A 143508-nucleotide genomic window follows, 5' to 3' on the forward strand; every position below is an offset into this window, starting at 1 on the left:
CAAAATTCATCTCTGCATTGCTCATAATAATAAACAAATTGAAAATAGTCTAAATGATCTCACATAGGAGATTTAATAAGTGTGACATGTAATACATCAAATAAACACTTTGTAGCCATTACAATTTACACTGTAGAAGAATCTTGAACACGTGAAAAGAAATTCAGGATACATTGAGTGCAAAGGCCAGGTCACAGAACAGTGTGTTAGACATCTAACCCCCCCACACACGCATACACACACATGTATACACACACACACATATAGACACTGTAAACAATGATCTGGGTGATGGGGTTTGAGAAAATTTTTATTTTCTTGTTTTTAAATCTCTATTTTCCAAATACATGTATTTCCTTTTATTTATCAGGAAAAAGTATTTTTTTGTGGTTTTCATTGTGCTTTGTCTGGTTTTAAAGAATGAAACCCTGAAGAGGCTGAATCGCCCTTCTCCTTTGCAGTCTTCCTGGTCAGGGACAGACTGAGGTGGCACCGGTCACCCACCCGCCCAGGCCCTGGGCTCGCGCTGGTCTGAGCGGCAGCCCCCGAGTGTCTGGAGCACTGAGAGTTTGTCAACCCGACTCGCCCTGCTGCCTCCAGCGGGAGCAGGGGCAGGGGGCACCAGGATGCTCTTCCGAGGAGAGCGGGGTCGGGCGGGGGGCGATCGGCAACGTCCACCCAGTGGGCTGGAGACTGGGGAGGTCCGGTCAGCAGACAAACAACAGATCAGGACTCGAAGCCCCGCACTGACCTCTTGGTGAAGGAGAACGCAGCCGAGCGGGGCGCCTGGCTTCCTGGCCCCGCGTTGGAGGCTCTCTCCCCATGCTAGGCTGTCAGAGGAGAGGAACCACACACAGACTGGCCACAGGCACCTAATCAGACTTACATATAAAGCTCTAAAGAGATTCCTTCTCCTCAGCCCCAGCACTGTGAGGACCTAAATGAGCAAGGAAAAATTAAGTGATTTCTACTCTACTGAAAATTAGCAAAAACAGACGAAGTAATTTTACCATCTGAGTTTGTGTTTAGTTTGAAATTCAAGTAATGCCCACGCGCCATGCCCTGAGGCCGTCAGAGTGCCACAGAAGCCCAAGTGGTGGTCCCGGAGGACATCCGGCTCCAGGTGTGGCCCTGGCAGGGATGGTGGAGGCCCCGGGGGTGGGGGCTTCCCCACATTCTTACCAGGCTTCCTGCAAGACCAAGAGCCACTGAGATTGGGGCGTTCTCTGTCGCACGGCTGAGCTCACAGTCTACCTGGGGAGATGTGCCCCTCCACCCAGGTGTCCACGACGGGTGGGAGAAAGGACCACCAGGTGCCCAGTCCTTCTGACCTTCCCACTCGGTGTCTCTGCTTCTCTGTCCTCAGCACAGGAGACACCGCGACTCTCCGTGACCTCACTCTTCAGATGCCCTCCCTCACTCTCACCGAAGGCCAGTGGCCAGAGAACACATTTTCCAAGTCCAGCTCTCTCGTCGGTGGAGTTTCATGTTAGCGCCTCCCTACTGCCCAAGCCCGGGGTCTCCTCTGTCTCTGCTGGTCTCCACTGCTGATCTCAAAGGGCGTGGTTACCCGGGAAGTGGTGGCCCTCTCAAGAGGATGGTCAGGACCCCAGTCCTTGTCCAATGGGAGAGGGGCACAAGCTTTCACACCAAAGACCTTGTGAGGTCTCTCTCTCCACGTCTCTCCCTTTCCACGGCAAATTCTGGTTTGACAGGGCTGCCCCACCCGTTCAGACCATGGAGGGTGCTCTGCCCACAGTTGCCTCTCCCTTTAGGCCTCTCCTTCTCAGCCCCCACGAGGGGCCTTACAATATGCAGCTGTTTAATGAAATGTGCCCACTCGAGCACAAAACTGAAGGGAGTGGGGCAAGTCCCTGTGCATTCAGAAGTGTGCATCACGGATCTCCTGGGTGCTGGGCGCTCACACAGCCCACTGGCATGCCAGCTCTGGGGGCAGGGGGCGGGGTTAAACAAGAGGGGTCATGACTCGGGGACAGTTGTAAATAATCCGCCGCTGCCAACACAGCCGGGTGAGATTCCAAAAGTCGGCACAGTGCAGGCCGCCAGGGAGGTCCTGGAACTGGAGGGGCTGCATCCATCACTGCAGGGCCCTCCTGGCCCTTCCCCGTGAGTCTGCAGGGCAGCGGGAAGAAAACTTCAGAGAGAAAGTTTCTCAAGTTTGGGCACGTTGCTAACTCAGATCTAAAATATGAAGCTCGGATTTATGCAGCGAGCCTCCTTCGACAAGGCTTTATTAGAGCCTAACGGGCTGGCCGAGATGTGTGTTCCTCTGGGATCAAGGACAAGGACAGCCAGGGCTCAAGGACACAGGTGCTCAGAGCAAGGATGCAGGACAGCTCAGGAATCCTCGATACCACAGACAGACAAAGGGGCTGCCAATCTGGGCCCCACGGCCCCTCACCTGCCCACCCCTCGGTGCCAGCTGCCCAAGGGGCTCAGCCCAGGCCTGCCAGAGCTGTGGGCTCGGGTCACGTGACTGCCTTCCCCAGGAGAACAGTGTGTGGGGGGGGTCTCTGGTCCCACTGCTTCCCATCCCCCGAGTAATGGGGTGACTGTGGTTACTGTGTCAGTGCATAAGAGAAAACTTTCGTGGTTTGGGAATAAATCACAGGAACTAGAGAAACTAAGGCTTTGCTGGATTTGAGACTCAGTCATCAAGTAGAAGAAAAAGCATTTCTTAAAAAAAAGTCTTATTTTGGGGACTGGCCCCATGGCTGAGTGGTTAAGTTCGCGCGCTCCACTGCAAGTGGCCCAGTGTTTCGTCGGTTCGAATCCTGGGCGCGGACATGGCACTGCTCATCAAACCACGCTGAGGCAGCGTCCCACATGCCACAACTAGAAGGACCCACAACGAAGAACATACAACTATGTACCCAGGGGCTTTGGGGAGAAAAAGGAAAAAATAAAATCTTTAAAAAAAAAAGTATGTATTTATATATATGTATATATATATTCCTTTCTGACAGCTCAACGTATCACGCCCATTAGTATGGAAAATTGGCAGCTTTTCTTCACCTTGGCTAAGGTGTTCCTTCTGACACCAAGGCTGCTCCCCATCGCTTCTCTTTCTGCAGGACCTCGCCACAACACTAATGGGCACACACAGGAATCACTGAGCTTTCTGTGGTTTGCTAAGAGACTGGCAGACACCTACAGGCACGGGGGACCCCAGCCCATGCATGGCTGGCCCACAGCCTTGGGGTTTTCATCTCAAAATTGGTTCAGGTTTTAGCATCCACAAAGTATACAATATGCAGCTAATTTGCAACATCTCCTCTTCACTATTTGGGGGTATTGCTTAAAAAAAAAACCACTCAAGTGACCTTTAATCTTAGGGCATTAATATTTAATCACGGCTTTGATTGCATATAAAGGCAGTTCAAGGGTATATTTCCACCTAAAGCTCTAATAATTTAATAACACTTATTGAACCTGCATTTGTATTAGATTTCACTCTGTTTTAATACCCATGTTGCTTTAAATAGGGTCCATTTTTAATGGGGACCAAATAGTCTATTTTTTGGTTCTCTGCTTTCTTCTACAAACCACAGGGCATGAAGGTGCTTCATCAGGGCTCTTTGATGAAGAACAACAAAGCCATAAAGATCATTTCTATCAGACAATGAAAATCACCTGATTGAAATCTTCTCTCTCTCTGTTGACAGTGGTGTCACCTCAAGGATTATCGTCGCCCATTATGGGCCAATATCAGAGAATATGCTGTAGAGAAATTCCCACTTGTTCAGAAAGCAGCTTTGAAGAAAACTCCTACTGTAAAATGTCAGGAGTGCATCCTAACTCTTCATATGTCAACCTGCTCTTCATAAAATTAGAAATTGGCATTCATATTTTAACTTACCATTTATGGGATCTTTCTGAGTCTCAGCCATGCTTAATTAGCTGGCATTGGGCATCCAACGTTCCATGGTATAACTTGCATTCCTTAGATATTGGTTTATTAACATTCCCAAAAGTAGAAGGAAGCTACTGGAATCTTTATCAGCTCTAAGAGAAGGCATGTCTGCCTCTGAGTTGCGTCATAGATCAACCAAGCCTGCAATACAGGAACTTTCTCTCACACTGTGTTTTGACGGAACACGACTCTCTACATTCTATTTAATTGCTTACTCCATTGTACTGGGGTTCTGCTGGTGCTGTTATATTTTGGGGGATACAATTTTGACACACAGTTCCTTGAAATCTATGTTCTATAATGAGCCATACTATAAGATTCTAATATATTTCCACTGTAACCTCATAGATTTTTGTTTTCTAGTAATTTCTTAACAGATTGAATATGTTTTATAAATATCTTGCTGTTGCGGGGTATTTTCTATGTGTGTTATAATTTAGGGTACTTTTTTCTTTCTTGAAAATCTTGAAAATCAAGATAGGTAGCATAGGAATGATATTTTTTCTTTAAGGAACTAAAGAAATTTCTAGACACTTTTTCTCTGAGAGCTCCACCCTGGAACACTCAAAGCTTTAGCTGAGTTCCCCATGTCCTGCCTTTATTTGTATCTGCATGTGTAGGTCTGTATGCATGCCTCTACGCGTCCGTGTTTCTATCTGCCCATCTGCCTCCTGTCCTGAGGCCCCAGAGAACCCGAGGGTGCGCGAGCCACATCTGATGTTGTGGACTCCGCTTCCACTCACTGTCCGGAGGATGCAAAGCCTGATTTTCCAGGTGATGGATGGCCTTACAGACAAATGAGCTGATATTAAGTTAAATTTAATCACCACCTCCTTCACGCAGGGCAGATCCTGAAGAACGAACAAAAAAAGTGAACCCTTCTCAGCAAATACATGTTTAGGGCGAAGGGGCAGCACGAGGGATGCCCAGCGAGAACAAGGTCATTTCCTGCCTCTTCTCCTAGGTAATTTAGGGGCAATAAGTTTTTACAACTTTCATATTTCAATTTCATGTATCACATTCAATTTTTTTATTTATTTAGTTCCTCACTCCAGAAGCAAATAATCTGAGGAATTTAAAAAACCTATAAAGGTGAATTAAATTATAGGCAGAAAATCATAATAAGAACACACTTGTATCTAACAGGTTTATCTTTATTGTGATGATTTACTATCATTGATAACTGCATTTTGGTACAAACCTATGCAATAAGCCATTGAGTTCACTTTAAGATTTAAAACTAGCTTGTTTAAGATTAGCTCATAGATTTATATCAAATTTTAAAACAGGCCACAAAATCACATCCAAGAATGGCTTTTTCTCATATTCCATTAAAATCTGAATTTTAAGATTGATACATAGTTTAAAAGTTTTTATTTAGATAAGGCTATTACATATATGAATAAATGTCAACCTAAGCAAGGAAATAGGTATAAAAAATATAACCAGCTATTGACTCTGTGTTGTTTAGGGCTTGTCTTAGTAAATAAAGTATTGATTGCTCCGTGTGGGGCTTCAGCTCGGTTCCCCTCTCCACTCCTCAGTGACATGGATTCACTGGTCTTGGCATATTCTTAGAAAACAGCAATCCACATAACAAAACATGAACTGTTCATTTCAGCCAATTTGGTCTTTTCTTTACGAGAACAGGTTCACAGAGGTCTTGCGTGGAGACCCAAAGAAACCATCTCATCAAAGTACAGTTTGAAACCATCCGCCTCAAACATGTTTTCTCGCCTCATTCTTTAATCAGCATTATAGCCTCTCCTTCTTCTCCAGGAATTTTTTTGACCTAGAATTCGGTTGCTTTTCATTGACTCTGAGAAACTTTTCTCTCATACCCTAGATGTTGCTTTGTTATTCTTGGCTTTTTGGTTTTGTTTTGTTTTTGGTCAATAAACGTCATTAAAAAGGCAGGAATGTGGTTGGGAGGGATGCTAAAACAAGCAGCAGCTCCATCTCATTATTGTTCATTAGCAAAGCGGCGCAACCTAACCATGACCCAGAGGGAAGCTTCGGAGGCCTTGCAGCCTCAAGTCTATCACCCCAAGGCAATTCTAATCAGTAACTTAGGGAGCTACAAACATTATATGAGTTTAACAAGTTTGATCAGGAAAAAATTTCTGCAATGAAAAAATATGTAAGTCATGAGATATCAAAAATCTCGTAAGAGACAAGACTATGTTTACTGGGAAGTGAGGAAAAACTAAAAAGTCATATTTAGCAAAACTTTAATAGAGATTCGCCATCAGAGGCAAGACGCATGGCTCCCTCCAGTCAGACCAAAAGCGTCAACAGCCATGAAAAACAGGCATCAGTGGAAGGAAGGCACATCTCACCAGGTCCATTCAGGCCGGAAACAGGAGCCCAGAGGAGCCCAGGTCCTCTCAGATTCTACGAGGGTCCTTAGGACTATGTTTGGGAGTGTGTGAGGATCAGCGCTGAGAGTGGGGAGAGGCCTGGTATACACTCCTACAGTGACGGATGCCACGGCTGTGGTGGGAACCGCGTGCCCGTGTCTCCACCATGTTCCCGCGAAGAAATAATGCCCCTGTTTGGTGCATTTACCAAGAAAGCCTAAGTTAGGAAGATGTTTATGACTTACTATTTGAAATGCTAAATTAATCTTAAATAGATAAGTTTACATAAAGATATAGGGACTCTGTTTTAAATAAGTTTACTGTGCTGCTGAACAACGGTGCTACTTATCTTAAACCCTATTCGCAGTCTGTACCAGCCGAGGTGCAGGCTCATTGGGCTATAATATGCAGGATTTACGCTACTTAACAAGCTACAGACATACCAAAAAATCACACACCTTCCCAAATAAATGACATTAACGTTTTCCCAAATAAATGACATTAACGTAAAAATCTGACTTTTAATAAGACTGGGGGTGGGAGAGGGAGGAAAATGGAAACCTTTTCCTCTTAATTTTGGTAAATTTTCCTAAATTTAAGAATCATTTCCTCCTGAAGAGTCAGTTGAGTGGTCTAAATACTGTGCTCTCTAGGCAATTATGAAACATACGGCAAATCGTTTTGGCTCTTTGGACGAAAAATTTATATCATCCTACCCAGTAAATTCTCACTGACAACAAGGAGAATTTATTTTTTAAAACAAGTGTAGAATATGACCTGACATTTTAAATAATTAAAGTCAGATTCCACTGAATGTAAATTTAACAGGCAACAAAGTGTGCGAGGGTCAGATTGTTTCTACGCTCCGGGACTGAGTGTGGTCAAAAGGCAACTTCCCACAAGGTCCCACCGCCCCTTCCATCTCCAGACCTACAAAAACGCCCACACAGAAGGACGGGTTAGTCAGTAGTGAACTCTACACACCAAACGTTAGCTGAGGGTCTTTAAAAAACAGAAACACAACAGGAGAGCTGGTAGCAAAATAAAACATGGTCATCGGTGCCATCTTTTAAGAATACATGATGTAATAATAAATCAACATTCTAAATGATTTGAATTCAGAGGATGTGTGTAAGAAAGGTCAATATAGTTATTGGTCACTATAAAAGCATTCAGTATTTTTTACGTATTCAATTATATTTCAGAGATTAAAATTTTTTTAACTTAAGGTTTCTAGAAATTTAAATTTCATTCCTGATATAAAGTGAGTTTGTTTCTTTCACTGATAGCCATATATAACTCAGAAGACATAATCTGAAATTTGTGGCAATATATTTTCTTAATTTCATGGCCAATCAAGAATTTAAGAAATCAAATCAAGTTCTCATTGAACAGAACACTATACTTGTATATGTGCACAAAATATACAGCACACATTATTAAATCCTTATTTCATTTATGAAATGTCTTCACTTTTTTCCTATTACTGAATTAAATGCTCTACTGCTAAGCCTGTTTGTATCAAAACCCACAAAGGGAATTTGTTTTACGCACTCCGCAGCTTCACCTAGAGACAGAATCCGGTTCGTCACGATGCCCAACAACAGATATTCATACAATATCATACACGAAACAACGTGGTATAAGTCAGAGATGCGAGATTTCTTCCCAGGAGGAGACACGAGGACATGGATGCAGACGACGACCTCGGGCTGGGACTCCGCTCCCCTCTAACCAGCAGACCTCACTCCTAGAGCTCAGCGTGGGGAGCAGTTTCACACAGACCTGGAAAAACAAGTCAGAGAGCATGATACTGCATTTAAGACCAGCCCACAGGACACCTACTTTCTGCAAAAAGCACATTCTTGGGACGCACATTTTAAAAACTTTTTTATCATGGAAATTTTCAAAGATGCACAAAAGTAGAAAGGTTATAACCTCCTCCCCGGAACCCAAACCCGGCCTCAACACGCTCTGCTATTCTTGTCCCATCCTCCAGGATATTTTCCTGGAGTATTTTAAAGCAGAGCCCAGGGACTGGCTCCTTTCCCATGGCCGTGAAAGCGTTTAAGGAATACTTTACCTACGGGCCCAGCACACTTGCCGTTTCACCCAAGGAGCAGAGAGGTGATGAGATGCTCTCACACGAGCTACTTTGCCAGCTGGAGGCAGTTAATGCCAACCCTCGTTAGAAAGGCTATAGATTGTTTTAGTCATATGATTTATTTAAAATAGGAAATATGCTAGCCTTTGGAAGTAATTGCTTTGTATGTCAGAATTTAACACCCCACACACTGTTGGAAAGTCTATACAAAAAGGTAGAAAATGCTTTTACTTTAAATGTGGGCTAAACATTTCCAGATACTTGATACCTTATTCCATAGGCTGCATTCAGAATGATCATGTTCAGACAAATTCATCAGTCTGATGTTTTTAAATGTTAGGATGTGATATCAAAGTAGACGTGATATGCGTCCAGGGTCTATTCACGTATTTATATTTATACCTTCACACACTCTGTCTAACGAATACCTCACAAACTAACAACATCCATTCATTCACGATCTAGAGTGACATGTCCTCCTTGAGTGGAACACAGTTATACTGTTGATCATGGCTTATATCTTATTAAGATTTTCAAACACCATTTTGACTTCAAGGCATTACAATGACAATCCGGAGAAACCTGGGTTATGCGCCACAAAACACTCCACCAGGAAAATCTAATGGACTCCCTTTTATTTTTTGCCTAGGAAAAGAAGAGCTTACATGGGAATACCCCCACCCCTGCTACTCTGTCCCACCCCAAGGACAGGGTGTGTCTGATAACTTTTATTCCATCCAGAGGACAAAGCTGAAGTGCGCCCTCAGCTCACCTGCAATCCTCCAGCCTTTCTCAGAGATGTTTTTTCACTCATTGAAAAGATGGGCACAATGTTTACAAGAATCTCACTGATGCGTTATTTTAAAATCCAAACACAGTCATTGTAGATTTAACAGAAGATACGTTCCCTCCATTATTCCTATTTTTTCGCTTGTGTGCAGGGGGTGAACCTGAGAATCTTAATCTTTTAAAAAGTCATACACGTGCTAACTAACCAGATGGGGGACGCTCTCACAACGTAGACACCTATCAAAACACCACAATATATACTCTAAATATCTCACAATTTTATATGTCAATTATACCTCAACAAAGCTGGAATTTAAAAAAGTCTGTGAAAGTGCCCTCATCTGCTGTCATGTAGTTATTAAAAATAAAGTGAATGATCTACATTAAATAGAAAAAAAGCAAAATTCATATGTATATATATGCACACATACACATACCTATAAAGTATAGAAAGGGACTAACTTTCCAATCAAACCTCTAGTTCTAAAAATATCTATTTTTAAAAAAATTATTTCTCTCTCTAAAAGCAATATGTGGACATTTTAACAGCCCTCAGTACAGCATCTTGCAGATCATATACACTGGGAAGGGTTATTGGTTAGTGCAGTTCCATAACCTCCAATACACAACACATACACACACACACACACACAGTCATACCTCTAAAACATCACTTAAATCGCAGAGATCAATCATAGCAAAGTTACTGTCCAACAGAACGAGATAAAGTGTCACCTTTACAAAGCAGAGGATGAACGTCACACTTGCTCAGGAGACTGACTACGTTTGTGTTTTAGACCATGTCTGAGGGCATCTGGAGGTTTAGACCATGTGCAAGTCCCACCATTTACAGGGCTATCTGAAACCATCTTAATATGTTAAAACATCACTTCTCTGTTGCTGCAGGCATTAATGAGAATTTTTCTCATTGATGTGTTGCTTTAGCCTTTTCTGGCAATAATTTTTAAGTTTGATAAAACTCTCCACCTTGTTATGTGGTGTTAACTTCCTTTGACAATAGGGGGGTTTGGGGGCAGAAGTCTAGCCTCTTTTTTGGATTAACATATTCTCAGGTTTTAACTTATGAATGGTTCAGAACACCCATAAATATGTTTCACAGAGAAACACGACCTGAAGACACTCAGTCTGCTGCCCCGTGCAGCGGCACGTGGTGGCTGACTGCGTGGTGACCCTGCCTTCTCCACATCTCTGAGGCACTCATATCTATGTTTATAGCGTAAGCACTTAACCAGTGTTTAAAAAATCAAACGCTACTAAGAATTATCTAATCATGTTTTATTTTATACTAGTAACATTGTACATATCTTAGGTTTGTGCTTTATGCTTGTATTTTCTGGAAGTTAAGGTTAATTTTTACTTCCAATTATAAATATGCAGAAGAAATGAAAAGAGAGAGCTGATATTATTGAAATTAAATCAAATTGCTGCACCTGGGAAGAGAGCCTTCCCCCAGAATCTTCTTACTGGGGGCAATACTGCCGTCAAGAGCTGGTGAAGCCTCCCCAGTCCTTCCGCACTATTTGAGAATGTGGTCATGGAGCAAATTACTTGCATTTGCCATAGATGAGTATGACCAGTCCAAACCCTTTATGAGGAAAAAGTAGGAAGACAAATACTTCCAATACCATTCATCACATTTTTGCTTATATCTTAATGCATACATCTCCAAATTGTTTGAAAAACTTCAAAAGCACTTTCTTTGGGAAATTGCAGCTATGCACCTATTTATGTGAATTTCACAGATTACAACTTTACATATCCAAAACCAAGGGAAAAGCTCTCGGACTCCTGACCAGCCCTGACCACACTTCACTGAGCTCCTCTTCGCCCTCCCACCAAACTGGAGTTGAAACAGAAAACAACCCGATTATCTGCTCAGACTAAGAAAACTTACTTCTTTCTTATAACTTTCCTCTTTAATAACTTGTTATGACATATTTATCTACAAATGTGCAGTAACTATTATCTTAAGGACTTTGGCACTAAATTTGATGCTGTGGATGCAGGTATATTAGACTTTTATTGTAAACAACTGCTAAATGCTAAATTTCTCAAGCTTCCACAACTGCATAATTGCAATTACTCCCCCAGCTTTAAATTATGGTCTACGTGTATATCATTCATTTTTTTTCAAAGATACCTGAAAAGAATGCACAATTTGTACTACATTACTGTAAATATATTAACAAGGCAACAAAATGATACAAGACTAGAGGTGTACGTTCAACCAAACAGATGGGAGGGTCAATGGTGGGAACATCCCCACTTTGTATACAATAAATCAAGTTCTGGCAGTTTTTTCTAGCTTCTGAGTTTGGGTGTATGTGTGTGTTTAAGAATATGAGTCAAGTATTATTTTCCACTCTCTGCCAGAAAAAAAATTTTGGGAAGTAAATATTCTGGGAAAGGAACTTGAAAAAAGAATATCCAGCACTCCTCCATAATAAACAAACAAAAAAGCTTTTAAAATTTCTTACTAAATAAAGATCCCACCTTCTGTTGGTGTAGTAACTAGGCAAGTCATAAAGACATTCTCCTCTCCTGGTCCAGGATGGAGAACCCAGTCTCTAAAAGTTCACAAAGAGTAAGTACTTTGTATCCATCCAATTCTGACAGAGCATGTGTGAATTTGTTTGAAACATGGCAGAAAGGAAGTGTAAGTAGTAAAGCCACGGAGCTCTGTGGTCCTGTTTGTTTGTGTTCTCTCACATGGGCTCCTTTCTGATAGAGCCGAGAACCGTTGGCTGCAGGGAGACAGCCAGGCTCGGTTTGAAAAAAAGCTGCTACAATGCTGAGGAGAGAGAGGGGCGGGCGCGGGCGCGGGCGCATGTTACATCAGACACAGTACCTGATTTTTCACTGCACAGCTTGTCAGCGAGGTAGTGTGCCTCCTGGGCGATAAGTGAGAATATTTCATCTTCATACTCCTCTATTATAGTTTCGCACTGTAGAAATAGAATAACGACATATGTGGATAGATGTGCACTCACAGGGCATCTTGTTAGGAAGGACTTATCAAAATTTTATTAGCTGAAAACATAAAATCATGTTACCAAGGTGGTTCGTTTTTATTAGCCCTTTTGGTTTAAGGACATCTTTGCATTGGATTAACCCTCTTCCCAGAATGTTAATTGCATCATTTTCCTGGGACTTGACTAACTGATTAGTCAAGTTGGAAGACGAGGGTGAGGAAGGAAAAGGGTTCTTCGTGTTTGTTTCTCTTCCTGAAATTGAAATGCAAGGAATAGGAAGAAATAGGTCTATTTACGGAGCTGAAACGTCTTAGTTTTTTGTTTCTGCTCTTTTGGAAGACTTTAAAGAACACAGCTCCTTGAAATGGTTAAACCAGTTTCTTTCAGACTTAACGTAATAATCCATTTTGTGGTTTTAAAACAGGGTCTGAAGAGTGAAAACAATTAAGCTTTCTCAGCAATCAAAACAAATGCATCGTCAATTTCACTGTGGATAACATGCTTGACAGTTACTCAGGCAAGTTTCTTTTCATACCATTTAGAGATCCATCCATAATTCACTTTGCTTCTCCCCCAAAATCTGACTTTTCAGAGAAGAAGGAGCTCAAATTACCCATGCATTTGAAAATCTTACATTCCAACTGGAGGCTGTGTCTGCGTTGGAGAACCACAACTTTAGGAAATGTGAAGCTAGTGAAAGGCATTCACCAGAGACTTGTAAATCATTTCCTAAGTTCATCAAGCAAGACTCTAAAAATTTTAAATGGCACTTAAAAATATTTAAATTCCACTCTAAGGTGTTTATTTAAAACCTGTGAAATACAAGCATACTTACTCATTGCAATTCCTACTCCACAGTACTTTTAACCCTGAATTATTGCCTCTACTTTTTAATTAAAATGAAATCTTCCAAAGTCAGCTAAAGCCCCTATTTCAGGGTCTCGGCATGCCTGACATTTTGGCCAATGCATGAACTTAATACATTTTTTAAACAGCTTCTCCCATCACTTTGTCTGATTCTCCAGCGTTAAGTAAAGTGAAATATATTGCAGTACATTCTGCCAGGCACATCTTTGCAAGCCAGAGGCCAGCATTCATGTAAAATCAACATTATACTGGCAGGAAATCTGGCATTAAGCCAACTACCATACTTAAGCCTTTGTTTAACTTAGTTTGTGCTAAAATACTTGAATTAACCCAGGAAAATATTTCTTCCGTGAAGCCTTAGGGGGGGAAAAAAAAGATGATGCGCATCACCCCCCGTCCATCATTTGGCTATAAATACTGTAAAACGACATTTATTTTAATTCGTATTTTAACCTGGGAACCATAGCCCTGATTTCCTCGTGTGGGAACCTCCTTGGCCAGAGGACCGGGGGAGACTCCTCCCCACGGCCCCACAGGAGCAGAGCAACGTGCAACCTGTGTCTTAAAGTCACTGGGATTTGTAACAGCACTTTCTAGAAAACATCACTTAACTGTCTCCACTGAGAGAAATACCACAGCCCCAAGGCGCCTCAAAAGGCAGCTTACTAAAACCAGGGTTAACACTGAAAAAGCAGCGGGACAACCAAGCAAATCGGCAATATTTTAATGTTCAAAGTCGTGAAACTCAGCAACAACGGGAACAAGCGGCGGGGAAAAAAAAAAAAGAGTACCAAAGCTATGTTCCGGGGGCATAGGGTTCGTCTGCGGAGGAGGGAGCTTACCGCGAATTTCAAAGGTCTGTAAGCATCAGAATAAAAATAGAATTTTTTAAATTCTTTGTATATTTTGTCTCCTTTCCTTGGAGCGAATCTCTTGAACGTCTTCTTCTTGGTCACAGGGTCTTCTTCAAGCTTGTAGTCATTCATTCGCTCACACACTTTATCCAAGAGGTCTGTTAGGAATGCCTCCGACTGCGCCAAGGGGATCTGTTAGGAACAACACGCAGGGGAAACTGGTCACAATGTTAGCATCATTTAAAAGACCGTCCAGTGAACGCATACACCACCCCGACTAACGCGAATGTGTACCCACTTCCTAACACAAAATCTATTCAATTCTATTATTTACGTAAGTTAAGAAAAAAGTGCGTATGTTTGAAAGTGGACAGAAAAACATTCAAACTGTAAACTATGCTTATACGGATAATAATATTAAAAAGTCATTGAACATGCAGAATAAGGCATTAAGCACAGAAAATGGCTATTATTTGTCTACTTGCCAGAGGGAGAGGGAGAGAGGAGAGAGAGGAGACGAGGAGAGAAGGAGGGAGAGGGCGAGCGAGAGAGGGGGAGACAGCGATGGAGCCAGAGGGAGCCCGCTCCTGTCTTGTCACAGCTCTCTCCCTCAGTTCAGGAGAAGTTAGGCAAAGCCAGAAGTCCTGCCCTCCTGGTGGCTTCTCTTCGCTGTCCGTCCTCTGCGCCGCAGCCGCCGAATGCCCATGGGTGCAGTGGAAGCGGGCAGAGAGAAAGACAGGCTGAGGGAGTTGCCCCCGTGCAGGCGCGGCTGCGCTGCCTTTGGAACAGCTGGTGCCCGTCTCCGTGCGCCCCTCTCCCTCCGGAATCCAGCGAGGATTCAGAGGACCCTTTGGCCACCACCTCCGCCCCGCGCAGGGGTCAAAGAGCACCCCTCGCCCTTGGTAACGGAGACAAAAACTTGGGGGCCGTCTAGACGGGTCAAGGTGCAGGATGCCGCGTCCCCGCAGCTCCTTCCGGAAGGGGGCGGGGACCCGCCAAGGGCGCCGCGGACGCGCTGGCCCGGGCCTTTGCGGGCTTTTTCCCTCTCCACCCTCTGCTGATCAAAGTAGGAAGTTTGCATGACAACCATGGTGAAAGGGGCTGAATCACAAATGAACTCGATTTCTGCGATGTTGATATATCCAGCCTCCATTGTCCCCTTTCAGACGCAGTGTGAACCCTTCCGGTGCCAACGACCGGGCTGCATTCACATGCGCGCTCCGGGCGCACAAAGGGTCTGGGCGCCTCGCCGCCATCTGGCCCCAAACCCAGCGGCCCGGCTGCAGGGTTCACAGGACAGCGCGGAGCTGCGCGGCGCGCTCGGTGTCTCCAAAGCCAGCTTCCAGCAAAAACCACTCCAGCATCACCACCATCATCCCCCAGTTCAGTAAGGAATCAACTTTGTGAAAAGATATGTTTAAAGAAACGTGGGAAGAGGAAAGAGCGAAAGAAGCACACCACTGACTAACTTCCCCCTGGCCCACCACGTACAGCGGCAATGTCCGCCCCCCCCCCCCCGCCCCCCCCCGACGGTTTTGAATTGCTTTCAAGGCCCTTGCATGCCACTCTGCAGCTAAATCGTTCATTAAACCGGAATATACCACAACGTTTATTTACTCACTAAAATATCGTTTTTAAAAAACTCGAATGTTTTAGTTTTTAAAAATGTCTACAATCAAAAGACCCTAAAGTAAGTGGCTTAAAGTCCACGTTGCAAGCACAGGCTGCATTATCTTTATGCCTTTCAAGCATCGGCAGGGGTAAAAAACAAAACACAAAAAAATCGCTCCACGAGCAAAACTGAAAATCTGTTTTATGAACTTACAGAGACTAAAGAGTAAATATGTCCTGGGACTGAGAAGTTGTAAAACAGAAAGACAAATTCTTAAATTACAATCAATCCAGGCAGATTATTAACAGAATGTTTTTTTCCTGTCGTGCCTGAGCTTTAAGTATATCTTCTTATCTGATACATATGAAATATATCCGTGGTACTTTCTGGATATCAGCAGAGCAGCATTTTACTTCAACGTGAAAAGTAGACTCTTGCATTTAAAAAACCTAACTGTAATTCAAGAAACATTTCTCTCTCCCCTTCGGGGGCCCCTCTCCATCCCCAATCGCAAAAGTAAACACTTGGGGGTGGGGGGCAAGGGTCTGAGGCCGGAAGAGGCTTTGTGAACACTGACCCTGTCCTGATACATCTCAGTATCTGACGTCCAGTTGAGGTCACTCTCGAAACTGCTCTTTACAATTGGCCCAACGTTCTGCGCTGAGTGCAAAAATGACTGAGCGTGTAAGTTTTCAGCAAAAGCACGGTGTTAATAGTGAAAGGCCTTCCCCAGCTAACCTTTGAGAACCATTTTATTTATTTCCTGGGTTGGCGCTTTTTAAAAACAACCCCACATTAAAAATTTCCACCAAACAGGATTGTTTTTATTTTGAAAGTGTAATTTTACGTGTTCGAATATATTAGTATTGTGCCTATTTGAACACAGATATGTCTTATCAAGGGATCAACACGTGAATTTTGTGAGTCTGTGAAGGATGATTGGCTTTTTGATGTAATTAGCTGGCTCTTAGGAGTAAACATCCTTTAGGAGTAGAAAATGTTTCTGACACATGGCTCAGGAAATGCTGCATTACAGTCTCCAGTAAAAACAGCAGAGGAAGAAGACGAGTGTGAAACTAGTAGAGTTCGTTTCACAGAAGATTAAAAAATAAAAATAAAAAAGGTCTTAAAAATCCCAATCAAAGCATCGGATTTTGTGAGAAAATATTTAAGAAAAAGATGCTATGTGTTGCAGCCCTTTATACATTTATCAAAACACACATGGTTAGAGTTTAAGATGACTCCACTCAGCTGAACTGCCTTCAGTAAATTTCAAGACTGTTCATAGAATAATCGAGGCTTTTTCTCCCCTCAAAGTGTTTTGATTATAAGAGTGCAATAAGCATTGGGACAAGTGGAATAAAACCAAGTCTTTCTTTCTATACTATGAAGATTTTGAATAGTACTTGTCAATAAAGCAACTCCTATTGTCATTGAGGGGAGCCTTGCCTCCGCCCTGGAAGGACTGTCTCAGAGACACTAACCTCATTAAAATATGAATGGAAAGGCCGCCATCATTGTATCGGAGAAACCCCAGTCCCCGGCAGTTTCTTATCAGCCGTTACTTTTACACATGGACTCATTTCGTATAAGTTATAAATATAAAAAGGATCTGTTATAATTTCCCTGCTATGTTGGAACACCCTGATCAGAGGAAATCCTAACTTTTCCCATTTTGAAACCTACCTACAACTCCACATCATATTTAGTGTATGTAGTGTCTATTATTTCTTTTCCCGTTAGGCGTCTTCTGACCATGTGCTTGTTATGTGAGCAATGAAACGGGGGTGGGAGGAAGGACTCATGCCCCAACTTTAAAGCAGAAAAAAGTAGTTGAAGGTTTTGGCTTTGGTTTCTCTAGGAAACTAGAGTTAGGGATTTATTCCAGACCACTCTGACAACACTTTAATAACAGTCAATTACAGGGCGCTTCCCATGTTCGTTCATTACTGTGTCTCTGTTAATCGTGTAGCAGATTTCTTGCTTGACAGCCATCAGAATCAGGCAGGAATACAATTATGTTCCAGTGTGCAGTTGGACCTGGAAACTGTTGCTGGGGTCTATCTTTTTCATAACAGTCTGGCAATCTCAGATAAATCTCACTTATCTTTATTGTTACTTTAGAGTGTCCTTCTGATATGAAACCAGTGCTTTACTTAGTGACTGATAATTTCACGTTGTTGCAGAGATTTTCCTTCTAGAGGTTTAGCTAATGGAGAAATTTTAATTGCATTGTAGCAAATATTGCATCTAGTTTAATCATTAACTTTTATCCATAAAAATACTGAAATCACTTCTGATATTAGTTAAAAGTCAATATTTAGAAGTGAAAATTCAGACCTCCTTTGCTCTAGGCTACAGCAGAGGAAGTATGAATTCAGCAACTCTTGTAAGTTGATGAGATACATAATTAGCTTTTATGTTAATTGACTGATATGAGTTTGTTGTATGACACTTCTTCATATAATATGCAAATAGCATTGACTGTTTAGTTTTATTAGACAATATAATTAGAAATCTACAGGAGCTCTTTTTGATGAGGAATAATAAAGGTTGATAAATTTCTGTATATCAGGAAAAATGAATTTCATCTAGATTGATCAACAAGATTTTAAGTAGCCTTGGTTTAGAGAGCCAAAGCCAGCCAACATATAACAGAATTAATATTAGTTTTTCCAGTTACTATAAATTTGACATTAAAACAGGTAAATTTGTGAAATCAACAAAACTTTGGGGACAAAAATACAAAGATTTCAGCACAATTTACCACAATGACACGGTAAATTTATGAAAATAACATCAAAATTTTACCTCCTTTAATTTGAATAATAGAAAAAAGTCATTTTTATCATTTAAAATATTTTGCAATTGTTTCCTGTTCTTATTCATGGACAATTATGTCGATAACAAAGTATATGCTCAGGTTGTGAGAAAAATAGAAATAATAAAATCAGAACAATGTGATTTGTGTGAGAAATTTTCCCAGAATTTAAAACTATTAAAGTTTCTATCACATTTTTCATTCTGGAGCCTATTTTCAACTTCACAGTGACAAAACAGCATTAGAGAAAAGTTGCATAATGGGTCGCCATTAATGAACTCCAAATGGGGGTCATCTAACTCAATTTGACTTTTTCTGAAAGTTAAAGAAACATACTTTACTTTCGTTTTTAAAAACTAAATTGGCCTAGTCGTTTTGCTTCCCATTTTAAAAAGTATCCTGCTGGCCTTCAAAAAAACTTTAATTTTCAAACATTTTAAGTACAATGAAAAGAAATGTAACTACCCATGTGAACAATGTTACAATTTTTCAACCTTTGTCAAAATTCACTCCAAGCCACGACTTCGTGCCCCCTTTCTCTGTGTGTTTCCGAGCCTTGCCCTCGGCTGGCATACCCTGAAAGGACTGTGCAGATTAAGAAAAAATGTACTAGGAAAAGTGAGAGTGCTTAAAAGGGCAGAGGCAACCCTGGGGGACCACTAACAGAGCACAAGGTGAGTGTGTCTGTTCATACAGCAAACATTTATCACACTCCATCAGCACGTCCGCCCAGCACACCTCCCTGAGTCACACTGTTCAGAAGGGACTCTTCTGTGATTTTGAATGAAAATTAAAGTAAAATATTTGAAAAAGACCTGCCTCGTAGAGGTCCAGTAAATATTAATTGAGGATAATATGAGTCCTTGTCTAGCAACTGAATAAAGATCACAGAAATATAATACGTGTCCTTACTTTACAATCTTCTGCCCCCCAAAGTCTGCGCGTCTTTCACCATTTGTTGTTGGAAACATAACGGTAGATGAGTGGTTCCCTCTGCAAAACATTTTTCCCAAATAGAAAAGGTGAAAAGTCACGTTTTTGGACTCTGTTGTTGCATTTCCCAGCTTTTGTCATCTGTATACTTGTGGGCAAATGGTGAGATTTTCTTAGAAAGGGTTAGCAGTCTCAGAGGAAAGAGACGATGAATTGGATGAGATGTTAAGAAACTCTGGGTATTCCATCTCCACAGATGTGGAAACACACACACAGGCATGTACTCACACGTGTATGGGCACACTCTCACATGCATGCATGCACACACACACACACGCACGCACGCACGCCCCCAGCTCACATACATGGGTGCGGATTATGCAGAAGGGGCCACCTGGTCTCGTAGCTGACAAGCAACCAAGAAAACTTCGCACGGCTCCAGGGTGAGACCTGAGGCAGCTGAAAGCATGAAAGATGAGGCAGCCCCTCATCGTTTGCTCACGAGGCCAGCCGCAGGGGCACCGGGTCACACCTCAGGAGAGGCGCACACTTCCTGCCCGGCCGCCATGCCCTCGTCCTGGGCTTGGCCCCAAGCTCCCAGGACCCTTGCACATCCTCAAAACAGGCTTGGGTGATTTGAAGGCAAGGCTGCCCTCCCTCTGGGCCACCAGGGCTGAGTCTGAAGACACACTGGGAGTAGGAGCAGGGTGTCAGCTGCACCTGCATGAGGTGTCCCCACTCATCCACAGGGCGCCTTTCTCCGGACTGCCAGGTGCTGGGCAGGATGGAGACTGAGCCCGAGGAGTCAGCTGGGCCCCTGATTTCCTCCAGGTGCAGCCTTTCCAGGCAGGTTTGCATCGGTTCCGAACAGCAGAAAAGAAAGGATGCTCCTGCGGGGCAAAGCGAGTGCCAGAGGCAGGTGGCTGAGGCTCTCCTCCAGGATACCCGTTCCCTCCTCCCCAGGCCAGTGCCAGCTTTCTGTAAGAACATTTCATGGGAGAAAATAATGTAGTTACTTGATTTTTTTTAAAAAATCCAACAGGAACCAAAGGGTAGAATAAAAGGTAAGGCTGCCACCCCAGACTGCTGCCCCAAAGGTAGTCCAAGTGCGTGTCTCTGCATGTGTGAATGCACGTGTGTGTCCGTGTGCCAGCGTGTACGCATGTGTGTCCATGAGTGTGCATGCACATGAGCATGTATGTCTGTATATGTGATGTGCCCACACGCATGTGTGTCAGGTTTGCGCTCATGCGCACGTTACGTCTGTCTGTGTATGTACATGTGTGTGTCTGTATGTGTTTGTGAGCATTCTCCTCTTTTTACACAGAGTAGAGCACAGCACGCACACAATCCAGGACTTTTTCTTTCTTACTCGGGGTTGAGACAGCTCAGTCCACGTCCAGCAGGCTGAGGACCGTCTGCTGGCCAGTTGCTGAAGGAAGGCACGCTTACTGTGGAGAACCTGTTCCCACAGGAGAAAGATTCAAAGCAGCCGTGCCCCCCCCCGCCCCCTGCCGCGAGGGCAGTGTCAAAGGAGGCGCTCCCAACCGTCGTGAGCTATGGCAGAATCTCTCTGGAATATTGGTTCCAAATCAGTGTTTCGAGAATCTTACCTTTTTCTATCCCAAAACAATCATTTTGAGTGGGATAGGGCCAGCATTTTCAACCCTGTTTCCCAGGCGAGGGGCCGGCTGTGAAGCACATGGCCGCGATGGGGCCGGTAACGTGCTGTCACGCCGAGGCCACCGTCCCGGCCCGAGTCTTCCCTCGGTGGCGGTTAGAAACAAGACCATTCTCTCCACGTCCTCCCCACTCCTGGACACGAGGCCTCAGCAGCACAGACAAGGGAGCCGAGCCCTGGAGACCCCACAGTCAACCCCTCGCTTGTCAGCTGGGGACACTGAGGCACGGAGCGGAGCTTGCCCAGGCATCAGGGGGCAGAGCCAGCGGTGGAACCCGGCTGTGAGATTATCCGCTAGTCCTCAGACATCCTCTTCCCTAGAAACTTCAGCCACAGCTGCTGCATGCCAGGCCGCCCACCAGTGACCAGGTAGGACCACTCTTGTAGGCTGAATGGTGTCCCCCAAAATTCATATGTTGAACCCTAACCCCCAGCCCCTCAGAATGTGACCTTATGTGGTGACAGGGCCTTTAAAGAGGTAATTAAAGGAACACGAAGCCAGATGGGTGGGCCCTGACCCAGTGTGACTAGTGTCCTCATAAGAAGAGAGGAGGACACACACACACACAGATGGACGACCGTGTGAGGACACAGGAGACCAGGGCCGTTCCAAGTTGAGGGGACAGGCCTCCAGACCCGCGAGACGCTCAGCTTCTGCTGATTCAGCCGCACAGTCTGCGGCACCTCGTTCTGACAGCCGAGCTCCCAGCAGTCACAGACCATGATGTCCCCAGCCTGAAGCCCTGCCGCCTACAACCCACGCCCACCAAAGGCAATGTTTACAAAGAGGTGACTGGGGGCCACCAGAGAGCCCAAACATCACGAGGAGACACCGGCAAAGCCGACCCACAAACCCTGAACACCACCAGGAGCACGCCGGCAGGCCCCGTGCGTGCGTGTGTGTGATGACCCCATCTCCTCCCAGGCTCGGGGCGCCTCCCTGAGCAGGGAGCACCGCCCAGGGCCGCCCAACACCCGCATTCTAGGCCAGCGTCACCCACGGCCTGTGTGGCCCGGGTCAGCCGCTGGCCTGCCTGTCCTTCCAGAGTCCTCGCCTGGAAAACAGGGACAAACAACGCCTCTTCTCGTGAATCTGATCATGTCAAGTAACCGATAGGAAAATTCTTCCAAGGTTTAACAAATAAACGTAAAGTGTGATTGTTACTTTCCCTCTGATGGACACTAAAAGTTTTAGATTGTGAGTGCCTTTAAAGTGACGCAGGTTTAAGCAGCATAGACTGCTTTCCATACCCTCCTTTCCGATGAGCTCGAGGGAGGGGCGACCTCGACAGCAGAGTGCGGGAGAGTCTGCTTGTGAAGCTTCAGTGCCGCCCCTCTCCCCTGCCCACCGTCCCAGACCTGAGAGCTGCCAGGAGGGCCACTTAGACCCACGGCCCCCGTGTGTGCGACCAAGGACCAGCAGCACTGGCATCCCAGAACCCTGCCCCGCCCAGACCTCCTGCGTCAGATCGGTGTTGACGAGGCCCCGGGCACGTGTGCACAGGGAAGTGTGAGCGGCGCTGCTCAGAATCTTGATGACGGAGATGTGATCGTGATGGCGAGGACAGGGGCCAGCTACTGGAGCTGACCTTTTTATTTTCTGCTTCTGGGCTCTGTCTGGAAAGAGCATGCCAGTAGAGACTGGAGGAAGGACCATTTAGCACGAAGAGATACCAACTCAAAGGCTGGTCCTTTGAAACTCAGTGTGGGATGGTCTGGAAAAGATGCCTCCACCCGCAGACCCAGACAGCACCTCCGGGAGAGCCAAATGCTCCCACTCTCTAGACGAGGGCTCAGTTTAGTGAGACACCATGTCGTTGCTTAGAAAACACATTTCCAGCCCATCGATTTTTTTATGGATACTCAGAGACAACTGAGAGCAGCAGAGAAGGACGTGGAAGGCGATCACGGCAGTTCCTTGGCACCTGTCTTATGATTCCGGTCTTTATTAATATAACATTTTTTCAAAAATGTTTAGCTCCTTCTCCGTGGCATTATTTCCCTCTCATGCATCTCTGGCCTTCGCTCTGTTCCCCGGAGCCCACACCAGGAAGCAGCGGGCCTGAAGGTTGCCTTTGCTGGGCTAGTCGAGGGCTGGGAGGGGTCCTCTGGGCTGGAAGCCACGGAACGCACATTCCTTCTGCTCCAGAGCCCGCAGGCATGAGGCACTCTAGAGCAAGAATGACGGGAAGAGAAAAGGGTAGCGCTTTATCTGATGTCCCAAATTCGGGTCCCCCAATGCAACTTTAGAAATGGCTTTAACACCTAACATTTAAGATGCTGTGTCTCCTCCTGGCCCAGAAGTTTCTTTGTCACAGAAACCCCCAGTTTTGACCCAGTCCCTCATGGGGGTATGACCAGACTCGTAAACACTTCAGGTGCAAAGGAGGCAGGCCCTTCGTAAACTCGAAGTGGTTGAGGAGATCAGCCCAGGGTCCAGAGAAGGGTCACCTGTGTCTGTGCATTCCTAATGACTGTCGGGCTCCAGTTCTGCATGGCCCATCCCAGCCCCAAAAGAACGAGCGCAGAACATCAGGAAGGGTTGAGACCAAACCCAACCTATGTCTGTAGCAGAGAAAAAGACGCTATTAGTAAATCAACTTGGCTCTTGCTAAAGAAAATGTTTTTGTTTTGTTGTTTAGTTTTCTTCTGTTAGGGCCATTAGTGACCACGAGTCCTCATAAATCAACATGCTCACAAGCTAAGCGTTCCACAAAGTGCTGTTTTCATTCAAGCACTGGGACTCAAACGCAAGGGGAAAATCTAGCATCCTGACAACCGTTCTCCGGGCCTCTCCAGCCTCCATCCACATGTCTCCAGTCGTGTGCCCTCCGTTCCACACAGCCCAGACCCCTGGCCTTTTCCGCATCACACCGTCACCACAGCCACACAGCCTTCAACGGCAGCAGGGTGTGCCGGGAGAATTTATAGCCCGTCTCGCAGCTCCCTGACTTTGGGACATCGAGGGTGTTGCCAACATTTTAAAAATTATAAATAACTGCACTCTGAACATTTTCCTCTCCTGTTGGGTTATTTTCTCAGGACATGTTCCTAAATGTGGGATAGCTAAGTCGTTCTTGACAGACATGCCTGTGTGTTTGTCTTACATGCTGATATTTCTGGTGGGGGCATGAAACCTTCTCAGGCTAACTAAGGGACATCTATGAGGACAAATCGCAAACCAAACGACTGTGCATTTCTTCAATGGTTTCCATAGAGAAGAACGACTGCCACCAGGCTGCCATGTACTGGGGTTCCCAGAAACCGTGGGTCGTGGTTTCTCCTCTTGGTTCCGAGTCGAGAGCTCTGGCAGTGGCCACTGGCTTCTCCTCAGTCCTTCGCATTGCTCCTTATCACTTTGGCCGCCACTAAGGGTTTTTAAAGCAGACAGATGTGAAATCATTTGCTCCATTTGGATTGAATTATTTTTCCACTATTTAAAAATTAATAATCCCAAGAGATCACAGTAAATCGCTTCCTCCCTGATGCTCTGCGCCTTTGGATAAACATCGTCTTTCTGCCGGTGAACACCCCGACCTTGAAAGAGGATTACATTTCTGGATTCAGCATAAGAAATACGCCCCCTAAAGACCCTGAAGAGAAGAAATCTAGGTCCACCCCTCTTCCAGGTGCCAGGACCCCTGGCGGTGGGTGGAATGAGCCTTCCAGGGATGTTGCTGGCTGCGTTCCACTGCTGCAGAGGCTCTTCCCTGAGTGCTGCGCTGGGGACGGATGGACACCAGAACAAGGGGTCCTTTCTAATGGGCAACAGGGTCCCCGCACACGCGGGAGACCCAAGAATGGTGGGTGGAGAAACGTGGACAGTAGAGACAGTCTAGCACGAGTCACAGAGCTAAATGGTGAAATGCAAGGACTTCTACTGTGTACGGAGCACCTACTGTGCTAGGTATTGTGCAGGACATGAGGGACAGCAGTGGACAGAACTAAGGTGGTCCCTGTCCTCCCAGAATGTGTGGTCCAGCCCCCATGAAATCTCCCAGGGAGCATGCTGGCCCTGGGAAGAGCCCTCCCTTGGTGCCGGCGTCCCCCTGGCCACCACCTGTTTATGTACAGCTTGTGAGCTAAGCCTGGTTTTTATGACTATAAATGGCTGAAAAAGTTAAAAGAAGAAGAATATTTTGTGATGCATGAAGATGATATGAAATTCAAATTTGAGTGTCCATGAGAAAGCTCCCTGGGACACAGCCACGTCTGTCCGTGCGTATACTGTCCACGGCTGCTTTGCAGCTATGGCGGCAGAGTGGCGTAGGGGCAACAGGGCCCACAGAGCCTATAATATTGACTGTCGGGCTCTTTCTAGAAGACACTTGACCAGTCCTGCTGTTGGGCCAAGCCCCTTTGCCCAGTGGTCTCGTGCCTGCTGTTCCATCCTCCAACTCCAGCCTGGCCCCTGCCTGCTGGTATGGCGTGGACCCACCACGACGCTCCTGTCCCCATCAGCATCGTTCTTCCCTTCTCTGGAGGCCACCAGTGCTGCTCTCCCAGAGGATATGACAACGGTTCTTCTAAATGTCTTTAACACACACTTGAAGGTGTACACACACGCACACACACACGCGTGTGTCACACATGTGCACACACACGCAGTGAGAGAGCCACACTGCCCCAAGTGGAGAAGAAGGCTGCTTTCGCCCAGGCCCTGCCCTTTGCACCTGTCGGCACACTGGGCGACCACAGCAGCTCTCACCAAGGACGCCCTCCGGGCCGGGCCCCACAAGTGGAACTTCACACACGTGGCTTGGTCCGCCTCCCCCCCACATCCTGGTGAGGTGGGCGTTGTTATCTTGTGTTGTAGGCCAGGAAACCAAGGCCTCGAGAAACTCCCACAGCAGCTTAGGGGAGCCCGGGGTGTGACAGATGCCCGAGGCCTGCACGTCCCCACGGCATCACATGGCCGGCTCCGTGGCGGACACCTGCTAAATGTCTACGCCCTCCATTTCCTCTTGGCCTTGCTCCTGGCCTTCTGCCTGGGGCCTCTCTCATTGAAACCCCCTCTGTCCCATCTGCGAGGCCCACGGTGGTGCATGATGACGATGCCAGCATGCAGCCCCTGCGAGGGCTCCGCATCCCTGCTCCAGTCCTGCTCCAGGCTGGTCTCTTGTCCAAGGTCACAAAACTGGTCTGCGTGTCTGCTGAAGCCAGGAGACAACCCAGGTCTAACTGATGCCATGGCCCTTCTCTGAGTGGCTGGGGCCCGCGGGGGTAACTCCTGCCCTGTCTTCGCAGAGTGTGCCTACGTGTCTGTGCAGCCCTCCCGGGAGCTCTCTGCACGCGTCTACACTGCCCTGCATGCTCCCCCACCTGCCCCAGACAGCCACCTGTCCCCTCTACCACTAAGGAGGTGCCTCCAGAGCCACTGTTTCTAGAACACTTATTGCCATGGACTCAGTCTCCCTTCGCGGTGCTCTTTCTCCAAGACAATCAATGCGTCGTTTTCCTTCCAAACGTTCCATGGAAAGAAACGTTCAAAACCCACCAGACTCAGAGCTGCAGCACATTAAACCTGACCCCGTCCAGGAGGGCTGCGCGGCGCCCACGGCAACTCCTGGCTCCCTTCGTCCCAGGAGAAGAGCAGTGGCAATGCTCTAAACACATCCCCGTTCTCCCTCCATTCTTCACCCGATTTGCGGATTCGAACCATCCTGACTCAGTGGAATGAGGAGCAGTGAACAGGACTGCAGATCTATTCAGGGTAAGTCAGGCCAGACGGCTCCGACAGCTTGTTGCGAGTGTGGCAGAGTCACGAAGTCCCAGGCCAGGTGCCCTACGTATTTAGACTTTCATGAGGCATCTAATGCCAGGCTTGTGAAATCGTTCTGCCAAATGGTCTGAACCAGCCCAGATGAGAACAGTCTCGTGTACTGGAAGCGAACTCAGGGACGAGAGACAAAGGGTGAAGGGCCTTTGTCCGCACACCCGGATGGCGTCGGGGCAGGGCGGTGTTTTGGGGGCTGTGGAGGTCAGGTTAGGTCTGCGCCCCTTCACATGTTTATGATTGATCGGGAAGGAGAGAGCGCGCTGCAGGCCACCCTGCCATGGGGTGGGAAGTGCGGCCTGCAGCCACGGAGAGGGGCTACAAAGGGCATGTTGACCCCCAGCAGCTCCCCCTCCCTGAGAACACACCGCAGGAAGGCGAGTGGGAAGAAAAAGCCTCCAAGCCTGGAGGAATCAGAAAGACGGAGTGAAAGGCCCCGTGATCGTCACTGTAAAGCCGGTGGTGGGTCTGCTCCCGTCCACAGCCCCAGGCCGTGTAGACGAGGGTCCCTGAAGGTGTGAGGAACTACGATGAGGTCATACTCAGTCAGGATTGGCGCTCCTCCAACAGGACCGGTGGCCTCAAGAACTGAAGAAGAGGCGCAGACACCGGGCGGGAGAAGCCCGTGTGACCGTGGAGGCAGAGGCTTGGGACACAGCTGTAAGCCAAGGACTGCCGTCTCCACCGGAAGCTAAGAGAGGCAGGGAACAGAGTCTCCCTGAGTCCCTGAGAAGGAACTGACCCAGCCAACACCTCGGCTTTGGATCTCCCACCTCCGGGACAGTGAGACGACACTTTTGTTCAAGGCCCCCATGTGTGGGAGGATGTCAAGGCAGCCCGAGGAGACACACAGCCCGGCTTTAGAAATGAAGATCTAAGGAACGGAGGCCACGCCTGGTCCCCCAGCGCTGGGGTAGACGCTGCTCTTCCGGGAGCAGATTCAGCGTCCCTCCAGGACACGGTGCAAAAGGAGAGGCTCCCGGGGCCGCGGGAAGATCTCGGTCTGCTGGGGAGGACGCCGTCAGCACGTTGGTTAATGGACCCTTATTCTGTGCCAAGCGACTGTAATCTTAAATTCTCTCGCATCACTTTATGTCCTCTGACGATGATTATTTTTATCTGTTGAAGAGTATTGAATCACCTGTTTCATTTCTCGTCCCTGAGCATTTAATCTTTCCATGTGCCCGAATGCCAATGTCAAGTTTTCTCTCTTAACCAGAATATTTGACCAGTCAGAGCGCTGTGCCTCTGCCCACGTTATACACGCTGTTACCGATTTTCACCTTCGTCCCGGTCAGCACCAGTCACAGCAGAGTGTGGGTGGGGCTGAGGGGAGAAGGTGGTGCTGGGGGTGCAGGGGTCCTTCACAGGACCACCTCCCGGACCGAGGGCTGGCTGTGCGTGGAGTCGCTCTCTGAGTACACAGGTCTGGACAGACCACAAGCCACACATCGCACGTCCCACTCAGGTCTCACAGACTCTTTTTATATTGTCTGGGCTTAATCAGCGAAAGCTTGATGCCACAGTCACTTACAACATCGTCAGATTAAATACCCAGTCCTCTTTCTTTCTTGACATTCTATCATTTTCCTAGGGTCTTCACAAAATAGTGGAAATAGTCCCCAAACACCTCACAGAACCAATAGAGAAGAAATGACACATCTATCAAGAAAACATTTGTTCTTTTATTCGTTCATTCCACAGACATCAAGAACATACCACAAGCAAAACATTGCGCCGTGTGGTGTAGGGAGGTGGGTACAGGATAAAAGACGTAATTCAGGACCGAGACGTACGAGAGGATACAAATATCTAGAATAACGTTTGAAATTTAACGAATGCCCTATGAACACTACAAAAATACTTTCAATGCTCAGAACATGTGAAGGAATGTCTGTATTTCAGTTTCTGACAAACGCATCTTTGTAAAAAGCTGACAAAGTGTCATTCTGACTCAACGGGGAGGAGGAGAATGGTGCTCAGCAAACAGTGCTGGTGCACATGAGCTGCTGTCAGCTGGAGGGAGGAACACAGGAGCCCACCTCACTCTGCGCCCAAACCCAATTCCACACGGATTCAGGGTTTGCACCTGAAAGCCAGACCACTGGGAGAAAATTCAGAAAACCATCAGTACGCCAAATGGTGAGGAGGCTCTTTAAACAAGACGAGACACCCAAAGGCGTTGTGAAAAGACTGTCCATGTGGCAAAACGGGCCGCGGACAGTCCTAACGAAGAGCACGGTGTGCCGCGTTGGTCAGACAGGGCTCCTGACCCCGCACACTGACTTGCAGAATAGTAACAGTATAAAAGGCAAACAACCCAGAGAAAGATGGCTAAAGGAGACAAAGAAGCAACTCAAGGGGCTGGCCTGGTGGCACAGTGGTTAACTTCACACACTTTGCTCCCGAGGGCCCAGGGTTTGCCGGTTTGGATCCCAGGTGCGGACATGCCACCGCTTGTCAAGCAATGCTATGGTATGCGTCCCACATATAAAGTAGAGGAAGATGGGCACTGATGTTAGCTCAGGGCCAGTCTTCCTCAGCAAAAAGAGGAGGATTGGCAGCAATTAGCTCAGGGCTAATCTTCCTCAAAAAACAAAACAAAACAAAACAAAGAAGCAACTCGAAACATAGGAAATCTAAACGAACAGTGCGATGGTGAAACTGCTTAACTTCACCAGGAGCCAAAGAAAGGGGAAGGAAGACAAGAATGAAACACCATTTTTCAATTATCAGATTACCAAAAATTAAAGAGTGACACCAGCAACGCTGGCAAAAACGCAAGAAAGCTCTCCCACGTGGCTGGCAGGAATGTCAGATGCAGCAACCTCTGGGGAAAGTAAGGTGGCGACTTGGAGTCCAGTGAAAGTGTGCCGCCCTTTGACCCCTGCCCTTCGGGGATCTGTCCTGCAGAAATCAGATTCCCCGGACGTGAGGACAGACAGTCCAGGAGGCTTGCTGCTGTGTGGGGGCGCGTCCACCTATAGGAGAACGGTCTAATTCACCAGGGTACAGCCACTTGAAAACACGAGTTGGATCCTGTGCATTGACCTGGAGGGGGTCTGTGACATATTTTCATGAGGTGAGGTGTCTCAGTCAGCCCAGGGGGCTATAACAAAACACCACAGGCCCAGTGCCTTAAACAATGAGAATTTACTTCTCGTTCTGGAGGCTGGAAGGCTGAGATCAAGGTGCCAGCCTGCTCCTGGTGAGGTCTCTTCCTGGTTTGCAGACGACCCCCTTCTGGCTGTGACCTCACACAGGCAGAGACAGCAAGCTCGGGGGCCTCTCTTCTTGTAAGGACACCAGTCTTATGGGATTGAGGCCCCACCCTTATGACATCATTTAACCTGAGTCAGTTTCTTAACGGCTCCATTTCCAGCACAGTCACATGGGAGTGCAAATAGAGTGGTTTTTCAGGAAGTGAGACCCCTAGTCCAGTTCAGGCCAGTTGAGACCACCAACCCATCAACTGGGCCTGCACAAATGCCCGATAAGTGACCTTGTTGACATCAAAGGGCTGAAAACTCCACCCTCAGATCATGGTGAGGCCGCCATTTTGTGAACAGCATCCTGTGAAGAGGCACGAAGCTTGACTGCAGTTGCGCAGATCAGTCACCTCACTTCTCCCCTCCAGGCATCCATCTCCTCGCTCCAGACGGCCCCGCCCTTCAGCCCAGGAATTGTCCCCCAGCCCTGGATCAGGGACACGGATCTGAGAGCGCATCTCTCCTGTGTCCTTGCAGGTCCATCTCGCCAATAAAGCTACTTCTCTTTTCCCAAAGGCTGACGGTGTAATAACCAGGCTTCATGTGCACCAGGTGACGAGCCCTTGCTCCACACAGGGAGTTGGGGCTCCAACATGTGAACTGGGGCGAGCGGGAGGGCACAATTCAGGCTATAGCTCGAGGAAAGCATTTAAACTTAACACTTAAATTTATTCAACATTTCCACGTTCTTCAGAGGAATATATATAACATGATTTTACTGTTATTTTAAAATGACAAAAAGACAAAAACTGAAACAATACTCAACGTGTATGTTTACACAAGTCTGAGTGAGGGCAGAGGAAGCCGGGAAGGAGGTGCCCTCACTATTGATTATCTGAGTCAGGGGACGGAGCAGGGTCAGGGGAAGGGTGGAGTACGAAGTCTTTCTCTGTGTGTCTCTAATTAAAATCACCGTGTGTTCCTTTTGTAATTTAAAATGTTTAATGAAGAAAAATTTGAAAAGCCAAAGTAGAGCCATCAGGCACATGGGTCCTGTAGTTCAATGTATGTGCCACTTGGAACCTGCTCAAAGCCTGTCCAGGCCCCGGCTCACTGTTAGCCACGTCGGGGCATCCCCAGGAGGCCACGGGGACCCAGCCTCTGGGCGGCGCTGTCTGACCTCCTCCGTCAGGCACTCAGCTCCGTCTCTGAAACCCGGGGACAGCTTGAGAGCTGTCTGGCTAAACAGATGATCTCATTAGCGGAAGCCTGTGGCCCTTTAAAATATTAGCGACGACCCTTAATTCTACATTTTCAAATCGAAGGGAGAGCAGAGCTCTCCAGATGGCCCAAACTCAGTCAGTTCAATGTGGCTAGAGAGGCCTCCTTCCCTCGGATGGTTCCAGAAAGTTCAGGAAAAGGGCATGAGAAGGGCCCAAAGAGCCTAATTATTTTTTCACTTGACTTAAACAATGGGTAGGGAATAGAATCCCTCTTAATATAAATTTTAAAGTCTCTCACTTGGAGCTTTGTCCCCACCAACACTTCTTTTCGTCACTTTCAATTCATCTTACTGGCATTTGGACCGCTGAGGGGCAGGCCCCCGAGCCCAGACCAGTCATGTCTTGGCAGTTGGGCGCACACAGCGCTGACAACGTCGGCTCTTGCAGTCACAGTCTCTTCCTTTCTCCAGGGCGCATTGAGCTCTGCCCGGGATGGGGGGGTGGCACGTGCTGCTGTCACCATCCAAGAGGCCATGCTGGAACCAGAGAGAAGGGATGTTCAAGTTCAGCACCTGAAAACCAGGAATTAGACGCCCACCCACCTGACAACACAAGGCGGCTGCGTGTCCAGAACCAAGCCCTGAGGAAGGCGAGGCTGCCCTTTCTTCCTTCCACAGAGCACCACACACCCCTCTTTTTCTGGAAGCAGCTGCCATCTTGGTCTTTTAAAACGTCTCTCTTTTTTAGAGACCTGGTTACAGACCAAGCTCCTCTACGGGTCAGGAAAACACTTTTGCTCCGCAGTGGACACCGGGTTCCGGAGCCTGGGAGCCACAGGACCGGGAGCTGGGGACGGGAAGATGCAGAGAACATGCCCCTGGAGGGAGGAGAGGCCGGAGGGGCCAGTCTCTGGATCTTCAAGAGAAACCAGAAATACCACTGTTTATAGGAAACCTTGGACATGTAAGCGTCGTCCTCTGGCTTGGTTCTGTTTGTGTTTCACATTGTGCGGGCGGGCCTTGCCCGAGATTCCAGTCCTTCACCCCCGCAGCCCGTCAGCAGTCATCCTCTCCCACCCATTTAGAAGCTTCCGGCCTCATCTGTTTCCTGTGGCCACCATAACGGGCGGCTTCAAACAACAGAGATGTCCTCTCTCACAGCTCAGGAGCCAGTCTGCCAGCACGGTGTCGTCAGGATGGCGCTCTCTCTGAAGGCTCTGGGGAACGGTCCTCTCTCGTCTGGTTCTGAGCCTGCGCTGTCTCCCGGAGTCCGTGGTACCCTCGGCTTGTGGCTGCATCGCCCCCACCTCTGCCTCCGTCTCCTCCCGTCTCTGTGTCTGCTGGCCTTCTTATAAGGACTACAGTCATCAGATTAGGACCCCCCTTAATCCAAGGCGACCTCATCTTAACTAAAACCATCTACAAAAATCCTATTTCCAAACAAGGTCACATTCTGAGGTTCTGGTGGACGTGAGTTTTGGGGGCACCATTCAGCCCAGTGCACTGCCTCGCAGACTCCAGGTGGTCTTTCACGAGCTTCACCCCTGTATGTCCTACTGATTCAGACTGGGTCTGACTGCAGTCGAGGCCCAAAGCCGGCAACAAAGGTTCTCAATCACAAGACAGCAACGCGACTCCAGCGGGGCCAACCTTCACGTGGTTACAGCCACAGCTTTCTCCAAATCCTGGCATTCCAGATCTGAGTAAAGAAAATTCCCGATTTCCGTAGAACAGAGCTTCTCAACCTCGGCACTACTGACACGTCAGACCAGAGACTCCTCTGTTGGGGGGCTGTCCTGTGCATCGCAGGGTGTTTAACAGCGTCCCTGGCCTCTGTCCACTAGATGACAGTGGCAGCCCCTCCCTGCAAGTTGTGGAAACCAAAATGCCTCCAGACATTGCCAAATGCCCCCCAGGGAGGAAATTCACCCCCAATTGAGAACCACTGTCGTGGAACCTGGTTCCAAAGGCAGAAACTTCTGCGGGATTATTCTGATGGGATGAAAGGCCCTCTACCCGCCAAGCTCACTGCCTCGCTGCCGTGGTCTCCCACGTCGTGGTCCAGGGTGGACCCTGCTGCAGTCTGTCTTGGTGTCCTTGGCTGGTAGGCCCAGCCCAGACCCCCCAGCCCGGCCTCGTGGGGTGCACGTGCCTGCCTCACAGGCCTCTGCTGGCAGAGGTGTGGCAAAACCCATTTTTTAACAGGCTTCTTGTTGGAGATGGACTCTTTAAAAAGAAAAAATTGGGTCTTACTATGCCTGAATTCTTGACAACTAATCTTCTCTGGCTTCTACCTTCACTGTTTATTTTTAAAACCAAAATTCAAGAAACAGTGTCCAGATGTGGCAGTGGCCTCTCTTGCTTAATACAAAGCTAAATTAAAGAATTTCACTCCCTCAAAATTGTGTGAACTTAACATGTAGGTAATTAGCCCAGTCATGACATTTAAATCGGGGAGGTTTAGAAGGTTAAAAAGAGTCTGGATGGTGTGAGGGGTCCTCGCATCTGAGACGGAGGGTTTGCTGAGCACGCAGACTCAGTGCCAGCTGTCGGTCTTTGCGGGCCGGCCCTGCTCTCCATCAGCTGCTCACATCCTGCCTTTCTCATCCTCTCCCTCCGCAGTCAGGATCCAGCACCTCCTGGTCGGATGGGGACTGCTGGGCGCACACGGGCCACAGGCAGAGAGGGGGTCATTCCTTACGTGTATTTCTGCTTCCTCAGAGCTGCTCAGCCGAGCCGGGGAGAGCCCTGCTGCTCTCAGCTTCACACAGACCAGCGAGCAGAAAGCAACAGGGGATGCTGGCAGGATGGCAGGCCTAAGGGGTGACCACTGAGGGACAGAGTTCCTGGGAAATGCCTCGGAGGCAGGAGAGGGGGATTTCGCCTCGTCAGGGCCCTTCAGGTCTAAGCTTTGAGCCCCTGAACTCTATTGGCCCGGGTGTCCAGAAGCGTTGGAAAGGACCACAGAGAGAACGAGTGGGCCCCTCGCTGTGAATTATCCTGACTCCCGTGGCGTATTTTGTGTTAAAGTATGAGAACCAAGTCCACTTGGATGCCAGATGACAGCTTGAGCAAATAAAATAGAATATGTGTAAATACCTGTTCCAAACAATAAATAGGAGTTTACTTAGATCAACATCTGGCGGGATATTCTGAGAGTAAAAATGATATTGAAACTCCAAGAGGAAAAAAAATTGTTTCTGCAAGTTCAGCCTGATTTTTTTTCATATAGCTGATTTATAATAAAGAAAGTTCCATCTGTTTCACTTGCAGAAGAGTTACGTCTCCGGACGGTCCCGAGGGCCGTTTCTCTCCCTGGGTCACTGTCTTTTCAACCACTCTTTGACAGCATTTCTTCACCGTGTGGAACCAGGACACTTACACACCTTCACTTTGTTTGGTGGTACACACCATCTCCTCCTAAAAATGTTGCTGGAAATTTTTCTGAAGTCAAACCCAACTGAAAAGAATTTGCATTAAAAAAAATCCCACAATATCTGTTTGAAATTATCCCCTATGGCAAAAATGGAAAGTGTGTCACACTAAGGGAGCATCCTGCAGTCGGAGCCCAGGCCTGTGCTGCGCCTTCTCCTGCCTCCGGGGGTCCTGAGCCCTTGGGAAACGGTGCAAGCGGAGTTCATCACACGAATCAGATATGAACACTCCCTGCCTCAAACATAGTCTGCAGTCAGAAAACAAAATCGCTGATTTCTCTTTATCACTCAGTGGCGACCACAACTTCTCAAATGGGTATCCATTCAAGCTTGCTGACTCAGATAAGAGACTCAGGACGTCTCGAGGGATCTTCTGTGGCTGTCAGAGGAACTAGGACTAAACCACGCAGAGATAACACGTGTGTGGTGACTCAGGAAACTGCATGCAGCATGCACAGACAGGGAAAGAAAAAGGGTTTCCAACATCTCTCATCTCTGCCCACTGCTGTTCCCCCCAAACCGGCCGAACCCCAGACCGAAGGTGCGTGTGCTTCTCTTTCCCAGCCGCCCATCCCGTCCACACCAGGGGAGGTGGAAGAGAGGAAAGAGCCCACGCTCAGCAGGTGAGAATCTCACTTGTGTCAAGTTGGCAGACAATGAACTGCTCTACGTTCAATCCTGGAGCACACCAATGACTCAGAGAGGGAGGGGAGACAAGACATTTTGTGCCAGCTCCAAAGATTCTCAAAGCAAAGTTAACCTTGTTCCCTTTATTTGTATATGCCCAAGTGAGGGGCGGGAGGCTGCTCATCCCCATTGCTCACTTTCCACAGTTCTCGTCCGGCTGGAAACCCTTCGAGAAGCCAAAGTTGATGTTAGGTCTGAGCTGCACTCGCCCACAATGTCAAGCATCACAAAACTCTGAGCACCTTTGACCAGAGAAGCAATCTCTATGGGATTAAGGCGATTTTCTTATTTAGAGGAGAAAAACAAGCAGTTTGTAATTACCTGCTCCTGGTGGCAAAGTCTGTCCTTCATGCCTCAATCTAAGGGGACAAACTTTCACGGCTTTGCTCTCTCTTCATTGTTTCAACACCCACCAAGAGGATTAGAAATAATCTCCTTCCCATTTAATTTTGCGTCACCCCTCTGCCCCGCATCCCCTGGGGACCGTTTAATCCCGCGGTGCGGGCGGGGGAGGGGTGGTTAACCCTTTGTTGAGGCGCCACCAGCGCCAGGACGGAAGCCCTGGGGGAAAGGTCCCCCTGCTGGCCCCTCGGGGAAGAGCACTGTGCTCCCCAGGGCCACAGGCCCCCGGAGCACCGGCAGGGCAGTTCTCAGGTGCTGGTGGGTCCCAGCCAGGCCTGCCCATGCTGGACTGCCTTCCCTGTCACCTCCAGTGACCAGGTCTCACTCTCCCTCCGTCTGCTCTATGACAGGTGGCTGCGAGCCAAGGCAGCTGTGTCGTGTGTACACACGACGTCCACACACACACACGGCACGTGCGCACACTTACACAAATACCCTGTACATACGTGTGCACACTTGCACACACACACAGCATGCAAATGCTTGCTCCCGTCCCCCAGGTTGGCATCCTCCCCCTGGCCTCTCGGGAGCCTCTCAGGCTGAGAAGGAAGATTTGGCTGCAGAGGCAGTTTCAGCCTGGGGTTTGGCCAACCGCACTGACCAGAGGCAGCTCTGGGCAATTCAGAGTTCGTCCCCTCCAGCAGGGGCAAGGGGCTGGCGCGAGGTTGGAACATGGGTGGGACTCCAGGCACAGGTGAGGAAGCCCTCGCCAGTCCTGCAAGCCACAGAAGCCCTGTCCAGGTAGACGTGGAGCAGAGGGCTTGCTGAGACTGAGTGAGCCAGCACTGGGCAGCTCCTTAAGCAACAAAAACAGGGCTAAGGAGTGGGAAGCTTCAGCCCTCGCCCCAGTGTCTGGCAGCAAGGGGAGCTGGAACGTGTCACCTTTTCCTGGGGGATGGAGTCGAGAGAGGCTGAGGCTGGAGGAGGTCAACAGTCGCTGGGTCTGGAACATTCTCTGGGAAGGGAGGCTGCGGTAGCTCGGGGACGGCCTGGCTAAAGAGGGCGAGATCCGGGTTGTGTGGTGGTGGGATGTGCGGCACCAACTGGAGGGCCAGGAGAAGGCTCCTCCCACCCGAAAATCACCAAACAGAACAAGAGGCTGAACTCCCCTGACCCAACTCCCTGATGCAAATTCAGCATCCGCATTGTGTGTGGACCGCATGCCAGCACCTCTGGGACAGACCCAGCATCAGTGCCGTGACACGTTCCTGAGACACTAGTGCTGCCTTCTCTCCCGGGTTTGCTGCTCCGCCGGCCCCCTGGGGTCCTGGCCCCTGCAGCCCTGCCTCCAGGGAGGGTGACGTTGAGACCAAGGGCAGAGCTGCAGGAAAGACTCCTCTGCACCTCTCTGCGGGTGTTTGAACCACTGGGAGTGGGAACCCGAGAGCTCTGATCACGGAGGAGCAGTTCTCCAATGCAGGGGAGGAGCCCATCTGTAGTCCACACACAGGCACAAGAAGGACAAAGGTGCACTGGGTGCAAGGAGAAATTTACGGAACCCAGAGGAACAAGAGGAACATGCTTAATGAGGGACAGAAAGACTTGGCTAGCAGAGCCCCAGGGACAGTGGCACCGACTGGTCGGCTCTCCAGGATGCGCCTCCCTTCCTTCCTCACACGGAAACCCAGTTTCATTCTGGAAGGCAGGGGAGTGTGGAGGTTGGTGCTCAGCATCCAGCCCACTGCCTCCACTGTGACTGCAGAGGCTGGACAGCAAACCCTCCAATTACAAGAGTCGTTGGCAGCTGGAGTTCTTTACGGGATTCAGGTCTTGCCAGCCACATGCATTCATGTGCGACGCAGAAGGCAGAGCAAAGGGGATGGGGGCTGTCTTGCTACTGCGTCTGCTGCTGTCTTCCCAGGGAGCACCATCCGCAGCCCTGGGTCTTTCTGGAGAAGCTCCCAATGGAGAAGCTCCCAATGCCCCCTCCTGGGTTCCGAGGGCGAAGAGGGGATCTGTGGGATGAAGAGGCAGGGCAGGGCTTCCGTGTTCTGCGTCTGTGGGCACAGACCCAGCAGGCCTGTCCCGGCTTTAATGTCGCACATGCTGAGCCCTGAGTCACAGCGAGCGCAGAGCGTTCCTGAATCCCACGGGGCCGCAGCCTCCTGGCTCCTTTCTCCTGCTGGAGGTCGGGTGTGCTATGTCGAGGCATCGAACCCCTGCATTAAATTCCTCTCTGTTCGAAATAGCTGGAGTGACTCTTCCATTTGCAGTGGCACTCCGACAGAGCCATCATTTGGTATGCGAGTCGACTGCAGGCAGCCAGCCCTCCAGGGGAAGAATCTGGGCTTGGCTCTCCTTTCCTGGTCGTGTTTGGAGCCACCAAGGACCTGGTCACATTTAAAATGGGACACTGCTAATCCGTGGCATGCAATGGCAAAGCAACTGCCTCAGTTGTCATTTGTGGTCACCTGGAACGAAATACTGATGGAATACGAGGTTTGGGGGGCCATCCACCTGCTGCCATGGACAAGCCCTGGTGGGGGCTGCTTATTCAGCCTGCAGTGCGAGGCCGACAAGCTTGGGCTACTCCGTACTTGAGCTCTACAGTAATAGATGGTGACACACTGGATGCATCTGGTGACCTGATGCTCACGCTCACCAGGAGGCACAGTGTGACCAGGTTCTCCCCCGTGCCCAGCATGGCAGAAGCCGCTCTCCAGCCACCACAGCCCGTTTCTTTTTCCCGCTGGGCAAATGCCTCCTGTCTCCAGCCTCTCCTGCACCTGGCTGGGGCCGTGTGGCAGAGGCCCAGCTGCGGCATGTGGGCAGCAGGAAGGCATCCCACACTCAGGTCTGCCCATAAAAGCTTCCCAGGGAATCCTGCCTGCCCCTTCCCCATCCTCGGCCAAGGGAGGACTCCAAAGACTAGGCGTGAGGAGGCGGCGTCCTGACGACAGGTGGCATGGATGCCCTGCCGATCCGCACGGGGCCTGCTGTGAGCAGGAAGCCCAGCTTCAGCGAGCAAAGCCCGTTCCGGAGAACGCCTTCAGGAGAGAGCTGTGCCGGCGTTCGAGGCAACGGCCCCCAGGGTAGTGTTTCTCTTTTTATAAAAAATGGAAAGAGGAGAAGTAAAATAGAGGTTGATACACAATAAAAGCTGCCAAACAAATTAAAATAAAGGTGTAGAGGATGCCAAGCTTGATGCTCTCGAGGACCGGAAGATCTATTTCTTCTCCGAGAGGAAGGACGACGGACGACGCAGAGCGTCCCTGTCACTCGAGGCTGTGCCTCACCGACCGCATGCTTCTGTTCCCGCCTTGGCACGGCCCAGAGAGGTGAGGGCAGCTTGTCTCCAGGGCAGGTCCCCCGAGAGAAGAGGGAGTCCTCCCGGAGACAAAGGCGAAATCCTCTGCCTCCAACCCCGTCCTCTGAGGACTCCCCACACGCACCGAGACAGGTCGTGCCGCCGGAACAGAGTGCCACCCGAGGGCCCACAGGCCTTGGCAGGGGCGGACCTGGGAACAGGCTCGAGAGGCCGCTGGCAGCCTCCCGCCAAGAAGAAGATTACGCATCTGTGTGCAGCTTTCCACCTTCCTAAGTAGGAACAGTGCCACGTCTCAGAAGTGGAACTCCTGAAATGGCAGGGGGATCTTTCCATTTCTCAAAAAAATCCCAAAACTTTGTGTCTTATGATTATACAGTAATACAGTGTTCATTATAAAAAAATTTAAAAGATAAGCAAAAGCTCACAGTAATCCCCAGAGATAACCACTATCAGCATTTCAACGTGTATTCTGTGAACTGTTCCCCCCAGAATACATGCATGTACACATGGCGGTTGTCTGTACACACTGTTAATAACCTCTTTTTTGCACTTAAAACCTGGAAAACCCCTTTTTGATTTTTTTTTTTTTTTTTTGCTGAGGAAGATTAGCTGTGAGCTAACACCTGTTGCCAGTGTTCCTCCACTTTATATGGGGGACGCCACCACAGCATGGCTGATGAATGGTTGAATGGTGTAGGTCCATGCCCAGGATCCAAACCCATGAGCCCAGGCTGCTGATGCACGCCAAACTTAACTACGACACCAGCCCCGACCCTTTCTGATTCTTTTAACATGCCGATTTACGGGTTCCTGCAAACATAATTTTATTCACAGTTTATTCACAAAGTAACACATCTGTTAAGGTGTTATCTACGGGCTGATCACGTCCACAAGCAATTTAGGGCACTCCTCGAAATTCCCACTTGCCAGGTCGTTTCCAGTCCTCGAATCCATCTGCACGAGCTCCTTCTCTTGCTTATGAGAAAACGCAGGACGGAGCTCAGGACTGGCCCCCAAGCCTGCTCTCGGACCCCTTCCCACCCTCAGGACTCCGGCCAGCTCATCTTGCCGCCTCTGTGCTCTCCGCACACACAGCACGTGACGCTGGACTGTGCAGACCCCGCGGCATCTGCGACAAGCCGTCCTCAGTGCTGTGCTGGCAGACCCTCCGGGGCTCAAGCGGGCGCCCCCAGCGGGGCAGGGTGGGGCCGATGGGGCCACTGCAGTGGGCTCACCCCATGCTGGTGGGCAGCTTGCCCTGAGCGTGCGAGGCTTTCCTGGCCAAGAGGCGGGGGGGGGGGGGTGTCAGGGGTGGGGACATCTGGACAAAAGTCCCTCCATCAGAAAAGGAACATAAGGCAAAGCTTTCCCTGCTGCTCTGGACGCTGCGGTGCGTGTGACACCTGGAGCCGCGCAGACTTGGGGACAGTGGTGAGAACTGGCCTCAGAGCCCACACTCACGCTCATGTGACGAGAACAGCAGAAAAGCGAGGGGGAGGTACGAGGCCACCCTGAGGCCCCCAGGCCTGTGCACACTCTGCCCCGGGACAGCCCTGCTGGGTGAGAGAGGAAGGCTCTGACTGACTGATGTCCGTCTGTCCCGGAGCTGCAGGCGGCCACTGGACGCCCAGGGAACAGGAGCTGTCAAGGGGAAGCGTCTCCCCACACCCAGCTTCAGTGTCTCCCCGGCTGCTGTGGACTGACTGTCTGTGTCCCCGGAGACACACATGGGGAAGCCCCAACGCCCCGGGCGACGGTGATGGGAGGTGGGCAGGTGCACGAGCTCAGAAGGTGGCCCAGGACAGGGTCAGTGGCCTTACAGGAGGAGGCCGAGACCAGAGCTCGCTCTGCCCTGTGAGCGCGTGGCGAGTGGGGGGCCGCCTGCAAGCCGGGAAGACGGCCCCCACCAGCGCCCGAGCTGCCGGCACCCTGGCCACAGACTCCAGCCTCCACGACTGTGAGAAACAGACGGCTGCCATTTCAGCCGCCCAGCCTGCGGGGTTGTCGTGGAGCCCGAGGTGACACACGCCCAGCCTCTCCTTGCTCCTGGCCCGTTTCAGGTGTGGGCCCCTCGAGACAGCTTCAGCATAGTGATTAGTGCCATGGCATTGGAGCACATGGACCGGCTGCACCCTGGCCGTGCTGCCCACTGCTTGACGGCCTTGGGCTCTGTCCCTAAGCTTGGGCTTTTACCTTGACAAAACGGGGGACAGTCATGCTGTTCACTTGCAGGGGTGTGGTGAGAGTCAGTGAGGGTGCTGGAAGTCCTTAGCACTGTTCTCAGCATCTAACGAGCCCGGGGCAAGTGGGGGTTCTAATGGTTTCTAAGAAATTCCACTGACCCCTCAACGGAGCCCCACCACCTCCCCTCCAAGTCCGTCGGCACTTGGTGTACAGCCCACACAAGTTGCCAATGACTTTCTCTCAGGTGGTCTGAACTGTTTTCACTCACAACACTTTTTTTTTCTTTTTCTTTTTTTTGCTGAGGAATATTGGCCCTGAGCTAACATCTGTGCCAATCTTCCTCTATTTTGCATGTGAGCCGCCACCACAGTGTGGCCACCCACCAGTGGTACAGAGCTGCACCCAGGAACCCAACCTGGGTCGCTGAAGCAGAATGTGCTGAACTTAACCACCAGGCCACAGGGCTGGCCCACATGACTTCCGACACCAAATGTGCAGGTTCCTTCCACACCAACAGCCAGCTCTCCAGTCCTCTGTGGACATCACCCAGGTGCCCATGATGCCACTCAGGGCTGACACTGTCTCCCCGAGTTAGTGCAGACCCCACAGGGCAGGGGCTCAGCCACACGGTAGCCCCTGTCTCGGGCGCCAACTGCAAGTGCAGGTTGTCACTAGTGCTGCTGACTGCGCGGCCGGAAATCGGGGTTCCCACAGCCCCTCCTCGGGTTCGATCAGTTGCTGGAACAACTCACGGAGCCCAGGGTAACAGCTCACTTACCATCGCCTGCTTAATATAACGGACAAGACTCAGCCACAGCAGGTGCAGGGGGCACACAGGCAGGTGGAGGGGCACGTGGAGTCTGTGCCCCCTCCAGGTGCCCCGCTTCAGCATCTCCACCACCCACAGCCCGGAGCCCTCCGAGCCCCTGCAGGCAGGGTGTGGAGGAGGCCTCAGCCCTGAGCGTGGCCATTAAACCAGTGGCCATTGGTGATGGAACTCAGTGTCCAGCCCCTTCCCTTCCCTGGAGGTCGGGGTCACGGTGGGGCCGAAAGGTCAACCCAGAGTCACGTTGTCAGCACAAACTCGGGTGTGGCTGAGACGCCCCTCTTGCCCCTGACACTCGACACTCGGGATCTTACAAGGGTTTTAGCTCTGCCAGGAACGGGGGTAAAGAGCAGCTCTATTTCTCACTGTTGTCACATGTGGGGTTCACAGTGGCTCCTTCGAGATCTCTGGGCAGAGCGCTAGCTCCTTCTCTAGTCCACAGCACACTCAGCAAGGCTGGCCTTGCACCCGGCATGTGGGCCCAGGGAGGCCCCGGGGCCAGAGCACAGCTCTGGGGCTGCAGCAGCACCAAGCCAGGAGGGGCGGCTGGGAGGGGAGACCTCGGTCCTGCCCGTGGCGCCCGGTTCCTTGGTCTATAAAATGTATAGACCACCAAACCCAAAGCTATTTCTGCCATAATGTCTGGTCTCAGAGGAGAAGTTCTGGTTGTTTCTGCATAGGGAGTCGGGAATGATCGTGGCACTGTTTGGGTATTAATAATCTTTCCAAATGACATATCTTTAGGCTACTGTCCCATGCTGGGAACAGCCATCTGCTACGATGGCTTTCTATTTTTTGGGCATGACCCACTTTTTACATTGCAGCTCATTACATAAAATGTCACAAGACAGTAGTTTCCTTTTCTATAAGACACACTCTGATATTTTATGTGTATTTTTACGTGCTGGTTTTATCCCCACTACATCGATTTTATGGCCCACGAGTGGGTAGATGCCTGCAGTCTGAAAATTACTGATGGCCTGAATTCCCCTCTGCCTCCCAGCTGGCCTATTGTAATAGCCCACCCCTCTCATCTTGTTAGCAAATAGGGCTCCGTGTACAGCTGTGCAAGTTGTGCACTGCACAACTCCAGGATGCCACAGTAACCTGATGTTATGCAGTATGTAACAGGATGGGGTAGCTCTATCAACAGCAAATGATGTGGAATTTGTCTAAACTGACTTATCAGCAAATTAAATTAATACCAATTTGTCAAAATTGAGTCACTAAAGCTGTCTGAACCTCATCTTCTGTATTTCTAAAATGAAGCTCGTAAAGTGGCCTCATTTACCTCCCAGAGTTGTTACAAGGATTTAACAAAAAAGGTGTTAGATTCTAGTGTAAACCAGACATTGGTCTCCGCATCACTATTATCATTTGCTGATACCTTATTCGAATTTTGGAAGTTGTATAGAGAACCGGGCACGTTCTCACACTTAGTCGAGGCAAAGGGATCCTTCATGCTGTGTGTTTTCACTTTCTGCTCATACATTTAACAAACATGTCCTGGTCCCTACTAGGTGACAAGTGGAGGGGGCTGTGGATGCCCATCCAGAGTGCGGACAAGTAACAGCAGCCGTGAGCCTGTAGGCCCCTGCTTCTGGACGCAGGGCCCCCTCAGGAGAACAGACGTCCCTCACCCTCTGGCTCCTGCAGGGCGGGCGTCTGTGACTTTCAGGCAGGGGCAGAATCACTTGCCTGAGAAGCGAGCACAAAACCCCCGCCCCCGGATCGCATTGAGCTGCGTTGCAACCTCGTTTTAGTAAAACTGCCATTAATCCAACTTGCTCAAGATAAAGGAAAAGCCGCCTGGGTGCGGAAAGGCTGGCTGCAGCTTGCCAATCAGACGTGGCTCGGTGGCGTCTCAGGGGACGTCAGGCGGGCGCGTCCCCGCCTGTCACCAGCGCCCGGTTCCCTGAACCCACGACTTGAGCGCGGGGGCAGACCATCTCTGTTCCCGCTCGTGGTGGAGGGACCCCGCGCCGGGGGAAACGTGCGCGCATCTCATCAAAGGACAGCAAGCGCATGTCGCTGTGTGCACACTCTTTCTTCTTGAGGAAAAGAACATTTCCGACGAAGCCCCGTAAATCTCGGGGGATCGTGGTCTGCGTACGTGGCACGTCATGAAATTGCCATGACTTCCGTGACCTGTTTTATAGGCTGTCCCTAAAATCAAGCACATGGAAGATGGCCAAGCTGCCCGGAGGACCACAATGCCCGTAAAGCAAATGAGACTTGTTTCCACATGGCACCCGGCGCCACACGGCCTCTCCTCTCACCAAACATTGGGGCAGCCCCGGGTCAGGCCAGGGAGCCCCAGCCTGGCTTTGAACCCCGAACCCTCGCTGTCCACTGAGTCTGTAGGGCGACCGTCCCTAGGCCTTGCTGGGTCACAACTCTGAGAAAACGGGGCCGTCTCTGCCACGGTCTCGCTGCCCACCCAGGCCAGGGTGGAGAGCTGATGGTGGATCCGGGGCCCTCCCAGGCAACGCCCAGTTTACCACTCGCCTTGACGAGCACATCTCAAAGGAGGGGTGCTCAGACCGTGCCGGACCCCCGGGGCCAGCTCCCCGCAGGGGGCCTCCGCGACTGTCTTGGTGGGGCCTTCATCTGGCAGGTTCCTAAACACAGAGGGGCAGGGTAGTGAGAGAGGAAGGGAGGGCGGCCAAGAGAGGTCTGTCCTTGAGCGGTGGCTGGAGCCTCATTCCACTGGGGCCCTTCCAGAGGCGGTGAAGAGCCTGAGAGTTGCTCCCACTGAGGAGGGAGTCCTTCAAACCCTTCCCTGGGGCCCCCGCCCTGAGTTCAGGCCCTTCCCGCTCCACGGGAGCCCCAGGGGACGGAGCGGCTCCATCGGCTACAGCTCCTCACCCCACCCCAAACCTGGCCCCCCTCCTGACCCCGACCCCGTTCCTACCCTAGTCCCGCCCTGTCCTCTCAAGGCCAGCTCTCCTGACACTCCCACCTCCCAGCATCCCGCAGGTGACCATGCCTGGGGATCTGTGGCTCCAGGGAGTGACCCCAGGGCAGGCACCTCTTGCTCACAGGTGTGTGGAGCCGAGGGAGGAAAGGCCAGGACAAGGGCTCAGAGCAGAGAGGAACAACGAGACGGTGTGGCTGAGCCAAAGCAAAGCGGGTCCAGCGGTGGGGAAGGGTGGCAGGCTGACTGCTGCAGGTGACAGCACTTCAGGGGGCTCTGAGTGCCCGGGGGGCGGGAGGGGCTGGGCAGGGGGATTGCCAAGGCTCCTTGACCACTGCTGGGGCTCCGCTGCCAGGACTCGAGGGTCAGCACAGGCTCTCTGGGCCCTAGAGCTGCTCACGCAGAGGCTGGAGAGTCGAGAAAGTGCCAGAGGCAGAGGAGCCGAGGAGGGCAGGACCGGGCGCCGGGCACCGGGACGGGCTGGGGTGGTGCCGCCTCGGCCGCTGGGACAGCAGAACTGCAGGCTGTCTGCAGGACACACAGGCTCCCTCCGGCACCTGCCCCCTGCCCTTCGCTGTCCCTGAGCCCACGGCCACGGAGATGGAGCTCGCTGGAGTAGTCTGTGGTCTGCAGCCACCACACAGGGCGCTTTCTCCCTGGCCAGCCTCTGGGGGCAGAATGTGCCACAGGAGCCCTTGATCTTCTTGCCGACGAGACCTGGCCCCAGGGAGCTGGTCCCCCCTCCTGTCCATGCCGCCCTCCCCAGACTGACCCCAACCGTGGCCAGAAGAGCCTTGCGCGAACATGGCCAATTTGTGCATTTTTCGTCCACACCGTGCTGAAAGGCCACCACCTGATCCCCCCACCTCCCTCACCCCTGTCACCTCACCCCCCGCCCCTCAGAACACAGATTCTGGGGCCTCCCACCCTCCCTCTGAGGGGGGCCGGCTCCCCAGGGATCCTACGTGAGATGCTTGCTCCCTCAGCTCTGAGGACACAGGAGCAGACTGGTGCCTCCTTCCATCCTTGGAGAAACACAGCATGAAAAAGGAAAAGAAAAAGCCAGGGAGATGTGTGGTGTCACCCTTCTGGCCAGTGGTGTCCCCGGGACCCAGGAAATGCCCACAGCCTCTGAGGCCTCTCCTGGCTGGGGGCCTCCTGCCCAAGCCCCCCCTGCCATCGGAGGTGGCTGCTAGCACTTCTTTTGTTCTCCCAGCACCAAGCCGAGCGCATGCATCCCTGAGCTCATGGCAGAAGGACAGAGAAATGCCTCTGGACCGAGAGGCCCACAGCCCAGCTGCCACATCCAAGGCGGGCAGGTAAGGCCGAATCCCTACACCAGGCCGCCCTGCATTTCAAGCCAGGCCAAGCAGCCGCCAGCTGAAGGAAACAAGGCCACAGGGTTTCCAACCGTGGCAGGGAGAGTCCTCTGAGTGGGAGGAAGCCAGGCATTCCGGTAGCTTCCTGGGGAAGACCACGGGTTCTTTCAAGTGTGGGAGCCATTGGCATCATTCTGCTGTGAGTTGGCCCAAGGCCGGAAAAATGACCTCCATCCTTGACCCCAAAGCCACACCATTCGAAGACATGGGGGCTTTCGAGTCCAGCCTCTCCCGGCACCACAGGCCCACCCCAGGCCTGTGGGAGAGGCTGCTCCTGTGAGGCTGCGCCCGGCCCGAGAGCCAGGCAGCAGTTCCAAGTGGAAAGATGAGCCGGGGCAGCCCTGCTCACGGTGGCCGCGACCGTGAGGCGACCCTGGTCAAATGATGAACACAGCAAGATGACGGCCTTCAAACCACTCTGCAGACCCAGTACTTGTGGCAAGGCTGAAAAAGTTATTTCAACTTGCTTGTTTCGAAGTGGCATATCCTAGACCACGGGAGGGAGGGGAGCTCAGGCCATTTTCTCCAGGTGAACCTGAGGCCCTGTGGGGAGGGCTCGGGGCACCTAAGCCTGGACCCCGGGAAAGATGACCCAGTGTGAGGGCGAGGACGATGGCTGGAGGGCCCGGGTTTGCACTGACGAGCCCCGGCGTGGCCCTCCACTCACCCCCAGACCCGGGAGCCACTTAACCAGCTCTGCACATTCTCACTGGGAAAATAGGGGCCCTATTTATTTTGCAGATCGCTATCAGGCCTAGACATCATTTCAAGGCTGTGATCCAGCAGGTTCACAATAAAGAACCACCAGCTTCCCCTGGTCCCCCCAGGGACCCGCGGCCCAGCCCCTGCCCCTCCCCCTCCTCAGCTCTCCAGTGTCCCCTGAGTCCCTCTCTTTTGCCCTTTACCCCTTAGAGAAGGACTTCCTCCTTCCTCCTGGTCCAGATGCACTAAGAGTGGATCAGATGACCCACATTTTAACCTATGGTGATAGCACTCCGTTTGTTTTTGACGCTGCATCGGTGCACACACATCTTCCCGGGCCCTACCTCACGGGTCAAATCCACTGTGGCTGGTGTCAGGGACCAGGGCTGCCCCTTCCTTGCAGTTTGCTGTGACCACACGGGGCCTCGGGATCCCTGGACACAGGGAACGAGGTCGGCAGTGGGGCCGCCGTGGACACGCACCGCTGTCGGCTGTCATCACGGCCCTTCTGGGGAGGTGCCCTGACCGGTATGACTACAACAGGCCGTCTTTGTGTAACTTTGGGAAGTGCTGAGCCCAGGAAAGACCCCAAGCCCCCCACCCTCCTCCGTGGGCGACGCGCTGACTTGGGAATGCATGTCCCGCCCTCCCACGGGAACACTCCTGACTCAGGCCAGTTAAAACCTCACGCTCTGTAAAGGGGTGCTGCTCTCCCCATACGTACCCCCGTCCTCTCCAGATGAGCACACAGTTCCAGAAAGGGGCGGAGAAGGTACAGCTGGCCCCCTCGAAGTTATGTTCTGAAATAGGGTGCAGTGCGCTGGGACAGAACAAAACAGCAAGACACCCAAAAACAGTTTCTGTTTCGCTCTGAGTTGGAAGATATCATGGAACAACTTTTCCAACCACACTTCCCTTAGGACGACACTGGAGTTGGCGTCTGTGTTCTGAGCACTCACAACCTGGGTGCTGGGGCGGGAGAAGACAGGAGCCGCATTCACAGTGGCCTGACCCCACCCTCCCAGCCCCCATCGGGTGCTCAGGGTGGGCCCCTCTCTGGATTGCCTCTTTCTCTCCCCTCAGACAAGTGCCTGAGCCTGCCCCGGGGGTGGGCCTTGCATCCTTACCCCTATGAGAAATCTCTGCAGATCCTTGAGTGGGGGGAGACTGGAGGGGGTGCTCAGCCTTTGAGCGTCTCCAGGCAGCCCCCAGAGCCGCTCTGGGCCCCCTGCTGGCCTCGCCTAAGAACCATGGAAGCGATATTTTTATCCTGATGAACAATAGTGCCGAAATGTCTTCCGACTTGACAAGACACAAAATTTAGGTGCTGGGAGAGAGACTTCAATTTCAAGCTTAAAGATTACTTTGGGTCCCCCAGGACTCAGAAGCAATTTAGAGCTGATACCCTGAACAAGAGAAAGGTTAGAAGATTAAGACCAACTGCTGTTTGGATAAATGCTTGGTAATTGCCCATATCCGCAATTATACACTGGCACATAATTTCTTTTCCGCTACCTTTCTCCTCTCCTGCGTCCCGTCAGGATTTACTTGGAAGGAGCCCACCTTGGTCTTCTTCTGCCGAGCCTTGGTGACGTCATACTCCAGCTCGTCCATCAGGGCCCTGCATGCTGAAGAAGGCACAAAGCATCAGTTACTCCAGCCTCGGCGGACCCGGGCTCCCTCTGAGCTGCTCTCTGGGAGTGTCAGCAAGCCCACGGCCGCCAGGATGGGAAGGTTGTTGTCCTCTGGCTGCTTCTTGAGCCAGAAGAAATGCAGAAACGTGCAAACTGTCAAACCAGCCAGACGGAAACTAGTTTTCTTTGTATATCCTTTTGTACTCTGTGTTTTTGTTTTTTTTAAAGATTGGCACCTGAGTTAACATCTGTTGCCAATGTTTGGGGTTGTTTTTCTTCTTCTCCCCAAGGCCCCCCAGTACACAATTGTATATTCTAGTTGTGGGTCCTTCTAGTTGTGGCATGTGGGACACTGCCTCAACATGGCCTGAGGAGCGGTGCCATGTCCACACCCAGGATCTGAACCAGCGAAACCCTGGGCCACCAAAGCAGAGCACGTGAACTTAACCACTCAGCCACGGGGCTGGCCCCTGTACTGTTTTTTAAAACTACATATATTTTGCTTTTTCATTTAAAATATGCTTTCTTAAAGAATAAAGAGACCGCACCCCAAGTCTATCAGAGGTCCCGACGCCCACTGGGCCACATTAATTACACCCAAGGAGCCTCTGTGTTATGGAGAAGGTTTCTCCAAACCTGGGCCTGCTCCTCAAGAGACGTTTTTCCTGGATTTAAACTCTCAGGCAGCCTCTGAAACTCACCTCTGAGGGGCGATACAGACCATCCTGCCCCTTTTTTCGCAGGCACAGGCCGCCCAGCTCAAGAATTCACACCAATAAAAGGCAAACGAAGTGACGGCTCGTTTGCTCAACGGGAAACTGATTTTGGACTCCTGGCTTTGCCCGGACTGGACAATGAGGGACGTTGGAGGAGCCGGGTTTCCTGAACGACCCCATGAAGCAATGCTTCCCATAGTTGGGACCACTCCTCTGGTGCTGAATGAGGCGTGAACACTTCCTGTCTCCCTGGAGCACTGAATCTCAAGTCTCGTTAGGACATGAAGCATAATCTTTAAATGCCCAGAACTCGAATTCTGGCACTGCTGACTGTTTTCAGTGCTATTTCCTGCCTATACAGTGAAACACGACGGCTGACGGCTTGGCCTGCACTCGTGACCACAGAGGCCACCTATTGTCATGATGATGACAGCTGATGCTATAGACCGTTGGCTGCCACCCAGATATGCACCGTGTGGTGCATCCATGCGTCCTACACTCCACGCTCCTCACAGCCCCGGGAGAGCCACCCTGGCACTGTCCCCACCTCGCAGCTGTGGCTAGAGAGGAAGTCACTTTCCCAGGTTCCACTCCTTGAGTTACCCCATGCCTGTCGCAAGTGTCCCGGGGTCAGCCATCAATTCAGTATCCAGACGGAGAGCTCAGGCCTTGACGTGGGCAAGATCCACCTGCCGTCCTGACTCTGTCCCTTACTGGCCACGTGACTCTCCAACAACGGGAGCAGTCGCTGATCATTATGATCCCCTGTTATGGAACGATATGTCCGGTGAGTGTCACACAGTCCTTCTGGGTCCCCAGGCCCCCTGTCTCTCCAAGGCCAATGCCAGCAGGAGGCAGGGGGTTTGTCGGCCTGTTGCCGGGCATTGAGGACTGCCTGGGCAGCCCAGTGCTCTGCAGTGTGCACACTGTCTGCAGTGTGCAGAGGCCAGGCCGCCTCCCACAGCTGCTCTCCCCTCCCCCTCGTAAAGGAACTCAGAGCCACACATCGGAGGACACACACTTCCTTTCCAGCTCCTCACAGCTCAGCGCGCCCATGTATCTTGGCTCTAGAACCACAAGTTCCAGAACCTTCCTGAAGAGTGCCAGCACTGGCCCTTGGTCCAGGTGCTGTCCCACACCATCCCACTCCTGGAGCCTGGACGGAGCTTGGCCATGAGGGGAGCTTTGGCCAGGGTAAAGAACTGCAGGCGCCTGGGTCCCGGGGACTGTGGGCAGCACCCTGCCGGCCTGGAGAGCAGTTCTCCATCCTCCATGGCTCAGCCACTGCTATTTCGAGTTTACTACACTCCCGGACGAATACAACCCTGTGCCTCCAGGGCAGGAATCAGGAAAGATCATCCCACGTCAGCTCTCTCAGTGGGGTCCCTGACCAGCCACGGGAAGCCCGCTGATGGGGCCAGAGGCTCACTGGGAGAGCATCTGCACAGGGTGCACCTCCAGGGGCCTCCCAGGGGGCGCATGGCCCAGCAGGCTGGGCGAGGAGGCCTCTTGGGCAGAAACCCAGGGTGAGCACTGCCTGTTGAGGGCCATTCAGGATCCTTGCGGACAGCCAAGAGCACAGGCCGTTAGACAGTCCAGGCTAGACAGGAGCAGGAGGAGGGACGCGATGTCTAGAGGTTCCTGATGTCCCTACTCCTTGACGGGAAGACGGAGGGAACCTGTCTCTTGGAAGCAGAGAAGGAACAGTCAGTGTGAGGGAGGCCGCTGCTGAGGAGGAGACGTGTTCCAGCCTCACAGGGAAGCGGCAGGCAGGTGCAAAGGGGCCCTGAGAGCAGGGTCGGGTCCAGCAGGGCCACCACCAGAGCCCTGGCAGCCCTGTGCTCAGGTGGTGCCTCCGCCCTTCCTGGTACAGCTGTGAGCAGGACACACCACACTCAAGGACAGCAGTGTGGCCAGGGAAAGGGATGTGGCCTGCCCTTAGCTGCAAGTGGCTTCACATCCTGCTCTATCGTGCGTTGTCCCTTCTATAAAGCATGACCGGCAGGCACACGCAGCTCCCCAGCCAGGGCCGGCCCCTCCCTGCCCCCTCTGGAAGAGTCCAGGTTCTTGGAAGCCCTGACTTGACCTGGTGACCCACCTGGGAACCCAGACCCCGAGCAGCTCTGGCCGGTGTCTGTAAACCCACGTTTCCAACTCCGGCCGGGTCTGCAGCATTCTTGGCTCTCTGGAGCCTGCAAGGCTGACCTGGCAGGCACTGGGAGAGCCTGGCCCCATAGCCATCCAGTCCTGTGTTAATGCCCTGTTCCCTTCAGCTCAGTTCCCGTGTTTCAGGAGCACCAGGACAGGCCGTGTAAAGGAGGACTCCTTGAAGAGGGCTCCCCCTGGGGTGACTGAGTCGATGGCAGTGTCATCGATCACCCACAAGCATCCTTGGTGGTCAGACTGGCCGGGAGGAGGGGCTTCCATCAGATAGCGCCTTCCTTTCTCTTCTCTGGCACCAGCTGCCTGGAGTCCCAGCCCCCAGGGGCAGGAGGGTCCACGCTCACCGGTCAAGGACAGTGTCTCAGGGTCAAAGGGGAGCCGCACCCTCATGGAAGCACTGGGCTTCCAGGACAGGCCAAGAGGGGGTGAGGTCCCCCAGGTCTGCCGTCTCTGACCTCCCCACAGAGGGGTGGGGTGGCTCGATGAGAAAAGATCATTTTAAATTTCCGCCCCGGGTCACAGAACAAGTTAACAGAGTTACATCAGCGACCCGGGCTCCAGATTTCTAGTCCGGCGCTAATTTAAATGTTAATCTGAAATCTTCACTTAACTCACTGGAGTTTCGAGTTTATTAGAGCAGGCGGCAGGAGTGGAGCCTCATGGGGGGGTTGGCGGGTCACGTTGCCTGCCAGAGGGCAAGCCCTCCTCCCAGCTGGGCCCGCCAACCTCTTCCTGTGTCTGCCTCCTCCCTCCTCTCTCTCCGAGTGAGATTTGGGAATGGGGAGAAGGCGGAGATGTCACGGCAGATTCGGATAGTCCCAGGGGGGCTCAGGCGCTGGAGTTATCTCGGACCAGCTCGTAAGGGCAGGTGGCCTGCGCGTCTCTTCCCCGCCCTGCAGTTACCGACATCACACAGGTGGCCATAGCGCAGGTATTTGCACAAGGGGAGCAGGTGAACACTGCAAATCAGGCCCCCCGCTCTGCACATGTCCCCACGGCCAAGGCATCAGCCGTGTTGGGGCCCCGCTGTCCTCCAGGGAAGGAGCAAGGTCCGAGGAAGCCGCGGCCCGGGCCCTCAAAGGAGGTGGCATCTGAGTGCAGTCAGCGAGCTCACGGACGTGAACGGGAACCGGGGCAGGCCAGGGTGGGTGCTTTTACCTGGACCTGAGCCTCGCAGAGCCACCGGCAATAGTCGGTCCTTGGGCCACAAGCACAGGTGACCACCAGACTCGCCTGGGGAGATGCTAAGACTCGGATCTGGGTCCCAGCGTGGAGGATCTCCTAGAGTGGTCTGGGTGAGGCCTGGGCTCTGCGTGTGCCCTTGACACGCAATGAGGTGGGTTTGTACCTGCAGTCGCCAGATGGCCACTCAAAGGCTACACTCTTCCCACCACCCCACACCTGCCTCCTGCTTCGTGGGGCCCCGGCTCCTTTGGGAGAAGACAAAGCCTTGATTCCCACGGTGGAGGAGTGTCCAGAGACAGTAACACCACCCCATGCCCCACTCCTTCAAGAAACATTCAGTCTCCTGCAAGCGGAAGTGGTTGATGCCCGAGTTTTTCTTAAAAGCTTGGCCACTAGACATCCAAAAGTGTGGAGAGGTATCGAACGGTGGCTAAGAGGGGGCAGATGAGAGAGAAATAAGCTGAAAGACCCAAAGACAAGCCGCACTCTCGCTGAGACTGAAGGCCCCAGAGCCAGGCCATGTGCAGCCCTCCTGGTCCTCTTCCGGACTCAGCGGCGCAGGAGCAGCCTAGAGCCTCTGTCGGAGAGTGTGTGTCAGCCCGGCGGGCGCAGGAAGCAGCCTGGGCTTCGGAAGCGAATCTCAGCTTCACAGCACCCCAGATCACGGAGCTTCCTGCCTCCCCTCCTGCCTCCCTCCCTCTCTGTTATGGGCCGCATCGTGTCCCCAAGAAGGATATGTCCACATCCTAACTCCCGTACCTGTGAAGGTGACCTTATCTAGAGATAGGGTCCTTGCAGATGATCAGGTTAAGGTGGAGGCCCGAATCCAATACGACTGGTGCCCTTAGAAGAAGAGGAGAGACCCAGAGACAGACCCTATGGAGGGAAGACCATGTGCAGACACACAGGGAGAGCGCCACGTGATGGCAGAGGCAGAGATTGGAGCGATGCCCCCACAAGCCAGGGACCGCCAGCCACCACCAGAAGCTGGGAAAGGCAGGGCCCTCCCCTGCAGGTCTCAGAGGAGCGTGGCCCTGCCGATGCCTGGATTTCAGCCTTCTGGCCTCAAGCACCATGAGGGAATAAATTCCTGAGGTTTTAGGCCACCCTGTTACCCACAGGAAACCCACACGCTCACCTCTCCTTATGCCAACACTGTGCCCGGTGACGGAGGCACAGCAACGAGTAAGACAGACAGTGCGCCCTCAAGGTTTCACAGTCCAGCTGGGACAACGACACGAACAAGCTAAGAGAGCCGAGGGTCACAGCGGGGCAGCAGGCAAAGTTACAGGAATGTAGGATGGTTTGGGCCTCAGACAGCCTTCCAGAGGAGTGACCTGTAAGCCACAGCTCTGCAGACAAACAGGAGTTGGTCGGGCTGGGACCAGACAGAACGGGTCCTGGGAGGAGGGGCGCCCAGCAATGGGAGGAGGTGAGCCGGAGAAAGGCACACACAGCCCTCCCTCGGCATCCACGCGGGGTTGGTGCCAGGACCCCCAAGAGTATGCAATCCACAGAAGCTCAAGTTCCTTTTATAAACTGGTGCAGTATTTGCATATAAGCCCCACACATCCTACCGTATACTTTAAACCACCTCCACCTGTAATACCCAACGCAATGGAAATGCTGTGTCAATAGTTGCTACACTGTATTGTTTAGGGAACAATGACAAGAAAAAAAGGCTGCACATGTTTAGTACAGAGGCAGCCATCATAGGCCTTTTGACCTGTGGTTGGTCAAGTCCGCAGATGCAGAACCCGTGGATGCAGAGGGCTGACTGTATTTGAGTGATGGAAAGACATTATTATAAAATCAAGCACTCTTTTCCTCATTTTTCATATTGAATTTTATATCATAAGTATTTTCTCGACTAGCTGCATAATCATGACCATTATAAAAGTTGTTACATTACATCCCATCAAGTAGATGTTCCATAATTTCCTTACTTTTCTATCTGTGTGAGTCAGATTGTTTCAGATGTTTAAAAGATGGAGAATTTGGCCTCACAAATGATCCTCAGTAGCCATGTAGCTGCCTTTGCGAGTTAACCTGGGGCATAACTGTTTCTCGTTCATTTGGTCACTCAACAAACATTCAAGCCCTGACACTCTTCTGGGAGCTGTACCAGGTGCAGGAGACATAATGGAGAGGAAGAAGAGCCATCTTCCTCGCCACAGCCACTCAGGAGTTTGCAGACGAAGGAGGAGGGCTGGTCAGTTCAAGAGAGGATGGGCCAGCCCCAGTGGCCTAGTGGTTAAGTTTGGCATGCTCTGCTTCAGCGGCCCAGATTTGGTCTCTGGGTACAGACCTACACCACTCAGTGGTGGCCATGCTGTGGTGGTGGCTCACATACAAAAGAGAGGAAGGGCGGCAACAGATGATAACTCAGGGCGAGTCTTCCTCAGAGAAAGAAGACGGGAGGAGAGCTTCACACACTATAGGCACCCACACGATGCAGTAGGGAGTAGAGACTCCATGTGCTCTGAGATCCCACGGGATGGGGTGGGGAGTAGAGACTCCACGTGCTCTGAGATCCCACATGTTGGGGTGGGAGGTTAGAATCCATGCCTGCCATCTTTTGCCTTTCTTTCATTTCTACACTGGAGTCTGGGCTAGCGTGCAGGCTGCTTGGACCAGTACAATGTGGAGGGAGTGACGCTGTGCAAGTTCCAGGGGCCAGGCCTTACGGAGCCTTCTAGCTTTCACCCTTGCCCTCTTGGAATGCTCTGGCCACCACGTACGGAGCCCTGACTGGACACTGAGTTCTGAGAAGGCACAGGGGAGTGGGGCCAAGATGAGACCCAGTACCCAGGCCTGAGACGTGGGAGGCAGCCGTCCTAGACCCTGCAGTCTGGGTGAGCCCTCCACCACTGCAGCTGCACCACTGAGCACAGGTGAGACCAGCACCTGCCAGCCCACTCCTGACCTGAACAATCAGGTCCCGTTTAGGCCTCTGAGTGGGAGGGTTCCACAGTACAGGTGAGCTATATACAGGTGGGCCGGACCTTGTCAGGAAGGAGGGGAGGTTTCCCCAGCAAGCGATGGGTAAGGCCTGAGGGATGTGTAGGCATCTGCCAGGTGAAGAGCAGAGGGAGCAGAGTCCTCGGGAGAGGGAACAGTATATGCTAAAGCTCTCCAGTGGACAGAGAACAATAGTTCACATGCCTGAGGAGGAGAACATGCGAGGAGTGTGGAACGTGATGAGGCTGCAGGGTGGGCAGGGGCCAGACCAGGCGGAGCCTTACAGGCGGAGGTAAGGAAGGGTGTCTTTATTCTAAGCCCCTGAAATGAGTGCAGGATTTTGAGCAAGGTGAGATTTGCATTTTTCAAGGGTCATTTAGGTTACAGTTAGGAGGAGAGACTAGAGGGGACCAGAGTTGTGCAGGTAAGCCAGCTGATAGGCTACTGCAAGGATCCTGGCCAGAGATGAGTGTGGCTTGGATCGCAGTAATAGAAGGGGAGACACAGAGAAGATGATGAATCCAAGGGCTCCTTGGGAGATCAATCAATAGGATTGATGATGATTGCATGTGCAGGTGGGGCAGGTCTTGCTGGTTGCATCCCAACCACCATTCCTGTTCCACTTTCTTCTTCTGTATTAACAAAGCAGCACTCATTTCCAGTTATTGGCAGCCATATGGGACAGAAAGCTGACTCCTTCCCAGCTCAGTCCCCCCACAGTGATTCCATGCACGTTGGTTTAGGATGGGCACGTGTTGCAGTTCTGGCCAATGAGACATGAGGAGAGGGCTCTCCTCCCTTTCACAAAACAGAGACATGCAGGGGGCTGGCCCTGTGACCGAGGGGTTAAGTTTTGCGTGCTCCACTTCAGCAGCCTGAGTTCAGTTCCCAGGCACGGACCTGTACCACTCAGCAAGCCATGCTGTGGCGGTGTCCCACATACAAAATGGAGGAAGCCTGGCACAGATGTTAGCTCAGCCAGTCTTCCTCAGAAAAAAAGAGACATGGAGGAACATTCCAACACCTATTCCTGCCTGGGCACAGTGTCACCTGCAGGAGGCAGCTGGAAATGTGGCAGCCGCCCTGGCACCATGAGGAAGCAGCCCAAGGCTCACGCCGACAAGCAGAGTGGCAGGAATCTAGAGGACCTGGGCGTCGGAGGGCATCGCTGAGACCAACACGGGCAGCTTTACTTCCTGCTTCTCAGCTGGAGTTTTATCCATTTCCTCCTGACTGCTGAGGCCATTTCCCACAGGGTGACGGGGCTTGCTTCCCAAGCCTGAATTAGTTTCCTAGGGCGGCCACGACAAAGTACCACGGACGGGGCAGCTTCAACAATGGCCTTTTTTCTCTCACGAGTCTGGAGACCAGAAGTCCGCAGCAGGTGTCGGCAGGGCGGCTTCCACTCTGAGGCGTCTCCTGGCTCGGACGTGCCTGTCTTCTCCCTGCATTCTCACACGGGCTTTGCTCCGCGTGTGCTCGTGTCTGTGTCTAAATTCCCTCTCCTTGTAGGGAGACCAGTCACATTTGATGGTGAGTTATTGATTAGAGTTCATTGGCTATTGAGCATAACCCGAATTCTCTTTCAGGTTAGGGTCCCTAAAGACCTCATTTTAACTTAATTACCTCTTTGAAGACCTTATCTCCAAATATGATCACATTCTGAGGTATGGGGAGGTGGCACTTCAACATGCGAATTGAGGGGAACACAATTCGGCAACAAGGGGCAAAGTTTAATTCCACACGTTGGGACGTCCACAGGTCGGCGTACTCACCCCCCGGGGACTTCCCAGCTCCCACGCTACCCCTTGGCAGTGCTCTTGGCTTTTTCTGCACAGTTTTGAGATGTCGTTTGTGGTTCAAAGCTTCAAATCCTCAGACTCCTCCGTCCAGAGTCGTAGATGAGGGGGTTTCCTCACCTGTCACCTTCCATTTGTAAGAAAATGTTCCCAGATGCCCTAGGCAGACTTCCTGCCACTCTCACTGGCCAGAACCATCTCATGGCATGGCTCAACCCCATCACTGGCCTGGAAATAAAATTATTATGTTTAGCTTAGACCAATCACCCTCGGGGCCCAGGAGGGGCACGACCTGTCCTCGGAGGCACCTGGCCACTCTGGAGCTGAACAAAATCAGGGTTCTGTCAGCAAGGACGTGCCCAGGCTGGAGGCTCCAGGAAGCGCCCTCCTCCACGATAATCTGGGTCCTGGGCAGTGACTCAGGAGGCAGCAGGTGGGGAGGATGCGCACCAGCTGGTGCTACAACAAAGCCCAACCCCAAGGCTCCTGAAAATCCACTGGTCACACTCCTCCCTCCCCAACACGTCACCACGGCAAGCCGGCCGCCAGCGACTCCCCATCGAGTTCTAACCCAAATTATATTTTCCAGGTCTAAAATCAGAGTCACTGTGAGAAGAACTCATTTTAACAACTTTCAAATACGCTGGATGTGAGGCAAAGATGAGAGATGGAAGGCAGAAGAGAAAAATCTTACAAATAATAATTTTTTTCTTTTTTTTTAAGAATTGTTTTCTTTTTAAAGATTGGCACCTGAGCTAACATCTGTTGCCAATCTTCTTTTTCTTCTTCTTCTCCCCAAAGCTCCCCAGGACATAGTTATATATTCTAGTTGTGGGTCCTTCTAGCTGTGGCACGGGGGACACCGCCGCAGCACGGCTTGACGAGCAGTGCCATGTCTGCACCCAGGATCCGGGCCCGTGAAACCCTGGGCCGCTGAAGCAGAGTGCATGAACTTAACCACTCGGCCATGGGGCCAGCCCCTAAATAATAATTTTTAATTGAATAGGCAAACCTTGGATACTCAGAACCCAAACAACAGGCCTTTTCCTTCTACATTCTTTTCAGGAAAAGCAGCGATATTAGGATTTGGTGGTGGTGGTGTCTGTTTTCCAGGGAACAGTTCCGTCTCACTATAACTCCGTCTACCTCCAGTCTTACTCAGCCATTCCTGATGTTCAGGACGCTGGCCTCTAGTCACCGAGGGAAGAGATAACTGTGATCGGCACACGCTGTTCACTCCGGCAGAAACGTGCACGAACACAGTGGAAAGCCGTCGGTTCTCACGAGGAAGGGTCTCTGGTCGGCCATCAGGTAACCAGAGACCAGCCAACCGGAACGCCACTGAAACCTCACTTGTCATCTCTTTCATTCAGGGAATGCTCATTGCATTACGCCTTGAAAGTTTTTATTCCATGTTTCCTGAGCACTAAGTTTCTCTTCTGTAAGACTTGATAATGTTCAGAAAAGTCTGGAAAAAGCATAAAACAGGCTACTTGTCACTTACCTATTTTCACAAGGCAGAGGGCAGAGCTATTTGAGTGGGACAGGAGCTGGGGGTCCCGGTCAGTTAAAACCATCCGTGAAGTGATTAAAAGACCATCAGGGATAGTCAAATCTAGAACTTTCTGCAGGGGAGCTGGAGAACCACAGGCAAGAACAGTAGCCCTCGCCTGTGGAGTGCTGATGGTGTATCAGACACTGCGCCGAGCACTCCATGAGTCGTCGCATGGAAGCCTAGGGAAGGCTCTCCGGAGAACATGCTGTTGTCATCCCGTTTGACAGATGGGAAAACTGAGACTTGGCGCAGGTAAGCATTTTGTTTCCAGTCATGCAGGGCTGCAGAGCCAAGATCCAAAAGCAGGTGCATCTCCAGGACCCACCATCATTTCACCCAAATGCCTTCTGTGTAAAGAGGCGGCAGAGAACCTCGTGATGGGGAGAGCTGGCAAGTAGGTGCCGTCCAAGGATGACAGCGAAAGCATTTTCATAACCCAGCCATCCTGCGAAGGCTCTGTAGAGACTCTCAAGGGCCCATCATTTCCATCGAAAAAATTGGGGGCATAGAAAGAATCTTAAATGCAAAACTCAGCGAGTTCGAATAAGCCAATTAAGAAATAACCCAGGCTGACTTCATCTCGTGCACAGTGAGCCCAGCCGCCTTGGCTGCTGCCCTCAACCATCATTAGGGACCTTCTAGGGCTGCCAAAAGCACTCTGCCTCTTGCAGTAGACTCAGACAGCCGCTATTCCTAGGAAGAAAGCGATTTCCCAGTAACGTGGGAAAAGATGCCCACGTTGGTTCCAATAAGACCATGGCCCTCCTGCCTGAAGGGGCCTCTGGCTCAGCTAGTCCCACTTGGTGGTGGGGAAGCAGTTACCTGGCTTGTTAGGAGCCAGCCTTTCCAGAGCAGTGATGTAAACGGCTCTTAGAAGGCACAGGCTTGACTTCCTCTGGCCACAGACCCACCTGTGGCCAGGAACAAGGATGGAGGGAGAAGACGCATGGAATCCCACTGCCAGGCCCCATTTGGTAGCAAGCCTTGCTCTCTAACTAGTGGTGTGCACACAACATGTCTAGGCGTGGACACACAGGCCAGGCCACAGAGCTATGGTGTCTGGTGCCTGTTCAGAGAGACCACTCAGCTGCCCAGCAGCTCTTGCACGGACGTTGCTGAAGACGCCCAGAATTCGTAGGCCATCGCACAGAGGCCGCCTGAAAGGTGTCTTTCTGGTCAAAAAGCTACAACAACAAGCCAACTCCCAAGACAGCCCCAAACCTCCCTCAACTGATATCAAAAAAATTGGTCCACTCAGGTAACCGAGGGCTGAGGGAAGGAGGCAGGAGGAAGGTGGGAGTGAGAGATGGCGGAGCAGACAGGCCACAGGACCAACCCTCTGGGCTTAACTGACCAAACCAGCCCCTCGTCGGACCTTCCACTTAGAGCAAGAATCTTATGGACTCCACCATCAGCACCAAAAATAACCATTTCAGAAAATAAAACAACACAAACCCAAACCAAAACCATGCAGGTTTTTGGTTTTTTTAAACCATGGTAAATAACCACTATTGTGTCTCCATTTTTAAAATGCCTTCTTTATGTTTTTAAGCCAACTCAAATCTGAGGAAAAACAGATTAAAAGCAGGTGTTTTGTGTATGGTTTACATTTGAAAATCCAATGTGGAAGACTCAGATAAAAACTCACAAATCCCAGCCCCGACCTTGACATTGCTCTCGGCGCATCCAGGCTGATGATTCTCAGAACACAAAACCAGCCCCCGCCTCGACGAAGGGATGTGAACACCACACGTTCACCGATACGCTGGTTTCCTAGAGAGGGGGTGAGCTCGCTGCATGGAAAGAGGCAGCTGCGAGGAAGAACATTGCCCTTGCTTGGCGGTGCCCTGGTCTAAGCGTCAGAGACAGACGGGCTGAAGGCTCAGCACGGGGAGATTCTCACCCCAGTCGGGCAGGGTATTTAAAGAAAAGGAGACGGGTAGTGGTGCAGCATGTGGGGTTACTGTCCCCGTCTTTCACCCCTCCATCAATGCTGTTTGCTACATAAATGTGCAGTTCTTTGCAGCCCACCCTTGACAGTGGGCTCAGCCATCTAACTTGCCAATGGACCACGGTGGGAATGACAACCTGCTGGTTCCGAGCCTAGGCCTCCCGGGGCATCATACATCCCTTCTGTAGCCCCTCTGGCACCCCCAGCCTGGCCGGAGAGGAACATGCCCCGGCCAGCCCACGGGTCAGAGGAGGGTGAGTGGTGTGGAGGACAGACCTGCACCCATCCTGACCCTAGAGCTGCCTGCCGAGTCCACTGTAGACAGCCGAGCCCCAGCCAGGCAGCAGACTTGTGAGGAGAATGCCACTGAGACTTGCGTTGGTTGATACACAGCAATAGATGACTGACTGGTGTTGGAAAAAAAAAGAGTGTGTGAATGGGGGAGGAGGACTGGGGAAGTCAGTCATAAAAGGGAACAGGTGTATGCAGTTTTATCCCACCTCTGCCCCACAATCTCAGTCATTTCAGTGGTCACATCTGGTAAAAACTCTTTTGAAATATATGTCCAAATTAACCAATAATTGAGCACTTAGAGGCTGGGGGTGGGTGCCGGAGGCTGGTTTGTTTGTTTATTCAGATCCAGGAGCCTTTATACCAACAAAGGGAAGACCCCCAGCGATTTTATGTCCTTCAAATAAGTGAGGGTGGGTCTACGCTGGGGTCCACAGCAAGGTCACTAGTGACAATGGCACCTGGGAAGTGCACTTAGACCCTGGCACATCTCTAGAGACGTGCTGGTCACCAATGCCCTTCAGCAAATCAGTCCAGCTCATCACTTCCAGGCACGTGGAGGGCAGCACCCTCTAAAGACCCACCCTGCCCAGGGAATTGTGGGTGGAGGTGCTGGGGTCAGTCCTGTGTCCAAGCACCCAGGTTCTGGCCAGGACCCTCCAGAGCTCTGTGCCCTCTGCTGTGACAACCGGCGACACTCGCAGTGCTGCCACGGAGGGAGGAGTGTGGAGCGGAGCTAGCTCACCGCGGCCAGCAAACAGCTCAAGTGAGAAGGAGACTGCTTGTCATAGCCATGCAGATGTGGGGCGTTTGCTCCTGCCACACAGTCCAGCCCGTCGTGACTGACACACGTGAATGTCACCTGCCATGTGAAGAAAACCACAAGAACCATGGTCCGAGAGAAAAACAAACGAAGGAACAAGGCGCGCGCCTCGGGGGTCACTGGGGTGCTGAGCTGTCAGGTGGGCCTGTGGGGTCTGGGTTCAGGCCTCCCCAGGTGAAGGGAGCCTCCAGGGAGGCAGACCCCACAGGCCTGGAACAGGGCCTCTGCCAGGGCCCGTTTGGGCAAATGGAAGATGCAAGGGGCCCAGAGTCGCAGGTTGTTAGGGCTTCTGGGTGGTCGACCTGCCAAAGTCCAGACACTCAGACCGTCTGCATCTATGCCCCCAGTTCCTGCGATGCAGATTGACGGGACAGGCAGGGCTGGGGTCCCATGGCAGGACTGACTTTACTGCCGGTCACCTGTGCACCGCTAGCGCTCTGTTGTCGCTGCCTTGAAATTCGTACTGATTTGTGAAGGGGGGCCCTGCATCTTGATTTCACACTGGGCCTAGCAAATTAGATAGTGATCCAGTCTGGGGTACTAAGTGACCAACAGCTGACACCACCAGCTCAGAACCGGGGTCAAAGCAGCAGGCCAGCCCCCCCCACACCAGGCCAGGCTGGGACCTGGGCTCGGGAGAATGAGGCCACCTAGGCTGGGGTGAGGCAGGAGCCGTGGCTCTGGGATGCCCGAAGGCAGTCAGACCAGAGGCTCAGAGAGCTGGTTGGGGGCCCACGCTCAGGGCACCTGACCCGGCACCCTGGAGGGCAGGCCCAGCCAGAGAGCGCTTTCACTGTGCCAGGTCACTGAACACTCATGACCTCCCAATGAACAAGTGCTGTTATCCATAGTCACATAAGGGCACCCAGAGTACAGGGTCGCCAGGTGAGGAAGCCATCGCAGCTCAAACTGAGGTCCACACAGGGTGGCAAAGCCAGGGCAGGAAGCGGCAGAGAAACCAGACAGAAAACAATGGACTCCCCAAGTGCAGACCAGAGAGTGAGATAGGAGGAAGCTGAGCCTTCTCAAGGGCAGGGGCAGTGACAGTGAGGCCATTTGCTGGGGGAGGGGGAGGGGGAGGAAGAGGCAGGCCCCGAGGACAGGGACAGTGGGAGCCAAGGGAGCCACACTGAGTATTTCTAGGTATGAGGGCCTGGCAGAGACAGGGAGGTCTCTGGTCTGTTTAGGGGGCGGCTATGCAGCACGTTGTGGGAGCTCTTATCCCAGAAGGTCCCCTACACGTCACCTCCTTCAGAGAAGGCCATCAGAATCCAGCAGATCTATCTTTACCATCGCCTAATTCTGAATGAACTTGTTAAAGCATTTTTAGTGTAATGAAAACATTAGATCAATTCCTCACGGTGATCGCTGTCATGAAATCAATAGCCTGCGTAGTCCATCATGCTGACGGCTGACACACACGCACGAAGCTCTGCTAACCATGGTGGAGACCACGGAGCGCCCTCTGCAAAGCCACTGGGGGCGGGCAGGGAAGGAGGGGCAGGGAGAGAGAGGAATCCGCTACGTCTGCCCTTCTGAGGCGCAGGAGAAGGGGAAAGAGCTGTCGTCCCACGTTCCCATGTCCCAAATTAGCAGGGCGACGACGGAGGTGGCTCATTAGGAGATGCGTTTGCACAGATGACTCATGCAGTCTGACAAGAGCTGCGTTTTCACTGTGGCTGCAGAGTTCGCACCTGGCAGGATTCTTGCCACTTACTCCACCTCTCTCTCTTCTCCAAATGAGTTGGACCAAAGAAAGCGCCAGTGAGAGTAGAGGCAGAAATAAGTCCAGTGCCAGGCTCCCAAGGTGAGCCCTGGGAATAACCACTGAGGCAGAGCCAGGGTTGGTGGGGCTCTGCTCTCCGTGGGCGGGGTCCCTCTGGCAACAGCTAACACCTCCACCGAGAAGTATGGGTTTAGGGGATGCTACAACTGGGTCCAGGAGCTGCACATTTCTCAGCTTTCCAAGAGGGGGTCTGTTACAAGGAGAAAGGGGAGCCAGTCTAGGAAGACATGAACAGTTACGCAGTTCGCCCACGTTTCCAGGAGAGTTATAGCCATGCACACCCATTATACGCATGCACACACACACACGCTCACACAGACATGCATGCACTCACGCTCACACTCAATGGATAGTGTTTGTGGTGGAAACAAGTTCACCACGGGACATAGTTGTCCCAGAGCATGGCAGGGTGCGTATCTGTGGGTGAGCCTGGGGAGCTCAGGGACTCTGGGCCCAGTTGAAACGGGCAGATGAGGCTGTGAAAGTCTGGGATCCACATCAGAGCGGGAAAGGGTCCAGTTGGAGAAGTGCAATGAACTGGAAAAGTGTAGTTGTTAGCAAGACATAAGAAAATTGAGAATTATTTGCAGATGGCACCTGGAAAATGCAAATCAGTTCACTGAAAAGTATCAGAACATTTAGAGAATTCAGCAAAGTGTCTGATTACAAAATTTATATATAAAAATAATAAATTTCCTATATATAAGTAATAACCAATTAGAAAACATGAAGGGAGAAAATACCTCATTAACACTAGCAATAATAAAAGAGACAAACTAGCTAGAAATAAACTCAAAAGCAACCGTGTTTTAGGGCAGTGAAACTACTCTGTGTGATCCTGCAGTGGTGGACGCACGACATCATACATTCGTCCAAACCCACAGAACGGACACCATCAAGAGTGGACCCCAACGTTAACTACGGGCTCTGGGTGACTAGGACGTGTCAGTGTGGGTTCATCAATTCCAGCGAATGTCCCACTCTGGTGGGGGATGATAGTGGGGGAGGTTGTGCGTGTGTGGGGCATGGGGTGTATGGGAACTCTCTGTACCTTCCTCTCAATTTTGTTGTGAACCTAAAACTGCTCTAAAAAAGTAAGTCTACCTAAAGGAAAAAAAATGTGCCTGACCTATACTAAGAAAACTTTTAACCCTATGGAAGACAGTAAAAAGACGTGAGTAAAGCAGCCTGTTATTGGATAGGAAGGAATATTGCATATTGTGAATATGCAAATTCTCTACAAGTTTATCTATATACATTCAAGGAGATGGCAACCAAAATAACAACAGGATTTTTCCTGACCTTTCTAAAATAATTAAAAAGTTAATAGAAAATATGAGCAATATGGGATATTAAAATATAAAGCTATGAAAAGTAAAATAAAATGCTACTAGTACAGAAATAGACTAATTGTTTAAAAAAAACAGCAAAGAATCTGGAAATAGACCCTAGTCCACAAGGAAATTGGTTAGAAGATAATATGTACAATAATTGCAATGATGGTCAGCAGCAAGCACTTACTGAGTGGGAGTAACATGCCAGAGGTCAACTCACCAGTCTTGATTTTCACACAACTCTTTACACCAAAATTAATTCCAGGCGGGTCCAATACGAATTTTGAAAATAATCTTCAAGTGGGCTAAGTCTTTATAAGCAAGAGATAAAACCTAAAGGCCACAAGGCAAAATGTTTATCAATTTGATTAAAATTTGTAGAGAAAAAATACCATGGACAAATTCAAAGATAAATAAAAACTAAAGGAAAACTAGCAGTACGTCTGGGAAGAGCTGTTCCACTTCTGCACAGAGGGTAACGCTCCAGGTCCGCTCCCTCTCGCGCCCGCACGAGCCTCCTTGGGTTACTGGCTTCATTCCTCCGTTCACCTGTCCTTACCTGGAGCCTACTGTGTGCCCGCGACAGGGCAGCAAGCACGACAAAGTTCATGCTCACACGGAGCTTCAGTTCAAGCAGGGAAATGACCTCTAACTAGCAAGGGAATAAAGACGGCGATTGCACACTGTAGCCGTTGCTCTGAAGGACTGGGTTTTCAGATAGAAGGGGACTAGAGAAATCTCTCTTAGAGAACATAAATACGGAAGGAATATTTATATTACATAAGGTACTGCTAAGCAGCAGTAACGAGAAGACCCCAATGGAATGACTTAGATAAGCTGAAGCATGCTCCAGAGGGCCAGAATTCAGAGGTCAGAGGTCAGGGCCGGCAGGTGGCTCTGCTGATCAACAAGTGGCTTCCAGCTCCGGGCCCAAGAAGGCTCCCCCAGCCGGAGAGGAGAGGAATGGGAAGGAAGGCAAGCAAGCCGGAGAATTACAGACAAACCACGTGGGCTGCTACCGGCACGGAGGCGGAAAGTGTAGTCTTCAGGACATGGCCACATGCCTTGGAAAACCTGGTTGAGCTGGGGGTTCAGTTACCAACAGGACAACAACAAGAGTGGCCAGCGATCAGTAGCCTCTGCCTCAAATGCCTCTCTGAGGAGGTGACATTTGAGCAAAGACCCAAAGGATGAGAATGGGGTGGCCCCAAGAAGAACGTTCTAGAGAGGACCAGAGCAAAGGCCCTGTGGCAGGGAAGGGCACTGAGCTGGACAGCAGTGAACAGGGGCTCAGAAGTGCTGGCCCAGAGCCTGGGCAGGCCCCCAGCAGATCTGGGAAATGAGGTCAATATGGCAGAGGAGCCAGATCACATCACGAAGAGTCTCCCAGGCCATCATAGGGAAGTGGATGTTATTGTAAGAGCAATAGTGAGCCACTGAAGACTGTAAGAATGGGACTAACAAAATAAAATGTCGCTCTGGCTTTGTGCAGAGAATGGGTCACAGGGTGCAGGGAAGGAAGCGGAAGCTCCTTAGGGACTAGCCAGATGCAAGATGACGGTGGCTTCCCTGGGTTGTGGCAGCAGAGATGAGAAGTGCATGGCTTCAGATGTTCTTGGAGCAGAACCATCAGGATTTGGTAGGGGCGAATCTTGGGAGGAAGGCACCCAAGACGGCGCCTGGTTCTTTGCTCCTGTGGGCGCATCAGCGAGACAGGAAGACTGAGCAGCAGCGAGGTGCAGGCCGGGGGGTCCAGCATGGACACTTGTGGTTGAGATGATCTTAGACTTCTAGTGGAATACTCAGCGGGCATTTGTATATTCGACTCTAAACTCAAGGCAAGGGCCAGGTTAGAGAGGGACGCTGGAGCTGTTGGCAAGCAAGTGATGAGTAATGCCCAGTGATGAACGGCTGGGATCGCCTAGACTGAGTAGGCAGACGATTCCTCTAAGGACAAATGGATTTCCCGGTTCTGGAAGAGCGGAGTGGGTTCTTTCTCCCCTAGGTGAGGGGTCTTTACCCCAGACACAGGCTTATGGAGAATGAGTGGAACTTCTCAACCTTTCTGCTGCCTCTTCCATGCTGCCTCCTCCTGCCTGGGCCCAGCAGGGGAGAAAGGGCTGACCCCTTGGGGAAGAAGGGAATTGAGGATTACAGTTTCTTACTACTCTAAGCAGGCTCCAGCCCTTGCTGGTGAGGAGAAAGGATGGGAGGTGTTGTACCGACAGCCTCAGGAAGGCAACTCCTTCTCATGTCAGGAGAAGCAGCACCTTCCTGGCAGGGTCAGCTCAGCATGGGCCCACCCTGGGTTCCGTTGCCTCAGGGTGCCCCAGAGAGAGGGCACTGGCACAGCTGTCCCCCGACCCCTCGTGGGGCCAGCTGGGGGCAGTCTTTTATCCTGAGCGGCCAGACAGCAGGGGCTGGGAGCCTAATCACATCCAGGGGGATGAGATGCGAGCTCATCAACAGGGGCCTGACACTCAGGGGTTGGGACACCGAAGCCAAAAATTAAGCACCAAATGTTTTTAAAAACACGCTCGTGTCTCACGCCGCTGTACCGCAGTACCGTTGCATCAGCCAGTTTCGTAGCTAAGGCCTGCGGGCTTCAGCAGCTCTAGACGGCCGTCTAGTAAACAAAGGTGTCAGGCCTCCAAAGTGGCCTCCGCTTCCAGAGGCAGAGGGACCACGAGGGGGATTACCTAGCCAGGAGCTTTGTGCCAGGAGAGTGGAGGCCAAGGGGCTCACACGGTGTAGGCCTGAGCCCCCGACACTGAGAGGTAGAAGAGGAGGAGATCCAGCAAGGGAGACTGGAAGAGGAGCAGTGGGGGCTCCCGAGAAGACCAGGAGAGCGTGGCAGCAAAGACATCAAGAGAGTGTTTGCAGGTCAGGAGGGTCAGCTCTGCCAGCCCCGCGGAGAGGTCAAGGATGGTCCACCGGATGTGGCAATAAGGAAGTCACGGCGGGAGGGGCACGGATTCTTCCCTCCCCTCAATGCAACCCTTTTCGTCTCCCCATCCCCCTGACACTTGTCAGTGTGCTAGTGCACCTTGTTTTTTCTACAGCTTCTCCCCCCTCGATTCACAATTTCTATCTCCATGGCACCTAGAGCTGCTCAAAGGTCCAAATGTTTGTTGGTTGATTGAACCATTGAGAGATGCAAGATGGCACCATGGTGAAGAAGCTAGACTGCAGAGCCAGAGTGCTGGGCTGGGCCTGGGCACTGCCCCTGCTAGTGCCCAAGGGCACTGCCTTGGTTCTGCTTCAATTTCCTCATCTGTCAGATGAAGGTAAGAATTCTGGTTACCTGTCTTAGACTGAGTCCCCCTCCACCCCCAGAAAGGAATAGGAAGGAGAGTGGAGAGGTGAGGAAAGAGGATGCATAAAGGTGGGCAGCAGGGGTTCAGCCCTTTGAGGACCCAGGAGACTGCACAGAGCGGGGCTGGGCAAACTACAGCCCACAGAGCACATCCGGCCTGCCACCGGATTTTATAAATAAAGCTTTATTGGAACACAGACATACCCAATTGTTTGCATGTTTTCTATGTCACAGGAGCCAGGTGAGGCCTAGGGGATCAGCAGGGTACCCACAGGTTGGTGGCCCACCACCTCAGAGGGCTGTGAGAGGCCTGAGTGAGGCTATCCATGCAAACCACTTCACCAGTGCGATAGATACACTGGACGCAAAAGTGAGATACGATTTCAGTTATCAATCCTATTAGCCTCTCCCACAGGGCCTGCCAAGAACAACCTAACTCCATAGAAGGAAGGGTCTCGGAGGCAAGGTCTCCAATCCCAAGGTTCCGGGAGAGGAACCAAGTCCAGAGCAGTCTGCTCCACAAACAGCCCCTTCTCAGCGAAAATGATGATTGTGGGAAAGTGGCAAAGAAGGCTGATTTCATGCATTTTATTCCAAACATTACTCCTCGAATGAGGGCAGGCAGGTTGCTCCCTTTCCCTCCTGGGTGGGTAAAGGTCTCTGAATTCTACTTCGTAGACTTAGGAGAATCGCTTCAGCACATGGAGCAGCTGCGTTGCATCTGCTGTCAGTGTTCAGGCCATTTGTTCGAGAGAGACAGGATTCAACCAAATCGAGGGGACATCCCCTCCCAGGTTCCCTACAGGAGTTTGCTTCAAACGGAAGGAGACACTCTGAAAGAGCCTTTAAAAGAGAGACACAGAATGAGAGAGAAAAAGAGAGGGACGCACTCCGTGAGAGGGCGAGTTTTCCCCAGCGGAGCCGGGGATGGCCTGCTGAAGCAGTGATGTCCACTGCACCCGCTTCCTGGTGCCTCAGTTTCTCTTTTCAGCTCACCCTCTCCACCTCCCACAACTACCCCCAGGGCCGTGAGACCAGTGTCCTGGCCCTCTATGCTGCTCCTCCAAGCTTTTGTTTCTGCACCACCTGGCTTGCCCCAGCCCTGCGCCCAGTGTGTTCAAAACTCATTAAGTCAAAAATCTGAGTACCTCGGATATATGTCTATTTAAAATTTTATACATATCTTCTAAAACACTTTTATATACTATGTAGAGTTTCAAGATGAAATATACTTAACCACAGCTCTCTGATTTCCCTCCCAGTCCTGGGGCTCCTCGCCTTCTTGCAGAGCATGCCGTGTGGGGCACACACCCCGTCTGGAGGGCCTGGAGCAGGCCAGGCGCCCGGATTTGTCTGATCTTCACATCCTGCTTGTGTGTACGATTTTATTTGAAGAGAGGGATCTATTGCCAAAAACAATTTTGAAAACCACAGCTCCAGACCTTCTTTCTTTTTGTCAGAACCTCCTCATCCCGCGCCCCCCCACTCAGAACCCTACTCTGCCCTAGATCATCTGACAAGCTATCTTCTTGTCTCCCCAAGAAGTACAGTGGGCCCCCTGGCTGGGTTACACGTTTGCATCTTAGCAGGACCTTTCTGGAATTGAAGCTTTCAATTAAGGAAATGACCTCAGGCACGGGGTCTGGACAAAGGACGACATACCTTGGGTCAGGGGATCTTTCACTTCATCTCGAATCACCGCACCCCAGGCGTGCCTGCTGGTTATACGAGTGGGTGGGGTGGGGCCCAACTCTGAGGCTACGTGGAAAAGGCTTGGCTGACACCACAGCGAGGTGATGGGCGCTCTGAGCAGAGGACCTGACCCACACGCCTCCTCCATACCACCCCCACCTCGACCCCACACCCAATGTCCCCTCTCCACCCTTGGTTCACCGGGTCTCTGTGGGCTCCCAGCCCCACCCTCTGTCCCCACCCTGTCCCCAGCCCTTGACCCCGCATGGTGCACCTGCAGCCCTCCCTCCCCCACCCAGTCCCAGAGCTAGGCCAGGGAAGCCAGCACCGGTCAGAGCAGTGGCCTCTGACTGCTCAGATGGAGCTTGAACAGGCACAGCTGGCCCGCGTCCACCTGGAGACCCAGGGACCATGCGATGGGGCCACTGAGCTGCAGAAGCAAACCGCAGAGCAGACTCAACTGTGAGTCCTGAGCCGACCTGACACCTCAAGGCTTGTCTTCCCTACAATGGGCCTTCTCTGTTCAGACCTGAGCTCCTCACTTGCATCGCCCTATTCTCACTAATCCTGCTCATTACCTCCGCGTCACTGAAAGAATGCCCCTTCTGCCTTTTGTCCTCTACATGACAAAAGAGACTAAAAACCACCTGTGGATTCTATCGTCCAAAGGGCAAATTACAGCCAGAATCGCTGGGAGCGCATTTATTTAAATCAGTGGTAACTAACTGGTACCAGGAACTAACAGCCCAACGAGAGAAGCCACCAAAGTGGTCCAGGGCAGGCGTGCCAGCCTGACCCCCACCGCTGAGCCAGCGCCCCCACGCCCACCCCACAAACGAGGCTCAGGGAGGTGAAGTGACTGCCCTAGGCCCCAGAGCCGAGGCGATATACGGCCCCAGGCCTGGGCCGGCGGGGCTGATCGGGAACCAGAGGGCCTCCCGCTTGGGGGCGGGGTGGCGGAGGGAAGGGGGCTGGCCCCCGCGGGGAGGGGGTGGCGGCGCCCCCGAAGCGCCGGGCCCGCGCTGGGGCCCCGCGCGCACTCACCTCCGCAAAGCACGTCGGGGTCCCGGGCGCCCCGGGCCGGCGCCGGCCACGCCAGCAGGGCCAGCAGGGCCAGCAGGGCCAGCAGGGCCGCGGGCAGCAGCGCGGGCCCCATGTCTCGCAGCCGGCTTCTCCGCGCCGGCCGGCCGCTGCGCACCCCGCGGGGAGGAGCGGGCCGAGGCTGCCGCCGCGTCGCCCTGGAGACGGCGCCCGCCCCGCAGGTGCTGCACCTGGGTCCGCGGCCAGGTGCGCACAGCTGCCTCCGCCAGGCTGGGCATGGCCTCCTCCCCCGCCCCAGCCCCAGCCCCCATCCCGGTCCCACCCCTCGGTCCCCACGCCCACCTGGGTCCCACACCCCCGGCCCTGCCGCGTCTGCTGGCTCAGCGTCGGTGCAGACAGCCCGCGTGAGCTAGAGCGGGCTCTGCACAAGCCCTGGGCGCGTACTCTCCCCTGCAGGTAACGGGCTGAGTTTGCGCAGGCCACTTGGACCCTGCGGGCCTTGTTCTCAAAGCTGCTCCAACAGGCAGAGGGAGTGTCCTCCTTGGGGTCCCTGAGAAGCCCCTGGTACTGGTCACGCCTCCCGGAAGGCCTCCTTTCCAGGCTCCAGTGGGGACACCTGCCCTTCCTCCTCCCCGGGCCTGCCCCATCCCCCCACGCACTCTCCATCGCCCTGAACCCTTCCACTAGCCGGGTCCTTCCCTCCTTATCCGCCACTCCTCATAAGCTGTGTGTAGTGAAAGGGGCTGATGAATTGTGTCATATTTACATTTTAACAGGACACTGCCCTAAAAAATCAGCAGGGCATCCTTTTCTTTCAAATGAGTCTCATGGAAATTCCAATATGAAAAGCAGCTAGGGTGCAGGCTCCTTGGGTTGCTGGTCTCCACCCACACCACTCCTTGCCCACCTGGGTCGCCCTCCTGGGTGGCCCTCCCCACCCAGCTGTAGGCTGAAGGGGCAGAGTTTGGGTGGAGAAAGAAGGATAAGTATTTTTGGTACAGTGAGGAAAATACTTTTTAAATTTCCTCCAAATAATCTGAATAATTGCCTCCAATTTCACCTGATCCCCATTTTCTGTGAGTGCACAGAAGGTACTTACTCTGTCTTGTTTGATTTTGAGTGCATGGTCCCTGAAACAATGCTAGCCCGTTGAGGATGAAAGCGGGGAGTATTTAGAGGAAAAGGGGGGCAGGGGGAGAGATGAAAGGGAGAAGAGGAGGAAGAGGAAGAGAAAGGAGGAGGAAAGGAGGGGTGGGAGGATGTCCCAGGATCGTCGTGTAATCCCTGCCCCATCCTGGATTAGCCCTCCCTTTAAGGAGCCCTGGTACCTTTTAGTGGAGAAGAGTATTTGGGAGCTGGGTTTGGGGTTGTAGACGAAAATAATCCATAACCAATCTGTAAATGAAAATTTGGGTGAGTTTATTCTGAGCTGAAATCTGAGGATTATAAGCCGGGAGTCTTTCTACAAAGGAACAGAGCACTCCAAAGAAGTGGGGGTACATAGGGCGGTTATATACCCTCAAAGAGGGTGTTTCACATATGATTGAAATGTCCCTCCCACAATAGTCACAAGATTGCCCTGTCAGCAGAGCACTTGATGGACACAGCAGGTAGTGGGTCTGCTATCTTGAAGGGCATAGCAGGAGGCAAGTCTGTTGTCTCGAGCTGGGCGGTCACAGGTGAGCGCAGCAATCAGTTTCTAGCCTAAGGAAAGATGCTTAATCCTTTTAAGGAGACGCCAACGTTGGGAGGGGGAGGGAAGTTGCACTTTTATCTCAAGGGCCTTTTGCTCTTGCCATAGGGAATCTCTAAAGCAGATATACAATGCATGCTCAATGGCCTCGGTCAGGCCCTTTTGGAAAGACAAGGTCAGGCCGAATTAGGTTTACACCAAAATGGCTTCCTCATATATTCCAATATATCCTATTACTTGCCATTTTTATTTGACAGGGTACTCACTATTTACTGCTACTGGGTGTCACTCTCCCAGGCTCTCTCAGTGGACAGACGAGGAAACATATGGATAGACCAGTATACACAGACACTCTCACCTGGACGCACACACACACATCTCGATGGCTGTTTCTAGATGGATTTGACGCCGATAACTCCAACACCAATCCAGCACCTCAGGTTCTCGCTAACCTTCTCCCTTTCTGATATTAATAAATCTCTTCTCCAAAACCTGGCTCCTGTTTTCCTGGAAGTGTTTCTTTGCTCAGTTCCTCCATGCCCTAAACCTCCAGTCACCTTCGTGGCCCTGCTGCCCAGCACTTGGTCCCCAGCTGTGTCATCAGAGCTCGAAGAATGGGGCTTGGTTTTAGTAAATAATAACCGACTGTTGCATTTACTGAGGGCCTGCTGTGTACCAGAATCTGTGCGTTGTGTACATATTCACCTTTCACTCACACAGGATCCCCACACTAAAGACAGGAGACTGAGCCTCAGGAGGATTTAGTCATTTGCTCACGTGCATGAGTTTGGGGCTTTATTTTTAATCAGGGCAGCAGTGAGCTCAGCTCGAAGACTCCTGTTCCCAGTTCCCTTGCTACCAGGTATGGCCACGAGACTAAGTTCTGGCCAGTGAGATGTAAGCAGAAGGAGTTGGGTGGGACTTCTGAAAAACTCACTAAAAGTGGGAAGAGAGCTGCCACGGGTCCTTCTTGACTTTCCTTTGTTCTTCAGGCTTTCTCCCTGGAATGCAGATCTGATGGCTGGAACTCCCACAGGCATCCTGGACCCCGAGGCAGCCTTGAGGCTGGAAAGCACAGAGCAGATGCCGAGCAAGAACCCAGGAGTCTCGATCCTGATCCCTTCATGGAGCTTCCACACCAGCCTGGAACTGTCGACTTTTGGCCTTCTTTTAATATAAGAGAAAAATCGATTTCCACCAGGTTTAACCCATTGCTATTGTTAGCGTGTCTTACTAGAACCTGAATGAAATTCCCACTTGAAAAAGCAGAGCGGTGATAATTTCCCCCTCCCATTAGAGTCTACTGAGGGCACAGTGCAGAAGTGGCGACCCCTTGGCCCAGCTGATTGGAAAGAGAGGGACACCCAGTTTCAGAGGAGCCAGTCGGTAAGCTGGGCTGGGCCACTGCTCTTGTTGGGAGTGGGACCCCAGGGCCTTGATGAGGAGCCAGTAGGAAGAGAGGAGAATGGAGCACGGAACCTCAGAGAGAGCAAAGGAGCCGGAGAGGGGTGGGTCGGAGCCTTCCAGACCCCATGCAACCTGGCTTTCCTTCTCAGCTATGGGGTCTCTGGATCCCTAACAAACATCCAGCTGTCTTGTGTCTGCAGGCCCACCACCACCTGTTACACAACCTAGAAACCGGGTCTTCTTAGCACCTGCCTCTCCCTAAGGCCCCCAATCTAATTTGTTACCAATCCTCTTGATTTTGGCTCCTAAATATCTCTGGAATGGTCTACTTCTCTCCATCTCCACCACCACCACCTGCCCCAAGCTTCATCCTCCTCATGACACAGCAAGTCAGTCAGTCCATCCTGACCGGTGTGCCTTTGCCCCTCGGACCACCCAGCTGCTCTGCGTTTGACCCCAGAGGGAGCTTTTCACAAACTGGCCTTAAGATCTGATGAAGTGCTGTATCTAATAAAGGGCTCTTCCATCCACAGTCTTGGGATACACCTTACACCAGAGGAAACTCCAGATGGATTAAGAAACAAAACTGTGAAAACATTTGAGTAAGTTATGGGAGAATGTTTTCATACAGTAAATAAATGGTCGTGTGATTAGAGCGTTGGGGCTTTGACCCAGGCATTATCAGCCCCACCTCTGAGCCCCGGGGAAGGCAGGGGTCGGAGGTGGGGTTCAGTCATGGCCAGTGAGTCAATCAACCTTGCTATGTACTGAAACACCAGTAAGAACTCTGTACACTGAAGCTCAGTGGCACCTCCCGGCTGATGAACCCTCTGGTGTGCCGGGACGGTGACTCGCCCAATTCCACTGGGAGGGGCATGCAGCCCTGCACTGGGGACCCGCCCAGACCTCGCCCTGTGTGTCTTTCCGTTTGGCTGGTCCTGGCTTGTGTCCTTTACTATAAAAATATAATCCTGAGGACAGCACTTTCCTGAGTTCTGTGAGTCGTTCTGGTCAATTATCAAACCCAAGGGGGTCGTGGGGACCCCCAGATTTGTAGCCAGTTTGTCACAAGTGTGGGTGGCCCTGGGGCCCCACTGGTGGCTGGCATCTGAAGTGGGGCGGTCTTTGGGGGACTGAGCCCCAAGCCTGTGGGGTCTGAACCTAACTTGGGGTGGCTGGTATTGGAGTTGAAGTGCAGGCACCCGCTGGTGTCGGAATAGGGACAAAAAAGGGAGGTGGATTTTTGCTGTAACCAGTTTGTACTTTTTTAAAAGTCTATTTCCTATTTACAACTAAATACGTAAAATTAAAAGGAAGGTATTACTAACTCTGGGAGAAACAAATAGTTGTGCATGAAAGTCAAGGTCTACACCTGAAGCAAACTAAAACGAGGCGGCATTTGGGGCACCTGAGGGAGCTTACAGAGAGAGACCTCCCTTCCATTGACGCGTGGCAGTCTCCTGGGAGAGGGGAGTCTAGTGCTTTTCACTTCTCTTCTGCGTCCCGGCAGCCCTTTTCTTTCCTTCTCTGTTGGATGTCACACTAGCCTTGCGCTCACAGACCCCTAACCCTGGAAGTCAGAAACGCTGCACCTGGGGAGACTCAGGTGGCGGGCGACCTGCTGGGTGGGACGAGGACTTCCAGGTCTCAGAGGCCGGGTCCCGGGTCTGGAAGACTCAAGCCCTGGGTGTGTGTGATGTCACCACAGAGGGAAAAGCCTCGTTCTTTTCAGAGGAGCACGCAGGAGCGCGGGGAAGCTGCCCGGGGAGGAGCGGGGCGTCATGACGCCTTCCCCACCTGGCCTGGGCAGGCCTGCTCCCCGGGCCCGTCCATCCCTGGGCTGTTCCTTCGCTTTACATCCTCATTTCTCCTCTCGGCTTCTCTGTTACACAAAACAGAAAAAGAGAAGGAAGGCTCTTAGCAGATCATTTTTCCTGTGGCCCCAGTGAATCACAGAGTGTCAGAGCTGGGCGGAGCTTACAGACATGGGTCCACCCACCTGGTGAGGAGAAAGCTGGCCGAGCAACGCGGTAAATCTGATGCAGACGGGCTGGTTTGCCTCAGTTCCTGACTCACCTGGTAAAACCCAACAGTTCTCGGGTCCATTACCCGTAATATGAGTGTCACAGGCGTCCTGCCCCGCAGCTGAGACTCGTGAGGCCGACTCTTGCCCTACCTGCTGATGTACCTCCGCCCCCTGCACTGTCCCCTGGTCAGTGGTTGTCCTCTGCAGAGAGAGGCTCGGCCCGCCCAACCTGTGTAGAGGCCACCGTGGTCATACCCTGCTTCAGTCCCCCAGGCAGGTTCCCAGCTGCGAAGCAGCAGGAAGGCCCTGGGGCCTCCACACGAAGATGGCAGGACTCGGCATCCCCAGGGCTGCCGCCTTGGGGTGGTAGCGCCACTCCCTCTGCTTCAGGCCACAAGACAGCTCCAGGAGCGGAGAAGAGGCCAGCATCCTGGGAGGGCGGGGCACTGGGACTGTGGGGTGCTGGACGTGTGGGCTGCCCTCTTCCCTCTTGGTCTCAGACCATTTACGTGGCGCATCAGAGTGGTGTCAGCCACCTCACGCCAGGAAGCGGTATTTATCTGAGGTTCTTCCGTCTTTCAACAAGAGAGATTAACCCCTTCTGCGTGCGGATCCTGGGGAAGCTGGATGAAAAGGCACGACTCACAGGCTGCCCATCCACTGCCCTTTCCTTGAGACCTGATCCCATGTCTTGGTCCAGTGCCACCTTCAGAGCAGAATGTACTCGTGCTGTCCTGTAGGTCAACATGTCACTGGAAGAGCACGTACTCATACCCCTGTACGTGAAACTTGTTGCTGGGAACAGGAAGTACTCTTGTTACCCTGTATGTGTCACCTGCTATGGGGAAGGGGGAGGTTTTCATGTCCCCTGTGAGGGTAACGTGTGCTAGAAGAGGATGGACTGGTGTTCCTCTGTATGTGGAACATGCTGCTGGGAAGAGGCAACACAGAGGAAGGGTTTGAATTTCCCAAGGCACAGAATGTGGGCCCCACCTCCAAGGGCGGGACTCACGGCCTCCCCGGCTATGGGCAGCAAGGGTGAAGGCTGATGCTGGAAAAGCCGGCAGACGCCAGGGACGGGGCCAGGATGCCCTGCATCCCTCCTCACCGCCCCTGAAAGCTGCCGTGAGCCCGGGATTCTGTCAAAGCCAGCGTCCGTGCCAGGGAGCCACTTCCATTTAAAATCTGTCTATTTCATTTTGCTGGATCTCACCAACTTGTATTAACACAACACTTCACATTTAAAGGGTTTTTGTGGCAAGGTAGTATTGTGAGTTGACCCTGAAGGCAAAAAAGAATGAATAAGAGAAAAAGCCAATAACCTCACCCCCTCTGAGGTTTGAGGGGCCGTCTCATTTCCTGGGATAGATATTCTTCCTTCATTGAATTGTTTTGTCTCTTTTACTTAGACCAGAAACCTCCTGGGCAGGAGGGCACGACCCTCTGCCCCCAGCAGAGCTGACAATAGCGGCTTCTTTAAACACACGTGCGCAAGCGTCGGCGCCTGTGGGTCTGAAAGGGAGGCGGCGAGGGCTGCGCATCCCTGGGCTCGGGGTTCCTTCCCCATGCGGACAGCAATGAGCCCCTCCCCGAGTGCCCTCGGGCAGAGTGGGCACCAGGGCCAAGCAGGGGCTCGGGGATGCCTCCTCCGCACCCCACGCACGCACAGGCTTTTGCTTCTCACAAGCACCGCTCTTAATTTAGGCAGAGACCCACAGAGCAGAGTTGTGGATCATTCACTCAGCTGAGGAGCAAAGGAGGGCGCTCTCTCCTCTGGGCTCCAGGAGAGACGGCATGAAAGGGCTTTTCCCTTACGTTGCCTCAAAGAAGCCCTCGAAAGAGGAGGGAACATGAAAGAGGAGGGAACATGAGCTGATAATCTCCACTGTCCTCTGCCCGTTTCCGCCCTTGCTCCTTTCCTCCTTTCCTCCTTTCCCCCTTTCTTTCTTTCTTTCTTTCTTTCTTTCTTTCTTTCTTTCTTTCTTTCTTCCTTCCTTCCTTCCTTCCTTCCTTCCTTCCTTCCTTCCTTCCTTCCTTTCTTTCTTCACGTGAGCTAACATCTGTTGCCAATCTTCTTTTCTTTTTCTTCTTCTTCTTCTCCCCAGAGTGCCCCCAGTACATAGATATATATCCAAGTTGTAGGTGCTTCTGGTTGTGCTATGTGGGATGCTGCCTCGGCATGGCCTGATGACCAGTGCCATGTCCCCACACAGGATCCAAACCAGTGAAACCCTGGGCGGCCAAAGTGGAGCGGGTGAACTTAACCACTTGGCCATGGGGCCAGCCCCTGCTCCTTTCTTTGTTAAATGTGTTCGCCCAAGAGGCTCAGAACCAGAGTCTATGTTTTCCAGGAGAAATCTTGCTGACCCGGAGCCTTTTCAGACCTGGGCCAGGGAGCAGCAGGATTCCTCCACAGTGGGCAGGCTGGCTAGATGGGAGACGAGGACAGAGGAACCCCAGGGATGACAACTGGAAAGGCAGGCCTCACTGGGGACAGTGCCCTGGGGTGGATGGACAAAGACGTGTAGGTGTTGGACATGGACACTGTGGTCTGTGGGAGTAGGGGGCGCAGAGCGCAAAGTCATCTGATGTTGAGATCCTCATCACCTCACACAGAGCTAGGGACGGGTTAGCCAGAGTCCCCGCAGAAAACAGTTGGTGCAACCTGGGTGATTTAAGGAAAGTTTAACACAGAGCTGGGCAGGCATTAAGCCAAGAGGGAAGGACAGTGCAGTCCCTGGGACTGCTACCAGTCCTGAGCCCAAAGGGGAAGCCAGAACTGGGAGAGGACTGTTGTAGGAAGGCTGTACTCCAGGAATGTGACCTCCAGCAGAGGGATGTGTGTGATGGTCCCAACCCTCGAAGAGTGGGCCGCGACAAGCACCACTCTTCCTCCTCTGGATTTCTGCAGCTGCATCTTCCAGGCTCCTCCACCGTGGGGTCTGTCCAATCTATCTCCAGCTCTCCAGCTGGATCTTTCCCAAAAAAAAACCCTAATTGTGATTCAAAGACCAGATACTCAGACTCCAAGCCCACATTTCCCTGAGGATAAAACCCGATCTGCTTAGCTCTGGTGTAAGAGTCCCATGTGACCAGACGCGCCTGCCCCTCTGTGTCCCTTCTCCAGGTGCCTTACTTAGAGTCCCCCAGTGCACCTCTTCACACAGACGGTCCCCTTGGTCTGAGACTCATCCTCCCTCCCAGACGCTTCCTTGTTCACCCAACTGCTCCTGGGCCTTTGAGATTGATTCAAGCGTCACCCCCTCCGGGAAACCTGCCCTCCAGTCTGAGTCTGAGCCCAGCTTTGGTGTCCCCAGGGCAGCATCCTCCCCTCCCTGTGCTGTGACTGCCCCTGATAGTGATCCGTCCACCATGGCCTCCCAGGGGAGCCCCCAGGCCTGGGCCAGTCACCGCTCCCCATGTCTCAGCACCGAACCCTGGTGCAGAGCCGATATGCGAGAAAGAGTGTTTCCCAATACACATAACTGACCGGCCTGAGCAGCTCGAGTCTGCAGGACTTGACCTTTCCAACTGTGAAGTGAAGGGACATTATTAAATGAGCTCCAGGAGCATATCCAGCTCTAACGTTTCAATTGTCCTTGACCTAAAAGCTACAGAAACAAAACTTGGCATAAGAGGTCTCTTTTCAACATGATGTTAGCGGCCCTTAACCGGCTCTCTGGGACCTTGGGAACAGGGTTCTGACTGAACCTGTGAGCACTGGGCCTCTCTAACGATCTCAGCTTCCCCCCGGCAGGGCGGTGGCCGGCTCAGCCCTTAATTCCGAGGTCAGCTGCAGTAGGAGGCGGGAGCCACGTGTGCCTTGTCGCCCGGGGCATCACGGGGCTGTGTGTAACGGGCTCACACAAGGGAAATAACGTGCCAGCAGATCATAAACAATATTGTATTTGCATTGTGCATGTTTTCCCCATTTCCTCTGGAAATAATCAAAGCTGTATGCGTTGGGATCCTCCTTCCCAGAACCCTGTCCTCCCCAGGGTCATGGGGAGCGCGTGGGGAAGAAACTGTCCTGTGTGAGGGGTGGTGTTAATCCAACTCCACTGAGAAGGTGCTGGGGCCCCAAAGAGAGGACTGCACCCCAGGCCAGGAGGGGGCATGGCATGCGTCCTGTCCCCTCCTTCAGAGGGGCTATCAAGGCCCACTGCAGGGCTGCCCTCCTAGCAGTGGGTTCTGACTTTCCAGGCTGAGCCCAGGGGCATGTGTGCTCTTATTGCATTATTGGGGGGTGGGGGGGGTACATTCTTTTAACATTGATCAAAGTAGCACTTGTAGAGAATTTAAAAAGCCAGATGCTCCTACAAGACATCCTGAAAAGCAGGCTTCCGCCCACCCCAGCTCTCACCCCCAGAGGCACCACCTCCAACTGGGAAAGTTGTTTCCTGGTGTCTGAGCTCCACGTGTCTAACTCATAGTTTGTGCTGCTGTGTCTTGACATGTCAACGGAGACGTCCTCCAGACTTGCTGTTTTGGGACATGAGGAACTGGCCCTGTACCACCCCCATGGCTGCACGCTCCCTCCGCTTCTTCCCACATGGGTTTATCGCATTTTTTGCTAAATCTATGTCGAGTATTCCTGCCGTGACTATGGAAACCCCGCTCGGGGCTAAGCCCCAAGGCTCCGTCGCTTTCCTCTCCTGTACAACTTCCGTGCGTGGTTAATAGGTGATGCTGCCTTTCACTTCATTTCCCACGCCCGTTTGAACTCAGCCCCAGATTCTCTGACTGAACCCCACACTCCCCTCAATACGGTCAACACCACCACCAGGTGATCTGTCCCACAGCTGGGGCTTCACAGCTGGATCTTGGGGTCCAGGATCCCTTTCCTCAGTTTACTCCCCTTTAAGTGTAACACGCTCTCAGTAGCCTCCAAAAGAAGGTACTTTGGAGACAGTTTTTGAGACCTTGTAAGACTGAAATTATGTTTATTTTACTCTCACACTCAGTTGATGATTTGACTCGTAATCCAGGTGGGAAGTCACGTTCTCTCTGAATTCGTAAGGCTCCCATTGAGTTTCACTTTCTCCTTTGTGGTTGAAAAGTTGGGGGGCCATGAAAATTGCACCCTTGAACCTCAATCCTCCCCCACACCTCCATCCGCCTCCCACACCTCCATCCGCCCCCCACACTTCCATCCGCCCCACACACCTCCATCCGCCCCCACACACCTCCATCCACCTCACACTTCCATGTGACCCCAACACCTCTGACTACAGCTAACACAGTTGGCCCAGGGTGCCAGCTGCTCTGCTCCAAAATCTATGGCCACATTTGTGCAGCCTGGCTTCCCAGAGGCTGCTCCCAGGCAGGGCTGAGCGGGAGAGGGATCCTAAGTGGACCGTTCTTGGGAGACACGGGTCTCCTCTGATGGCCAACTGGTGTGAGGGCCTTGGGGAACCGCCCTGAGGCTGTGCTCCATCTCCTGGCCTCCCTCCAGTCTCTTCCACCTGGGGCCAGATGCCATGCGGCCCCGCTGGCTCCTCCCACTCTGGCTCACTCAGGCGGGGCCCCTGTGATGTCTTTGCATTTTTGCTCTGTCTTCTCACCTGCTTCTCAGAGGAACCAGACAGACACAAAGTTCTAACACCATTTTACCTTTGTGTCGCTTGTTCAACCTGTGTTTTCTCTGGATGCTTAGAAGCTCCTCTGTCACTGGTGTCCGAAGCTTTGTGGCAGTCTGCCTCCAAGGGAGCGTTCTCATTCACGGATCTGGGTGTTCAAAGGGCCTGCATCCGTTTCCTGGGGCTGCTGGAACAAGTTGCACAAACTTGGCAGCTTAAACAACAGAAATTTATCGTCTCACGGTTCTGGAGGCCGGAAGTCCAAAACCACGGTGTCAGCAGGACAGCTCCTTCCGAGGGCTGTGGAGGAGAGTCTGTTCAGGCCTCTCTCTTACGTTTGGGTGGCTGCCATCATCTTTGGCGTTCCTTGGCTTGTGGCAGCATAATTCCAGTTTTCACGTGGGACTATCCATCTGTAACCGTCTGTGATCAAATTTGCCATTTTTATAAGGACCACAGTCCTATTGCATTAAGGCCCACCCAGCTCCAATGTGCCTTCATCTTAGCTGTTTCCGGATGAGGCCACCTTCTGAGGTCCTGGGGTTAGGTCTTCAACACACAAATCTGGGGGGACGCAATTCAACCCATAGCAGGGTCCTTTCGGATTGTAAACTCAGCTCCTTCCACCACCCTGTGTTCTTGATTCTCCCTTCGGATATCAGACTGCTACAATGACCTTCTTATTTTCTTATCTTTTTCACGTATTTTCTAATGTTTTGTCTTCTATGTTTTTCTGGAAAATATCTTTATCTTCTAATCTACTGACATTTAAAACTTCTGCCCCCGTGTCCTTTACTTATACGGCACCCTGCTCTGACTGTGCACGGTCCACGCGGTGAGGGCAGGCACGTCTCCGCCGTCCTCTGCTTCTTGTGCTGTCTGCTTTTCCACTCCCGCTGGCTGTTGCTCAGCTCTGGTTGGTTTTGTCTTATTTGGGCCCCTGCCTGGGGTGGAGGGTGTCGCTCAGATGTTAGGGGAGCGTTGGCTATGCGTCCCTATTCAGACTCCAGAAGGCTGATTGGAAGTGTGGGTGTCTGGGTGGGCCGTGTTGATGTGTGGGCCTCACTGGAGGGACCCCAACATCATAGACTTTCTCTCAGGTGCATCAGTCCCCCGCCTGTAATTCCCTTGGCTATCGACTGGGGTGCAGAAGACCTACTGGGTGGCCAGTGTTCTAGAACACGTCAGAAGGGAGCGTTCCAGGAGCAGGAGAATCTCATGGTTCAGGGTGCAGTCACTCAACGGCGGATTCTCAAGCACCTTCGGGGGACCCGGGGGCCCTAAGCCTTGGTCTCTTCTGATTCAGCATCTGCAGGGAGCAGACCGCCTGCCGGCCGTGGGGTGAGGCGGGGTGTCCTGGCTGAATGGGGTCGGGGAGCAGAGGTGGGGCACAGGCACCCGTGACCCTGCAGCTCTAAACGTAGGGTCGTCTTCTGGACCTCCTGGTGCTTCTTCCCCCTCAGGCCTGCCTCTCTCTCTCCCGCACCACTGCCACCAGTCTGTAGCCACCATCATCCCTTCTCCTCCTCTCCTCTGTGTGTGTGTGTGTTCACATCTTTTTAAATTCCTGTGCTGTCCTTCTAGTGGGATTTTCAGTAGAAGCGGAGATAAATCCCGTGTTCAAGCCCCCTATTGATCCCTGGATACAATTGGCCTAGTGAGGGGCCATGAGGACCTTCCCCAAAGTGAGGACAGAAAGGGGTGCAGGAGGGCGGAGCTGAGGGAGGTGGTCTGAGCATGTCAGGATGTGACAGCGGCATCTCACCTCATCAGCATCCAAAGACTCTGTCAGGCTACCATTTCTCGCCGGGTTGCCTCTTGTTACAGGTAAGTTAACAACATTTTTAAAATAAAGAACATTTGCCGACATCGTCCAGACTGGGCTGAGTGGAGTCTCATCCCCTCGCTTTGGTCCCAGTCCCGAGTGTGTGCGGCAGAACTCACTGGCCGGCGGGTGCTGGAGCTCCCCAGCCAGGGCTGGACCAGCCGCAGCCCCTGCTGGGCGGGAAGCAAACGCACTTCAGGAGGAAAGCAGGACCCGACTGGCAACCCTCCGGAGGGCCGATGGCCGGCCACGGGGTCAGAGGGCCCCAAAGCAACGGGGCTCTTCCATTTTCCAACAATGGAAACACTTTCGCAGGGCGAGGAAGACGAGGGGCTGAGAAAGTGGGGTGCTGTAGGAGAGGGTGGGTGCTGGGGAGGCGGGACCGTGTCTGGGAGCCCAGCCATCTCCTGGCACCCGGGCTGAAGGACGACAGGGAAAGAGGGGGTCAAAGCAGGATGGGGAATGGGGCCTAACTCCCCAAGGCTGAGCTGTCCTCACCCCGCAGAGAAACAGGCGATGTGCTGTGGGCTCGGACGTGTGGGGTTTCCACTCCTCACGCCTGAGGTGTCCTCACTCAGGGAGCCAACCGTCGTCGTCGCCAGGAGCGTGAGCAGCCCCGCAGCTCTTCCTGTGGAAGAGCAATTAGCTCGAGGACCTCTCGTTCTTCTCGTTCCTCTCGAACTCTGCCCACAGCCTGCAGCAGCCAGGCCGGCAGCCAAGCCCCTGTCTGCAGCGGCCAGCCCAGGATGCCAGCCCAGCTTGCAGGAAGTCAGACCTCCAACTCCAGCAACCAGCTCAGGAACCTCTGTAACAACTGGGCCAAAACAGCCAGGACCTGATCAATATCTGCCAGCTCCCCTCCTTATTGGCCCCACTTCCAACTTGGGACCAACTGGGGAAAGTGAAACGTGCTCCCCTAACCAGTCACGCAGGAGCCCAGCTTCCCCAGCCCACAGCCTCCAGCAGGCACAGCCGAGCCCGCCTCATGCCACCATGGAGCCGTCCTGTTCTCTGCCTGCCGCTGAGTCCCCGCCGAGCACAGGTGATGGTGGCCCACCCCCGCGCTCCAGCCAGCTCTGAATCAGCTCTGCTCTCAGGGGGCCTCTGTGCATTCCACTGCAGTGGAGCAGCACCTAGCTCCAGGCCTCTGGGTCCCTCCCGAGCTCTCCCGACAGAGCCACGCTGTCCAGAAGCAAAACATGGGCAATTTCCCCAAGTGAGTTGTGGCCCCGGCTGCCAGCTGCAGTGGGGCCCACCAGGCTTCGCAGGGAGCCCGGCCAGCATTCGCAATCGGTTTCCTTTGGTAACACACATTCTAAGCTCCAGTCAACCCGCAAGTAAACTTTTAGAGAATTATTTTCGAACTCGGCACTTCCGGCTGCATGGGACCCGTATTCATCCACGTTTGTACCTGGGGTCTCGTCTCTGACTTGTTGTTTGCACACGTTGTATCTTGCAGCTCTTCCTTAGAGCTGATGGGCCCATCCCCTCCACACCCCCTCGCCCTTGATCACTGGGGGTTGCCCAGTTCCCCGTGGAGGCCGTCCGTCCAGCGTGGTTTCTGTGTCACAGTCAGGTACCCTCAGGTGTGCGGGAGCCTTAATTCATCGAGGGGGCAGCACCTCGTTTGAATCCTTTTTCAGTCACTGCGCACAGTGACAATTTAAAACACAATTCATACTACTAAGTCAGATTGATTTTGAAACCTGACACATCATTTTTATACTGAAATTTCACTACGTTTACAGTGTATCTCAACGGAAACAGTTTTAAAGAAACAATATTATTTACAATCCTAAACTCAACCTCCTCCTGAAAGCAAATATTTCCGTGAACAACCTCAGAGGGGAAAAAAAGTACAAAAATCCCAATATCTGAGGAGAAAAAGTGTTAATTTGGCAAGAAACAAATTAACACTGGTTTGTGAGAGAGAGTTCCCACGATCCAAGGGATCTGCAGCTTTATTCTTAATGCTCCACAAACCTGAAATACGGGAAGCAAAGGACAAGACTATTCATTGTGACTTGGGCCAATTATGTGGCCCCTCAAAAATGATGTTTTCTAGCTCACTTGCTCACATATCCCCCTTAGATGGGGAAGCTGGGCACGTGGAGGGGTTTTCTCCTGCTGCACAGGACTCTCCACCTGTGACTCTGAGCATGTGATCCCCAACGAGTCTTAGTTTCCTGAACTGGTAACCGTGGCATGCCCCTTTGTTGCCACATTACCAGAAGAGCTAATGAGTACAGATGTCTGCAAACAGCTTTGTAAATTCAAGGAACAGCGTCACTTGTTGGGGGGCCGTGCTGGGAATGGGGGGCTTCGCTTCAACGTTGGGGCCTTTGCAGAATGCAGAAGCTTGGTCCTCCCCACCCTCCCGACGGGGGTGGGGCAGGTCAGGGTTGGAGTAGAGAGTTCTTCACAAATATTCTGACTTACTTCCCTTCAGGAAGTCCGGACAGGCTCTCTGCCTGTTTCTACCTTCCCACCACTGAGACGAGTCACATGGAATTTCCCCAAATAAGAAGTCCCCCTAAAACAAGCTAAATTGGTGACATTAGGTTAAACTGACTGTCGGGCATGGCCTCCAAAGGGAAGGAAGTCACTCAGAGGCGGGCGGGTGAGGGAGGTGGGGCCGCTGCATTTTGCTGGTGGCCGTTTGCAGTGGCTCCGCAGCCAGGCCCCACCCTCTGTGCTCTGCCACCTCCCACCCCGTCTCCCCACTCACTTGACCCTTGTCCCCTCAGCCCTGGTCACTTCACAATCTGAGTCCATTTCCTTGATTGAGGGAGGCCGGGGACCTTGGAACAACCCATTCCTGGACCCAAAAGAGCAGAGAACCATGAGGAGAGAAGAGAGACAGTTACTAGAAATAAATCATATACCTTAAAGCAAGGACGACGAAAAGGCAGTGAGGGAAAACATGCTCAAGAATTCGGGCTTACCCACAGTTTCTGACTCTCAAACATGTGTTCCTGGAACTGAGAAACACTGGGAAATCCCTGGAGGGTTTTCCCCTGGGATTCCCACATCCAGGGCTACTGTTAAACCAAGAGCGATTTCATTTGTTTCCAAGTGTTTTAATCAGATTTTAAAGATGCTCTAGTGCCTGAAGATGAAAGGAACGCTTGTTGGAATAATTTCCACAGTTCTGCTCTGTCGTCCAGCCAGAGTGCCCAGAAAACAGTGCACCTTGTATCTGCCGGGGCTTCCAAATGCAGAGGAGATGCAAAGCGGCTCTCACATTATTCAGATGTGTGTTTTGAGTGGAAATGTGTACACGCTCATTTACCATCAAGTCCCCGACATGATGACTTCTGCCTCGATCACAGCCTTGCTCTTTGTTTACGATGTCCGTCAACGCCTCCTCACCAGAAGATGGGAGATGCTTTTTTTGCTGCATAAAGCAGGTGAGATTGCTGAGACTGACTCATCTGTCATGAATATTCTTTAATTGCAAAACTGTCCCTCAAAGGCCACCTGCATCGCCTTAGTCTCTCGGTCCCCACCCAGTTAGAAGCATCACATGAGTCATGGAGACAGGCCGTCTAGCTTTGGGGCTTCTTCAGAACCGCAGTGGCGAGCCCAGGAACGCCCTCAGCTCTGAGCGGTTGGGGTGTGTCTTTGCTGAGCACCCTGGGTCTCAGGGTCCCCCAGGCCCTTGAGAAGGGCTCCTTGTGCACTGAAAAACCTAAGCATTCCAATACCCAGGCTGTGGTTGATTGTTTGGTTTCCAAGCTCATTTCTGTTTCGTTTTGTTTTTAACACCCGTTTGATGGGCTGCGAACTCCTAGTGAGAACAGCAGCCTTGGATGAAATAAACTATGAAGTTGGGAACTTGGGGATGCAATAAGCATATCTTCCTAAATTGCAAATCATTAGCTGGTTCACAGACTTTTGCTGTGACAAACATATTGCATTGTTTAAGTGGCCTAAATGGGTTTTCGTTCTGCTCCCGTAGATCGGCCCTAATGCTCTCCCAGCAGGAAATTTATTGCAAAAAAATCGTTCTGACTGGAGAGGAAAAGAAAAATATGCATCTTTCACCAAATACTAAAAGATAAATATCTGACGAGTCACAATTCAAGTAGAAAGTGACTTTCAACGTGTGTCCCCGGATGCTCTCCCGTCTCACCCCAGAACCTGTGCAGGATTCATCTGTGAGAATAGAAGAGAACACTGGATTGATGTGATTTTGCACTTCAAACTAATTTTAAGATACTGGTGTTGCTGCACTGGGAAAAAAAATGATATTATGTAAACTGTGTCAACTCAGATACTTTAAATAAACAAAAGAGCTGATATTTAAAAGAAACATAAAGTTTTTTTTTTCCAAACTGAAAAATCCCTTTGTAATGCAATCACTCAGGTTCTAATTTTAAATTATCCACTTTATGAACTTGGAGTTTTGGAAATCTTGTTTTCATAAAGGAGAGTGTCCTACACAGCCTAGTTTGAACTCATCTACTCCCCATCAGTTTCCCTTTGACTAAAGAGAAAGTGTAGGCCACTTGACGTGATGACTTCTTTAGGAGTTTAATTTCTCAGCATTCTCTAGAGGACTGTAATATTGCTGCTGTTCAAGGACCCTCCAGAGAACATCAACGAGCTCTCTAGCTGTGCTTCTTCCTCCTCTTTCTCTTCCTCCTCCTTCTCCTCCTTTTATTCATCAAAGTGGTTGCAGTATTTAGCAATGAAATTAGAAAATCAAATCGTGGATCTGGTTGGTTTTGGAGCATTTATTCAATTATTACTCCAATTATCAGCCCACCTTTAACAACTTACGGTTACAAAATTCATTACATATTATCCAGAATATGAAACAGGCTTAAATCCTCAAACGTAATTTCAGCCTATGTTCCAAAAGGGGTCCTTTCTCGGGGAGCTGTCTACAAGCAGTGCTGACGACTGCCAGCGGGTGTCGTCATCAAGACTCACACAGCACAGGAAGGGAAATCCGGGTGGTGTTATGTGCCTACTGTGATATTGTCAGGACATCTAAGAAAGGCAAATTATGTTCTCTCTTCATCGCTTTCTTTCTAAACATATTTGACAACCCATCTTTTATTAATATTTGCTTTCTCTGAGACGATTCTTTTGTACGCCATCATGCTGCTTCAGTACGAGGTATCAATCATGGATTAAGAAAGAGATAATCCTATATAAAGAATATTTATGTCTTAATTATCTTGAAAGGTTGGCACAGTAATTGAAAATTCAAAGGTCAAAAATTCTGCTTTGTTTTTCTTATTTTTCAAGAAATCAAGAGGCCAACAACACAAAGATTGATAGAAATACATTTTCCTTGTCTCTTCTGCACATTATACTAACCGGGAAAAAATGTCAAATTGACAGGACTTTGTGATGTTTTCTCTTTAAAGATGAATATGCCTCAGCATGCCCACTAATAAAGATGCCACCTTATAGGTAAAGGACCAACAGACCAATCATGAAAGAGGTCGTTATGAAGGAGAGTGAACACTGGAAACACGTATAATCTCAGTAACATTCAAACACAAATAAAAGCCAAAACTGAGATGTCATGATTCACCGATCAAATAATCACACACAAAATGTATTAATCACAAGTACTGTGTGAGAGAGTGCTTTTGATTTACATGGGGGTGGTTGCAGACAAAGATTCAGGAGCATTAAAAATGTTCATAGCAATTGACTTGTTAGTGACCCTCTTGGGAATCTAATCAAAGAAAAAAATCTCAAATCCAAAGATATATGGACAAGATTGTTCATTCCAGCAATAAGTATAATAGAAAAACACAGGACACATTCTAAATCAGAATCGTTAAATAAACTATAAAAGTCGTATGCTTCTATATATTTAGTCAACAAAATAATGTCTATGCAGGGGCCAGCCCAGTGGCATAGCAGTTAAGTTCGCACACTGCAGTTTGGTGGCCTGGGGTTCACTGATTTGGATCCCGAGTGCAGACCTATGCACCACTCATCAAGCCATGCTGTGGCAGGGGTCCCACATACAAAACAGAGGAAGATGGGCATGGATGTTAGCTCAGGGTCAGTCTTCCTCAGCAAAAAGAGGAGATTAGCAGCAGATGTTAGCTCAGGGCTAATCATCCTCAAAAAAATAAAATATAAAATAATGTACATACTTTCAGAGATAAGCACCTGAAAGGATATCGGCAAATTGTCTCTAAATAGTATGACTGTGGATATTTTTCCTGCTAGTCTTTGCTCATCTGCATATTTTTGTTTTATGCAGTAAGCATGCTTGTTTCAGTAGCAAGGAAAACTCTTAAGAGAAAGAAATATATTTACTAAGAGTATATGGGCAAGTGCTTATGATGAAATAGTAAGTGGATAAAAGGAAGATATAAATTTTATATACAGTAAGAGCTAAACTATGTAAAATAATATGCATAAAGGAAGGAAATACACTGATGAGTTAAGAGTGGCGGCTGAGTTGGGGACAATTTTATTCTTTTCTCTGTTTCAAGGTTTCTCCAATGAGCACGGATTACTTTTAGTATCAGAAAAAAATAATTTTTCAATAAAAATATTGAACCTGGAACCATAACCTGCACCATAATAAAAATTAACTCAAAATGGATCATCGAGTAAATGTAAAATCTAAAATCACAAGACATCTGGAAGAAAACGTAGAAGGAAATCTTATGACTTTGGGTTAGGCAAAGATTACTTAGGACACCGAAAGCACAGCCCATAAAAGAAAAAATGGATAAATCTTACTTCATCAGAATTAAAAACTTCTGGTCTTTGAAAGATACTGACGATGGCTATGAACAGTCAAGCCACTGACTAGGAGAAAATATTTACAAAACACACATGAGATAAACACTTGCATCCATCATATAAAAAGAATTCTCAAAACTTGATAATAAGAAACAAACAACCCAATTTAAAAATAGGCAAAAGGTTTGAAGGAAGGTATTTGAGTGGCGAATAAGCACATGAAAAGATATTCAACATCCTTAGTCACATTAGGGAAATACAAATAAAACCATAATGAAATACCACTACGTATCTATCAGAATGGCTAAAAATTTTTTAAAAAACAAACAAGCAATACCAAGCGCTGGCAAAGATTCAGAGCAGCTATATCTCTCATACCTTGCTGAGCAAATGCAAAATGGGACAGCCACTCTGGAAGCCAGCTCGGTGGTTTCTTTTACAGTTAAACCATATTCTCCATGTTACCCAACAATTTCTCTCCTATTTACCCAAAAGAAATGGAAACTATGTGCACTCAAAACCCCGTCTGCAAGTGTTTATTCCTGATCACCAACAACTGAAAACAACCCCAACCAGCTGGGGAATGCATAAAGGACCTGGCGTCCCTCTTTACGATGGGACCCTACTCAACACGGACCAACAGCGGAGATGAATCTCAAATGCCCATGCCACCTAAAAGAAGCCAAACGTAAGAGGCCGCATATCGTGTGATTCCATTTATGTGACATTCTAGAAAAGGCAAAATAAAGGCAAAAAACAGCTCCGTGGTGCCAAGGGCTGGAGGTGGGCAAGAGGCTGACCACAAAGGAACTGGAAGGAATTTGGGGAGAGTTGGAACTATTCTTTGTCTTGATTGAGGTGTTGGTTCTATAACTGTGCGTTTGTCAGAGCCTATAGAATGGTACAATAAAAGCAGTGGTTTTGCTCTTTAATTTCATGAACAAACTTTCATGATTGTTGGAAAGATGAAAAGGTTCTGGAGATGGATGGTGGTGGTGGTGGTTGCGCAACAACGCGAATGTGCTAATGCCACTGAACCGCACACTTAAAAATGGGTAAAATGGAGAATGTATGTTTGGTATCTTTTACCACTATAAAAATAGTTTCATAATTGTTATTCATTAATTTTTTTTAAATATCCTATTTTACCTTTGGGTAATAATTGTGTTTTAAAGCACGTTCATCTCTGTTACATCATTGACACCGTCCCAGCGGCACCGTCCCAGTGAAGCCCACGGGCCTTCAAACCACCCTCCTCTGACGTGTCAGAAAACCGGTCCCCATCGTCCGTGACCTAAGCAGCACAGCCTGCAGGTGGCGCCCTTCCGATCCCTGTTCTCAGCACCAATCCACGTCTCCCCTCCAGAAACTTCCTTTGCTGAGTGACAGCAGAGGTGTTGTCTGAATCTGTGTGGGTTTTTTGGAAACAAGGCCAGTTCGGTCACTACGTAATTTCCTTCAGTATCCCAAGCAGAGGTTTGAGTCAATAAGATTCAAAACTCACTTTTAACAAATGCCTCTGTTCCATTAATTTTCTGACATACAGGACTCAAAAGTTTTCATGAAATCACACTTTAGCTAAGTGCAATGCACTCTGGTAGTTTCTATTCTGTTCTGTACTGTTTCATTTTTTTAAATGATGGTCGTGACCCACTAAAGGGCACTTTATCACGCCTGTTGGGTAGCGACCCATGACTTGGAAAACAGCTCTAGTGAGCCTGGCCGCACAATGCTTTAGCGTCCCATCCACAGCTTTTGTAGGGGAAAGACTCAGAGTTATGCGAAGACCCTATTCAGCTATTTGGGGAAGTGACTCGTATTAACAAAACTTGAAACCCACGTGATGAAAGTGCCCTTGCCTCTGAGGCCTGATTTCCACTCCTGTGACCCGCACCAGGGCTGCTCCAACCACACCGATGGCCTCGCTGTTCCTCACACCTCCAGGCACTGCCCTGCCTCAGGGCCTTTGAACTGGCTCTTCCTGCTGCCTGAAGTCTTCCCCAGATCTCCCGTGACTAGACCTGACCTCCCCCAGGTCTCTGCTCCAGTGTCACATTCTCAATAAGGCCTGCCCTGCAGCCACCCTCTCAGTCACAATCACCCTTCTCTTTATCTCCTATTCATTGCCCTTTCACCTCCTAACGTACTATTAGTTACTTTACTTACTGTTTCTTTTTGGTTTCTCCCAGTTAGTCTCTAACTCCATAAGGATAAGCATCTTCACCTTTTCATCACTAACACATTCCAACTGGAGGAGAGCAGCTGGCAGGTATTTACTGATAGGCACTGAGGGAATGTTGGGTGGATGGATGGATTCATTTCTTAGATATTTTCTACACATTAGAGCAGATGAATGACAAGCTTTACACTGTACACTCTGTAGTCCCCCCCTTATCTGCGGGGGATTCGTTCCCAGACCCCCAGGGGATGCCTGAAACCACGGATAGTACTGAGCCCTATATAACCTGTGTTTTTTCTATACATACATACCTATGATAAAGTTTAACTTATAAATTAGGCACAGTAAGAGATTAATAATAACTACTAATAAAATAGAACAGTTATAACAATATGCTGTAATAAAATTTACCATAGATCTTAGTGACCTCAGCCTACGACGCTTTTTCTTTCCTTATTAAGTCAAGAACTTTCACCTTTTTCCTTAAAGGAAGCTCTTTACAGCTTCTCTTTGGCCTCTCAGAATTGCCAGCATCACTCCTCTTGCGCTTTGGGGCCATTATTGAGTAAAATAAGGGTTCCTTGAACACGAGCACTGTGATCCCATGACAGTAGATCTGATAACGGAGACAGCTACTAAGTGACCAATGGGCAGTGGCAAATACAGCGTGGATCCGCTGCACGGAGGGGTGAGTCACCTCCCAGGAGGGACAGCACAAGATTTCATCACGCTACTCAGAACGTCATGCAATTTAAGACATTAATTATTTAATTCTGGAGTTTTGCATTTAATATTTTCAGGCTGAGGTTGACCATGGGTAACTGAAACCACAGAAGGTGAAACCATGGATAAGGGGGGACTACTGTACCGGGTCCAGGGGAGGGGAGCTGGGCACATGGTTCTGGGGTCTTACCCTGCCCTCCACCCCAGGGCCTGGGCTGGTACAATGATTCTCAAAGTGTGGGACTAAGGAACACCTGCAGCAGAATCACTCATCATGCTTACTAAAAATGCAGATTCCCAGACCCCACCCCAGACCTACTGAATTAGACTACCTGATGCTGGGACCAGTAGTTTGGTTTTTTTTTTTACAATTTTTTTTTTTGAAGAAGATTAGCCTTGAGCTAACATCTGCCACCAATTCTCCTCTTTTTTGCTGAGGAAGACTGGCCCTGAGCTTACATCTGTGCCCATCTTTCTCTACTTTATATGTGGGATGCCTACCACAGCCTGGCTTGCCAAGTGGTGCCATGTCCGCACCTGGGATCCGAACTGGTGAACCCCGGGCCGCCGAAGCGGAACGTGCAAACTTAACCGCTGTGCCACCAGGCCGGCCCCAGTAGTTTGTATTTTAAATAAGCCCCAAACCCCACCCCCAGCCCAAATGAATCACTGGCCCTGTGGAAAGAGCACTTGAGTCAGGAACTGCATTCTGATCCATTTCCAGTACTAACCAGTTGTTTAGACTTCACTGTTACCTGCATGCTGTTAGACTAATTCAGAGTGTGCACACACTGCTAGTGATAGCTGGGTCGTCATGGAGGTGGTGGTGATAGGGTGGTGGTGATGGTAGTGGTGGTGGTGATAGTAGAGGTGGCAGTGATGGTAGAAATGGTGGTGGAGGTGGTGGTGGTGATAGACTGGTGGTGATGGTGGTGGAGGTGGTGGTGGTGATAGGGTGGTGATGATGGAGGTGGTAATGGTGGTGGTGATGGTGGTGGTGATGGTGGGGGCAGGAGGGCTGGGAGTAATCAAGCTGCTGGCACTGATCAATGTCTAGCCAACGCCAAGGACCATTCTAAGTGCATTAACTCGGTTCGTCCTGTCCACAGCCCCAGCAGTCAGCCCTTCTGTCACCTACCCTAACATGAGGACAGGGAGGCAGAGATGAGGGATGTGACTGACTTAAGGCTGGAGGCTAGTTAAAGGAAAGTCCATTTCAGGTGGTCTGGTTCCCGACCGTGCCATTTCACTGCCTTCAGTGAGATCCATACTACCATTTTTTACAATAAAAATAAAGAAATCTTATTTTTCTCATCTATTAGACAAAAAAAAAAAAAAAAAAACCTACAATAAAATCCAGTAGGAAATATTCAAAGAGGTAGTTTTTATAAATTTCCACCTAACCCATGAGAGGAGGCCTGGGGTCTCCTGTCCCTTCCTGCCCACGCGTGTGAAGCCCCAGCTGTGGCAGGAAGCCTGCCCCTCACCCCCGCTGGCTCTCCAGCATGCTGGGTCTTCAGGGCCCGGGGAGGGACGCTGCAGCCGGGCTTGCTGGGCCTTTCTAGGGAGACTATAGGTTGCCTCATCTCCTGCCACTAGGAGAGTTGGCACATGCGCGTCAGCCTGGAAGCAGACCCTACCCGAAGGCCCCTGCTCATCTTCGAACCCTAGGGCGACCTGGGGGCCTAGGTCTAGCAGCAGCCCAGCCCCTCAGGCCCAGCTGATTTAAACTCCCCAAGAGCAGGGTCTCCATGTGGGGTGCAGAGGAGCACCTTCCTGCTGCAAGGCGCCCTCCCTCTTTTCTCCAGACACCACCCCTGGGGCCTTGCACTTCGCTCCGGATCCCTTAAAGCTGCTTATTACAATTCCAGGAGCCACCTCCCTCCAAGCCGCCTTTGAAGCCTTTATCTCAGCACTCATGGTTTCATACTTAAGGAGGGCATGCGGCCTGCCAGCTGAGTGCTGCTATGAGCCGCATGGAACTGTGAACACGTGTGTCCAGATCAGGCCGAGACTGAGCGCATCCCTGGCCCTTCCTCGTAAGCATCTGTTCCCATCCTTCTGTAGGAGAGCTGCGGAGGCAATGGGATTATTCCGGAGTGTTTACTCCACTGTTTGGAGCATCAGTATGTAAAAAGGCCCAGCCAGGGAATTGCCCGCGACAGCTTTCCAGTCTCAGAATGTTTGTGCTCCCAACGTGAGCTGACAGCATCAAAGGTAGAGTGAGCTTCCAATGGAAAGAGCTGGAGGAGCAGACCCACTGGCCCTCAGCAACCTGAGCAGGAGGAACAGGGCCACTGACGGGTCCTAGACACAAAATGGCACAGCGCACCAGCGAAACAACCATGTGCATATCTACGTGCTGGAGTTCCTTTCATGTAAGAAACACAGAGAAAAAGAAAACATAGGCATTGTCTGTTCTTCTGTGCCAAAAAGAAACCCAGGGAGGAGAAATCAGAAACAGAGGAGATTGGTTACCTATGGGGGTAAGCTATAGCTAGGTTAGGAGGTGGGATGGGTGGAAACTACAGAGGGCTGGGGACGGGCCTCAGGGCTGGGGAGCGGCAGCTCTCGGAGTCTACCTTTGATATATGGTTCTGACTTGAGAACCAGGCTGGCGTTTCACAGTGGCCACTCAACCAGTAAGGATGGAGGAAGAAGGCCAGTGAAATACAAACAGGAACAAACGAGCCCAAATGTACTACAAATAAGTAACATAACAACGTGGAAGGGGGGTGAGCAAGAAAAGAACTAGCCTAACTAGCATACTCAACTATAACTTGACTATCCACTCTGTCGGGGTGCTAGAGCAAAATACCATAGACCTGGGCAGCTGGAGCCACAAACACCTCTGCCAGTTCTGGAGGCGGGAAGTCCGAGAGGGAGGCGCCGGCAGATGGTTTTTGTAAGGACCCTCTTCTGGCTTGCAGATGGCCACCTTCCTGTTGTGTGTTCACATGGCAGAGAGAGAGCTTGGCATCCCTCCTTATAAGGGCACTAATCCCATCATGGGGCTCCACCCTCATGACCTCACCTGACCTAAGGACCTGTGAGAGGCCCACCTCCTAAGGCCATCACATTGGGGGGGAGGGCTTCCACATGTGACTTTAAGGGGGACACGAACATTTGCTCCATTACCAACTTTACAGCAAAAGCCAACTTGAAGAGTTTTCCAGTGGCCACATGTGTGACAATGGGAACATAATAAATAACAATAATAACAGATTATAGTCCATAAAATAAGAATTCATGAGTCCATACTGACATAAATAATTGAATAAATAAATAAATGGGAAACAGTGAAAGCGCTTCCTTACAATAGCATTACGAGGAGTGAATAGAGAATAATGGAGTTATAAAAGCATCATTGGGCACCCGACATCATAGTGATTCATTCAGGTAAGAATCATCAGTGTATGCTGAACTAGCGGGTGAGAGTTTGACTGAAACAGGATATTTATAGAATCTCAAAGTATCTCCCACAAGATCCTTACTAATTACGATGGGAAAAATAACTATACAGTGGAGAAAGCTGGAAGACACCACCTCGAGGGCTGGACCAGCTGGGCAGTTTCCAGAGGTGTCAAAACTCACAAAAAAGCCCACTAGAAATGGAGAGGGATGGCAACAATTATGGTGACTAGAATTCCACTCAGGGAGTACTAGTTGCGGGTAGAAATAGGCATGCCCACTTGCGGGGATGGCGGATAGCTCAAGACCCCGAGGAGAGGTTGAGTGTCCGCCTTCACATCTCCACCACGCAGACCTCAGTTCCTCCTTTCAATACTTTTTTTTTTTTTAATAGATTGGCATCTGAACTAACAACTGTTGCCAATCTGCTTCTTCTTTTTCTTTTTCTGCTTTTTCTCCCCAAATCCCTCCAGTACATAGTTGTATATTCTACTTGTGGATCCTTCTGGTTCTGCTATGTGGGACACCCCCTCAGCGTGGCCTGATGAGCGGCTCCATGTCCGCACCCAGGATCCGAACCGGTGAAACCCTGGGCCACCGAAGTGGAGCACGCAAACTTCGGCCACAGGGCCGGCCCTGTCAATATGGTATTTTTAAGTATTAAAAATATACTGGGTGACAGAGGTGAGAATAGATGACTTTGCCCACCGTACCTGTTGTGCTGCACTGGAATGCCCTTCCCTCCACCCAGTTTCTCCCAAATTTCTGCAAAGCTCGCTTCCTGTGCTGCCTCTTTGGGAGACTTCCCTCCCGGCCCCACGGAGTTGGTGCCTCCTGCGTGCTCCCATGGAGCTCTGCATAAGCCCTCATACCTCTGACCTAACTTTTCTTCATCTGCCTGCTATTTGCATGTGAACTTGTGGCTTCTAGACGGCAGGACATGTTCTTGTTCGACTTTCCGTTTTCACGCCCGTTGAGGTGCTGGCCCAGAGGCACTTAGCAGACGAGCAGGTGCACAGTCTGTTTTTTTAACGGACAAAATTTGGACCTGAACTTTTTAATCAATTTTCACCAGAGAAAAGCCTTAATGCCCTATTTTGGGGTTCCTTTACACGTGGAAGGAGATTTCACAGATCTTTACTTTAAAAAATCAAGTGGAACAATACAACCTTCGCACAAAACTCAAACCAACCGAAAGAATGTTCTTAGGCAGTTTTAATCCAATAATCTCTCTTTTTTGATCAGTTACATCTCAAATTAGCCTGAAAAATCAGCATCTAGCTGATAAATCAACAGTTCGAAGAGTTGTCTCCATCCTATTCCTATATTTAACTCAAAAAACAACTTCTGATGGAATATTGCTCTTTGATTTTCTAGTGTTAAAAATTTAAGACTAATGGATCTGAGGTTTTTTAATATTTATAATGACAAATATTTACAAAGACAACTGCTCAGTGGAAAATAAGATATTGTGATAGGAAGAAATTCACAGAATTCAGAGAATTCTACTACCACATGGGCGTAGAACAAAAGCCTGATTTATTGTGACGTGGTCTTTCAGACATACAGTAACTTTTAGAGACAAACCTAGCATAAGACATCTGGATTCCTTGGTGGAGCCCCCCGCAGTGCACCCCGCCATGTAGCCCACCCAGAATATTTGTCATGCCTGGGCAGGTCTCCATACCTTGCCTTTATGTGAATGTTTACCCTGTCTGCATATTTTAGTTTTTATTTAGTCTTGTGTTCACCATTCTGCTCCAAGTTCCTCCCATTTTGGAATGCATAGTTCTAGTTCACCATTTTCACTCTGGGCGTATATCTATTAATCCATTCTTTTTTTAAAGTGTGCATTTAAATACTATGTTTGTTTTATGTTTTTACTTGTTTGGGGTTTTTGCTATTATTAACCATACTGCAAGAGCATTCTGGTTCACATCTTATGGCACATGTGCAGGAGTTTCTTTAGGGTATGTATCTAGCAGTAAGATTGCTGGGTAAAAGAGAATGTTCCTGTTCAACTTAATTAGATGTTGCCAAATTACTCTCCAAAATGGTTGTTTTAGTTTATATTTTTACCAGCATCCACATCCTTACCAGCACTTGGTATAGTCCAGCTTTTAAATTTCTATCAATCCTATAGGTGTGAATTTGTTTCCATTTGTGTGCCCCCCATGCAGAGTGAGGTTTAGCAGCTTCTCATATTGTCAGTAGTCATTTGAGTTTCCTCATCTGTAATTTCTGTGTTTATATCCTCTGCCCCTTTTACTACTGAGCCATCTGGGGTTTTATTATCATTATCGTCATCATCATCATCATTATTACTGATTAGTAAGAGATATGTGTATATTCTGGGTGCTAATCCTTTGTTAGTCATATGTGTTGCAAAAATCTTTTCCTAGTTTTTGGCTTGTCTTTTCACATTTAAATGATATCTTTAGATACAGAGTAGTTTCAAATTTTAATGGGCTCTAATTTACCAACGTCTGCCTTTATGCTTTGTTTTTTAAATCTTGTTTTTTAAAAAAATCTTTCCTTACCCACTGAATTGATGCAATTCTATTAGGTAAATACTTATCAAAACTTTGATATCTTTTCTCCTAAGTTCCAGTGTAGGTCAATGACGGAGATTTATTGGTGGCTTTCCCAGGGTATGAACTTTGCTTATCTTAGTAATCGGTGCTGCATTTGTCTAAAATGTTAACACTAACTCTTTTAAGCAGCAAAAGCTTTTTATAAATGGTTTTCAGTTCAAACAAAATGTTTTATATATAAATGATCTTTTTTAGAAAGCAGATCTTTTAACTGCTCAGGCATCTAGTTGCATATTGAGGACTTGAAAATTAGCAATGGCTTAATTGTAGCTCTTTGATCTGGATTATATCATAAACCTGGACCCCGCTCCACTCGAACCATCCATGCTGTTATTCCCCAAATGCCTCCTCCTCCAGCTACTTGAATTACTTGCTGTTGCTTCATATTCATTTCTTCCCCAACTCTTCAGCCACATTAGAAACTCCTCTGGCCAGAGAGAGCTTAAATCGCTGTTGTCACTCCCAGCACTTCGTGTTGTACGTTGTAAATGGCAGGTTGTAAATGAAAAATTGGACAAACGTTTGGTGAATGCCTTTTGGACAGGACTGTTTAGACTTTTTACAGCTGGTAAATATTTATCTACTGCTCAGAAGCCAGTGATCCACCTTCCTTTCGTTTTCTACTGGTGAAAATTCCATCCTTTGGGTTGCACAATATATGAGCCTGACTTTGAAGTTGCAGGAACTTACTTTTGGACTCTCTGTCTCTCATTCCTGCCTCTTCAATCCTGTCTTCTGTGCCCGGGGTTCCCCTGAGGAAAGGACGCGGCCAGCGGCACCTCTCAGGCCACACTCCCACCCTCACCGGCTGAACGGAAACCGCCCCCACGCACCCAGCTGGGGTGTGCCGTGTCCTGAGGAGGGCCCCTGGCCCATCCAACGGGCAGTCTGTGAAGATAATGGTGTGGGGGCAGGGAGTGGTGGTGACTAGCTTCTACCCTGGGCTCAGCCCACTCCCCAGCCAATCACTGTGGCTGAGGAGGTGGCATTGCATCAGCCCCCACCGGCCACAGATTGGGGGTGGGGGTTGGGGACAGAGCAAGTTCCCAAAGGGGAGAGTGGGTCTCCCCCAAGTCGTTAGACAGAGCAATAAATGCTCACCACCCGAGGTGTCAGTCCTGGCTCAGATCCTTCTCGGGTGTGTGACCTTGGCTAGGCCCTTGATTCTCACATGCCTTCCACTTCCTTACAGCCTATCAGGTGCCTTCTGTTCCACAATCCTATCATTCTAGAAGGAATGGGGCGAAGGGTTTCTCCCTTTTCTGAAACCCTTGGAGGACATGGACTGTTCCTCAAGTTTTAGAAGCTACAGGAGCTCTGTATGTTCCTGCTCTGTCCCTGGTGCGTAGCTAAGTGCCTCAGGAACACATGAGAGTCTGCCCTTTGTGTGTAAATGAGGAAACCAAGGTCCAGCCGTGTAAGTGACTGCCGTGAGCTTAGACACCGTCAAAGGCTCCCGAGAAATCCTCAGGGCTCCCACGGAGACACGGCTTCGTAAGATTCATCGTTAGTCAGTACGATAAATGACCGTTTAATTTTTTAGTTGCAATAATCAATGGCCAGATTTCTTCATCTAATCAAGAATCGACACTTGAGGAACTAAACTTATGGTTATCAGAACGACAGTGCCAGCTTTGCGATGTGGCATATTTATTCTGGGGGATCTCTAATGTCTTTCAATAAGAATGAGTTCTAATGATTTGGTCTTGCAGACTCACTCTGGGCCTGGGCTGTTCTCACACTGACCACACGGAGCTGTCGGCTGATGCTACACTGGGAGTCTCCAGGCAGAGCAGCATCTTGGCCATTTTCATGCCTCCGCTGTCTAGCCCCAGGCCTGGCACATGGTGGTTGGGTGCATATCTAACGTTAATGGGAAGTGAATACACCGGGACTTGGTCCTTCTCTCTCTGGAAGGAACCCAAAGGGTACACATGTCTCTACTTGTCAGTTGGCATAATGGGAGAGTGAACATAAGAATAACAAGTATGTGGACAACACAAATAAAACAATAGGAGCAAGAAAAAGAGGGGAGCTTGAACTCACATTGGGAGCAGACACGAAACATTGACAGGAGGGGAGATGAGTCATAGTTGTAAGCAGCTGGAAGGTTTCATTTAGAAAGTTATTCAGCATTCCCGCTTTCAGCAGCACTATTTTGTTTGCTTTTGCACGATTCCCAACATTACTATTCATCTTAGGCAGGGATTTCCTACAAGTCTGCACTACGGGAAGTGCTCAGACTGCACTTCTCTCCAGGGTGGGCTGCATGGCGAGGAGGAGGTGTGAGCAGTGTCGCACTCTCTGTCCTTGGTGCACTGTCTGGCCTGTCCTCTCTCTGCTTCCCAACAAAGGAAGCAGTAACAAGCTTGAGGGACCAGCCAGTGCCATCTGTGATGCCCACACTCACTGTCTCCAGACTAACGCTTTAGACAGGCTTCTGGAACATGACTGAAAACATCTTACTGGAAGAACACCAATGACGTTGTGTATCACAGAATGTCATCATTAGCAAAGCAAAGGAATTCTCGTTTTGGAAAGCATCCTGGTGTGATTGTAGTTTCATTAGCGTATTTATACTTAAGTGGGACTCTCTCTGATGAGGAGCTGTGATCTTATGCTAGAAATGAGAACCAGACTTATCATTGCTCCGCGGTCAATTTATCGGCTACCAGCTCACGCTTATACTTAAACGCAACTGAAATTCAAGTCAACAGTGGAACTCAAGACCTTGGATTTGTGTGCTGTTCCACAGCAGATTGTTCAGGTGTGTATCTGTACCTCTGTGCACATTCCAGTTGCCATTACCAAATGGATTATGTAATTGACATCTTTGGGTCGAAAATCCCCGATTCCTATATTTTACTCATCAGTATGAATTAGGATGACATCCTTTTAATATCTTTATAAAGAAAATGTTCTTAATGAGAGAAAAGAGGCTAAGAGAAAAAGCACCATAAAAAGACAGTTATGACTGAAAGTAATAACTGAGAAGTAAAAAATAGGATGAAAGGGTGAATATGAAGTTTTTTTCTTCATAAATAACAGTAATGCATCCCCCAAGAGGATCACACTGCAAATGCCTGCACATGTGTTGGAACACGATTGAGAAAACTGTTTCTGAGGGTTCAGGTCAAAGTGGTGGGGGTGGGGGGCTGGGTGGACATACAGGTACACACGAGAGGAAAGAAAGGTTTGTCCTCTTGTCCCGAGGTCTGAGGGGAGGCACAGACCCTACTGAGCTGATTCCACACAGCATTTTGGAGTGTAGATTTCCCCTGAGGGCTCAGGACATTAAATCCTTTTGTGATTTGGGTCCGTTATTACCCTCTGTGCCTGAGCTTTCTCACCTGTAAGGTGAGGCTCTTTCACTCCCCACCCCATACAGGATTCTGAGCTCCCTGGGAAAAGAGGCTATTTAAACACAAGTCGGACTCAGCATTTCTGTCTTCAGCTCGGAGCACTCTGTGTGTGAAGTCTCCCTGAGGATTCGCTCTGCGCTTTCCCTCCTGGCACCCTCAGAGGCCACGTGTGTAGGTGACTACACAGACAGTCTTGGAGGTCAAGTTGAGTGTTCCTCTCTACCTTTCTGACATTTATGCCTCTCAGCCTCTTTAAAGATTTTATTTTTCCTTTTTCTCCCCAAAGCCCCCTGGTACATAGCTGTATATTTTAGTTGTGGGTCCTTCTAGTTGTGGCATGTGGGACACCGCCTCAGCATGGCCTGATGAGTGGTGCCATGTCCGTGCCCAGCATTCAAACTGGTGAACCCCTGGGCCGCCAAAGTGGAGAGCATGAACTCAACCACTCGGCCACAGGGCCAGCCCCTAAATTTTCCTTTTTTTTTTTTGAGGAAGATTAGCCCTGAGCTAACTTCTGCCACCAATCCTCCTCTTTTTGCTGAGGAAGACCGAGGAGGAGCTAACATTCGTTCTCATCTTCCTCTACTTTATATGTGGGACGCTTGCCACAGCATGGCTTGCCAAGCAGTGTGTAGGCCCACACCTGGGATCTGAACCAGTGAACCCTGGGTCCTGGAAGCAGAACGTGTGAACCTAACCGCTGCACCACGGGGCCGGCTCGCCTCTAAGCCTCTTTACCATAAGGAAGAAAAGACATCAAAAAAGGGAAAAATCTGACCTTACTCTTTCCTTTCCTTCAACTCCACTTTTGCCCTTAGCAACAATACAACACCCTGGGGTGATGTATTTAGTTACTTGAGTTTATCCTTTAGATCCCCACACTCAGTTAAAGGAGAGCCTAAAGGTATGGCTTCCTGACAGGTCTTTAAAGATATTCAGTTCTCTAAAGCCAGAAGTGGTGTACAAGTCAGAGGGCATTTTTGACACAAGCAATACCGTTTTGTAATAGTTGACATTTCACTTTCATTAGGCTTCCAGGACAAGGTGGAAAGTCAACCCAAAGTGAAATTTGTCAGTAGAGAAGAGAACGGGGTTTGTTAAATCTTTGCTTACAGTAATTTAGCAAGATCTTCAAATATTTAGTGTCTGTGCTCAAGAGGTTTTCCAGTGGCTGTTGGATCAAAAAAGTTGAGAGACTCTTGTCCTGGAGAAATTCAGTTTTAGGTGGTTCATAACAGAGAGAGGTATTTTTTCAAGTATAACATGGCTACAAAGTATCTATGAGATAGTTTCATCCTTATGAATTTGTTTTTTTGAAGCATCCTTCTCAGGATCACCACTGAAACTATCCTGAAAAACATCTTCTGAGTTAGGAATTCCATCCTCTACAGCTCAAAAAATAATGAAAGGCGATCAGAGGTTCAAGCCATTTTAAGCCTGGATGTGTTAGTGCACTTTCTGACAGAGACTTAGTTAACTTACTTGCCAAGCTTGCCAAGCTTACTATTATTATTTTTTGCAGGGATTACATGCAGCTAAATCAAAAGAAAGTGCTTTTAGTTATTTTTTTAGATGAGTACAGTATTACATCAATTATTAATCCAGAAATGTTTTTCAAATATTTTATAACGAAAAATTGCAAACATATACAGAAATTGAAAGAATTTTACAGTAGACATTCTTTCAGCCACCAGGATTCTACCATTAACGTTGTAGTACTCGTCCATCTTTCCATCCATGCACGAATGCGTCTCCTGCAGGGATGCTCGAGATTGTTTACTAACTGGCGTCAGTACCTCCAGTTTTTACCTCTCCACGCTGCCTATCTTTTCTATTGTTGTCAGAGCCATCTTTCCGAAACAAAATTCTTACCATGTAGCTTCTGACAACCCTTCAATACTTCCTAAAGCTTCAGAAAAATGCCCAAAGTCCTTATTGCATCCTGGCCCTTGCATCCTGCTTTTCGAGCACCTTCCTCATCCAATACGCTGGCGGCCACATGTACTGCTTGCAGTTCTCGAATCATACGAGTCACTGGACTTCTCTGAGCCTTTGCTCAGCCTTCTCTTTCTACCTAACGTGACGCTTTCCTTTCCCTATAACCCCTACATTCACTGTTAATGAATCGTTTGCAGCTTGTCTGTACTTAAAGACCTGGTGATACTCACACCCCCTCCCCCCGCAACTGCCAAATCAGAGAAGCCTCCTTTGATGCCTTATCCCAAGAAGCCCTCAGCCTTCCCCAAACACTGTCGTATTTCCCAGGACCCCTTCCTTCACGTCACTTATTAGTATCTCGCTTTCTGACCTTTCTTGCTGCTCACAAATGCAAACTCAGGTTCACGTCTCACCCCCCGGGTCTTCGCAGAGTCGCAGGGAGGTACCGAGACGCGGTCTCAGCGCCTGGGTCCAGCGCCCTTGCAGCGCGCCCGCGACGGACGCGCCTCGGGACCGCCCGCTCCCTTCCCCCGCCGGGACACCGCGGCGTCCGCGGCTGCAGCTCCCCTGCCCCCAGACCCCGCCTTCCCGTGCAAACAGAAGCGAGCCTCGGGCCCCATCCCGGTACGCTGGGCCCGCTCCCTCCCACTTCCAACGGGACATCCGCCGGCCGTAAAGCTCGGTGCCGACTGCTGCAAAGCGCCTGACGACAGAGCCCGGGGCCGAACTACGGCCCGCAACCGCCCCCACCCCCGCTGTAAACGTTTGGGTTTCAGGAGCCGAGCGGAGTCGCTGCCTTCTTGTTTGCCTTCCGCACGCGGCCTCAGTCAGTCGGAGGCGGCTCGGGGCCGCGGCAGGGTCGGAGGAAGGGCCCGCGCTTCGCCCCGCGCCCGGCGCCTCCCGGCCGCCATCATCCCGGCGTGCACCGCGGCGGCGGGCGAGCCGGCGGCCATGTTGCGATAGTTTGTTGTTTTCCTCCTGCGGAGAAGCGGGCCCGAGTGGCCCGCCGCCGCCGCCTCGCCCGCCTCCGCCCTTGCTGGCCCGCCGTCCGCCGCCCCCGTCCTCCGCCGCGCGTCCCCGGGCCCCGGCTGGCCCGGCGGCCCCCCCGGCTGGCTGGTGGGGCAAGTCCGACGGCCGGGCCCAGCGAGCACCATGGCGGCCGCCCTGGGAGCGGGCGGAGGAGCCGGCGCCGGAGGTACGTGAGGCCCGCGGGGACGGAGGGCTGCGGGCCGGGCGCCACCTGCCCCCGCGCCGCTCCCGCCGTCGTGCGCCCTCCGCCCTCAGTCGAGTCCGCGGGGCGCCGGGCCTCGGCGGGGACGGCCTCGGGGGTCGGGGCCAGGCGCGCTGCCGGGGGCGACCGGTTTCGGGCCCGCGCTCACGGGCGCCCTTTGTGAGCAGCGGGCGGCGTCCGGGGAGCGGGGCTCCCGAGGGGGCCCTCGGCGTGGCGGCCACGGCGTCCCGGGGCGGGCGCGAGAGGCTTAGGCGCGGCGTCGGTCCCTCTGCGTGGCTTCTCGTGCTTTGCAGGCTTAGGTGGCTTTGGTAGGGCACCTAAGTGACAGATTTCAGGGAAAGCCACTTTCCGTTGGAAGCACGTTTCGTGGATTTTTTTCCCCCTTAAATATGTAAAAATAGTTGAAGTGAGTTTTGGGATGGTTGGAAAACTTTGATAAAGGAGACGCGGGGGGATAAAGTAGGAAGGACGGGAGCATTTGGGAGCCGCTCTTCTTGAACGTTGGGAGGCGTTCTGGTGTGTCCTCCAGGGCACCCTTTGGTAACGCTGACTTAGGAGGACCTTGTAGGACCCCTGCTCAGGGGTTTTGGCCCGAATGCCGAGACGTTTGTATGGCCAAGTGGGAAAACCGCACTGAACGCGGAGGGCGCGTCTGGCAGCGTGATTTGGTGTTTGTCTCTTTTCTGTCAGATGGTTCTTTGCACGTTAGATCTAAGGCTTCCTGGTTATGTTTTGAAATATATGGTTCATTCTCCTCCCGTGGTTACTCTCTAGGGCCACAGTCACGTGTTTTGTGTCACTCTCGGGGTGGCCTGGGAACTCGCGGGTCGGCACTGTTTTCGTTCGTGATGCCGACGTGCTGTGCGTCTTTCGCTCTCTGGTCCGGTTTCCCAGAGGCTCTGACGACGACACCGCTCTGCTTGCATGGTCTTTGGAGTGTCTCACTTTGACTCTTTAAAACCTGGACGTCAGTGAATGTGCAGTCATGCGCCGCAGAACGACCTTCCGGGCAGCGACGGGCCGCGGGAAGCGCGCGCTGAGGTTCGCGCGACGCGTCTCGCAGGACTCTCGCCGTCGCTAAGCGCCGACGCAGCACTGTGGTGTCCTCAAAAAATTTGAGTCCCGAAAGTTTGAGAATTGCTGTTGTGGAGGATTAAGTGGGCTTTGTCCTCTGTTTTTTTTTCTTGCGTATGGTCACAGGCGGCTGGTTTCCCGTGGCTCTTAGACTAAACCACACTCCCTGTTACCAAAATTTGGGGGTGCTGCCAGACTTGACACCGCCACCCTGCCACCATGCTGTGTGAGCGTTGGCCTCCTCTCCAGGAGGACTGCCCTGCCCCGGCTCTGGCCTGTTTGGGCATGACTACTACTACTACTACTACTACTATTTTTTTTTTTGGTGAGGAAGATTAGCCCTGAGCTAACATCTCTGCTAGTCTCCCTGTGTTTTGTCTGTGGGATTCCACCACAGCATGGCCTGATGAGTGGTGTGTGTCTGCACCTGGGATCCAAACCCATGAACCCGGGGCAACTGAAGCGGAGCGTGGGAACTTAACCACTGCCACTGGGCTGGCCCCTGGAGCTTTACTTCCATCTAAAGTATTTCCATTTCCTGCTCACGTGCCTGCCTCCACTTTCTTTTGTGGCACCCTTGCTTTCCTCAGTACGTCTGTCCCAGTTTGTGATTGTGTTTAGTTATTTACTTCTTGTGTAAATCTCTCTTCCCCAGTAGTCTGTAAGCCCCATGAGAACAGGAATGCACCTGTTTTACCTGCCGTGGATTCCAAGTTCCTGACACGTAGTGTGTGCAACAAATATTTGGCAAATGAATGAATTGAAGAATGAAATGTTTTCTGTACAAATCCCTGTACCCCCTTTTCTCTGCAGCTGGAAGTTGCACATGAGCAGCTGGCACCCTGTATGGCATGAATAGGATTGCCTGTTTCTGTCATTTGTTTTTTTTTATTGAGTGGTTTATCTCTTTTTCATTATTTTAAATAATTCTTTGTATATTATGTTAGGATTATTGACCCTTTTTATGGTGCTTGCCCTATAACCTTGTTTTAAACTTTTTGCTGTATGGGAGTTTTAAAATTTTATCTTGTGAAATATATCACTGGTTTTTGTAAACTTCTTTCTTGATGGTGTCTTCATTGCCACGAGTCCCTCTCTGCTTCTAATATTTTATGCTTCTGAGCTTTTTTACATTTAGCTTTTATTCCACGTGGAATTTATTTTGAACACAGTGTGGATTTGGGACTTCTAACAGTTGTAATATGATTTATTGAATTCTCCATCTTTTCCATCTTTATCGTATATTAAATTTTCAGTCATAGTTTTTAAAGTAATTGCTTTCTAGTGTGTGTGTATGTGTTCTTTTTCAGAAATTTTTGGATTAGCCATGTGCATTTTTTAAAAAAATGAACTTCAGAATTATCAATCAGGTTCTGTAAAGAATTCAACTGGAATTTTTATTGGGATTGCCTTGAGTTTAACGTAATTTGGGAATGATTGGTATTTTTACAATGTGGGTTCTTTCATCCAGCAACGAAGATGTCTGTCTGTCAAATTGTTCTTTTTGTTTGTCAGTCATCTACCAAATGTTTATTGAGTACCTGCTGTGTGCTGGGCACTGCTCTAAGGTTGGGATGCGTAGTGAACACACCAGACACGCATCCCTGCCCTTAGGGAGCTTATGTTAGTAACATTTTCTTTATATAATTCTTTCACATTTCTTGTTAGTTTCATTCCCAGATATTTCTGTTTGTTGTCATTGTGGATAGTGTAGTTCTCTATCCTATTACATTCTCAAATTTGTTACTGATCTACTATAGAAATTTTTTTTTGTAATTTAATTATTTGCAACTGGCTTATTGGAATCTGGTTTTAATAGTTTGGTGCTTTGGATTTTCTAGTTAGACAGGCATATCTACGGTCTCTTTTATTCCAATATTTATATCTCATTTCTTTTTCTTGTCTTTCTTGTCCTGGAAGCATTCATTGTCAAGCCCTCCACTATAATGTTAAATAGTATGAGTGATGACAGGCATTTTTATCTTGTCTTCTTGTTCTGAGTTTGAGTTTTTTTAATGTTTGACCATTGAGTAGGGTGTTTGCTGTAGGTTTCTGATAGTTATTGTTTGTTTAGCTAAGAAAGTTTGTTTTTTGAATTGGGTTTTAAATTCTCTCAAATGCTTTTTCTACATCTACTGAGGTGATCTGTGAGGCTCCTTCTTTAATCTCTTCATGTAATCTATTGATAGATTTCCAGTGCTGAGCTAACCATGCATTCTTGGTTGCAAACCCTTGTTCTTGGGGGCCGACCCCGTGGCCGAGTGGTTAAGTTCGCGCGCTCCGCTTTGGTGGCCCAGGATTTCTCTGGTTCAGATCCTGGACACGGACAGGGCACTGCCTGTCAGGCCATGTTGAGGTGGGACTAGAACTAGAAGACCCACAACTAAGATATGCAGCTATGTACTGGGGGGATTTGGGGAGAAAAAGCAGGAAAAAAACCCAAAAAACTTTATTGTTCTGCATGTTTCATTCTTTTTAACATATTGTTGCATTTCAGCTTAGGATTTCTCTATGGTCATAAGAGAGAGCGGCTTATAGTTTTCTTTGTTTATATTTGTGTGTGCACATGTGCTATTCTGTTTTTTAGAAGATAGGCTGGCTTCCCAGAGTGAGTTGTGAGGTTTTCTGGGACAGTGTAAAAATCCCTTTGTTAAATGTTAGAAGAATCCTGTCTGTAAAGCCATTTGGGTCTGGTGCCTCTTTAAGTTATTTTTCAATTTCTTCTGTCGTTATTGGTGTATTTAGCTTTTTAAAAACCATGAGTAGTCACTTTTGAAAAAATTTTCTGGAAAAATTATTCTTTGTTTATATTTTTGAATTAATTAATGTAGAGTTAAATGCTATAGCTTCCTAAGAATGGGTGTGTTGAAGTAAATTTTTTGAAACCCATGCATGTCTGAACAAATTCTTTCTTTATTTTCATACTTGATTGATGATTTGGTTGTGTCTAGAATTCTAGATTTGAATTCATTTTCTGCAGATTTTTGGGGGTACTGTTGTGATGTTTTCTGACTTCCAGTTCTGCTCTTGAGAAGTCTGATGACATTCTTATTTCTTATCATTTGTATGTGACCTTTTTTCTCTCTCTGGAGAGTCTTAACATCTCCTCTCCAGTGTTCTAAAATTTTGTTAGCATAGGTCTTTTTGTATTTATTGTACTCTGCATTTGGCGTACACTTTAGGTTGGAAATATGTGTTCCTCAATTCTGGGAAATCTTATATTGTTTTTCTCCCTTTCATTTCTTCTGTTCTCACCTTCTGAAACTCTTAGTATTGGATTTTGATGCTTCATTTACATACAGAATAAGAATGAGACAGTTCGTTAATATTCTTTTGGAAGGATAGGTGCTTTTGTAGTTCATAAAGTGAAATAAAAGACTAGAACAGCTAAGACTGGAGAAGCGCGGAAATCAGGGCTGCTCTGGGGCCTTGGGCACACGCAGCTGCTGGCGAGGCGTCCCTCCAGCGAGGCTGCCACTCCCTCTTCAGTTATTTTTCTGATTGACGCCGGAATTTTGTTCCTGTTTGACTAAATGCTGTTCATCTTTAGCTGATTTAGCTATAGCTAAATGTGGGTCCACTGTTGATCTTTTGGTATTTCCCTCTCTTTTTTGAGAGAATATGGAACTCTGATACTTATGTATAGTTCCATTTTTAAAATGTTGGCAACTAAGTCGATTAAAAACAGATAACGTAATTCAAAGAGAGCATGTGTCTTTAGGCCACCAGATTGCAGCCTACACTTTAGAGTGATTCTGCCAGCGTAATTTAGTAGGTCCCATGAATGAGTAGTCTTCTTACTAAACATTGAGGAAGTTGTGGCTGTCCTTCAGTATTTTATGTAGGAAGTCACAGGGTGTTTACTACAGCTCCTTCCTCAGTGAATTCAAGGCACTGTACTGGATGTTTGCTAGACCTGAGTTTAAATCTAGTTTTGCCGTTTACTGACGTTGGTTAATCTTAATTTTCACATTTGTAAAAGGAGGATTTGGGGATGGATTACCTGAGGAAATGAATGTAAAAATGCTGGCTTGTTGAAGTGAAATGGGGCCTCAGTTCAGCTCTTCAGTAGTGTTAGGATTTGGGTTTTAGCAGTCCCGTTTCAGTCAGGAGAACAGAAGCCATGCTATGCTTTCCAAGTATGAAGGGTTTTAATACAGGAACCAGAGGCTTATACAACCCTTGAAAAGGCTGGAGGTCCAACGGTCAGGAAGACATTCTCTGTGAATCTCAGCTTGGTTGTCAGGGGCTTGCCGGGAAGCCCTTGCGACTCTGAAGGCTGTTGGGGAAGCTCCCGTGGGCTGTCCCAGTCTGCAGCGCTGAAGTGTTTCCTTTTGATGGTATTGAGTCTCAAGAAACCACCGCTGTCACAGCTCTTATAAGCCAGATGCAACACGTGGTTTTCAAGAGCTCCCTGTGACCTGAGAACTTCACATCTGCTTTCTGTGTGTGTGTGTGTGTGTGTGTGTGTGTGTGTGTGTGTGTGTGCGCGCGTGCGCGCATGCGTGCATGCATGTGTGTGCACATCCATGTGTCTGTGTTTGTGTCTGTGTCCGTGTGTCCTGCCTCTGCCTCCTGAGAATAATTGTGATGGTAATTGTGACTCAAACCTGTGAGAACCCTGTCTTGCAGACTCTAACTTAGAGTCGCACAGGGAAGGAGGCTCTGGGAAGTGCGTGTCCCGTATTCTCCTCTGCACCATTGCTCAGAGTGGTGGTGACCACAGTCAGCACGACTGTTACTTATGTCTGTGGAAGGAAAAAGATTGGTGGAAGGACTTTCTCCCTTTTTTTGACATTTTTCCCGTTAAACTTCACAAATTTAGCAGCTGATCTGCAGCAATTTAAAAGGTTTCACTTTTTAAAAAGAGGCTCTAGATTCTTGGGAAAAGAAATGGGGTGTCATGTTCTCTAGAGTCTAAGTCGTGATGGCAACATCCAGTTGGTGGAGCCCAGACCGCTTTTCTTCTTCTGGCTGCCCTGGATGGTAGAGAACTCAAGGGTCTAGCTTTTATAGCTTCCATCTCGGGAGGCAGAGCCTTGTCTTCATCAGGACTCATACCATGATTTCCAAACACAGGAAGAGGAAATTCATTTGCACGATAGCCCAACAAATGGCCAATGTGCACTACACTTCATAAGCAAAATACAGAGTTCATTTAGGAAGAACATGTCCAGGGACCCCTGTAATATAAGAGATTTTTAAAACAGTGACTACAAATTATTTCTCAAGCAACATGATCTAAGGCTGTTTCTGAAAGTTTTGCTTGGTTACTCAGAATTTGGTAGTTATATTGTAGGGCTAATAGGCTCACTTTTAAAGTTCTTCAACGTTGTCCTGATTGCTTTTGTTTAGTTACTGTTTAAATAAGGGGTCTGGATTGCCTCATCTGTAAAATATGGAATTTTTTGACTCTTAGTGATTCAGAATGCGAGCATATTATACATGAGAACGGTGTTGAGATGAAAGAAGGTTGAAAACTTTTGGATTAGAGCAAAGATTGGTATACTTTTTCTGTAAAAGGTCAGATGTAAATATTTTAGGCTTTGCAGATCCCATGGATTGTGTTGAAACTACTCAGCTCTGCCCTTGTAGTTTGAAAGCAGCTATAGACAATATGTAATTGAATTGTCATACAGTGTTCCAATAAAAGCTTATTATGTAGACAGTAGTCAAATTTGGATAAAACAGGTTGCAGACCTACTTGGCCTGTGGACTATAGTTTGCTGACCCTTAGACTAGACTTGAGCCCTGTTCCAAGGTAGTATTCTATAAAGTTTCTAGTCAAAGTTCCAGATTCCTGGAAACAGTGAGGAAATAGTGAGAATGCTAAGTAAAAGTTGTGTTAGTTATAGGTATCTTATTGCTGTGTAATTGAAAATTGTAAAAATTCCAGTAGATATCTTTAGTCTTGCTGTTAAGGGAAATTGACTCCCTTATTAGAGTAGAATGTTTAGTTCAAGGGTTAGTCTTAGGAGGAGAGTTTCCAGACAAAGGCATTGACCACTCTTGCCCTGCTGAGTTAATCTTTCCCTTGGTCTTCAGGGATGTGCTGTTCTTCCTTAAAAACTGGACTCAGGACACATTTTGTTTTCTTGGTTCTGCTCAGTATGACAGATATAAACTGGAACTTTAAAAAAAGGATTTGTCTATGTTCTAAAGGAGAACAGAAAGGAAATGACTGCAGAAAATGTAAGAAGAATAAAAGCAGGTGTACAGGGTTCTTTGTAGTTTGTTTCTTAGGATTTTGAGTCAGGGTTCTCTCCACATCCATTTTTACATAGCATATTCCAGGGAGAAAGAATGTATGTTCTTACTGTCTGCCTCACTAGGTGTGGTCTTTCCCTTGCTTAATGTGCCTTCGTTTAAACACAGGGTTACCCATGTTTACAACCATTCTTATTTCCTTTTGGGAATTCTGGTTGTTTTTCACTTCCATCTGCTGCTGTACCTATATCTCACTGACTTGTGTCATTTCTTTTCTCTGTCATAAATGGTCCCCTTCACGCATCTCTTCCATCTCCATGCAATCATGGCCAAAGCTTCTTGAGAGAGTAGTCACCACCTGTATAAAGCAACAATATCTTGCTCCTGCTCACTTTGTATTTTCCTTTTTGCAGGGAGAAATAATTTAATAATATAAACTCTCCAGAATAATGTGACAAACCTGTGAACCTTACAGCTGCAATTAGCCTTTAATGCTTTGTCACGTTTGCGTCAGGTTGTTTTCTTGTAACGAAGGAAAATATTACAGATGAGGTCCCTGTTATACTTTGCCTAAGTCTACTAACTCTTTCTTCTCCAGAGTTGCATACTGTCAGGAATTTGACATTAGTATTTCCATGAAGCTTTCTGTTACACATCAATGTAGCACGATATTAAATTAATCAATATATCTACATGTATGTATTCATAACCAGTATATACTACTTATTTTATGCCACAAAGGTTACCTTGTGCATATGTCATTTTGTATTTTTAACAGTAAGTCTTTGGTTTAGATTTGTCAAAGTGAGGCCACTCATTTTGAGCAAGCGAGGAATAAAAGATAAATGCGTGTTTATTTTTGCTAGATATTGCCAAATACATTTTTGTGTAGGGTTTGTACCACCACTAGTATATGAGAGCACTTATTCCCCCACACTCTCAACAGAGTATGTTGTCAAATGTTTGAGTCTTTGTCAGAAGTGAAAAATAGTTCATGTTTTTAAAAAGATTTATTGGAAAAATGTCAACTTAAAAATAATTGCGTAGTTCCTATATGTCCATCATCCAGCTACAGCAATATTAAATCATGGCTAATCAATTGTATTTCATTTGTACTCAACTTTCTTATTCCTTCCCCTTATTTTTTTGAAGAAAGTAAGAATATCATAGACACATCATTTTCTCTGTAAATATTTCTTTGTGATCTCTAAAAGATAGACTTAAAAAACCATTATACTCTTAGCATACCTGAAAAAAGAACCATTTCGTAATGTCACATGCAGTCAGTGCTCAAGATTTCGTTAGATTTATGTCATAAAAGTTTAAAAATACACTATATTTGAATTAGAATCCAAATAAAGGCTGCACATTGTGATTAATTGATGTTTTTTAAGTTTCTTTAATTTCCTTCTGTTTCTCTTTTTCTTTGTGGTTTATTTGTTGAATTGTTACGGAATTTCCTACAGTCTAGATTTTACTGATTGTATTTCATTGGAGTTTTTTTAAAAATTATTTTTTGTTATGGTTAAATACATATAACAAAACTTACCATCATAACCATTTTTTAAAAATTATTTTATTGAAGTCATATTGGTTTATAGTAGTAATTTCAGGTGTACATTACTATATATCAGTTTCTGTGTAGACTGCATCTTGCTAACCCCCAATAGTCTAGTTTTGTTTGTTGTTTTTTCATGTTTCAAAGGTGTATTTTTTAAAAATTATTTTATTGAGGTCATTTTGGTTTATAACGTGTAATTTCAGGTGTATGTTGTTATGTATCAGTTTGTGTATAGACTGCATCTTGCTCACCCCCGATAGTCTAGTTTTTGTCTATAACCATACATATGTGCCCCTTTACCCGTTTTGCCCTTCCCCCCACCCCCTTCTCCTCTGGTGACCACTAATCTGTTCTCCTTTGTCTTCCACATATGAGTGCAATCATATGGTGTTTGTCTTTCTCTCTCTGGCTTATTTCGCTTAACCTAATATCCTCAAGGTCCATCCATGTGTTGCGAATGGGACAATTTTGTCTTTTTTTTTTGACTGAGTAGTATTTCATTGTATGTATATACCACATGTTCTTTATCCATTCATCAGTTGATGGGCACTTGGGTTGCTTCCACGTCTGGGCTATTGTCAATAATGCTGCAATGAGCATAGTGGTGCATAAATGTTTTTGTATTGTTGATTTCAGGTTCTTTGGATAAATACCCAGTAGTGGGATAGCTGGATCATATGGTATTTCTATTTTTAATTTTTTGAGAAATCTCCATACTGTTTCTCATAGTGGCTGCACCAGTTTGCATTCCCCCCAGCAGTGTATGAAGGTTCCCTTTTCTCCACGTTCTCTCCAACATTTGTTATTTTTTGTCTTGTTAATTATAGCCATTTTGACAGGTATAAGATGATATCTCATTGTAGTTTTGATTTGCATTTCCCTAATAATTGGTGATGTTGAACATCCTTTCATGTGCCTGTTGGCGATCTGTGTATCTTGTTTGGAAAAATGTCTGTTCATGCTCTGCGTATTTTTTGATCAGATTGTTCATTTTTTTGTTGTTGAGTTGTATGAGTTCTGTATATATTTTGGAAAGTAACCCCTTGTCAGGTATGTGATTTGCAGATATTTTCTCCCAGTTGGTAGATTGGCTTTTCGTTTTGTTCATAGTTTCTTTTGCCTTGCAGAAGCTTTTTAGTCTGTAGTCCCATTTGTTTATTTTTTCGTTTCCCTTGCTTGAATAGACGTGGTATTTGAAAAGATACTGCTAAGACCAGTGTCACAGGGTGTACTGCCTATATTTTCTTTTGGATTTTTATGGTTTCAGGTCTTATATTCAAGTGTTTAATCCATTTTGAGTTAATTTTTGTGTATGGTGTGAGATAATGGTCTACTTTCATTCTTTTGCACATGGCTGTCCAGTTTTCCCAATACCATTTATTGAAGAGACTTTCCTTTCTCCATTGTACATTCTTGACTCCTTTGTCAAAGATTAGCTTTCCATAGATGTCTGGCTTTATTTCTGGGTTTTCACTTCTGTTCCATTGATCTGTGTGCCTGTTCTTGTACCAGTACCATGCTGCTTTGAGTAGTATAGCTGTGTAGTATATTTTGAAGTCAGGGATTGTGATGCCTCCAGCTTTGTTCTTTTCTCCAGGATTTCTTTGGCTATTCAGGGTCTTTTGTTGTTCCGTATAAATTTTAGGACTCTTTGTTCTACTTTCAAGAAGAATGTCACTTGGATTTATTGGGATTGTATTGAATCTGTAGATTGCTTTAGGTAATATGGTCATTTTAGCTGTGTTTGTTCTTCCCGTCTATGAGTGTGGACTCCATTTCTTTATATCTTCTTCGATTTCTTTCAGTAATGTCTTATAGTTTTCAGTATATAGGTCTTTCACCTCTTTGGTTAAGTTTATTCTTAGATATTTTATTCTTTCTGTTGCGATTGTAAATGGGATTATATTCTTGACTTTTCTTTCTGCTAGTTTGTTATTAGTGTATAGAAATGCCACTGATTTTTAAATTTGATTGTGTACCATACAACTTGGTTGTAGTTGTTGATTATTTCTAATAGTTTTCTGGTGGATTCTTTAGGGTTTTCTATGTATAGAATCATGTCGTCTGCAGAGAGTGAGAATTTTACTTCTTCCTTTCCAATTTGGATTCCTTTTATTTCTTTTTCTTGCCTAATTGCTCAGGCAAAACCTCCAGTAGTATGTTGAATAAGAGTGGTGAGGGTCAGTATGCTTGTCTTGTTCCTGTTCTCAGAGGAGTGGCTTTCAGTTTTTCTCTGTTAGGTATGATGTAAGCTGTGGGTTTGTCATATATGGCCTTTATTGTGTTGAGATGCTTGCTTTCTATGCCCATTTTATTGAGAGTTTTTATCATAAGTGGATGTTGGATTTTGTCAAATGCCTTCTCTGCATCTATTGAGATGATTGTGTGATTTGCACTCCTCATTTTGTTGATGTGGTGTGTCACATTGATTAATTTGCGGATGTTGAACCATCCCTGCATCCCTGGTTTAAATCCCACTTGATCATGGTGTATGATCCTTTTAACGTATTGATGTATTTGATATGCTTATATTTTGTTGAGGATTTTTGCACCTGTGTTCATCAGCGATATTGGCTTTTAATTTTCCTTTATTGTGTTTTTGTCTGGTTTTGGTATGAGGGTAGTTTTGGCCTTGTAGTATGAGTTAGGAAGCATTCTGTTTTCTTCAGTTTTTTATAATAGTTTGAGATGGATGGGTGTTAAATATTCTTTGAATGTTTGGTGGGATTCTCCAGAGAAGCCGTCTGGTCATGGACTTTTGTTTTTTAGGGAAGTTTTTGATTACTGTTTCAATCCCTTATGATTGGTCTATTCAGATTCTCTATTTCTTATTCGTTTAGTTTTGGGAGGTTATATGATTCTAAGAATTTATTCATTTCTTCTGGATTATACAATTTGTTGGCATGTAACTTTTCGTTGTATTCTCTTAGAGTCCTTTGTATTTCTGTGGCATCTGTTGTAATTTCTCCTCGTTCACTTTTAATTTTATTTATTTGAGACTTCTCTCTCTTTTTTTCTAGTGGGTCTGGCTAAGGTTTGTCAGTTTTGTTTTATCTTCTTAAAGAACCAGCTCTTAGTTTCATTCATTGGTCCTTTCTATTGTTTATTTAGTCTCTGTTTCATTTATTACTGCTGTAGTTTTTATTATTTTCCTCCTTCTGCTGACTTTGGGCTTTTTCTTCTTTTTCTGCTTCTCTTAAGTGTGGTTTAAGATTACTTATTGGAGATGTTTCTTGTTTGGTGAGATGGGCCTGTCTAGCTATAAATTTCCCCCTTAGTACTGCTTTTGCTTCATCCCATGAGAGTTGGTATGTTGTGTTTTCGTTTTCGTTTGTCTACAGGTATTTTTTGACTTCTCCTTTGATTTGTTCATTGATCCAATGGTTGTTCAATATCATGTTGTTTAGTCTCCATATATTTGTGACTTTCCCAGCTTTTTTTCTTGTGGTTGATTTCTAGTGTCGTAGCGTTGTGGTCTGAAAAGATGCTTGATATGATTTCAGTCTTCTTAAATTTATTGAGGCTTGCCTTGTTTCCCAGCATATTAATGTTTGAGAATGTTCCATGTGCACTTAAGGAGAATATGTATTCTGCTGTTTTTGGATGGAATGTTCTATATATATCTATTATAAAGTCCATCTGGTCTAGCGTTTGATTTAAGGCCACTCTTTCCTTGTTGACTTTCTGTCTGGATGATCTATCCATTGATGTAAGTGCGATGTTGAGGTCCCCTAGTATTATTGTGTTGCTGTCAGTTTCTCCCTTTAGATCAGTTAATAGGTGCTTTATATACTTTGGTCCTCTTGTGTTGGGTGCCTCTCTATTCATAAGTGTTATGTTCTCTTGGTGGAATGTCCTTTTTATTCTTATATACTGCTTCTCTGTCTCTCATTATCTTTTTTATCTTGAAGTCTGCTTTGTCTGATGTGAGTGTGACAACACCTGCTTTCTTTTGCCTGCTATTTGCTTGGAGTATCATTTTCCATCCCTTCACTCTGAGTCTGTGTTTGTCTTTAGAGCTGAGCTGTATTTCCTAGAGGCATCATATTGTTGGGTCTTGTTTTTTTCTTTGTTAGGAAGCTTGGCCCTGAGCTAACATCTGTTGTCAACCTTTCCAACCTTCCTCTTTTTTTTTGCTTGAGGAAGATTGTCACTGAGCTAACATCTGTGCCAGTCTTCCTCTATTTTATGTGGTGTGTCACCACAGCGTGGCATGATGAGGGGTGCTAGCTCTGCGTCAGGGATCTGACCCTGCAAACTCTGGGCCCCCTAAACAGAGCACATAGAACTTGAACCACTCAGCCACGGGGCTGGCCCTGGCAGAAGTTTTCTTGAAAATGAAGTGAGCCTATCTCTTCAAGGAAAACAACTGACAGTATGTATTGCCAATGATGAAATCCAAGCTTTCAAGGAAAAATTAGAATTTTGGAAAAGTTGTGTTTGTTCTGGCGAGCTTAAAAACATCCCAATACTTGAAGACTTTTCTGATGAGATTGGTAGTGCTATTAACAAATATGACCTTGATATTGAGTAATGAAATGTGTCAGCATTTGGAAGTATATTAACTCAGTGAGCCAGTATTTTCAAAATGACCGATGCATAATATTACCAAATCATGTGTGATAAAGATCCATTAACAGTGCATGACATAACAGTGTATTTCAGCGTAAAGAGAGTATGAAATGTTCATTGCTAATTCTGCATTGCAACTAACCTTTGAGAAACTGACTTTTTGAGTATTGGTGTAGTATCGAAGAAGAACATCTAAAATTGTCTGAAAAGGCTATTAAAGTACTCCTCACTTTTACAACTACATGTATATTTGGAGTAGGATTTCTTTTATGCACTTCAGTCAGAACAGTAGTCATATCCTTCTCGACAACATTTCAGTCAATGACAGACCGTATATACTACCGTGCTTCCGTAAGATTAGTACCATGTAGCCTGGGTGTGTAGTAGGCTATACCATCTAGGTTTGTGTAAGTGCACTCTATGATGTTTGCACAAGATGACATTGCCTAATGACGCATTTCTCAGGATGTATCTCCATCATTAAATGACACATGACTGTGTTGCAAGAAAGTGAATGTAGAAGCAGATGTAAAAATCCAGCTGTCTTCTACAAAGTCAGACGTTAAAGAATTTTGCAAAACTGGAAAATATCTTTCTCTTTTTTTAAAATGCAATATTCATTAAAAATATGCCACATTAATGTGTAATGGGTATATAGTTTCTTTTGCATGATTTAATGATAAAATATTTTTAAAATGCCTTGGTTTTAATTTCTAATACAGTAAATATTGAAAGATATAACCCATGTACATTTCTAATGCGTTTCCCATTTTCTTTAAAATTATAATTAGCTGGGTTTGCACCTGCCATAGCCCTCCTCCTCATTTTCCATCTCTTTACCCTTCTCTATTTTTTCCCAATAAAGACCTTAAGTTAGATTCTGTCCCTCTGTCTGTTTATTGGGCTTATCGTTTGTCTCTTCCTTAGACTGTAACCTACACAAGGGCAGAGATTTTTGTTATCTTGTCAATCCTGTATGCCAGGTGTTTAAAACAATTCCTGGCATACATTAGGTGTTCAAGAAATAATTGTTGCATGAATGAAGGTTTCATGACCTCAGTTTTATTTGTACTTTGTGCTTAACTTGCATTTCCTTATTTTGGAATGATTTCATAGCCAGTTTCCTTGGACATTTTATGAGGATCTCTCCTTTGGAGAAGTGTTCAGTTGTTTTTGCGTGCTCCTGCCTTCTGATTTTGACTTTTGTGGATTTAACTCACTCCAGGAAGGACTTACTGAGCAAGATGGCAGTTAAATTTTCTTCTGGAGTGTCTGCTCTGATGGATAGTGGTGGACTGGTGCAGGGATTCCCAACCCTAGCTGTCTATCAGAATTACTAGGAAGCTTTAAAAAAACAAAAATTAGAGCCCACTGAATCTGATTCAGAGTGGGGCCAAAGATTGCATAATTTTTAAGAAGGTCTCTAGGTGATTGTTATTAGCTAGCCTGGCATAAGGATTTTCTGGCCTTAGCAGAATTGGGTGCTATAATTAATTAGTATTATCTGCCAGTATTAATTCCTTCACTGTGTACTCTTGTGGAAAAAGCCATGAATGAAAGTTTTTGCTTATAAAATCTTGGGACTTTCTTCATATTTTCATAGATAGAGAAGGCTGCCTGTTTTCATGAAGTATATAATCTGATGGGGGAAGGAAAACTAACACAGAAATCCTTTAGAAAATAAGTGTAAAGTAGGTGGCATTGACTAAAAGTGGAGCAGAAGGTAGAAGAGAAGGCATTGAAGATAGGTGTTTTGGCTCTGGTTCTTTTTCTCAAAAATCTTAACTTGGCTGCTTGTAAGAACAGTCCACAGGCATATTTTATTTGATCTGCAGATTTTTTTTTTTAAAAAACTTGTTAGTTGCTTGTATTTAACAATTAGGAAAAAATACATATCATATTTCTGTCTTGCCTTGAAACTTAGACTCTGCCCTCCTTGGGCCTGCATTCTTTGTAATGTGTGGCAACGCTCCTGTCTGTAAACAAGGTAAAGTCCTGCTAATTTGACATAATTCCCACCCAGCCTGCTTTGCTCGTTTGTATTCCCTGCCTAGTTCCTGCAGGCGTTTGAGTTTGTCTTCCCTGACCAAAGTTTCTTAATATGTTATCTTTTTAAAAAAGAGCTTTATGTATAATTGACATGCAAGAAGTTGTATGTCTTTGAAACATGCAATTTGATAAGTTTGGGTACGTGTATACACCTGTGAAATCACAACCACAGTCAATGTAGTGAATGTGTCGTCATCTTCGAAAGTGTCCTCATGTCCTTTGTAATTCCTGCCTCCTGCTCCTGCCTGCCCTGCTACCTGTGAGCACATGCTGATTCTATGACAACCAAGTGTCTACAGTTTTACGAAAGAAATCTGAGACTATGTGCTCTTTTTTCCCCCTCTGGCTTCTCTCACTTAATACTAATTATTTTGAAAGTTGTCCATGTTGTTGAGTTTATCAATAATCATTCTCTTTTATTGTTGAGTAGAGTTGCATTTATGGGTATTTTACAATTTGTTCGTCTGTTTGCTTGTTGATGGACATTTGGGTTCTTTCCAGTTTTTGGCTTTTACCCATAGTGTGGGTATGAACATTTGTTTGCAAACCTTTACGTGGACTTATGTTTCCTTTTCTCTTGGGTTGTTACGTAGGAGTGGAATGGTTGGGTCACATGTTAGGGGTATGTTTAGCTGTTTAAGAAACTGTCCAACTGTTTTATTAAGTGGTTGTATCACTTTACGTTCCTGTCAACAGAGACGAAGAGTTGGTTGCTCAACATCTTTGACAGCACTTGGTATGGTCAGTCTTTTACATTTTAGCCCTTCTCATGGATGTGTTCTGGTGTATCATTGTGGTTTTAATGTGCATTTCCCTAATGACTAGTGTAATGATCTAGAGAATTTTGTCACACGTACATGTTCTTTGGTGAAGTCTCTACTTAAATATTTTACACTTTAAAAAAATGAGTTATTGTTGAATTTTGAGAGTTCTTTATACTCTCCACATGTAAGTCCTTTATTAGATAAATACTTTGCAAAGACTTTTTCCTAGTCTGGCTTGTCTTCATTTTTTGATTAATGATGATTTTGGAGATTAGAAGTTTGAAATTTTGATGAAGTCCGGATTATCATTTTGTTATTTTATTGATTGTGCTTTTGCTATCACAATAAGAAATCCTTGCCTAACCCAGGGTCCACAAAGATTTTCTTCTGTTTTTGCAAGGTATGAATCCAGGTTCAGTTTTTTTCCCCTCTTGCTTTCATTTTCCTTTTTTTTCTTTTTTTGCATATGGCTGTGCAGTTGTTCAGCACCATTTGTTGAAAAGTGTGTCATTCATGTCTTTGTAAAATATCAGTTTTCCATATATGTATGGGTGTATTTCTTGATAGGCTATTCTATTCCATTGATCTGTTTGTCTGTCTTTATGCCAGTACTACAGTTTTTTTTTTCCTGCTTTATCTCCCCAAATCCCCCCAGTACATAGCTGTATATCTCAGTTGCAGGTCCCTCCAGTTGTGGCATGTGGGACACCACGCCAACGTGGCCTGATGACCGGTGCCATGTCCACGCCCAGGATCCGAACCAGCGAAATCCTGGGCCATCACAGCGGAGCGTGCGAACTTAGCCACTTGGCCACGGGGCCGGCCCCTACAGTTTTTATTATTATAGCTTTCTAATAATTCTTAAAATTAGATAACGTTAGCTCTCCAGTGTGCTCGTTTTTCAGAGTTGTTTTGGTTATTCTAGGTCCTTTGCCTTTTAATATGAATTTTAGAATCATGTTTTCAATTTCTACAAAAAAGTTGCTGGGATTTTGATTGGGATCGCATTGAATATATTTCAACAGTATTGAGTCTTGACTCATGAGCAAGGTATTTCACTTCATTTATTTAGATATTTAGTTTCTCAGCAGTATTTCATACTTCTTAATGTACAAGTCTTCCATATCTTATCATATTTATCCCTAGTATCTTATATTTTTTATTCTACTGCAGAGATTAATTCAGTTTCCAGTTGCTTATTACTTGTACATAGAAAAGCTATTGATTTTTTATATTGATTTTATATTTTGCAAGCTTCCTCACTTACTAGTTTTAGTACCATTTTTTTGTAGATTCCATTTGATTTTCTGCATAGCTGATCATGTTTGCTGTGAATAAAGACAATTTCACTTCTTCCTTGTCAATCTGAATTTGTTTTGTTTCTTTTTCTTCTCTGGTGACATTGGGCAGAACTTCCAGTGCACTGCTGAATTGAAGTGGTAGGAGTGGCAGTCCCCATCTTATTCCTGATTCTAGGTGAAAGCATTCAGTCTTGGCCTTTACGTGTGATGTTTTGCTGTAGGGTGGTTTTTTTTTTTTTTGAGGAAGAGTAGCCCTGAGCTAACTGCTGCCAATCCTCCTCTTTTTGCTGAGGAAGGCTGGTCCTCAGCTAACGTCTGTGTCCATCATCTTCTGTTTTATATGTGGGATGCCTACCACAGCATGGCTTTGCCAAGTGGTGCCATGTCTGCACCCAGGATCCGAGCCGGCAAACCCCAGGCCGCTTAAGCAGAATGTGCGCACTTAACTGCTGCGCCACCAGGCCGGCCCCCATGCTGTAGGTTTTTTATAGATGCCCTTTAATCAGGTTAAGGAAATTTCCTTCTAGTCTTAGTTTGGTGAGAGTTTTTATAAGGAATGATGTTGGGTTTTGACTAATGCTTCTTCTACTTTTAGTGAGGCGAAAATTCGCTTTTCCATTTTTAGTTTAGTAATATATGTTACATTGACTTTTTAAAAAACATTGATTATTGAGTGTTAAATGAATCCTTCATTCCTGGGGTAAACCCATGTGGTCATGATGTGTATTATCCTTTTAATGTATTACTGAATTGTATTTGCTAATTTTTAAGAAAGAACTTTTTCATGTATGTTCATGAGGGATAGTGATCTAACTTTTCTTTGTTTTAATATCTTTGTCTCATTTTATACTGGCCTCATAGAATGGGTTTGAAAGTGTTTTTCTAGTTTCTATTTCATTTATCTCTGCTATAATCTTTATTATTCATTTCCTTTTGCTATCTTTTTGTTTGATTTGCTCTTCTGTTTCTACTTCCTTAAGATTTAAAGTAAGACTGTTGATTTGACATCGTTCTTCTTTGTTAGTGTAGGCATTTACAGCCATAAATCTTCCTCCAAGTACTGCTTTTGCTGCATCCCGTAAACTTTGTTATGTTGTATTTTTGTGTTCATTTGTCTCAGTATTTTCTTATTTCTCTACTTTTCTTTGACCTCTTGGTTTGATGAAGTGTGTTTTGTTCCATTTCCATGTATTTGTAACTTTTCCACTTTTCCTTCTTTTATTCATTTCTAGTTTTATTATATTTTAGAGACTATGCTTTATATGATTTTGACCTTTTAAAACTTATTAAGAATTGTTTTATGGCCTAACATACATCCCAGAGAATGTTCCATGTGCACCTGACAAGAATGTATATTCTGCTGTTGAATTGAGTGTCTGTATTTGTCTGTTAGGTCTAGGAACCAGTATAATCTCATCCTAACTTGGTTACATCTGCGAAGACCCTATTTCTAAATAAGGTCAAATTCAGAGTGGGGGAATGGGAAGATAGGACTTCACTGTGTCTTTTTGGGGCACACAATTCAATCAGCTACGGAGAGTCAGCAAGCACCAAATTCCTTCTGTTTTTGTTTATCTCTCAATATCTTTATTTCACCTTATTTTGTTATAGTTTTGATGAGATACAGAATTTTTTTTGAGCATTTTGTAAATGCCTCTGACTGCCTTTGTTTCCGATGAGAATCAGGTGTTGATGTTTTGCAGTTGGTTCCCTTGTGATGAGTTGTTCTTCTCTTGCTATTGTTAAGGTATTCTCCTTGTCTCTGAAACATTTTGACTGTGATTTGTGTGTGTGTGTATCTCTGTTTATTCTGCCTTGCGTTTGTTGGATGTATAGATATAGGTTAGTATTTACCAATAAGTTTGGGAAGTTTTTAGCTGTTATTTCTTCAGGTATTGTTTCCTACTGCTTTCTCTCCTTCTAGTACTCTTATTGCACATGTATTGGTGTGCTTAATTGTGTCTCACATTTCTCTGAAGCTATGTTCATTTTTTTCTTTCTGTTCTTTGGATTGGATAACCTCTATTGCTCTGTTTTCAAATTTACGAATTCTCTCAGTTGAAATCTTCTGTTGAGCCCCTTTAGTGAATTTTTCATTTCAGTTATTTTGCAACTCCAGAATTTTTTGTTTCTTTTTATAATTTATGTTTATGTTATCTATTTGATGTGACCTTGTCATCAGACCTTTCTTAAGTTCTTTATCATGGTTTCATTTAGTTCTTTGAACATATTTATAATGGCCAGTTCATCTTTTTCTGTTAAATCTGACATCTGGTCCTCTCACAGGTGGTTTCTGTTACCTGCTTTTTTTCTGATGGGTTATGGGTTATACTTTCCTATTTCTTTGTATGTCTTGTAATTTCTGGTTGGGTAATATATAATGTGTCAACGCAGGGTGCTGGTCTCCCTAGTTCCCTACCCCTAGGCTTATTATTATTTGCTTGTTTGCTTGTTGGTGACTGACTAGGTTGTTTAAGTGAAGTCTGTTCTCATCCCCCACCCCACTCTGGGCAATGGGAAGCCTCTCATGTCTCTCCTCAGGGGCCAGAGCCTCTGTGATGCCGAACGGACCCTGGGATTGTGGTGGTTTATCAAGGCTCTCTCTGACTCTGTCCAGCCACACTTCTGACAGTGCCCTGGGACATAATTTGCTTTACAGACTGATCCAGTCAAATTCAGGCCCCATTGATTGGATGGTGTCTGAGGTCAGAATTTGAGATCTGTTCTAACTAGAGTTAGGGCCATTCCCGCCTGTCTCCCCATTTCTCTTTGGCACACCAGGCAGCCTACGGTTCAGTTTTTTTCTCCAGTGACTTTTGTCATTCTCCTTCCTATGATCTCTCTCCAAAATCCACACTGTTTTTGAGAGCAGCCTTTGACTGGAAGTCTTTTGCACTCTGTTCCAAATGAAGTCACTTCCTCTGAGAGAGTTTTGGAGCTTTCTGCTGTTCTATTGCATGCTTTTCCCCCTTGGGCAAACTCTCAGAGCCACAGCTCTTGTGCTCTGGGTGGGGACAGTGGTGTACTTGTCTCTGAGTAACACTCGCTTTAGGAGCTGAGTGCCTGGGTGGCTGGAGTGGGGGCAGTTAACCCAAGGTCTCCTTGGCTTACCTCTCTCAGTGTGAAACCCCACCCTACGAGATGGGACAGGAGCAGTCTGGGCCCCAGTAGTATCTGTCCCATAAGTGGGGCCTGAATGGAAGAAGGGAGCCCCCCACCTCTCACTTGTATTTAGAGCTTACCCTCATCGCTGGGCAGGTGGCACAGGGTGAGGAGTGCAGAGGTCTGTGTTCTTGGCTGCACTGGTCTGGAATGGAGTCAGTGTCCCTCTGAGCTGGGAGCCGGGAGGAAGGTACAAGTTCTGATTCAAAAACCATGGATTCTTGCAGCTGTTGTTAGCAAATTTGAGTAGATTTCTTGAATAAGTGTTTTTCATTTAATGATTGCCTTTAGAATCAGTTCTGGAGACTTTAAATAGTCATTTTATTAAAAGTAATTTTCATAGGGAGTAGGTAGGTTGATGGAGCTCTTCATGCTGTCAGGCTGGAAGTAGAACTTCTCAAGGATACTAATTCTTTTTTTCTCCCCCCATGCTTTTTCTCCCCAAATCCCCCCAGTGCATAGTTGTATGTTTTAGTTGTGGGTCCTTCTAGTTATGGCATGTGGGACACCGCCTCAGTGTGGCCTGATGCGCGGTGCCATGTCTGCACCCATGATCCAAACCAGCGAAACCCTGGGCTGCCGAAGCGGAGTACGTGAACTTAACCACTCGGCCATGGGGCTGCCCCCACTAATTCTTTAATATCTTTCATTCTCAAGTTTTTTTTAAAGCACCTACTCTGTTTGGTGTAGTGTGTGGTAAGAATTGATATATTACCTTTTTAGAACTTTATTGGTTAGTGTCTAGCCCCAGGGTGGAAAAATTCCTTACCCTCTGGCTCCCCTAGGTAGACTCTCTGGAGAGGTATCTATTTGTCTGCTGTCACTTCTCAAGCCTCTTTGCTTCCGTGTATATCTAAGATGAAAAACTTTAATTCCATTCTCTGATTTTTCCTAATAATTAAAGTAAATTAAAAAAATGAGACATGAGATGTGATGTGTGTGCAAAATATACACATAGTATGGGAAAAATGTAAAATACCTTATTGTTTTCTGTAGTGATGACCTGCTATGATGATATTTTGGATATACTGGGTTAAATAAAATATGTTGTTAAAATTTCATCTATTAAAGTTCCACCTGTTTCTTTTTTACTTTTTTAAATGTGGCTACTAGAAAATTTAAAAATATATATGTGGCTTATGTTATATATCTGTTCAGCAATTCTCTATCCCTACTTCTTTTAAATAGGGTCTTTGTTTTCCGTGATTAATTTGGAAAAATGTAAAGATTAAGAAAAGTATTATAAAAATCTCTTTAACTTTTAGCAAATCAGCAATTTTTTCCTTTTATATAGTTGTAAAAATATATACTCAAAAACCATTTGATAAACAAAATATTTTACTAAAATTTATGATTTTTACAAAACTTCTATTAGTGATTTTCATGCCTAATAGAGTTCAATAAATTGATTTTCTTTCAGTAGCTTTGTACTTTAAAAATTTTTAGTTATTAAAAATGGCTAAAGCATTTGTAATAGTTTTATATGGAACTTTTATATTTTAAAATGTCATGTCAGCAATCCTTAAAAGAAACATGTTGTTTCAGCGTTTGAATATCTGTATGTGTCTGTTTTAATTTAGTAAGACTGACTTTCATGGCCTCTGCCTTACAGATGACGACTTCGACCAGTTTGATAAGCCTGGTGCAGAGCGGTCCTGGAGAAGAAGAGCTGCAGACGAGGACTGGGACAGGTCTGGAAACCCCTGGTTACGTGTCAGGGTTCACATTTTATCTCATTCCACCACTTGGCTATGCAGAGATCTTTATGGCAGTGTGTTGGCTACCTGATGCTGTTTCCGACTGGGCCTTTCCCTGCTAGTCTAAAGTGAGGGCAAGGGTGGATGCGCCAGGTACAAGGCTTTCTGGGCTCCTCTCCCAATCCTGTATTGTCTCCAGGGCTGCCAGCAGAACACTGGTCATCGTGATAATATTGACTTGGTGGACACCCAGAGCTATTTTTGTAGTAGTTGTATGCCAGAGTTCCTTTTGCTCCACACCCTACCCAGTATTTGGCCAGACTTTTAAAGTTTTTGCCATTTTAATATATGTAAAATGGTATCTCATCATAATTTAAATGTGTGTTTCTCTGATTACTAGTGAAGATGAAAATATCTGTTTAGGAATACACACACACACACACACACACTCACACTCACACTAACAGTATAAAAAGAGTCCACAAGTCCACAGTAATGATAGATGCCAAGTCAGTGTAGTGATGACTTCTGGCGAGGAGCTCTAGTAGAGGTTAGAGGGATATGTACTGAGAGAAGTACATAGGGGGCTTAGTCTGGGTGGTGTTCTCAAATGATGATTGTTCTGGTCACATTTCTTACTACCTCAAATAATGTGTTGAAAATGTAAAAATGACCTTGGAGTTGAGGTCAGAAAGTTTAATGGTAGAGATAAATACATCTGAATAAAGAACAACGATGGTATATTGCTTTAAAAATCCCTGACTGCCATCTGAAAACTGTGCTGTCCCAGAAGTTTTACAGAATAACCTACGTCAAAAACTTCGTAGTTCTTGTAGCCTACATCAGGTCGATTACTCTTGAGTGACTCTTGGGCAGTCTGTAAAAAAATTCCTTAGAGCTTAGAACAAAGCCTCCTGTAAAAGAAATGGTCCTATTGGAAAGCAATGATAACTAGTTTTGTTTAAAAGACTATGATGGGGAGCTGAATGAAATATAAAGTATATTTTAATAGTTTTCTCATCATTTGGATTTTCTCTTCTGCTGGTTGTCTGTTCATATCTATGTCTCTTTTTGGCTGTTTGTCTTTTCTTTATTGATTTTAGGGATTCTTTAGACTTTCTGAAATTTATTTTTTGTGCTTGGAGCTATCTCTGCCGTCTGGTATGTGTTCCCTTTAACAATAGATTTTTATAAATAATTTAGTCAAACTTATCTTTTCCTGTATGGTTTTTATTTATTAAAATATGAAAAAAATGTATTTGGAAATCATTTTTAGACTTATAGGAAAGTTGCAAGAATAACAGAAATTCTTACATGCTTCTTCTCTCAGACTCACAGTTGCTTTTTGTCGTATTCCTTTTATCATTCTCTCACTATTACACACACACACACACACACACACATACATAAAATTTTTCTTTCGTGCACCATTTGACAATAGTTTGCAGGTATCATGACAATTTAATTCTAAATGCTTCACTGTGTATTTTTTATTATGTATCCCAAGAACAGGAACATTCATTTACATAATCACTGTATAATTTCCAAAATCAGAAGTTTAACAAACATGTAATTCTATTTTTTAATCTACAGTGGTCATTCAGGTTTTGTCAATTGTCCCAATAATGTCCTTTATAACCAAAAATGAGTTTCTTATTTTCTGGTTCAAGATTCAGTTCAGGGTCATACATGGCATTTTCCCCTCTCTTTATCTCTTCATCTGGAAGAGTTCTGTAGCCTCTGTCGTTTATGCCTTTGACATTTTTGAAGAGGCCAGGCCGTTTATTTTGTAGACTCACCCTCTGTATGAGTTTGCTGCCGTCTCCTGAGGGCAGGATTCAGGTCGTGCTTTTGGGAGGAGTGCTCTTTGCTGATGTTATGGCCTTCCTGAGGGCATCATTTCAGGAGGCCCCTGATGTTGGTCAGGGTGCTTTCTGCTTTTCCTCCTTGAGAAATTCTTCCCTACCCTTTATTCTGATGTGTCCTGTGTGTTCCTGTACAAGTTTTAAAGTGTCTTTTGGTTTCTTTTACAGTTAGATGTATAATCTGCTTGAAATTGATTAGAGTGATTTTTAACTTATTGACATTTCAAGGGTATGTGAAAATAGAATAGTACAGTGCATCCAGTGTACCATTGTTCAGCTTCAGCAATTATCAGTATATAGCCAATCTTTTTTGTTTATGATATCTGCAGCCTTCCTCAAATCACAGGCATAATTTCACCTGAAAATATTGTAGATTGTATCTCTCTGAAAAATAAAGGATTTACAAGTGTAGCCACAATGGAGTTATCTCTAAAAAAAATCCCTCATATTAATGTCTTGTTAGTGTCCCCATTTCCCCCTGATTGTCTCATAGATCTGTTAGTATATCTCTCACACACACGGTGTGTGGAGACGTGTCTGGGTGCTCTCTTATAGTTTGAATCAGAGTCCAGATAAGATCCATATATTGTAATTGATTGGTGTGTCTTTTGAGTCTTCTTTCATCTATAGGTTCTCCCCACATCTTTTTTTAGTTCTCTGCAATTATTGTTGAAAAACGAGGTGGTTTGTCTTGTAGAATTTCAGCTTTTGCTGATTGCATCCTCTGGAGTTTTTTTAGTGTGTTCCTTCATCTCTTGCATTTTCTGTAAATTAATAGCTAGGTCTAGAGGTTGAGCAGATCCAGGTTTGAATGGAGTGGGAGTAGGGGGCCCTGACAGTGTCTTAGGTGGGAGTCCGTACCTCCAGCAGGAGCTACGAGATGTCTGGTTTTCTTCTTTTTGTGGTGTTATCAGCTTTTGACTGATCTAAGTGGTGATATTCTGATTCTGTCCTTCCTGTTTTTTCTGTCAGCTGTGAGTCTTGTATAAACTACTTCGTTCTTCTGAGGTACAGAATAAGTGCTTGATTCTTTACTTTCATCTACCAGTTTTCAAAATAATGGGTCAGTTCCTTAGCATCCTCCAGAGGGGAGTTTTGTTTTTGAATCATTTTCATCTCATAGATTTAAATACTGCGTGTATTTTTTAACCCATTGTAGTTACTATTCTTATTAATGTTTGCATTGCCCCAATATTTATTCAGTAGGGATTTTATTCATGACATTAGTTGACTTTCTGCTGGGATGAATTGGGTTTTGTTTATGGTGTGAGAAAGGGTTCTAGTTTTTCTTGTGCTTTCTGGTGTGAATAGTACTCGTCCCAGTGTTGTTTATGAACAGATTCCTCCTTTCTTCTCTCCTCTTCACTGCATGTTGGCATATGACGATTCTGTATCATGTGTATTTCTTTATTTGATATTTTTAAAGCAAAAAACCATCCTCTTTTGTGTATTGGATAATAGAGGGAGAAATTTGAAAATTAAGGAGAAGAGCGAGTCAGAAATGGTTATGCACAGCTCTTGCTGCCATGTTACATTAGTGGTTTATTTGGAAGAACATGATGTCATTGCTGAACCAACACCTGAAGTTTTTAAGTTTTTTGAAAGATGTGCATGTATCAGCCTATATCCAGGCAGGAAAGAGACAGCATACTCACAAGGTTTTAAGTGGAAGTCGTCTGAGGACAGGCTGTTTCCAGGGCAGGGTTAACGCAGTAGTAAGAGTTGGTGAGGCTTCCAGGGAGTAGCAGAGGCCTGAAGGGAAACAGTGGTGTCCTAGAGCCCAGTGAGAGCTGCAGTGGTGGGAACTGGGGGGGCCGCAGCTGTGCAGGTATGAGGGATGGGCAATCTCTTGTGCTTGCTTTGTGACATTCTCTTGGGGCATCCCATGGGCTGAGCCCATCCAGAAGCAAAGGCCAGGAGAGCTGGTGGGAGCCTTTCCCAGAGACACTAGAGACGCTTTCCAGGGCACGAGCCAGCTGAGGCTGGAGGGCGTGGCTTGGAGTGGGAAGGCACCCAGAGATGATGGACTCAAGTGTGGTCTTCCTTGTCACTTATATATCTGATTTTGCAAAGCTACAGCCATGTGGCTGACTACAAAATACTTGTTTCCTGAAAAAGCCTTTCAGTATACTTAAAGAGCTGATTGTCCCTAATCTTTGATAAGAAATACCTGCCAAAGAGGTTTTTCTTACTTAAATAGTGATTTCTTACTTAAATGGTGAAATCTTTAGGGAGTTCTGCAGTTGAATGCAGGAAACCTCTTTATCAGTGTGGTGTTTCTTTCATTTCCTAACACAGTTACCGTTATTGTCAGGGAGTCTTCATACTCATCCCTTTGAAAGGACTCAATGTGAGCCAGTCACTTCCATTAATTCAGTGTTGTTTTTGGTGATGGTGTAATTTTAGTAGTGTTTTCTGTTTTGTAAATTTCTTCTCTTTTGTGTACGTCTTTTGTAAGGATCCAACTTTATGGTGACAATAGAGAATCGTGTGTTTAGTTTTTGTGGAGTGTGTGCATAGTAGTCCGGATTTGGACTCTGGAACCAGACCAGCTCAGTCGCGTACTGGTTTTGCTGCTTCCTAGCTGGGTGACCTCAGGCCAATTATTTAACATCTCAGTGTCTTGTTTTCACATTTAAAAAATGGAGCATGATATAAGTATTTACCAGATAGGGTTCTTAGGGCAATGAAAAAGCTAATATATGAAAAACCCTTAGAATGTTTCCTGGCACGTAGTATACTGACTGGATGTTTGTGATTCCCTGAGCTTTAATTTATGCTAGTTGTAGTCATAGGGACTTAATCTGTCTGTCTTCCATCCTGCTTTCTTCTTCTGTGCTGTTGCCTTGGTTAGTCATGGAAACTGCTATTCTCCATCTCTGTACACTCCACTCATTTATAACTGATAGAGTTTTCAGTTATCTTCTTTTAAAAAATGTTTTTGTGTAGAAAAAATAGTCATTAAAGACTGATTTTTTTTATTGAGCTCGTCATAGTTTACATCATTGTGAAATTTCAGTTGTACATTGTTTCTTGTCTGTCCCCACAGAAGTGCTCCCCTTCACCCCCATGCCAATCCCCCAACACCCCTTCCCCTGGTAACCACTGAACTATTTTCTTTGTGCATGTGTTTGTTCATATTCCACATATGAGTGAAATCATCTGGTGTTTGTCTTTCTCAGTCTGGCTTATTTTACTTAGCATAATTCCCTCCAGGTCCATCCATGTTATTGCAAATGGGATGAATTTGTCTTCTTTTTTCTGGCTGAGTAGTATTCCATTGTATATATATACCACATCTTTATCCAGTCATCGGTGATGGGCACTTGGATTGTTTCCATGTCTTGGCTATTGTGAATAGTGCTGCAACGAACATAGGGGTGCATACGTTACTTTGGATTGTTGCTTTCAAGTTGTTTGGATAGATACCCAGTGATGGGATAGCTGGGTCATATGGTATTTCTGTTTTTAGTTTTTTGAGAAATCTCCATACTGTTTTCCATAGTGGCTGCACCAGTTTGCATTCCCACCAGCAGTGTATGGGGGTTCTGTTTTCTCCACAACCTCTCCAACATTTGTTATTTTTAGTCTTAGTGATTATAGCCATTTTACCAGGTGTAAAGTGGTATCTTAGTGTAGTTTTGATTTGCATTTCTCTGACGATTAGTGATGTTGAACATCTTTTCATGTGTTTATTGGCCATCTGTGTATCTTCTTTGGAAAAATGTCTGTTCATATCCTCTGCCCATTTTATGATCGGGCTGTTTGCTTTTTGTTGTTCAGTTGTGTGAGTTCCTTATATATTTTGGAGATTAACCCCTTGTCTGGTACATGATTTGCAGATATTTTCTCCCAATTAGGGGGTGTGTCTTCTTGTTTTGATTCTAGTTTTTTTTGCCTTGCAGAAGCTCTTTAGTCTGATGAACTCCCACTTGTTTATTTTTCTTTTGTTTCCCTCGTCTGAGAAGACGTATGGTATTCGAAAAGATCTTTTTAAGTTTGGTGTCAAAGAGTACTACGTATATTATCTTCCAGGAGTTTTATGGTTTCAGGACTTATCTTCAAGTATTTGATCCATTTTGAGTTTATTTTTGTGTGTGGCGTGAGATAATGGTCTACTTCCATTATTTTGCATGTGGCTGTCCAGTTTTCCCAACACCATTTATCAAAGAGACTATCTTTTCTCCATTGTATATTCTTGGCACCTTTGTTGAAGATTAGCTGTCTGTAAATGTGTGGTTTTATTTCTGGGCTTTCAGTTCTGTTGCATTGATGCTTTCTCTGCATCTGTTGAGATGGTCATGTGGTTTTTGTTCGTCATTTTCTTAATGTGATGTATCACATTGATTGATTTGTGGATGTTGAACCATGCCTGTGTCCCTGGTATAAATCTCACTTGATCATGATGCATGATCTTTTTGATGTATTGCTGTATTCAGGTTGCCAGTATTTTGTTGAGGATTTTTGCGTCTATCTACATCAGCAGTATTGGCCTGTAGTTTGCCTTTTTTGTGTTGTCCTTGTCAGGCTTTGGTATCAGAGTGATGCTGGCCTTGTAGAATGTGTCAGCAAGTGCTACATCTTCCCTAATTTTTTGGAATAGCTTGAGAAGGATAGGTATTAAGTCCTCTCTGAAAGTTTGGTAGAATTCCCCAGGGAACTCGTCTGGTCCTGGGCTTTTATTCTTTGGGATGCTTTTGGTTACTGTTTCAATCTCTTTCCTTGTGATTGGTCTATTCAGATTATCTACTTCTTCTTGATTCAGCTTTGGGAGGCTGTAAGAGTGTAAGAATTTATCCATTTCCTCTAGATTGTCCATTTTGTTAGCATATAGTGTTTCGTAGTATTCTCTTATAGTCCGTTGTATTTCTGTGGTATCTGTTGTTATTTCCCCTCTTTCATTTCTAATTTTATTTATCTGAGCTTTCTCTTTTTTTTCTTTGTAACTCTGGCTGGAGGTTTGTCAGTTTTATCTATCTTCTCAAAAACCAACTCTTTGTTTCATTGCTCCTTTCTACTGCCATTTTTGTTTCAATAGCATTTATTTCTGCTCTGATTTTTATTATTTCTCTCCTTCTGCTGACTTTGGACTTTGTTCTTTTTCTAATTCAGTTAGGTGTAGTTTGAGATTGCTTATTTGGAATTTTTCTTGTTTGTTAGGGTAAGCCTTTTGCTGCATCCCATGTGACTTGGTATGGTATGTTTTCATTTTCATTTGTCTCCAGATATTTTTTGATTTCTCCTTTAATTTCGTCAACGATCCATTGGTTGTTCAATATCCTGTTGTTTAGTCTCCACATCTTTGTCCCTTTCTCAGCTTTTTTCTTTTAATTAATTTCTAGCTTTATAGCATTGTGATTAGAAAAGATGTTTGTTAGTATTTCAATCTTCTTAAATTTATTGAGGCTTACCTTATTTCTCACCATATGGTCTATCCTTGAGAATGTTCCATGCACACTTGAGAAGAATGTGTATTCTGCTGTTTTTGGATGGAGTGTTCTATACATGTCTCTCAAGTCCAACTGGTCTAGCTTTTCATTTAATTCCACTGTTTCCTTGTTGATCTATCCATTGATGTGAGTGTTGAGGTCCCCTACTATTATTGTGTTATTAATATCTTCTTTTAGGTTTGTTAATAGTTGCTTCATGTACTTTGGTGCTCCTGTGTTGGGTGCATAGATACTTATAAGTGATATGTCTTCTTGCTGGAGTGTCCCTTTAATCATTTCATACAGCCCCTCTTTGTCTCTCTTTACCTGTCTTATCCTGAAGTTTACTTTGTCTGATATAAGTATCCCAACACCTGCTTTCTTTTCTTTGCCCTTAGCTTTGAGTATTGTCTTCCATCCCTTCACTCTGAGTCTGTGTTTGTGCTTGGAGCTGAGATGTGTTTCCTGGAGGCAGCATATTGTTGGGTCTTGTTCTTTAGTCCATCTCGCCACTGTGTCTTTTTATTGGAGAGTTCAGTCCATTTGTGTTTCGGGTGATTGTCGACACATGAGGACTTAATGCTCCCGTTTTATCACTCGTTTACCGCTTCTCCTGTGTTTCCTTTGTTTCTCGTCCTGTGTATTTTGGTCTGTCACTTGAGTTATGTAGTTTTTTATGTTGTATTTCTTTGTTTTCTACTTATTTATTATTTGTGTCTCTGTTCTGCTTTTTTGTTTAGTGGTTACCATGATGTTTATATTCAAAATCTCGTAGATAAGATAGTCTATTTTCTGATGGCCTCTTATTTCCTTAGACTAAACCAATTCAGTCCTTTTTCTCTTTCCCTCCTAAGTTGTTTTTCTCACATCTTATTCCATCTTGTCTTGTGAGTTTGTGGTTAAAATGACAAGATTATCTTTGTTTTTAATGTTTTCTTCCCCTTTATCTTTAATGCTATTCCTGAATATTTACTGACCTGTTCTGATGTATAGCTACAATTTTCCAATTTTGTCTACCTATTTATTTCCTTACTCTATGCTTTGTAGTCCCTTTCTCCCTTTTCTTTTTCCAGGTATGAGGGCCTTCCTGAGGATTTTTTGTGGGGGGTGGTCTCATGGCTACAAACTCCCTTACCTGTTGTTTATCTGGGGAAGTTTTTATTTCTCCATCATATCTGCAGGATATTTTCACTGTATAGAGGACTCTTGATTGAAAGTTTTTGTCCTTCCAAGATTTGAATATGTCATTCCAGTCTCTCCTAGTCTCTAAGGTTTCTGCAGAGAAATCTGCTGAAAGCCTGACAGGTGTTCCTTTGTAAGTTATTTTCTTCTGCCTTGCTGCCCTTAGTATCTTTTCTTTGTCATTCACTTTTGCCTTGTGGTAGGTCTTTTTACATTGACATATTTAGGAGCTCTGGTAGCCTCTTCTACGTGGATTTCCATCCCCTTCCCTAGCTTTGGGAAGTTCTCTGCTCTTATTTCTTTGAACAAGCTTTCTGCTCCATTCTTCTTTTCTTCTTCTTCTTGAATACCTATAATTCTTATGTTCCATTTCCTGATTGAGTCAGCTAATTCTCAGAGACTTTCTTCCTTTCTTTTTAGTCTTAGTCCTCTCTCCTCCTCTATCTGGAGCATTTCGACTTGTCCTCAGTTATGCTGATTCGCTCCTCTACGATGTCCGCTCGAGCGTTCAGGGAATCCATATTTTGTTTTATCTCTTCCATTGTGTCTTTCATCTCAAATATTTCTGATTGATTCTTCTTTATAGTTTCAATCTCTTTTGTGATGTAGCTCCTGAACTCGTTGAATTGTTTCTCTACATTCTCTTTTAATTCCTTGAGTTTTTGATGATAGCTATTTTGAATTCTCTGTCATTTAGATTACATATTTCTCTTTCCTCAGGACCGATTTCTGGGTACTTGTCATTTTCTTTCTGGTCTGGAGATTTAATATAATTTTCGATACTGCTAGAGGCCGTGGCTCTGTTTATGTGCATTGTGGTATTATTTGGTTACAGTTACCACCTGTTGCCACTGGGTGGGGTCAAGAGCCATGTATTCTGAGCCCTCTGTGATCTGCCAAGATCGCAGGTGCTGCAGCCGGTGCTGGGTGGGTGGAGGGGAGGGGCGCTTTCTTCTGTGTGCTCTTGGGGTTTTCTCACTCTATGCTTGCTATCTGGTTTCCTGGGGTGGCTTGATGAGGTCACCCCTGCATTAGCTTTCACCTCGCTAGGGGCTTTCTCCCAGGCTACGAAGGCTTTGGGGATTGTTGATGTTCCTGCGAATGAACGTCCCTTCCCTCTGTTACTTCCCTCTCGGAGCCTGCCCATGGTCCCAGATCCCAGTCTTTTGTGGAAGGGGTGAAGTTTTACCACGTTCCACCTTCTCTGAGGGGGGCTCCAGCCTCTCCCCCCACTGTCATATGGCTGTGTGGGTCTCTCAGACATCTTGTGGCTTGTGTTTGGATGTCCTCTGTTGGAGAATGAATGTCTTTTTCATTGTATGGTGGAGGGGAGAGATTACTGGGAAAGCTCACTCTGCTTTGATGCTGACGTCACTCCAAAGACTGATTTCTCGTTTCCATATACTTCTCTTGTCAGCACAAGGTACAAGTGTTTTCAAGAGTTTTGTTTATATAATTACCAACACCTGTTCATATTATGGTTTTAAGGGTTCTTCTCAATTAGTGTTCCCTGGGCAAATGGGATTACCTTCCATTTTCAGTTATTTAGAGTGATGCTCTAGAGAGGGGCTTGTCTTCAAAAGGGTGCTTGTACTTTTTGGTCATCTGGAATCAAATTCTCAAATGCTGTGATTGTGAGTATTGTGACTGGATCATGTTTTTTTCCTCACCCATTGAGGACGATTGAACAGTGAAGAGACAGAAATTGTATCTGAAAGATGATTAGATGGTTTGTGATTGAAAATGTTGGAAGAAACTAAGTGTTATTCTCTAATAACTATCTTACTCTTGTTGATCTGTGAAAGATTTTTTTTCCCCGTGGGCTAAGTTCTTGTCTTGGATGTGTCATTGCTGTGTGACTTTGGGCAGAATATTTAATCTCTTATCCTTATTTTCTGTATCTATAAAATGAGTTTATACGATTTATGCTGGATAACTTAAAATAACAAAAAAGGTGTTCAGTGCATGAATGAAATGATTTGTTGTTTCTAGTTCTCAAGGATATTATATAGAAACACACATTTCTGTTACAACTTCATGTCTGCATTTCTGGATATCCTGGTATTCTGCAAAATAGCATGCTAAAAGCAAACATGGTTTTTGGGTAAATTAGTGTTTAAAACCTTTGGAACCTAGAAATTTATGACCAGAGACCTGATAAAGATTAACAGTCCTAATAAGAATGTTGGTGCAGTTAAACTCCATTGGCATTTGTACCTAGAGTTAAAGTCTAGCTATGTTTCTTCCTTCTAGATGTTGGTCCTTAATGACATTTGCTTTTGAGAGATTGATTTCCCCAGAACTAAGAACATAATTCAACAATCAAAAAATAATCATAAATATATACAGTGAGAAAGATCTTCAGCTTTTTCATCTGCTAAGGGTTTCAATTTTAATTGTGAGAAACCTACTCCTGATCACCTCATAACATAAAATGAAAACATAACATAAAACGTAAAATCACTTCAAAACATAAACATGCTAATGAAAAATTGTAGATGACTGATGTGACTTCCATGTTATAGAAAGATAATTCCCCTGGTTATTAAGAGTCACAGTGTGTCCTTCTCAGCATTGATTTTTCAACTTTTAATTTCTTCAGCTTTTGGAGTTTGATGAGTGTCAGATGTTCTCTCACTGGTTTTGGTTTTTTATTTTCCTAATTAGTGATAGTGTGCATCTTTTCTGATTTCATCATAGGTTTTTAAAGGTAGGAGAAAGCGTTGATATTACTTATTGTAGTTTTGTCTTTTACCGATTACTTAAGATCTCATTTTGAGGTAAAAAAGTAAGATGTAGAAGTCTGGTGAGGACCACTTCTTCTAACAAAGCCTCCATACTTAATGTTTGGTATTTTTCCCTTAAGGAAGTTTCCCACACTTAATGTTTGGTAATGTTTAATGCCATGTGTTTTCTGTATATTTACATTATGTTTTCATTATTAATAAAGACAAAGGAAATTATTGCGACTTAACCTGAAAGTACCCTAAAGTCCTGGGTAGATTTCCCAGTGATGTACAAACTTTCTAGTGTAGTAGGAATCGTGCATTGATCTGTGTCTGTTTCTCCCCAGTGAACTTGAAGATGACTTACTTGGAGAAGATTTGCTGTCTGGCAAAAAGGTAGGAAATAGAGGTCTTCTTGAAACTAAATGGTAATTGTTTAGTTGTGCTTAAAACATAAGCACACATTTTATGCATGGGATGCATTTCTGGAAAGTTGGGTATAGATTAAAATTTTGTGAATTGAATTATTTTTTAAATGCACAAAGAGCTGACTGTTTAATCTATTGGTACATTCTCCGATAACTTGTAACTCGAGCAGTAAATCCTTTGATGCACGTATTTTGGTTCCCAAGGTCTTCAAGGCACTCCAGCCTATACTGAGTTTGTGAAAGCAGTATCATAAAGCTAAAACTTGCCCTGAAGGAACTTAATGTTTTGCATAATGGATCTGGAATTCACTTTTTGGGAGTATTCAGAGATAAGCTTAAAGATAGGAATACTCAAGTATAACAAATATTCAGATAATTAAAAGTTTAAGACTTAATGTGTATATATAATATACATATGTATCATTCTACCAATATATTTTGAACATTATAATATAAACAAACATTAAAAATAGAAATTAAAAGCCAAATATTAAAGTGAAACACGTGTTCCTTGTTTTGTTTGGTGAATTATTTATTGGTTCACTGGTTTTTGACAAATACTTAAAAGTTTAACTAAAAAACTCAAGGAAGCAACCTCTTGTTGACTGAGATTTGGCTTTCATTGAATGGTTAATTTTTAAAGATTTCCTGTGGGGTGTTTTTTAAAAATAAATTTGTGGGAGTTGTTTTTTTGGGTCCAGAGCCCATGCTTTTTTTTGGTGAGGAAGATTGGCCCTGAGCTAACATTGCCAATCTTCCTCCTTTTTTCCTCCCCAAAGCCCCAGTACATAGTTGTATATCCCAGTTGCACGTCATTCTAGTTCTTCTCTGTGGGACGCTGCCACAGCATGGCCTGATGAGTGGTGTTAGGTCTGCACCCGGGATCCACACCAGCAAACCATGGGCCACTGAGGCAAAGTGAGTGAACTTAACCACTCGGCCACGGGCTGGCCCTTCCTGTGGTTTTATTTAATGAATTAGGCAGCTGAACTTAAGTTCTCCTGTGGCAGGCCTGGCTTGGCCCTGTTAATGGATGACAGATTAAGGGGGCACCCGAATGGAGCTTCTTTGGGCTCTGTTAAGCAGTCTGTTTTCCTCCAGACCCTCCTTCCTTCCTCAGGTGAACTAACTACGTGGTCTGTGTTGTTTATTTTTGTCTTCTTATAATGTCAGTCATTAGGTGGAGTCCTTTGGGACTAATAAGCACTACTAATAAGATTGATATTTTTTGGCGTATATCAAAAATACTGTAATGAAGAGAATACAGACAAGTTTGAGAAACCTGTTTTTATAAGCTGTAGAATGCCAGGAAAAGACTGCTTGTTTGTTTCATCTTTAATTAGAAAATCAAGTCTTTTTTTCCATCTGTATTTTTTTTCCCGGTAGGGGTGTGTGTGTGGGCTTTGATTGTCTTTTGGAGGAGGGATGCTAACTTACATATATGATAGAATAATTTTAATAGGAGAGGAAAGGGTGAGGTTCCCCCCACCCCCCTTAAATCGCAGATACTGGTATGTATTTAACTTAACAAAACCTGGAGCTCTAGAAATCTGACCAGCTGACGGAATCACGAGGCTACCTCTGCTTCCTGATGTGGTTTGTGCACAGGCCTGTCAAGCATAGGAGTGAGGACCTGAGCTAGTCCTGTTTATTGTCGTGTGTCCTCTGTGTTGGACAAATGAAGCTTTATTTTAGTCCCTTACCATTCTTATTTGGAGATCCGGTTATCTAAAATCTGCTTCTTTCTGAAATTTTATTTTTTTCTTTTTGTTTAAAAAGACTTTAGATTTTGGATACCAACAGTTAAATTTAGTCAAATCTTAAGGACACCATTCTTTTTTGTGTATGATAAAAAATTGTTGTAGGACACTGCCAAAGGACCCTTCCCTTTTTCCTTTTTTGTTAGAATAAATATGATTGTTATGCTTGCTGATTCTATGCTTATTTGACTCTGCATCTAAAAACTAGTCTGGTATGCCATATGTGGAATCTCTCAATTGTCAACTTGCTGAATGCAAATGTTTTAATAACATAAGGTTACAAACAATCCAGTCAACATAATTTTGTACTTTTGTAACAAGTCTTTTTATAGAAGTGACATACATTAATTAGATTTCTTATTTCAATTAGAATCAGTCGGATTTATCAGATGAAGAGCTAAATGATGATCTTTTACAGAGTGATAATGAAGATGAAGAAAATTTCAGGTACTCAATATTAGCTCATTAAAAATATTCTTTATTTAAATTGATAGTAACTAATTTATAATTATAATGGGATATAATTGATAATGTGTTATATCTTTAACATATTATATTCTAAACAGGATATTAATATAACTTTGATATGAAAGCCATATATGTCTTTATAAATAGATCAACTGTTTAAAATCACTGTTGATCTTGGCATTTAATAACCTCTGAGTTCTGATGAGTGCAGGGTATGAAAGCTCGGAACACACATGTACTGCTTTTTTAAAGAATTCTTTTATTTGTATGGAGGGCAGTGGCCCCAGACTCAATACTGTTGGTTGCATTTTGATGTTGCTGCTTTTGTTTTCATTTCAGATAATTTTTATTTATACATATCTGCTTACTGAATTGCCATTTTGGAAATTCCTTTAGACTGTACTTAGACTCTAGTTGACAATCTGAACAAAACTGTTTGGGCTGCCGTAACAGAGTACCATAAGCTGGGTGTCTTATAAACAGCAGAAATTTATTTCTCAGAGTTCTGGAGTCTGGGAAGTCCAAGGTTAGGGTGCCAGCACGGTTGGGTTCTAGTGAGGACCTACTTTTTGGTTCATAGATGGTGCTTTGTCACTGTGACCTCACGTGGTGGAAGGAGTGAGGGAGCTCTCTGGGTCCGTTTTATATGGCACTAAGCCCATTCATGAGGCTCCACCCTCATGACCTAAGCACCTCCCAAAGGGCCCACCTCCAGCTACCATCATATTAGGCGTTAAGACTCAACCTGTGAATTTAGGGGGGGACATAAATATTTAGTCCATGACAATAATGAATATCTTTCTGTTGTTGACATTAGTATGCTCTGTTAGAAGAAGGGGAAAAGGTATTTAGTGTACTCTGGTGGGTAGAATAAGGTTTTCAATTTTATGAGGAAACATTTATTGTGAAAATATAGAGAGACGTTTCTTGGTTATAAATGTAGTTAACAAATATATGCCATTTATTATTGAGCTATAGATTTGTAACAGGTTTTGTAAAATAAAGTAATTTTTATGGGTAAAAATACGGTTTTAAGTTAATTTATTCTACCAGTTATTTAAGTTTCCCAATTCCATTCTTTGGCATCATTATTATGTTTTAATCTTTTGAATTAGTTAAGTTGCCCTTGAAATATCCCTTTGGAGTCTTTTAGCCATGTAATGTCAAGTCTGTATGGCATATTCAGTTTTTTTGTTAGGATTGGATACTTAATATGTGTGAACTTAGATTTATCTGCAAAATCTTGCTTTTTAAGTGTTTTCTTGCATCTTACTGTTTGGCATTTACTGTTGTGATTTAGTAGGTGGGATGTGATTTTTTTTTTTTTTTTTGCAGTTTTAAAAGCCTCTGTGTTATTTTACTCAA

The 143508-nt window shown here is 47.5% G+C and overlaps 2 protein-coding genes across 7 annotated transcripts in view; one reads left to right on the plus strand and one right to left on the minus strand.

The window, feature by feature from the left end:
* Positions 1–7576: 7576 nt before the first annotated feature.
* CNPY1 (canopy FGF signaling regulator 1) lies at positions 7577–71278 on the minus strand. Its single transcript, XM_046670773.1, has 5 exons — positions 71205–71278; positions 48470–48582; positions 13890–14093; positions 12057–12153; positions 7577–8079 (listed from the first exon to the last, which is right to left on the minus strand). Exons 2-5 carry the CDS (start codon positions 48566–48568, stop codon positions 8045–8047), a joined length of 435 nt encoding a protein of 144 aa, XP_046526729.1. The 5' UTR covers positions 48569–48582; positions 71205–71278; the 3' UTR covers positions 7577–8044.
* A 34261-nt stretch (positions 71279–105539) lies between these two features.
* The window catches only part of RBM33 (RNA binding motif protein 33), a 133498-nt gene continuing 95529 nt past the window's right edge, over positions 105540–143508 (plus strand). For all 6 annotated transcript variants that reach the window (XR_006889910.1, XM_046670613.1, XM_046670614.1 and 3 more), the window contains exons 1-4: positions 105540–105862; positions 128201–128279; positions 139835–139883; positions 142046–142122. Coding sequence is in view for 5 of the 6 variants with exons in the window: in XM_046670613.1 (XP_046526569.1) it covers positions 105820–105862; positions 128201–128279; positions 139835–139883; positions 142046–142122 (248 nt within the window). In the remaining variant the exon portion in view is untranslated. The remainder of the gene's footprint in view (positions 105863–128200; positions 128280–139834; positions 139884–142045; positions 142123–143508) is intronic.

This window comes from Equus quagga, chromosome 8, assembly GCF_021613505.1.
Source record: "Equus quagga isolate Etosha38 chromosome 8, UCLA_HA_Equagga_1.0, whole genome shotgun sequence".
In the NCBI taxonomy this organism is placed as follows: Eukaryota; Metazoa; Chordata; class Mammalia; order Perissodactyla; family Equidae; genus Equus; species Equus quagga.

Coding starts and splice junctions, on each gene's coding strand:
- CNPY1 (XM_046670773.1), bottom strand. CDS start 48,568: ATGGACGAGCTGGAGTATGACGTCACCAAGGCTCGGCAGAAGAAGACC. Junction 14,094..48,469: donor GGACGCAGGAGAGGAGAAAG/GTAGCGGAAAAG, acceptor TGTTCCTAACAG/ATCCCCTTGGCGCAGTCGGA. Junction 12,154..13,889: donor ACAGACCTTTGAAATTCGCG/GTAAGCTCCCTC, acceptor CTATTTCTACAG/TGCGAAACTATAATAGAGGA.